The sequence below is a fragment of the Ailuropoda melanoleuca genome, chromosome 12 (genome assembly GCF_002007445.2).
Source record: "Ailuropoda melanoleuca isolate Jingjing chromosome 12, ASM200744v2, whole genome shotgun sequence".
NCBI classification, from domain to species: domain Eukaryota; kingdom Metazoa; phylum Chordata; class Mammalia; order Carnivora; family Ursidae; genus Ailuropoda; species Ailuropoda melanoleuca.
The window spans coordinates 75387428-75501116 of record NC_048229.1 but is presented as its reverse complement, the minus strand read 5'-3'; the positions used below and the strand labels follow the sequence as shown (position 1 = coordinate 75501116).

The 113689-nt window shown below is 43.9% G+C and overlaps 1 protein-coding gene and 2 pseudogenes across 1 annotated transcript; all 3 read right to left on the bottom strand.

The window, feature by feature from the left end:
- Positions 1 to 17966: 17966 nt before the first annotated feature.
- HSD17B2 (hydroxysteroid 17-beta dehydrogenase 2) lies at positions 17967 to 94212 on the bottom strand. The gene is made up of 5 exons (XM_002917727.4): positions 93722 to 94212; positions 50855 to 51067; positions 44986 to 45171; positions 23723 to 23860; positions 17967 to 18408 (listed from the first exon to the last, which is right to left on the bottom strand). Exons 1-5 carry the CDS (start codon positions 93987 to 93989, stop codon positions 18065 to 18067), a joined length of 1149 nt encoding a protein of 382 aa, XP_002917773.2. The 5' UTR covers positions 93990 to 94212; the 3' UTR covers positions 17967 to 18064.
- LOC117795111 lies at positions 56386 to 58145 on the bottom strand (annotated as a pseudogene).
- Positions 94213 to 109214: 15002 nt separating the features above from the next.
- On the bottom strand, positions 109215 to 109686 carry LOC109489385 (annotated as a pseudogene).
- Between the last annotated feature and the right edge of the window lie 4003 nt (positions 109687 to 113689).

Here is a 113689-nt window from a genome sequence, read left to right as displayed (position 1 = left end):
CAAGTGTGGCATCTCAGCATTTATTTGCATTTCTCTGGCTGCTAGTGAGTTTGGGAAGATTTTTTTGAATACCTGTGATTCCCTGCCCTGCCTCCCCCACCCCTGCCCTTGTGAATTGGATGACAAGATTTGGAAGGAAGAAAAAAATTTCTCAGAATTAGCCAGGGAAATCCCTCAAATGGGATAAAGTACAATGTAGGTATTGCTGGAGAGAAATTTCAAGGGAAGAAAATAATGCCAGAATGTTAGGTTGCTGGCTGGCCCATCCCGACTCAGGACTGGTAACACTGCAGCTACCTTCAGAAGAATTGCTCAACAGATTAAGGCTTGGATCCCCTTGATTCTGGAAAGTTGACATTCCAATGGATTTTTAGAAATGACGGTCCAAATGGTCAAGTGTACAATTCTGAGGTTGCTTCTATCGTCTCTACCAAATGTGGCAGGAGCATCTGAAGGCCTCCAGCAGGAATCAAGCAGGTCCCACTGGATCAGGAGCCTCAATGGAAAAAGAAAGGCCAGGACATTTATCCTAATGTTGGGGCAGAGACAGCTGAGTGATAGCAGAGGGCTTCAAAACACCCTCCAGCACTCATGAATTGGCAGCAATTTTCAAATGAGAAATTAAGTATTTCCATACTTTATACCTAAGAGCAGAAGAGCAAAACTAAGAAATGCTTCAAGTCTCCCTGCGCTTGCTTCTCATAGATGAAGAGATCGCAAAAAACAAGGTCACTAAGTAAACATCAGTGATTTCAAAGGCGGGAAGAAGTAATAATTAGGAATCTAAGAAAAGCTTTCATATGAATATGAACTATGCACACCAGAAGCTTATTGGCTTTAATACTTAAAAGTGTTAGAATTAGGGGCGCCTGGCTGATTCAGCCAGTAGAGCATACAACTCTTGATCTCAGGGTTGTGAGTTTGAGCGTCGTGTTAGGTGTGGTGATTACCTAAAAATAAAAAATAAGTAAATAAAAAAGAATTAGTATTGTATTAGTATTAGTATTATTCCAAAAGCTCCAATTTATATTAAATCAACTCTGAGTATAAAAATTCTAATATAAACTCACTCTTCATTTCCTGGATGAATGGTAAATACTTTCACTCTTAAGAAAGGAAGGGAGGAGGAAAAATGGAAAGCTCTTTACTGAACTTCCCCACGAGGAGGACCAGGAAGATACTAACTTCAAGCTGAAGATTCTAAAAGGAACTCCTTTAAAAGTTTGGGACCGCTAAATCTCCACCACATAGGTCTCTTTTGTTTCAACACTCTGTCAACCACTAAGACAAATCCTGTTTAGTCAGCACAGAGATACTGGGGCTACGCTTCCTTCAGTTACCTGTAGTCAGTGGCAGTCCAGAAGCAGGTAATCCTCCTTCTGATGTATGGTCAGAAGGTCAGTAGGAGCCCAGCAATACATCACAAGTGCCTCTCCTCATTCCATCTCATCATGTAGGCGTGTCGTCTCACATCATCACGAGGAGGGTAGGTACAGAACAAGGCCAGCAGGCAAAGGAAAGAGTCACTCTACCAGCAGGAGTAATTCTCAAGGACTATCCCACAAGAGTCTAAGGTTGCTGCTGAAGAATGAGGACAGACAGGAGTATGTATGGTACTCCAGGAACTCACTGGGACTCCTCTTGGTGTCTTCATGTCCAGGGAAAACAAAAAATTGGCATTGGACGCACTGTCACCTCACCAGGGCACGGTAACCAAAGGTTTGCAGTTTCCAGACATGAAGCTCTGAGTTACCTCCCTGGAAAGGCAACCTAGATCCCCACAAGCACTGATAAGTGAGAGGACGCTAGAATGAGTGGTAGGAGAGGGAAATAATGCAGCAAGGACTGACATTTGTCTCACTAATCTTCCATCTGTGAGTTTTTATTTTTTACACTGTGACTGGCCACCACCTTGAAGAAGCACTGACTGGACGGAGGGCACAAATGCGAAACACAAGCAGGTCGGGATGGTGTAAGGTGCACGCTGGGGCAGATACTCTTGGTGCCTTGCCCATTTCCCTTACATCCCCACTTCATGGTGCTCCAGCCAACTGGATCCACTTCTCTATGGAACTTTCCCAAAGTTGTAGGAAAATGCTGTCTGGTGTTCTGCCTGGGCACAGCACGCTCGAAGTGCCAGGCAGGGACTGCTTCTTCTCGGAGCAGCCTCCACCAGTCACTGATCAGAGTTGGTATCAAAACACCCTGTCACCACTCAGGAGGGACCCTCTGGAGGTATGTGTTTAACACCGTTTTAGAGATTTTTTTCCCCACAGTTGAGCTCCAGTTGCCCTCAGTGCTGACTTGTTTGATTAGGCAGCTAATTGGCTGTTTTCCTCTCTCCTCACTCTCCTACAAGGGTTTCCTGCACCTCCAAAATAAACTGCTTGCACTTGAATCCTCAATCAAAGGCCTGCTTCTGGAGAACTCAAAGTAAGACAGTATCTCTGAACCAGGTGTGTAAACAAGTGTTATTGATAAGGTAAGTATAGATCCACAGACAGGCAGGCAGTCAGATGATGACTGATAGATGGCTGATAGGTATGTCTGTATATTGTGACTGGTTGATATTTAAGATTCTTTTTTTTTTAAGATTTTATTTATTGATTTGAGAGAGAGTGAGAGAGAGCACGAGAGCAGGGTGGGGGCAGAGGGAGAAGAGACTTCTCAGTGAGTAGGGAGCCCAGTCTGGAACTCAATCCCAAGACCCTGGGATCACGACCTGAGCCAAAGGCAGATGCTTAGCAGACTGAGCCACACAGGCGCCCCTCTTTAAGTTTCTTTTAATCCTTATGTTCCCTATTCCCTCTCCCTCTTTTTCTTGTAATACATTTGTGGAATAATTACTTGATAAATTTTAATTTAACTAAACTTGGTCAAATCTCATGCAAATTACTTTTTTTTTTTCCCTATGAGTCATGCAATTTATAACCCAGGGAAAAGCCAGTGCTTTGACATGATTTCTTCTTTTTTTTGCAGACTAATGCTGGAAACTTGTATTTGTATTATGGAAGGCATTCTCAAAATGTAAATGCTTGGAGGCTGTGGAAGCAGACATATGTGTATGAAAGTAAAATCAAGGGCTCTGAGAAGCTGGATAAGTAAAGTGAAGGAGAAAGCCAGCAATAAATGTCAAATTAATTTTTAATTCTGGGAATTGATCATGTTTGAACTGAAAATGTTTCCATGGCTTCCCATTACACTGAGAATAAACACTGGTCCTGTGTAATTTGGACCTGCCTTTGGATCTCACCTCATGAGTTCCTCTCCTTGCACTACTAGTAGGGTTTTTGCACATGCTGTTTTCTCTGCCTCAGTAGTGCTTGTGTCCAAGTCTAAACCGACTGCTCCCCAAGTTCAAAAATATAGATCAAACCTAGAAACAAAGGTGAAATATTCCAGTGGCCACCAGGGGAACTTAGCCTCAGTAATAAGCAGAAATCAAAACTGTGTGGCCCCAGTGCAAAATGGTACGGCTGTCTTGAAAAACAGTTTGGTACCTTCTTAGAAAATTAAACTTATTCTGCATTGTAATAGCATCGTATGGTGACAGATGGTAGCTACACTTGCGGTAAGCACAGCATAACATATAGAGATGTTGAATCAGTATGTTGTACACCTGAAACTGATGTAACATTGTGTGTTAGTATACTCACAGAAAAAAATTAATATTTTATATATTTATTTGAGAGAGAGAGACAGAGATGATGACAGAGATAGTGAAAGAGAGTCCAAGCAGGGAAGAGTGGGAGAAGCAGGCTCCCAGCCGACCAGGGAGCACAATGTGGGGCTCGATCCCAGGAGCCTGGGATCATGACCTGAGCCAAAGGCAGACCTCAACTGACTGAGCCACCCAGGCACCCTGGGAAAAAAATTTTTGAAGATTAAACATACCCTTACCATATGATCCAGCAATCACACTCCTTGGTATTTACCCAAAGGAGTTGAAAACTTATGTCAACATAAAAACCTCCATGCAGATGTTTATGGCAGCTTTATTCATAATTTCCAAAATTTGGAAGCAATCAATCAAGATGTCCCTCAGTAGTTGCATGGATACATAAACTGTGATATAGCCAGACAATGGAATACTCTTCAACACTAATAAGAAATGAGCTATGAAGCCATGAAAATATACTGTGAAGCTTCAATGCATATTTCTAAGTGAAAGAAGCCAATCTGAAAAGACTACATACTGTATTCCACCTATATTCCATTATAAAAAAGACACAACTTTGGAGACAGTAAACGATCAGTGGTTGGGGTGACTGGCTGGTAGAGCATGAGACTCTTGATCTCAGGGCTGTGAGTTCAAGCCCCACATTGAGTGTAGATATTACTTAAAAATAAAAATAATAGTAATTTAAAAAAATTCAGTGGTTTCCAGGGCTTGGAGAAAGAGGGGAAAAGGGATGAATTGATGGGACACAGGATTTTTAGGGCAGTGACAATACTCTGTATGATATGACAGTGATAGATACATGTCATGATACATTTTCCAAACCCACAGAATATACAACACCAAGAGTGAACCCTGAGGTAAACTGTGGACTTTAGGTGATTATGATGTGTCAATGCAGGGGCACCTGGGTGGCTCAGTTGGTTGAGCGTCAGACTCTTGATTGCAGCTCAGGTCATGACATCAAGCCCCACGTCAGACTCCATGCTCAGCACAGGGTCTGCTTAAGGATTCTCTCTCTCCTTCCTCCTCTGCTCCACCCCCCGCTAACGCACATGCTCTCTCTCTCTCTTAAATAAATCAATTAAACCAAATCTTTAAAAAAAAATGTGTCAATGCAGGCTCATAAATTGTAACAGATGTTCCCCTCTGATGGGGGATGTTGATAGAGGCGGATGCTATACAAGTGTGGAAAAAGGCAACATAGCTGAAATCTCTGGGCCTTCTCTTCAATTTTGCTGTGACCTAAAACTTCTCTTTAAAAAAATCTTCCAAAAAAACACAAAAAACAAAACAAAAAACTGTAGTTCATGTGAGGATCTGGACAAGATGAACCCTTTGGGAGGTAGACCTTGAACTCGGGTTTAGAAACAGAATCAGTCTTGATGATAGGTCATTTAGATATAGAATTCTAGATTGAAATTTTTTTTCGCATACCCAGAAATCAAGAGAGATTATTTTTCACAGACCCTCCCTGAAAGAAGTATTAAAGAATGAATTTAGAAAAATTAAAGTTGCATCATACAAGAAGAATTAGGACAGGAATCAGCAAAAATTGGTTGGAAAATCTAAATATGCATTGATTGTAAATTGTGTATTTAGATAATTTAAATGTGTATTGATTATAAAGAGTCTAATTATCTGGTTTTTACAATAATACCAGAAAAAAAAAACATGAAAAACGGGAAGGCAACATTTTCAGGGAAGATAAATTACATTAAGATCCTCGTCTTATTCAAGAAAAGACTAGAAATACAAATTTATGTGAATATTATTTTTTAAAGTAGAATGTTAAGTATACATGATAAAAATTTTGAGTAACCATCAAAGGAATTGAAATAGAATATAGTCGAGTTAAAAAGAAGAGGTAAAAAAAAAAAACCTTATCCAATAAGAGACTTAGAAAAATAAGAAATAAGAACTACATGGCAATGGCACAGGATAGACAAACAGATCAATGGAATAGAAGAGAATCCAAGAATACACCTATATCTATAAAGTCAGTAATTTTTTATAAAGGTGTCATAGCAGTTCGGTGGGGAAGGTAGAGTCTTTTCAACAAACAGTGTAGGAACAATAGGATATCCATAGGGACAAAAGTGAATCTTGATTCCTACTCTCACCAGTGTGGGCTACACAGGTGCATTCATTTCTCAAAATTCATTGAACCACATACTTGAGGTGAGTGTGTGTGTGTGCATGCGTGCATGTGTGTTTATCTTACATAAAACAATACTCAATTTTAAAAATCTCTGTTAGAAATGATTATGTCTAATTCCTCCTCAACATTTGTTCTCAGCCCAAATGTTCCCTCCTTAGAGAGGTTTTCTATAACCACTTTAGACCTCCAGCACCTTCAGCATTCTGGATTGTGCTAACTCCAACTTGGAAAAGGTAAAATGTCCAGCCAAGATTCCTCGTCCCCCTGCTCTACAACCTTCCCCCATCCCTCATGCTCACTTACTCTTCTATCCTTGTTGAGCCCCTTCCCCTTTATGCTTGCACCCTTTCCTCCAAGCACCTCCAGCACCTTGCTCCACCCATTCTCTTGTCTTCCCATCCCAGTCTCCTCGTCCTCTTTCATTGGAAATGCCTGCTAGGCTGCATCTTGCAAGGTATTGAGGACAGCAAGGCAAGAGGTAAGAGCAACAACTCCTCGTTGTTAGTTTGGGCTTTAAACCCCAAACTTGCTTTCTCTGTCTTCTGGGTGTCTTAGCAGAGTCTGTGCTATTATTCCTTACCTGATGAATTGCCACTCAGGATCCAAAATCATTTTTGCTGCCCCTAGAGCAGAAGGCCTCTCAGGGAGTTAGAGTCAAAGCTGATTGCTACATTTTCTTCTCTAGGAGCAGCTGTTCATCCTCTTGAATCTGGCACTAACTGGGGCATTGCAGGATGTGTTCTAAGGAAGGGATGGGGTGGAAACTATCCTTGGAGACCATAAAGCTGGGCAAGGCTGACATGCATGCTTACTTACGCAGGTTATGCATTTCACAGTATACCCTGCTAAGGCAGTAAGAGGGGCTGATAGCCAGCGTTCAGCCCCCTTACCAAGCTATGAATCCTTGGGACTATTTCTATCTGGCAGGCAATGTTAAATTGTTTGCTAATTTGTAAAAGGCTCCGTAGAGGCTAGTATCCACCCTGAAACTTAGCCTGGGGAAGACGAGAAGGGACATTGGCTTTGGCTAGATTCAGGGTCCTGAGGCCCCAGAAGGCGATGGCAAAGTTTTACAGGCTTCTCTGGGTAGATCTGAAAGAAGGCAGCCTAAAGGCAGGAGCCAGTTTTCGATGAGGCCTGTTATCTCATGTTCAGCAACAATGTAAAATCAGTCACAGCCCCTGAGCCCAAGTTCCATGATACACTCAGTTTTGGCCACAGATGACCTCACCCCTTCTTGGACCTCTGCCACCTGGCTGTGTCTTGGTGTTTCAAAACCAATTCCTGGATGAAACTGATTCTGTGGCTTGTCACCTCAGACAGAATACAGGCTCCTCCTTGTGGTCCAGGGCTTGTGGACCTGGGTGCTGAGCCCCTACATTGGGGCTGACTTTAAGATCAAGCTCCGCAGCATCATGTGTCCCCAGCAGGTGCCAGATGGGGACTAGAATCCCTCCTCAAGAGTGTGGGAGCAGCAGACATCTGAGTTCGAGTGACCTGAGCAGCCTAAGATGTCAGGCAGTTATTCAGGGAAGAGCTGTTACCTTCTTACACCTCCTGGGGCCCACTATCAACAAATTTATTTATGGGTTTCTTTTCAGAAGAGCCAGTGGTGGTTGGCTTGGTGGTTGGAGCCCTGGTAGCAAACAGCTAAAATCAAGAACCCTTTGTAATAGGTTTCTGGAGCTCCCTGGGCACTCACACTTTATAGTACTGATCACACGTTCACATCAAACAACTATTTATTGATTTGCTGCGTGTTTGTCTTCCCCATCACACTGTCATTTCCCAGGACAGCAGGGATCCATCTGACTTGTTCCCAGATATGCCCCCCATTGCCTAGCACCATGCCTGACACAGGTAGGAGCTCAGGGAAAACTTGAGTGGGAGAAGGAGTTACTAATGCAGTGGGTGAGAGATGAAAAAGAAAAGCTAGAGTTTGATGTTACATCAGGAACCCCACCTGCTAACAGTATGGGTTGGGTGGGCAAAGTGACCTGGGCAGATCAGACAAGGCGGAGCAGCCAGGAGTCACAGAGCAGAAACCTTCGGGCTCCAGTTGCAGTGTGTGGGATAGATAATGTATGAAATGCTTTTTCCCTTAGAGTTTACTTTGGTATTAGTATAGCTGCCCCAAGTGGTATTAAATGACACTGAATTATTGTTCTTTTTGCCTTATTTGACACATGGGTGAACCATCATTTTCCCAATTCTGCATAGAAATATAAATGTCAAGTGTAATTTTCAAGCAGGAAATTTTGACAATTTAAAGTGCATAATTATAAGAAAGAACATTTCAACGAAGGACATGGACCCACTGCTTAAGTCTTCTTAACTACAGACGGACATGCCTTTATTGGAAGAACTACATAGGCCCTGCTATAGCTCCCTTAGGAACCTCATTACACAGTAGTACCTGGAAGTCTCATGATCCTTCTGGGGGAGACACTCTCTGACAGCTTCCAATGGGCTTCAATGAATCTTGACACACCGTAGGTGACAATGGATGATTACTTCTCTTCCTGGGTCCTAGTCTTCCCATTTCTTTTGATTACAGCAGGTCCATTTACTAGATGGATGGACCACACACTTCTGTAAGGTCACTAGCAGCACCCACCATAACTAAAACCAAATTCCCCATCCACTTCCAAGTTCCTCATGCGTTTAACATACATCTCTACACCCAATGCAGCCAAAACAACCCAGCAACGTGAAATAAAGAGCTCTGAAGCCATGAAGCTTATCTATAAAATCCGGACTTAGGAAGAGCAAGTGAATATCTGTCTAGGATGGAAAAAAAAGAAATAACTCCCTTTGACCTCAAATTTTCTTTGCTCTTTCACCTTCCTTCAATGAGAGATGGTATTTATTTAGGTCTTTCTTCATGGCTAAGCCAGAGCTTTTGCTGATTCTCTGGTTCTCCACTGGCCCTCTCATTAATGAGTTAAATAAAACTTTGGTGTGTGTTCATTGGGTACTTGTATGAGATTTTAATATCTCCTGAAAATTATTCCTTGCCACTGTGGAAGGAGGAGGGAGGTGGCACAGAAGTCCCAAGTCCTGTGTTCCTGGCCTGGAGTTCAGAGGAGGAGAGGGGTTTGAATAAGGTACCTACACTGGTTTGCATTCTCCAGCTCATCCTAGGCTCTCCATCTGCAGGGAATCCACTCTGCAGGTAGAGATGAACAAATGCATTATCAGTATCCTGCTCAGGCTACCTGGTTATCTAGTGATGAGAGAGATCTTGTTGCCTTTCAACATCAGAGATTTTAGTGACCTAATGAAACCCCATCAGTGTTTTTTTTAAAGATTTTATTTATTTATTTGACACAGAGAGAGACAGCCAGCGAGAGAGGGAACACAAGCAAGGGAAGTGGGAGAGGAAGAAGCAGGCTCCCAGCGGAGGAGCCTGATGTGGGGCTCGATCCCAGAACGCCTGGATCACGCCCTGAGCCAAAGGCAGACGCTTAATGACTGTGCCACCCAGGCGCCCCGAAACCCCATCAGTGTTATGTCAGGAAGCAATATATCACCCCAAGCCCAAGCCCACTCTGCACATCATTATCTTTCATTCCTTCCCACAATGCTCATGTTCTAGCTCCCCACCCATCATTGCTACAGTACCCTGTAATTAGCAATATGGAGTAATAATAACTAATACTCATTGTGTGCCTACTATTTCCCAGGTAGATTCTAAGTACTCAATATAGATTAAATTATTTAATACTATAACCACTCTATGAGATAGGTACCATTGATAATCACCCTCTCTGTGTACATATCAAGGTATGGAAGCGCTAGAAAAATCAAGTAACTTCTCCAAGATCTCAGAACTATCAAGGCAGAACTGAGATTGNCTCTGTGTACATATCAAGGTATGGAAGCGCTAGAAAAATCAAGTAACTTCTCCAAGATCTCAGAACTATCAACGCAGAACTGAGATTGGGGGGCGCCTGGGTGGCACAGCGGTTAGGCGTCTGCCTTCGGCTCAGGGCGTGATCCCGGTGTTATGGGATCGAGCCCCACATCAGGCTCCTCCGTTATGAGCCTGCTTCTTCCTCTCCCACTCCCCCCTGCTTGTGTTCCCTCTCTCACTGGCTGTCTCTATCTCTGTCAAATAAATAAATAAAATCTTTGAAAAAAAAAAAAAAGAACTGAGATTGGAACCTTGGAGGACTTTGTGCTCTTAACTGCTGCATGACAGTTCCTTTCACAAATTAGAAGTTGAACAAACTTGGCTTAAAAAGCTCAATCCATGGGATGATGAAAAATTCTGGAAATGGATAAGGGTGATGGTTGCACAACATTGTGAATATCCTGAATGCCACTGAAATGTACACTTAAAAATGGTTAAAATGATAAATTTTATATTGTGTATATATATTTGTAAAGATTTTATGCATTTATTTTAGAGAGAGAATGCACTGGAGCAGGGGGGAGGTAAAGAGGGTAGGAGAGGGAGAAGGAAAGAACCTCAAGCAGATTCCCCACTGAGTGCAGAGCCCGACACTGGGCTTGATCTCAGGACCCTGAGATCCTCACCTGAGCCGAAACCAAGAGTCAGATGCACAACGGACTGAGCCACCCAGGCACCCCTGTACTGTGTATATCTTACCACAATTAAAAAATAAATAAATAATTCCACATAATAGCTTTGAAATGTGACTTTAGGTAAATTCACCTTGTAAGCCTAGTTTCTTATCTAAAAAATGGAGATGATAATAGTACATATGTCAAAGGTTATTGTAAGGATTAAATGGTTCCTGACACATAACAAGTCATAAATGATTGTTAGCTTAAAAAAAGGGAAGACAGTAGGGATTCTTATCAGGAAGAGTAGAAGTATGAACTTCATTGTCTGTCCATGAGAGATTCCCTTGTGCTCTTGTGGGAGGAGCATTAGTCAACTGGCATTGAAAGTCCCATTTGGATCAGAACATTCCTAAAGTCCTGGCTACAAAAACACATAGCGATACTGTCCTTCCCACCATCTGACCTCTACCTAGGAAGGGCACACCAATGTGACCTGTGTTCATGGTAAATGCACTCCCGTGGAAAGGGTAACTAAACAACCACTATTATTCCATTTAGGGGGCCCATGTTAAATGCCAGGCACTGGCTAAATCCTTTGCATAATTATCCTATTTAATCATCACAACAACTGCATGAGATTAACATTACCACTGCCCCTACATTTGGAGGAAAAAGAAAAAACCCTAAGATGCAGAGAAGTTAAACAGCTTACTTAAGGTCATCTAGCTATTGACCTTAAGGTGGCATGTGTGACTCAAGATTGGAACTCAAGCCAGCGTGTTTTAGTCACTGGTGCTATGTCAAGCACCACAGACTGAGAGTGACTTCAGTGACAAACATTTATTTCTCATAGTTCTGGAGGCTGAGAAGGACAAGACCAAGGTGCTGGCAGATCTGGTGACTGGAGAAAGTCTGCTTCCTGGCTTGGAGATGGCTATCTCTCAGTGTATCCTCACATGATGAGAGAGAAAAGCCAGCTCTCTCCTTTCTCTTCCTGTGAAGGGCACAAATCCCATCACAAGGGCTCCACCTTGATGACCTAATTACTTCCCAAAACCCTACCTTATACTATCACATTGGGGGTTACGATTTCAACACCAGAATTTTTAAGGAGACACACCCAGCCCATAACCCTGTACAACTGCAGAATGCCCACAGCATACCGCCTGACCACTCAGACACTAAGAATGTGACACATTTGAAGCAATAATCACAAATATTCCAAACATGAAACAAAAACAAATCATGTTTGTTTTCTCCTCAGGGGAGGAGAGAGTGGCCCTTTGACCTTAAAGCAAAGAGAGACTAGTAGAGCCACCAGCTTTTTGCATAAGCCTCCCTGGAAAAGGGCTCCCTCCAAAACCCTCTTCCTTTCATCTCTCTCGACCTGTCCCTTACATCACAGCCCAAAGCCTTCTGTCTGGGGGTTATAAAGATGTTTCTCAGTAGAAACCAAAAAGAAGAGATGGGAATCCAGGGCCTGCTTGGGGCCCCATCTTGCTGGGTTGTGCAGGTGGGAGAGAGCCCTAGACAGAGCAGGAGAGGAGGAGAGGGCCACCAGCACGGTGTACAGGGAAAACATGCATGCTATCGCTCTTTGTAAAGTTTGCATCTTCCTTGGTGCCATTCACCCTGAGAACCCATGAAGATGTGGAGCTGTGTATTGGGAGTGGGTCTTCGAAAATGCTGTGGTAATGAGGAGGAGGCAGAGGAGGATGTAAATTAGAATGCTTATGGTTGCAAGCAACAGACTCTGAGCTCCATCTTTTAACAATATTTATTTATTTATTTATTTATTTATTTATTTATTTCACATCATCAAGGAAAGGTTGAAGGATCAGGCTTGAAAAACCAATTGACAAGACCAAATGTCTCCAAAGGGCTAAGCAACAGGAAATACAAATATCATTGTGGGAGATTGTCACTATCACTCTTCATATGCCTCAATTGACATTCCATGTCCGAGGAATGTCATAATATTTGTTCATTATACCCAAATCCTAGAGGCTGAGATGTGGGCAGAGGTAAGATTTAGATCTTCTGGCTTCTGTAGTTGGAGGAAAAGCATTGTTTTCCACCAAGATCTCACACACGGGGAGTGGCTTCCAAATAGGAAGGCAAGTAGATGCTGGACAGTCCTCCCCACCCCCACCCCCCAAAAAATCCAGCATTACAATGGCAATGACATGTATCGGCCTAGACCTCTTGTGATTTTTCAGACCTGTTTTGCTATTTACCATGGGTATTTAAGATGAAAGTGTGAATTTTGTGTTTATCAATGAAATCTTTTTGTGCAAATATGTAAGTCTTACCTAGAAATCGCACCCAGACCAAAGAATATATGTTTCAAGTTAGGACCTACTCTATATGGAATTCATCTTGAATTGTCAGGAGAGAGAACACAGGACAATGCCAAAGAGAGAGGTTACATTATGTCCATCAATGGATCATTACCTAGTATGAAAATAGAAGGAAGCACAGAAAGTAGAGCTAAATAGGTTAAATTTTTGGGATGATTAGAACACCCTGAACATGAATGGAATATCCTGAAAGTAAAATAATTTAGGACAAAAGCCTTGAGTTTGCTTCTTAATCTTCCTGTTTCCCATGGTAAGCTGGGATTCTCACTTTAGTCATCTCTACATTTTGCAATATGGTAAATAAGTTTTATGATGAACCAGGACAGAATGTCTTATCACCCTAGACGCAATGTACCTTACACTATTTTCCTAGCCAAACATCATTCCAGTAATTTAGGACTGCCAGTGATCAGCTGAAATATTTGGTTTGCACCATGAGGCTCAGCAAGGATTTTGTTTCACCTTATTCCAGAGGGACCATGCACACAGACTGTGTGGGAAAAAAACGTCAAAAGAAAAGAAATTTTAATAGAAAAATTGCTTTTCTGTGGGAGAGAGCCACTGAATGGTAATACCCACTCTAACTTCTGTCTTACTTTCTTTAGTCTCATCAATCTCTTTCTGCCCTAGAACACTGTAGCCATGCCTGTTTTCTCTGTCAAGCATTATTTTCCTCATTCTTCATTGAACTCTTCCCTAGAGTGTGTATTTGTCATGAATTAGTTCTGTTGCAAAAGACAGAAAGCCAACCTGAAATAGTTTAAAGGAAAGGTATTGGCTCACTCAACTTGGAAATCAATCTAAATGGTAGATCTGCGGGTGTAGCTAGATGAAGTGGCTCAAACTGTGTTATTAGAACTTGGTTTTCCTTCATCATTCTGCTCTACTTTCCTCTATCCTGGCTTCATTGTTTGTGGGCTCTTGGTGGGCTCTAGAAGCTTCAGTTAACATGGTTACCCTTTTTCTCCCATTGCCTTAGCAATTCTTCCACCACTGGGAGCCAAGATTGGTTTGGGAGCCTACCCCTGAACCAATCTCTGAAGCCAAGGGTGTAAGTTGATTGGCCAGCCTAGGTCACATGATTACCCCTATAGTGAGGAGGGGCAGTCTTTTGAAAGACAAAATCCCCCCAAAAGGAATACTGAGCAGGCAGAAGGCAAATTCAGACTATAAACATATTGAAATCTCCCTATTTGCAGCCTTCAAATCAGTTTCCAATCTCTCTTCCTTCCTTTTGATTCTTATTGCTTGATGTGGAATTCTGAGCTGGGAATTGAACCAAGACTTAGAAACACCCATCCTGTCCTGCCATGGTCATCCCCAAGCCTGAGATCCTGGGGGGAAATATTGGGTTACAAGACAAATGGGTAGAGAAACACTTTATTTTGAGCCACTCCAGAGCAGGGGTCCTAAGCCCCCGAGTGGACCTCTGTGTGTGACCAGACTGGGGACTTTCACTGAGCAGGAGATACCACCACTCCACAGAGCTGTTTGCAGAAATTATTCTTCCTCAGAATTACACCATCCAGAACAGCATTCTAAAACATTGTCTTGCCACCAATATAATGAAACTGATGAAATTTAATGTTCCATTCAAATAATACAGTGAGGTTTATTTGTAGGCATTTATCAGCTCCTTATGAAATAAAGAAATATTTTTACTGGATGTTTTCCTAATTCCTCCCCCTTATCCTGGGCATGTTGTAAGGATCACCCACTTCACTGCTTCCAGCCTTGGGAAACTATAGAAAAGGAAGAGATAAAGAGGAGTGGGTGAGGTTTTGTATGCAATTTGTGTGTGATGCTGTGTGACCAGGTATTACACATACCTCGTAACTTACCCTTGAGCAGAAGAGCAGGACTGGGAGGATGAAATATTTTTTGCCAAGAGTCCTATTGTTGAATCGCCTGTTTGTTCATCATGCTGGTCAAACTGTGGGCATATTGGGGGCTTCCTTCTGCCATTAACTCTTACTGGTTTCTTATGGTAAATCAGGGACACCAATCCTGGGCAGACATGGTCAGGGCACGGAGGTGCTTTGTATGTAATACTTGTCTCTCTTGTTTTCTGAGAAACTAAGGTATTGTGCTAAAATGAAATATGTTTGGGGACACCTGGCTAGCTCAGTGGGTAGAGCACGTGACTCTTGATTTTGGGGTCGTGAGTTCAAGCCCCATGTTGGGCATGGAGTCTACCTTTAAAAAAGAAAAGACAGGGAAAGGAAAGGAAAGGAAAGGAAAGGAAAGGAAAGGAAAGGAAAGGAAAGGAAAGGAAAGGAAAGGAAGGGAAAGGAAAGGAAAGGAAAGAGGAAAGGAGAAAGAAAGAGAGAAAGAGAGAAAGAAAGAAGAAGAAAGAAAGAAAGAAAGAAAGAAAAAGAAAGAAAGAAAGAAAGAAAGAAGAAAGGAAGAAAGGAAGAAAGAAAGAAAAAAAAGGAATATGTTTAAATGCTTCTTGATACTTTCAGGTAACAGTCTCTGCTAGTTTAAAACAGTGTCTTCCCAATGAACATGCAGTGGCATGCAAGATTCTCCCACTGCCTTCTCTCGTCCTCAGAATCTGGGTTCCTAAGGGCTGGTGTATTTGCCCAGCACCGAGGATGCGACATCGTCTCTTACTCCCTTGGATTTCTCATCCCACTTTAGCCCCCAGCCCAAGGCTGTCCACCAAGTGGCCTCTGCTGCAGCAGAACCCCACCTGCCCCAAGGGCACCCTCATACTTCATTCTCAGCTCTTTTCCCTATTGTCTCCAGGAGCCTCAGTGACTTTTCCAGACCTCTCTACTTCCATCCAGACCCAAGGGAGTCAAGATGGGAGTGGTGGGAAGAGGTTTTCAGTCTTTCTCTGGCTAAATAAACCACCTTGTGGAATACTTCCCTCCCAGGTAACCCCAAGGCAGTATGGAAGCCCTCCTGGAGGGAACCAGTTAGGAGCTTCTCTAATCTGGGATTCTCAGACCCTCTGGGTCTATATCCAGCACCTTCCCCCCATGAATCATGGAGTTTTCATCAGAACAGAAAGCAGGGCCCACACTGGATTCCTAAGGGCTGATGTATTTGCCCAGCACTGCTTAACCTGATGTCTCCAGCTCCCTCCCACTATACTCAAAGAGCTTTCCCCCTCCTTCTGTGGCCAACCTGCTTACTCTGTGGCCTAGAGCAGGGGATCTCAAACATGGGTGTGCATCACCTGGAGGGTTCAGTACAATACAAGTTGCTGGGCCCATACCCAGAATTTCTAATTCAGTGGATGTGGTCAGTAGAATAAAGGTCCCTAGTAATGATAATGGTACATGAATCCCCAGAACCTGTGAATATGTGACCTCATGTGGCAAAAGGGACTTTGCAGATGCAATTAAATTAAAGGTCTTGAGATAAGAAGATGATTCTGAATTATGTGTGGGTCCAGTGCCATCACAAAGGTCCTTATAAAAAGGAAGCAGAGTCAGAGGAGAGGAGACCATGGAAGCAGAGGTTGGAGTGATGCAGCCACGAGCAAAGGAATACAGGAGACCTTTGGAAGCTGGAAGAAGGAACAAATGAATTCTCCCCTAGAGCCTCCAGGAGAAACGTAGTTTTGCTGACAACTTGATTTTAGCCCTGTAGGAGCCATTTTATAATTCTGACTTCCCAAACTGTTAAATAGTAAATATATTTTTTTAAACGTTAAGTTTTTCATAATTTGTTACAGGAGCCATAAGAAACTAAAATATGATTACATTGGCTCCTGAGATTCTGCATTTCTTTTTTTTCCCTTTCTTTCTTTCTCTCTTTCTCTCTTTCTTAAGTTCTGTCTTTGACAGAGAGAGAGAGAAAGAGCACAAATAGAGCAGCAGGTAGAGGGAGAGGGAGAAGCAGGCTCCCCGCTGAGCAGAGAGCCCTATTTTGGACTCAATCCCAGGACCCTGGGATCATGACCTGAGCAGAAGGCAGACACTTAACCGACTGAGCCAGCCAGGCTCCCCAAGAATCTGCATTTGATGCTGATGCTGTGGTCCAGGGATCACTTTGAGAACCACTGGTTTACAGTGAAACACATAATCCTCAGTCCTCCTCCAAATTCTGGTTACATAAACTCTTTGCTCTCTCAAGATCTGAGGCATGCAAATGAAAGCTTTGGCGTTGACAACTTGTTATCTCCAAAAGTACCTATTTGGGAACTCAATGGCTAAACCTTGAATTTTTTTTTCCTTTCTTTCCAGTCTGCCGTAAAACAATGATGGAGAACTACTGGGCAGTTTGCATGACTAGCCCTTAAAACTTTATCATATGAATAATTTCATAACTCTTTATCTCACCACCTTATTATTTATTATTTTCTTTTGGGGTAAACCACAGAACATCGTCAGTTTATCTATTCTCCTAAAATCTCCAGAAGGCTGGAAAACAGAAAAAGAACCTGCACATTCTAGAAAGGAAACAGGACAAAGAGAGGTTTGCAATGTCCGGACCTCTGCTTCCCTCATGTCAGCTGCTATTTTTTCTAGTTCCTTTTATGTGCCCCCTGTTCACCAGCTCCTCCCCTTATGCCTCCCCCAGGTGAACTTGACCCCACCTCTCTTGGTATCTGAACTTGCTCCCTTTGGCTGTCTTCTCCAGGTAACAATCCTGGCTTTTCCATCCTGGGATGCTCAGATGGAAGTGACAGTGATGGTTACTATGGTCAACAAACCAGCCACTCACTTGCCCTGGGTCTGCCAAAAGGCCTCTGGGGCCCTGCTTGAGATGGGAGACCTCATCCTATTATCTCCAGGGCTCTAGGTAGAGGAAGGGAGATGAGGTGCACAGAACATTGATTACACACAAGAATCAATACCTTGTATACAGTAGGTACAGCAGGATATCAATTCACCGTGAGAAAAACTCCATTTGACTGTGGTCCTTGCCAGTTCCTCCTCCTCTTTTCCCTTTTCTACCTCATTTTTCCCACCATTTCTTTCTCCTTCTCCTCTCCTGGCAAGCAGTGAAGTTCAACCTGGATTTCAATTCTAACTGCCTTTTGCTAGCTGTGTGACAATGAACTAGGAACTTACCCTCTCTGATCCTTAATTCCCTTACCTGTTAAGTAGAGGTGGAGTTACCTACCTTGGTTCTCTGATAAGAACTAGATGAGAGAATATCTGAAATGTATCCGTGCAGAGCAGGCACTCGATTAACGCCCTTCATGGTGGTCAGTTCTACCCACCAGTCTTCTCACCACTAAGTCCTATTCAATCAACAGAATTCACAAGGAATGTGAGGTAGGAAACCACAACTTTAATGGGAAGTTCAAGTTTCCCTTTCGTTCCAAAACTAACATTTCCCACACATTTGCCCATGTGGCTTATTCTTCAGTTAGGCCTGCTTAATAAGCGCTCTGGGCAAGGCCCCTCTACAGCGATACAATTTTTTGATAAAATAATCAAATATGCCAGTAGGACTAAAGGAAACAAAGCAGAGCAATGAATAAGCCATTGGCCCTGGCGCATAAAAGGCAAAGGGGCTCTTAGCAGACACGGCATGTCGGATGTCCAGGAGCACAGGGGACATATCTGTGTTGGTCTTCGTGTTGATGAGTTTAAGAAAATTCCGTTGCTCAAGGATATAGTCCTGGCCGTAGTCCTCCTGCACATCGGAGGTAAGGTGGTCAAGGATGTCCTTCTCCTGCTTGCTCCACATTTCACTCGTGCCTGCGATATCTGTGATGCGAGAAGAAGGGGGGGCTCAGATAGTGGGGAGGCCAGATTGGGCATGTCTGACCCCTACCAGAGAAGCAGGCCCTTGGGAATTGGCTTCTGTTGGGAAGGATGGGCATTCCCAAACACCTTTTTTTTAAAAATGCACTTTAAATGGTATTTAATTTTTCAACATACGTATGGATAATTTCACACATGACTGGTTTTCAACATACGTATGGAAAAGTTCACACATGACTGGTTTTCAACATACGTATGGAAAAGTTTCACACATGACTGGTTTTCCACAAACCGAATAGCCCATGCAGCCAGCAGCAGCAGGAGAAGGCAAACCAGCTTCAAAGGCCCCACTCCCAGCCCCCTTCCCAGGAGCCACTGTCGCAAGTTAACAGAATAGAGTAGTTTTGCCTGGATTTGGACATTATGTAAATGGAATCATATATTACACTGTGAGATTCATCCATGTACTGTGTAGTCATTCCCATCACTGCAGTTTTCCATTGTGTAAATATGCCATAAATTATTTGTCCATTATACTGTGATGGGTATTTGGGTTGTTTCCAATTTGGGATTCTTACAAATAGTGCTGCCACAAACATTCTATTACAACCATTTTCTTGATTATCATATACAATATAAAATGTAACATATACAATATGATATATAAAATATACATGCATATATATGCATATACATATATACATCTATATATAATTTTTAATATGGAACTGATACCTATTTCTATGTATAAAATTAAATATACAATGTTGACTATCATCTTATCTACTTAATAAATATAATTTTAAACAAATTATAATAAATATAATTTAAATATACATTTAAATTTTAACATATAAATTATCTGTGATTAAATAAATATAAACATTTAATATAGAAGCAATGGTTGCTTATCATATACAATTTAATTATATAATTTACTTTAAGATATAGTAGCAATGCCTGCTCATTACATAAAATAAAGTAAATAATGAGATGTATACGTTTTTAAAATTAATCTCCTCTAAGGTAACTTACAGTTTTATGTGTCTTTCTATATTCCCTCCTTGTTCATACAAACATATATACACATAGAAGGCTTTGGTTTAACTGTATATTACCAGGAACAAACAAAAACCAAAAAGGATCACACTATACATGTTTTTTAAGATGTGATTGTTTGCTTAGTAATAAATCACAGACCTGCTTTGCATAGTCAATGGCTACAGATTTAAACCAGAGCAGCAGAAATTTCCCACTGAACAGCTTTTAGGCAACCACTTCTCTATCAAAGGTCTTTCCAGTAATTCCTAGGTTTCAACATTTCGGTGACGCTGCCATAAATAGCCTTGCACAGTCCATCCTTTTGTATTTCACTGTTTTTACGTCTGCAGGCAGCCTCCACAATGTGGTTAGCTGGTCAAAAGACACCTGCATTTTGGATTTCAATACCTACTGACAGATTACTTTCCAGAAAGATTGCAGCACCCTATGCTCCCTCCTGCAAAGTGTGTGATCGCTCTGGGATTGCTGTGGGATGAGTCTTGGTTTACTAGCTTGGGTGACTCCAGGATATCAGGTCTGTTGGGGAGACTGTTTGTGAAATGTAAGCCAGTGATGTCCTGTTAAACTCACAGAAATGCAAAGGGATTGCAATTGCTTGGTTCTTCTCATGAAGGCACGAGACCACACTTAAAGAAACGATTACCCTGACAATTACTCCAGAGGCTTCTGGATCTTGGACAGCATGTTGTGTGAACTATTTTTCCTCAAGCTAACTTTCCCCCGGTCTCTGCTTTCCCAGGCTGAGGGATTCCTTTTCCTCTCCACTTCCTCCTTCTCTAAACACCTCGTGGACTTTCTAACCACTTCATGGGTACTCTGTGCAGAGTCCCCAAAGCTCTCTTTATCGGTGACAAAGCCACCAGACTTTTGTCAACCTTCATCTGCCACTTTTGACAACCACAAACCCAACCCTTGCCACTTTGGGGCCACACACAATGAAATTGTTAGGGTGACCTGGATCCAAATCTCATCTCTGACTCATACCACCTCTGTGGCTCTTAACTTGTCTGAGCCTCAGTTTTCTTCCTTCAAGATGGGACTATTACGATGTCTACCTCATAGGTGAGGATTCAGTGAGATTATGTATATAAAGTGCTTAAAATCTGCTAATCACGAAACATGTTTTAGCTATTTATTGCAGGAACTAAAATATCTGTTCTGTCCCCTTAAATGTCTCCAGAGGCTCTTTGTCTCCCTGAAGATTCCTCCTCTTGTGTCCCCACCCCTAACCCCGCCCCGGCTTTGAGCATCATTTTCCAAATTGGAGTCCTCAGCCTTCCACTGTCTGGCCTTTTGCCTTCAGAGAGCCCATCAGAATCACCTTGAGACTGAGGGCAGTCTAAAGAACTGAGCACTGCACCTGGGGATCTAGCTTTCAGATTGCCCATCACCAAAGTGTCCCACATACCTAGACTGGGGTACAGATCACCCACCCTACTTTAATGTCCGTACCTGGCAAATGATGGCGATTAAGCCTATCCCTCAGGGCTGTGGTGTGGATTAAGACATATAGGGGAAGGATGGGTGTATAAATTGGAACAATGTTTTTAAAAACATTTTGGTATTATCCAATAAAGCTGAGGGTAATTAAACTCCATGATCCAGTCATTCCACTCCTGGGAATGTGTCACTGGAAAAGTCACATACACATACACCACGGTATGTGTCATGTGTCAAAGGGTCCAGAGCTGAATTGTTCACTGTCCCAAAGTGACCCAAATATCCCATCAATAATAGAAAAATTGTGCCATGTTCACAGAATACTGAATAGCAATGAAAATAAATTAGCTACAGCTACAGACAACATAGATGATTCGTGAAAACATGATGTTGAATGAGAAAAGCCAGACTCAAGAGAACATATGCATGCTGATTCCATTCAAAGTTCAAAAGCCGGTAAAGCCAAATTCTATTGTTTGGAGATGCATGTATGGATGTAACACTGTAAAGAAAAGCAAATGAAAAGTTGTTACAAAAAGTAAGAGAGTGGGTACATGTTGAGGACAGGGAGGGCTAAGACTAGAGATCATATGGGGGCTTCTGGGGGCTGGCAATGTTTTACTTTTTGATCTGGGTGTTAAGTGCATGAGTTTTTATAGTAATTTGTTAAACTCTGTGTATATGATATATTTCTCAATTTTAAAAAATGGGGGGGGGAGGGCTGGCTCAGTCAGTGGAGCATGTAACTCTTGATCTCAGTGTTGTAAGTTCGAGCCCCACATTGGGTGTAGAAAGTATTTAAAAATTTCTTTAAATCTTCAAAGACAAACAAACAGATAAATAAACAAATTTTTTAAATAAACATAAAAATAAGGGGCACCTGGATAGCTCAGTGATAGAGCATGCGATTCTTGGTCTTGGAGTTGAAAGTTTGAGCCCCACAACGTGGGTGTAGAGATTACTTAAAAATAAAATCTTTTTTCCTTTTTAAGATTTTATTTATTTATTTATTTAGAGAAAGTGCATGTGTGCATGCATGCGTGGGGGGGAGGGACAGAGGAAGAAGTTGAGAGAATCTCAAGCAGACCCCTCACTGAGTGTGGAGCCTGATACAGGGCTCAATCTCATGACCCTGAGATCATGACCTGAGCCAAAATCAAGAGTTGGACACTCAACCAACTGAACCACCCAGGAGTCCCAAAAATAAAATCTTTAAAAATACTACTACTACTACTGTAACAGTAATAATAATAAGATCAACAACATCAGGGAATAATGTATGGAAAGTGACTAGCACTTTTAAGACCAGCTCCCTCAAAATGTTAGCTCTAACAATTTTGGTGAATCCTCAAAACTGTAACTTAACTGCAGGGTTGCTTTCTGGTCCAAATGGAGTCTTACATCTGTGTTGGAAGTTTTCTTTGGCTGTGTCATCAAACCCTCAACTTTCCTGCCAGGTTCAAAGTCAAATTCATCACTTTCCCCTTATGTTACCTGTCAGCCGGCTTTCCTCTCTGCCACACTTTCTATCCCAGTCTCTCAGTCTGTCACATCTGGCATTGCCTTTGGCCCACTATCCTATTCCAAAAACTCTGCTCCATTCTTCTCCTTTCCCAGGGAGCCCCGCAGTTTGGAAGCCCCTCTCAAGGCTTCCGCCTCCCCACATTCCAGCTGCAGTGGTCTAGCCTGACAACCTGTGTGCCACTGGTTTCTTTCTCTGATTCCCTCCCAGAACCACTCCTCAACTGAGCCATGCTCCTCCTGGACAACTCTGTGGGATCCAGGCTGCCAAGTGCTTCAGGACAAAAGTTCAGGGTTTTTTTTCAGATTTTATCTTGTGGGTTTTGTTAACATTCAGACCTTCAGAGTTTGTTCTTTAGTGTTAGCAATCCTTCCCAGTTTGTGGTCTTTTATTAGGCATGCTTTTTTTTTTCCTTTAATTTTCTTCCTATTTTTTTATAAGCATGCTTTTTTTACATCTTCACTTAAATCAAAAAAGTTTGATGGCCCAGAGCTAAGGACTGAGCCACAGGGGCAGTCTGCATTTGCTCAAGGTTCAGAAATGCAGAGAGGGGAGAGGAGAGGACGGCCATTTCCTTCCAGGGTAGAAAGGAGGCGGGTCATATGTTTCAGAGAAGAGAGGATAGTGTTTGAAAAACATATGACATCAAAACTTAATTCCCTTGTGGAAGGATCCAGGGGAGCAACCAAACATTGAAGAACCTGGCCCTTGCCCCTTTATTCTTAATAGAGGCCCATCCATCCCAAACCCTCTTTGGCCAACCACTGAGGGGTTCAGTTTGAACTCTGTCAGAACAAAGTGATGAGGGAGCAGAAGGCTAGCTGAAGACACAGCACATGCTGACATCCTGCAACAGTCCCCCCAGTCCCCACACTCCTGGGTGGGATGTATGTGATGTTCCTCCAGGAAGATCCCAATCATCTTAATGTTAATGCCTTGCTAGAGGGAAAAACAACCCTAACTTGACAATGGCAAGGCCTCCAGAATCCTGTGAGTCTTTAACATATGAAACTCCTTTTGAAACCCCCCTTTTCCTTACCTCCCCCAACTCTCAAGTATATAACCAGTCACCCCTCACAACCCCGTGCAGCAGCTCTCTCTGCCCATGGGTCCTGTCCCCATGCTTTAATAAACGACCATTTTGCGCCAAAGACATCTCCAGAATTCTTTCTTGGCCATTGGCTCTGGACCCCACCCCACCAAACTTCACCTAGATTCCAAAACCACTTCAGAAGGACCTTCAGCATCCCTTTCAGAGTGAAAACTGAGGGGCTCTTGGGCTTAGACACTTACTCGTTCTGAAGCCTCCAGGCTGGATGACAGAGACTTTAACTCCCCATTTGGAAAGCTCTTGTCTCAGGACTGCTGAGAACATGGTCAGAGCTGCCTTGGATGAGCTATAGGCTGCCAGCTTTTCCATTGGGACCCCTCCTATGGGAATAATGAGAGAAAAAAAAAATCGGTCTAATGTTTTCATTTGTTCATCCACTAAGTGTTCATTTACTTTCTTTTTAAGATTTATTTAGTTATTTGACAAAGAGAGAGAGAGCACAAGCAGGGGGAATGGCAGGCTGAGGGAAAGGGAGAAGCAGGCTACCTGCCGAGCAAGGAAACCAATAGGGAGCTCAATCCCAGGACCTTTGGATCATGACCTGAGCCAAAGGCAGACACTTAACCAACTGAGCCACCCAGGCACCCAATCCACTAAGTGTTTAAACAGGACCTACTGCATTTCAGGAACTGGTATCAGTGGTGACTAAGGCAGAAAAAGGGCAGGCAAGGGCCCGCTGTACCCAGGTTAGTGCCTATTCTGGTCACAACCATGGTCTGGCTTCTGTTGCTTCTGCCTTCCATAGCTGCTCCATCACAGCTGGTCCAACAACAAACCAAGCGTCAATCTGTCCTGGCTTCTAAGCTAAATGTGATTCAGATGAGATAAAGAGGCTCTGTTCCCCCCCACCCCCACCGAACTTCCAGTTTGGCCAACCACTATTCTAAGGTTCTGGGTGGACATATCCAGAGGAGGGGTACTGGTCAGCGCATTCCAGCACCTGTGGTTGAACAAATTGGATCTAATACTTGTCAAAATAAGGAGTAAGGCACACCATAGGGAACCGCAGGGTATCTTTGGAGTGGAGAAAGGGCTTATTCTAGGAGGGCTACTCAGGGCTGGGACGATACTCTTTATTGCACCTGGACCACACTTAGCTTACAAGCTGGGAGAAACTGATCCTTAAACTGGGTCTATCATTGGACCTCGTGTTCAGGAGGAGCTATGGAAAGCAGAAGCAAAGGATCCCGAGAAGTCAAGTGACCTTAATTGGAATAAGAGTCTCTACAGATGTAATTAAAGTACAGATCTCAAGATGAGACCGCCCCAGATCAGGATGGGCCCTAAATTCAATAATGGGTTTTCTTGTAAGAGACAGAAAAGAAGTCACACAGAGAAACAGGGGAAAACACCATGTAAGGCTGGAGGCAGAGATGGAAGGGATGCTGCCACAAGCCAAGGAATGCTTGGAGCCCCCAGAAGCTGGGAGAGTCAAAAAGGCATTCTTCCCTAGAGCCTTTAGAGAGAGTTGGCCCTGCCAACACCTTGATTTTATACTTCTGGCCTCCAGAACTGTGACAGAACGAATTCCTGTTGTTTCAAGCCCCTGTAATTTGTTACAGCAGCCCTAGAAAATGAATACAGATGTGTTCCTGATGTTCTTGAACTGGAAGACACTGAGGCTGGGAAGGGCTGAAGACAGTGAGGGCTCACAACAGGCAGGGGACCTCATGGGGAGCCCAGGATGACTGGACCAGCTTTGGCCAAGATTTCTCTAGGCAAAGAGGCAAGCACTGGGTGAATGGCTAAACAAACTCAGATAGAGAGGAATGAACTTGAGGGGAGCCTGGCTGGTTCAGTCGGTGGAGCATGCAGCTCTTAATCTTGGAGTTGTGAGTTTGAGCCCTGTGTTGAGTGTAGAGATTACTTAAAAATAAAATCTTAAAAAAAAATAATAAACTTGACACACACAATAGCATAGAGGAGTCTCAAAATAATTATGGTGAATGCAAGAACCAGAAAAAAAAACAGTATGTGCTATACGATTCCATATATTTAAAATTCTGGAAAATGCAAACCAATCTACAGTCATATAAACAGTTCAGCGGTTACCTGCAATGGAGTGGGGGAAGGGTTAGAAAGGGGGACAAGGAAGCTTTTGGGGATGATCAACATGTTCACTATCTTAATTGTGGTGATGGTTTCCTGGGTACATACATGTCTAAACTTACCAAATTGTGTACTTTAAAGATTTTATTTTATTTATTTGAGAGAGAGAGAGAGAGAAAATGCATGAGCTGGGGGAGATAGAGAGAGGTAGCAGATGCCCCATGGAAAGCAGAGTCCAATGTGGGACTCAATCCCAGGACCCCAAGATCATGACCTGAACTGAAGCCAGGAGTAAGATGCTTAACCAACTGAGCCACCCAGGAGGCCCACAAATTGTGTCCTTTGAGTATGAACAGTTTATCATATGTCAATTATATCTCAATTTTTTAAAGAAAGGACAGGAAAGGAAAGGAAAGGAAAAGAAATGGAAGGGAAGGAGAAAAAGAAAGAAAGAAAGAAAGAAAGAAAGAAAGAAAGAAAGAAAGAAAGAAAGAAAGAAAGAGAAAGAGGGGCGCCTGGGTGGCACAGCGGTTAAGCGTCTGCCTTCGGCTCAGGGCGTGATCCTGGCATTATGGGATCGAGCCCCACATCAGGCTCCTCCGCTATGAGCCTGCTTCTTCCTCTCCCACTCCCCCTGCTTGTGTTCCCTCTCTCGCTGGCTGTCTCTGTCTCTGTCAAATAAATAAATAAAATCTTTAAAAAAAAAAAAAAGAAAGAAAGAAGGAAAGAAAGAAAGAAAGAAAGAAAAAGAGGGAAGGAGGAACAAAGGGAGGAAGGGAGGGAGGCAGGGAGGAAGAAAGAAAGAAAACACCACCACCTGGCTTCCGGAGACCATAGACACATCAGGAACAGGCAAAGATGACTTCATGGGTAATTTTTCTCTGCCTAAATCCCCCAGGACATTTGCGCAACTATCTAGGCGTGGGTGGAAGACGTCCTGTGTTCCCTGCTCTTAACAGGCATCCCTGTCCCACCAGGTTTCCCAGCCTTTGGTGATTTCTCAGCAAACCAAACATGGGTCCAGTTTCCTATATGTGCTTGTCTTTGTTCTTCTGATTTCAGAACTTTGCAAATGATTCCTTTCCCCTGCCAGAGTCTCTTTTATTCTTCTAGTTAGGTATGTTTCATCCATGGGAGAACACCTTCCTAGCCTTGAGTTCTCTTGGCCTGGGTCCTACCTCTATCCTCAAATTAAAGTTCGCAGTGTATTTGAGACAACAAAATATGGCTCATAGTCACATTTAACATTTATTAAAGATCATTTATTAGGGGTTCCTGAAGTCATCACCTTCTGGTCTGTAGTGGATAGAACAAACCATTGTTTCTTTGATAGGCTTTCTGCTACCTCTTCCTGGACCCCTATAAAACACTGAATTCATTTTTGCACACTAAGCAAGCATGACTGCAATGATCATGAGCTGGTTTCTTAAAGAACAATATTAGTAGAGACATTAGCTATTTCCATGCCTTAAATTTGATTATCTAGCCTTGATCTGAAAGCATACAATGCAGTTAAAAGGAAAATGAAGCGATAAAATGTATGGAACCAAATACACACAAGTACAGGTAAAGTTGGGGAAATCTGAATAACACTGGTAGGTTATCATTATTATTATGCTGCTTATAATATTGTACTATAGTTTTGCAAAATTTAACCATTGGAGGAAACAGGGTCAAGGGTACATAAGATCTCTCTCTATTCTTTCTTAATATTTTAGGTAAATCTATGATGATCTGAAAATTTTCAGTTAAAAAAGAGCATAACATCTGCACCCCTGTGTTCACTGCAGCATTATTTACAATGGCCAAGACATGGAAACAACCCAAGTGTCCATCAGTGGAGAAGTGGATAAAGAAAACTTAGTATATATATGCAATGGAATATTATTCCACCATTAGAAAGGAAGGTAATCCTGCCATTTGTACCAACATGGATAGACCTTGAGGATCTTGAGGGCATCATGCTGAGTGAAATAAGTCAGAAAGCAAAGAAATACTGTATGATCTCACTTATAGGTAGAATCTAACAAAAACAAACTCATAGATGTAAGGAACAGGTTGGTGGTTACCAGAGGTGGAGGGTGGGATGAAATGGGTGAAGGTGATCAAAAAGCATAAATTTCCTGTTATAACATAGATAAGTTCCAAGGATATAATGTACAGCATAGTAACTATAGTTAATGATACTGTATTGTATATTTGAAAATTTACTAAGAGAGTAAATCTTAAAAGTTCTCATCACAAGAAAAAAAAGTTGTATCTATGTGAGGCGATGGATGGTAACTAACATTTTGCAGGAATCGTTTTGCAATTATACATATATCACATCAGTATATTTTGCGCCTTAAACTAAAATTATATGTCAACTATATCTCAATAAAACTTGTGGGGGGGGATGGGGAGAACATAGGCATGGAAGAAAAGAGACCTAGAAAAATTCAAATATCATCCTTATTCTTACATGATTATTAAAACTTTCATCTGGCTCACATAGTTTCCTTTCGGGAAATACTCACCCTTACCTCCCTGTTTTTGTAGGAAGACTATCAATTAATGGTCTGTCTTTCTCATTGAAAGAGGCAGACTGACCCATCACAATACTCCATTGCCTGGACTAGGAGATTGGGCTGGAGCTGAGCATGTGACCTCAATTGAGCCAGAGTCCTGAGGCTGCTGGAAGGGAGATGACCTTATTGTTTATTCCTGGCTCTGTAAGTATGATAATGGTGGAAAACCGGAACTCCCAGGGGTCATTTCTGCCACTACACTGGAGAAGGTAAGCAAAGGAGCTCCTCTGGAGGAGCAAGAACGGGAGAGAAGAAGTTGTAAGTTGGGGATTGTGAAGGGAAGCAGGAGTGGAGGTGGGGGAAAGAGCTATGATGATACCATCTTAAGAGTTCAGGTCAGTCGGTGAACTAATTAATTCCTTTTCCCTCTTCTGTTTTTGTTAGTTTGAGGTTTGACCGTGTCACTTAAAAGAGTCCTGAGGCTTAACTGATGAAATTTCAATATAGCATCTGGCATCAAACATTAAACTCTGGAGGAGACAGGAGGAAAAAACCCAAAAAACAAACAAACAAAACCCCATTAAACTCTGGTTCCTGTCTTGCCTCAGATAACCAGCTATTTTTTTTTTTTAAGTAGGCTCCACGCCCAGCATGGAGCCCAACTCAGGGCTTAAACTCACACACCTGATATCAAGAGCTTGACCCTTAACAGACTGAGCCACCCAGGCACCACCAGCTGATACTTTTTTAAGTGTTAGTTTCACAGACTGTTAAGAGTTCCAAACCTGACTTTCTCCTTTTCCTGGTGGGAAAGGCCCAAGAAGTTAAAGCAACTTGTTCTAATTTGCAACCCAGTTTACAGAGTTACACCCTTCTCACTTCTCCACGATTTTACAGAGGAGGGGAGCTTGGCTGGCTACCGTGTCAGTTAGCAGAGGGCCGTGGCGAAGAGCCGATTTGGAGCCAACGCTGCCTAGGTTCAAATCCCAGCTCTGTCATTGATAAGTAAAATCAATTAAAATTAGGAAAGTCATTTTATGTTTATGTACTGCTGTCTTTTCATCTGGAAACTGAGAATGATGATAGTATATGCATCATGGAGATGTTGTGAAGGTCAAATATATTAACAGAATAGTGCCTGGCACAAAGCTCGCTATAAGAGCTTTCTCGTGTTACTGCTACTCAAGGCTTTCAGAATTTCTCAATAGCCCAAAAGGTTCCATATGTTTGGTATTTCTTAGAGTAGTGAGTGCACCTGTTTCAGGCTCTCCCAATAGTACTTGTTTATGTGGATTTCTAGGACCCACCCTAGACCTAGTGAATCAGAATCTGCAACTGACACCAATCCAAGTGATTCTTTTGAATACTAAGCCTGGAACTATTATGTTAGGGTTTTGGTCACATATTTCTGAATATGTGCTTTCATGGTGACATTCGGTGTTATGGATGATATGACAGGTGGTAAGAATTTATCATATCCCATATTATCAATCTAAACAAAATATGCTTTGGACCAAACAGTTAAGACACATTTGTCTTTTGTATTACATTGAACCCTGTGAAATTGCCATTATTAGACCATTTCTGACCTACAAAATGATAGTTCTGTAAGGTTCAACCTCATAGATTCAAACTTGCTGTTAATATTTCCTAGTAGTGTCTAAGATTCCTGGGGGGCATAAGATGAAGTAAGTGCAAATGTCCAAGTCTCACTAACTGAGAGCCTCACAGGCTCTCAGGACATGCTCCCTTCCTGACCTTACGCACCCCTTCATTGCCTGTCCAGATAGACTTATTAATTCCTGGTTTTGCTCCATTCAGGTTAAAATCTTATTGCCAGAAGGCAGCAAGCCAAGAGGTTGCCAAGAACTTGGTAAGTTTACTTCCATTTCTAGGGGGAAACTTGACTCCCAAAACAGGGGGCTTATCTATGGGGACAGAGGAGAACTGGTAAGGAACGCACAACCCTGGGTAAATGTGTGGGTTACAGCTTTAATGACCATACAGAGTACTGATGTAATTCCAAGAAGGCTAAGTCTTGGAAACTTACATACTCATCCCCTAGCTGACATTAAATAAAACCAGAATGCCTAGAGAGATGAATATACACTTTGTGCTTATTTTTAAATTTTGTTTTTTAATTCCTGATCCATGGTACATAACTCAGTGGGCAGAGTAGAATCACCTTAGGAGCATTAAAATACAACAAAACGAAAAGCAAAGAAACTAATGCCCAGGCCCTACCCTAGAGCAATGAAATAAAAAAATTCTGGAAGGAGGACCTGAACATCAGTATTGAAATAAAACTCTGCAGGTCATTTTAGTGTGAGGACAGTGATTCTGAGTCAGTGGTTCTCAACTTTGGGGGGATCAGAATCACTTGGGGGGCTAATGAAGCACCCAGAGGTCAGGGTCCTTCAAAGAGGAACGAGCCTGGGCTTTTGTGTTCCCACATTCCCCTGGTGAACCTGGTTTACTCCTGTGACCCCAAATTTTGCGACCATCTATTGCAGCTAATTGTTTTAGAGCAATAGTTTTCACACTTAGTAGCTAGTTGGAATTGCCTGGGGAGCTTTAAAGAAAGTCTATTCCTACCCCCATTCCCATGTGATTTAGTGGTTTATGGTTCATCGTAGGCACTGGAATTTTTAAAAAGCTTCCCCAGGTGATTCTAATGTGCAGACAGGGTGGTTAAACACTTCTAGAGAACATTTCTGAAAATTTTCCGTATATTTCTATCCTCTGGACATGTAATGCTAATAACAGCTTGAGATCTGAAAAAACCTAATCTCTTGTTTTGGCTGTAGAAGGAGCATATGATCTCAGAGGTTGAATAGAGACCTGGCAGTGTTTGCCCTTGATCTAAATCTCACAGATGTGGGGGGTAAGATACGTTGTGTTTTGGGAACTGGAATTAAAGAAACTTTCTAATGCTGGGCTGGAAAAAGGGGAGTTTTTGTGGGCTGTATAAACCTGGAGCAAAATATATTCTTTTCAAATTAGTCCCAAAAGGTTGCATATTGTATGGTTTCATTTCTATAACATTCTTCAAATAAAATTATAGAGATGGAGAACAGATTCATGATTGTCGGGATTGGAATGCAGTGAGGGAGTGATGTGGCTAAAAAGGAGTATCTTGGAGGATCCCCGTGATGGAACGGTTCTGTGTCTTGATTGTGTTAGTAGCTACAGGAAGCTATACATGTGATAAAGCTCACAGAACTATGATGAAATGTAGATATAACTGGTGAAATCTGAATAAGTCTGTGCACTGCAGCAATGTCCGTGACACGGTTTTTTTTTGTTTTGTTTTTTAAATTTAAATTCAATTTAATTGACATATACTGTATTATTATTTTCAGAGGTAGAATTTAGTGATGCATCAGTTGCATACAACACCCAGGGCTCATTCCATCATGTGCCCTCCTTAATGCCCATCACTCTGTTACCCCATCCCCCACCCACCTCCCCTCCAGCACCCCTGTTTGTTTCCTAGAGTTAAGAGTTTCTTATGCTTTGTCTCCCTCTCTGTTTTTGTCTTATTTATTTTTCCTTCCCTTCCCCTATGTTCATCTGTGTTGTTTCTTAAATTCCACATGAGGGAAATCATATGGTATTTGTCTTTCTCTGACTGACTTGTTTCACTTAGCGTAATACTCTCTAGTTCCATCCAGGCCGTTGCAAATGGGAAGAGTCCATTCTTTTTGATGGCTGAGTAACATTCCATATACATATATACACACACAAACCACATCTTCTTTATCCATTCATCTGTTGATGGACATCTGGGCTCTTTCCATACTTCGGCTGTTGTGGACATTGCTGCTACAAACACTGGGGTACAGGTGCCCCTTCAAATCGCTAAGTTTGCATCCTTTGAATAAATACTTAGTAGTGCAATTGCTGGGTCATAGGGTAGCTCTATTTTTAACTTTTTGAGGAAACGCCATACTGTTTTCCAGAGTGGCTGCTCCACATTCTGATATTCTGTGGTTTGATATTCTGTGGTTATGCAAGATGTTATTAGGGGGGTGGGTTGCAGGGTAAACAGGACTTCTTTGTACATATCCTTGCAACTTCCTGTGAATCTATAATTATTTCCAAATAAAGGTTTAAAAAAATACATACTCCCTTGAAGACAGGCTTAACAAGGGAGAATTGCTTAGGTCCCATGTAGGTCTTTGGCCGAATAAAGGTCCATAAGGTCTTCGAAACTTTTGGTAAATAAAACTAGAAATGTAAGTTTTTGAAGTTTGGCATTAGAGGCCAAAAAGTAAGTCTGGCTTATTTGAAATCTTAAAAGATGAGAAAAGCCTCCTGGATGAGCTAGAGCTTTAGAAATATCTGCCAAGGCTGCAACCACATTTAAAGTGACGGCATACTTCTTTCCTGATGAGGGAGCAGAAGGCAAGCTGAGGACAAGCCACAAGCTGACACCCCAAAAACCCCGCCCCCCCACTCCTGGGTAGGATGTGTGTGACATTCCTCCAGGAAGCTCCCAAACGCCTTAATGTTAATGCCTCACTAGAGGGAAGAACAACCTGAACTTGGCAATGGCAAGGCCTCCAGTATCTTGGAGATCCTCTGTAGGTTCTTTGAAACCTCCCTTTTCCTTACCTCCCCCAACTCCCTAGTATATAACCAGTGACCCCTCACAACCCCGTCGGTCCTGTCCTCGTGCTTTAATAAAACCACCTTTTTGCACCAAAGACATCTCCAGAATTCTTTCTTGGCCATCAGCTCCAGATCTCACCCCACCAAACCTCACCTATATTCCAAAACTATATCATTTCTCACTCTACCCCACGCGTACCCCCATCACAGATGCAGCTAATGTAAAAACAAAACTTTGCGCTTAGCGCAGTACTTGCTTAGGACGTATCAAAACTGAATGTTAGGGTTCCCCACAGCAGATTCTAAGTAGCTAATTCTAATAAACACTTGGGGTGACTTACTTACCCAGTCAACAATGGGACTTATTTTAACCGACCACGTATAGACTCTTTCTGATGTGGAAAACAAAAGCAGAGGAAATGTAGATAAAATTAAAGGTCCTTAATAACCCGCTGCCATTGACAAAGGCTTGAGGCAGGCAGAGTGTAAGGCTCTTCCAGCAAACTTAATGTTAAGCCTTGCTAGAGGGAAAAACAACCTTAGCTTGACGCTGGCAAGGCCTCCAGTATCCCAGGAGTCTTCCTTAGCATATGAAAATCCCTTCGGAACTTCCCTTTGTCTTTACTTCCCCAACCCTAAAGTATATTATCAGTTGCTCCTCACAATTCCAAGACAGCAGCTCTTTCTGCTCCTGGGTCTGGTCCCCCTGTTCTACTAAAACCACTTTTTTGCACCAAAGACGTCTCAAGAACTCTTCTTGGCTGTCCACTCCAGACCCCAGCACTACTCCAAAACACATCATTTCCACCCTTTCTAACTGCACACTTTCTATCCTTACTTAGTGTAGCCACCATGACTGTAATGCCCCCCTCCCCCGAAGATTCCACATTCTCCCACATAGTTTATCTGTCTCAGGGAAATATTCAATGACTTTCTTCCCTGGCAAATGAATTAACTCAGCTTTCATGTTGCTGATACTGTTGATATAGTTTTAGAAAGCTAGCAAACGGGTACATAGGAATTATGGGAGTCAAAGGGTTTTGCAAGTGAATTCCCTATTAAGACATCAGGGAATGGAAATATTGCAACCTTTCAGCCTGAGGCTGTGTGATACTGTGATTTATAATAAGAGATACCTATTTGGTCTTGGACCCATTTCTAGCACAGAGCTAAAACCCTTGGAATTTCCTAAGTGAAGACAGCAGCAGATGTCTTGTGCTATGTTAATGAAGTGACTTGAACTTGCGTTAGGGGTGGGGACTGGTTGCCAAGGAAACCAACCAGGTAATTTGAGGGGCAGAACTTTCAGTTCTTCCCCAAACCCGCCCAGGCCCTGGGAGGGGAGAGGGGCTGGAGATTGAGATCAATAACCACTGGCCAAAAGATTTAATTAATAGCACCTGTGTAGTGAAGCCTCCATAAACACCTAAAAGGAGGACATTTGGAGAGCTTCCAGGCTGGTGAACATGTAGATTCAGAGAGCATGGAAGCTCCCTGGCCTTTCCCTATGCCTTGTCCTCTGTATCTCTTCGTCTGGCTGGTGATTTGTATCCTTTAATATTCTATGTAATAAACTGGTAATCCAGTAAGTAAGCAGGTTTCCTGACTTCTATGAGAAGCTCTAACAAATTAATTGAACCCAAGGAGAAGGTCAGTGAAACCTCCATTCTACAGCTGGTGGGTCCAGAAGCACAGATGACAAACTGGAATCGGAAGTGGGGGTGGAGGGACGTCTTGTAAGACTGAGCCCTTAACCTGTAGGATCTGATGTCATCTCCAGGTACATATTGTCAGAATTGAGTTGAATTATAGGACTCCACAGTGGAACTGGGCATAAGACATGTTTATAGGGTGGCAAAAAGAAAAACCATAGGCCCAAAATGGAGTCACTTATGCTAAGCCACATCACCAAAGGAAGGCTTGATAGTTAACCTAATTACAGTGTGAACCTCCTCCAGAAATGTAGTCTTAACTGGGTCAGTCAGGAGTTTTCTGGTCAACGCCAATGAGGTAATCTGTCATGTGGGCCCTCTCCATTTCCCCACCACTACCCCCAAAGGAAAATGAAGTCTTGATAAGACCCTCTACTCTTACCACTAAGGAAAAGTGAATTTATCTGAAACAATCCTTTGTTTTGCTAATAATCCCATGCCCTACCCTCCTTCCTATAAAAACCTTCTGTTCTGTACAACTCCTCAGAACTCCCCTTTACTTGCTAGATGGGGTGCTGCCTGATTCATGAATCAGTTAATAAGGCCAAGTAGGTCTTAGAAATTTGCTCAGTTGCATTTTTGTTCTTTAACAAGGGGTGGTCCCAAAGTCCCATGCCCGCAACAGTTGTCTCATTCTCTAATACCTTCCTAAGCCAGAACTCAGATGACCTTGTTTTAGGAAAATGTAATGAGGGCTCCCAGCCAGTTTCTTCCACCTCCAACATCTTCTGGAGTCAACTCAAGTAACAAGGTCCATTCCTTTATTGAGCTTTTCCAAGCTGAAAATACAGACCAAGCACATGGCCCCAAGAGAGGCAGGTTTACTAATCTCCTTCAGGCATGGTTAGGAGAAATTTGAGACTCATACTATTTGGTTGTTCCTTGTAATCTGACAGTCCCTGGGGGATGTGACAAACTATTTGAATATCAAAGTCAAAGTCTGGGACCTTGTTGCTTAAAGTGTGGTTAGGAGTCTGGAGCAGCCCAGAAGCTGTTAGAAGGGCAAAACCTCAGGTCCCACTCCAGAGCTATTGAATCAGAAATCTGGGGGTGGGCATAATTTTTTTTCTTATTGTGGTAAAATACATATAAAATTTCACCACTTAACCTTTTTGAGGTATACAGTTCCGTGGCATTTAGTACCTTCACAATACCATGCAACCATCACTGCTGTTCTGTAGCTTATTCTCATTGCCTCAAAAGAAAACCCTATAACTGTCAGGGGCACAGTTCGTTAAGCATCCAGCTCTTGGTTTCAGCTCAGGTTGTGATCTCAGGGTTCTGATCTCAGAGTTGTGAGATGGAGCCCTGGGACAGGCCCGCATCAAGGCCTGCGTCAGCCTCCACTCTCAGCACTAAATCTCCTTAAGCTTCTCTCTCCCTCTCCCTCTGCCCCTCCCTGCCATACTCACCTGCTCACGTGCTCTCTCTCTCAAATAAACAAATAATCTTGAGAGAGAGAGAGAAAGAAAGGAAGGAAGGGAGAAAACCATAGCCATTAAGCAGCCCTTTCTCATTCTCTCTCCTCCCGCCCCTGACAAATGCTAATATGCTCTCCATCTCTCTGGATCTGCCTCTTTTAGACATTTCATTTAACTAGGATCATCCATATGTGGCATTTTGTGCCTGGTTTCTGTCACCATAATCTTTTCAAGGTTCATATATTCTGTACCATATATTAGTGCTTCATTCATTTTCATGGATTAATAATATCCCATTGCATGGATAGATGACGTTTCGCTTATCATTTCTTTAGTTGATGAATATTTGGGTTGTTTCTACCTCTCACTATTATGAATAATGAGTGCTATAAACATCCGTGTACAAGTTTTTGTTTGAACACCTGTTTTCTGTTCTCTTGAGTATATGTAGGAGTCAAATTCCTGGGTCATATGGTAATTCTATGTTTAAGTTGTTAAGGAATCGCCAAGTGCTTCCATAGAGGCTGGGTCATTTTATCCTCCCAACAGCAACTCATGAGTGTTCCAATGTCTGCACACCCTTGCCATCAAGTGTTGTTTCCTGGTTTTTGTTTTGTTTTGCTTTGAAGCCATCCTAGTGGATAAGAAATGCTCTCACTGTGGTTTTGATTTCCTGCAGTTGTTTTTAAGTAACCCTCCTGCTGATTCTAATGCATCTAAAATTTGAAAAAGTTGTCCAGGGGCCAGTAGCGTCCACTCAGAAACTAGTTTTAGAAATGCAGAATCTTAGACCAATTAAGTCTACTCAAATTCTGCATTTTAATAAGATCCCCAGGGGATCACCGCATACCTTGGTGTTTGAGAAGGCTGGTGAAGGAGACATCCCTAAATTGTTAACACTTCCTAATCCTCATTTAAATGTGTTAGAGTTAGAGTCTGTGTTTTTAATGCCCCATTTGTCTAGTATATTCTTGTTGGACAGTCTGGAAAAGTGAGAAGAACATAGAACTTGGAGTAAAACAGCCAAACCCAGTTTCCACCACTAACTCTATTGCTCAGGGGCTAATGACCCCAGGCTAGGGTGCTTAATCTAGAAAAGGAATTAATATCTGCCTCCTGCACCCATTAGAGCATCTAATGCAACTCAGTGTGGAGAAGTTCACTCAATCTGGTTCTGCCTCCTCCCCTTGCCCTACACTAGCCCTGGTTATTTTGTGACCGTTTTAGGGAAGCAAATCTCAGCTTTGGCCTCCTGTCACATCAATGAGCCGCTGGGGGACTGGCTAAATGACTTGCCAGATGATTTTCTTAAGGCGGCCAGCTTGGCAAGAAGCTCAGGATTGATCCCATAGTCAACTTCCCTGGACGAAGTAGGACCTCTTTCAAGGCTGAACTATGGATACCTATAATTTATAGACTTGTAAGAATTTCTAGGGCCACTTACTTTTGGGATAAAGTGATTTTAACGCATTTTAAATAGCTCCGTGGGGCTAGGCAAATATTACCGTCTCTCAGCAAAGCTGTCCCTTTTACTAAGGGACTTTCTAAGCAGTCAGAACCCACAATGCATTTAAATCTCCAGCCAAGGCCAGGGGCCATTTTGCGCGCGCGCGCCCACACACATATACCCCTGCCAAGATTCGTCATCACTGGGGGTGGGCGCTTCTTGCATCTACGGGGTGGAGAACACAGTCACCGTGGAACATCCTGGAGTGCATCAGACAGCCCCACGTAGAAAGACTTCGCCTCTCCCCAGATACCAGCACTACTCAGGTTGAGAAACGCTGCCCTACACTCGGGGGCCGCGTCAGCCAATCGCAGGCAGATGAGAAAATGGACTCGCAGAGAAGTGGGGTGACCTGGCCGCGATCACCCGGCTACGGATAGAAGAGCAGGATTCAAACCACAACTGGCTCCAAATCCCTGAGGCCGGAGTTGTTTTATAATGTTTGTTTTCAACCGGTCTTATTCCAGCACAGTTTGCAACTGTTTACTCTGCAATTGAACAGGAAAACTGGCCAGAAGAGGCTTTTAGACCTCTCAAATAAAGAGTTTTCTACTGCCCTTTGTACAATCAATCAGAGCCACCTCCCAGTTCCTCCGACTTGGTTAAAGATTTATCCCACTGCCTTGCAGGGCTTGGGTTAAAGAGCTCTTCCGTGTCTGTGAGAGCGATGATGAAAAGGCTGACAGGGTTAAGATTCTCCCGGAGCAGGTGTGGTCTGAGGTAGACACAGTGACCTGTTGGAGTTACCTGCCTGGGGGCTAGCTAGCGTGTGACAGGGAGCAGCAGGATGGAAGGTAACTCAGTGTCACCGTCAGGGGTGGCGGTGCCACTACGTGGCGGGATAGCAAGCCACAGGCACACATACAGCCAGCCCCTCCCCGGAGAGGCCCTTGAAGGCTGCCACCCGCCAGGTGTGGGGGCCCTGCTTATGCGTGTGGCATTGCATGTGGTCTCGCTGTTGCCCTCAGAAGCAGCAGGTCTCATGCCCATCGTCCTAAGAGAACACTTCCACCCAGGGGCTCAGGACCTTTGTCTGGGTCACTCGGTTGCCAGTGGTAAAGACAGTACCAGAACCTGGGCAGTTTGTCTCCACGCTGGGTGGCTGGCTTCCTCCTCATTTTGAAATCCGATTCTACCTGCATAGCTACATGGTGTCTCTCTCACTTTTTCTGTTTCTTCTTCCTTTCTTCAGGGATGGGGGTAGGGGAGGGAAGGGCGTATTTATAATGTGGTTGACCCTTATGTGTATCTCCTAGAAAAGAATTTTAAAGAAGCTATGTTTCTTCCCTGCCCGGATCCTGGAACTTCCCCACCATAGGAGTGGATTTAGATGTAGGCTGTTTGACCTTATTCCCGCCTGGGAATGGGGCTGAGGCTGGAGCGTGCATCCAGCCTAGTAGGAAGAGCAAGATGGTGGAGGTGAGACCTTTGGGAAGATCCCTTGAGACTCTTGGCCTTGTGGTTGACATGACACCTGAACCAGCCAAGTCAGCAGGGGAGGCTGTGGCTTTGTGAGTGAGAACATGAAGCTGAAGCTCAAATTCCAGCTCCAGCTGGAGGGCCAGTCACGTAAGTCTTCTGAACCTCACTTTTCACAGCTGCAAAATGGGAATACTAATACTACGCAGGGTTATTGGGATCATGTATCTGATGGTACCCAACAAATGCTTGAAGCATAAGGAATGCTTCATAACAATTATTAATATTTACTAGATATCCACTACATGCCAGGCCCTGCTCTGAGTATTTTAACATTAGTTAATGTAATGTTAATGTAATCTAATGGTCCCAACTATCCTGTGAGGTAGGTTCAGTTATTATCCTCATTAACTCTATCTGAGAAGAGAAAAAAATCAAAGTGCAAAGAGCTTAACCTGACACCCAAGGTCACAGAAAGTGATAGTAATAGCTAACTCTTACATAGAATTTTCCATGTGGCCACACACTTGGACGTGAATGCTCATTGCAACATTACTCGCAAACAACCCGATGTCCATCCACTGATGAATGGATAAACAAAATGTGGTCTGTGCATACAGCGGGAGATTACTCAGCTTTACAAAGGAATGGAATTCTGATACATGCTACAAGACGAATGAGCCTTCAAAAGATGAATGGGGAAAGACTGTGAAGCCAGCGATGGTGGGGGGGACACTGCTCAACCAGAGGAGGGGTGGCTAGCAGCTGCAGATCTTGGGGAGGAGAAAAGAAGCATCTACAAGGGCTTTCATTAAAATGAGTTTTGCGGAGCAGTAGCTCTTTCTGCCCACGGGTCCTGTCCCTGTGCTTTAATAAAATCACCTTTTCGCACCAAAAATAAGTAAACAAGGAAGGGAGGAAAAAAAAAATAAATAAAATGAGTTTTGTGGTATAGGATATAACCATTTCTTCGATCTTTGCACAAAATCTTTTAATTTAAATTTTAGTTAACATACGGTACGGTCTTGGTTTCTGGAATAGAATTCAGTGATTCTTCATTTACATACAACACCCAGCACTCATCACAAGCACCCTCCTTAATATCCATCAGCTGTCTAGCCCATTCCCCCACCCCCACCTCCCTCCAACAACCCTCAGTTTGTTCTCTATTGTTAAGAGTCTCTTATGGCTTGTTTCTGTCTCTCCTTCCCCCCCCCCCGTATATTCACGTTTTGTTTCTTAAATTCCACATATGAGTGAAATCATATGGTATTTGTCTTTCTCTGGCTGAGTCATTTCATTTAGCATAATACACTCTAGCTCCATCCACATCGTTGCAAATGACAAGGTTTCATTTTTTGATGGCTAAGTTATATTCCATCATCTATATATACCACATCTTCTTTATCCATTCATCTGCTGATGGGCATCTGGGCTCTTTTCATAGTTTGGCTATTGCTGATAATGCAGCTATAAACATTGGGATGCATGTGCACCTTCGAACCTGTATTTTTGTAGCCTCTGGGTAAATATCTAGTGGTGTGATTGCTGGGGCGTAGGGTAGCTCTATTTTTAACTTTCTGAGCAACCTCCAAACTGTTTCCCACAGTGGCTGCGCCAGTTTGCATTCCCACCAACATTACAAGAGGTTTCCCCTTTCTCCACATCCTCACCAACACCTATTGTTTCTTATGCTGTTAATTTTAGCCGTTCTGACAGGTGCACAAAATCTTTAATAAAATCTATGCTAAAGATCTGAGCCAATCTGATGTTGGCTTTGCCTTTGAGGGAATGCAATGAAGTGTGAAGTGTTGATTCCACACGACATGAAGGGTGAGGAGAAAACACTGTCCACAGCACCCTGGGTTGCGTGAGTGGGTTAAGGTTTCAAGAAAGTAAAATGTTTGGAATAGGAAATTAGGTACATGTGGTAAGTTATTCATCAGAAATCATTAAAGTTTGACATAGAGAAAGAGCCAAATGAGGATTCCAAAGCATGTCCTTATCACTGCTGCAGGAATTGGCGCCTTGTTGCCTAAGCTGAATCAGATGTTGACAGTTCTTCAGGCATTTCTACTGCAATATTGGAATTGAACACATTGGCCAAATAAAGTTGAAATAAAAAAAAAAAAAAAGAATTGATACCTAACTTGGAAGGATGTCTGTCTGGGAGTTCAAACTGCCAAAAGATATCCTCCAGGAGTGCCTGGCTGGGCGTAGAGTGAGCTTTGATAGGAGAGCCAGTGCTGGGTATTAGAAAGGAAGGCCAGCCCTACAGTCTCCCCCTCCACCACCATCTCCTCACCCCCACTAGTGTGCGGAAGGCGGGGGGGTTAGATATAACGCCATCCACCTTGAAAGAAACTGGGATAGGCCCGGAGGTATTACTTTCCTACTGCTGTTATGGCAAATTACCACAAACTTAGTGGCTTAAACAATAAAAATGTATTATCTTACAGTTCTGAAGGTCAGAGGTTTCACTGGGCTAAAATCAAGGTGTCAGCAGGGCTGCATTCCTTCTGGAGTCACCAAAGGAAAATCAGTTCCCCTGACCTTTTTCTGCTTCTGTAAGGGGCCTGCATTCCTTGGCTCCAGGTCCCTTCCCCCATCTTCCAATCTCTCTTTGACTCTGACCCTCCTGCCTCCCTCTTATAAAGACTCTTGTATCAGAACCATCTAGATAATGCAGGATAATCTTGCTGTTTCCAGCTCCTTAACTCAATCATATCAGCAAAGCCTCCTTTTGCCAGGTAAGGTCACATATTCTAGGTTCCAGGAATTAGGATGTGCATGGATTTGAGGAACCACTATACTGTCTACCAAACCAGTTACCTACCTACTCACACCAGCCTGACACACTTGATTTGGGATTATTTGGTATGTAGCAATGGATAACTGGAACAGAATGATCAATCCCAGCTCAGCTCCTCCTGGCCGATGCAGACGTCAGTGATAAATCCTATCCCACTGAAATTCTTGTCATGCAGAGGGTGGTAGGGTCAGGCTCACGACAACCTGATGGGTCAGGGCTACCGTAAGCTCCTTTAGAGAACTCTTACCAGTGACTGATTACCTGTCTCTCTTTCTCCATGACCCCTATTTCAAAATGAGAAAAATACCAGGGATGAATTCCCAGATAAGCACGTTTTCCATAATTGCTATTATATTATTAACTTTGCCAAGAGATGCATCAAGTTGGCATTAAATTGGATGCTAACTTCAATGTGGTTGGTTATATATTGGCTTTCACACATGCTTTCACTTTCCTGTGTTACCTTCCAGCTCCATATCACCCTGCTCAAAATCTTTTCCATTGTTTTGCAAAATTCTTGTCAGCCAAGTGCTACGGATTCCCTTATTTTGTTTCCTGCCGAATTTCTCTGCTCCTCGTCACTGAAGGAACCTGTAAGCATCATTTAAGAGTGTTGCTCTGATCTTTTCACAAACACCTGCTTTATCAGGTACATATGCTTCCCATCTGTTCTGATTTCTTGCTACTGCTTTAACAACCTTATAAAATACCTTAGGTGGTTTCTGAGTCCTACAAATGAACTTATTTCTGGAATTTCTTTGGGACATAAGGATTTAAAACTGAATATGATAAAGGAAGACTCCGTACATCTCGGTGACTGACGGGGTGGGAAAAAGGAGGGAAAGGCAGAGGGAGAAACAAATCCATGAAAGCTCAAAGCTCTGAAATTCAACAGACAAGGGGAAGAACTGAAAGAAGGGCGCACGCTTAGACTTGCTGATAACAACTTTGGTTTCCGACATGTAGACTTGGTGATGACGGTAAGATGACAGAATGGAAATAGTAAGGCTGGATGTAAAGAATTTGCACATCCGTGGTGAGAATAAGAGTGAAAGTATGTGATTTATTTTAACACTCAAATTTCCCTCCAGTGGAAATATATGAGAAGAGAGTACTGAGTCATGGCTTAGAAAAAAGTACCAGCTTTAGAAGGGCACCTGAGTGGCTCAGTCGGTTGAGTGTCAGACTCTTGATTTCAGCTCAGGTCATGTTCTTGGGTTGTGGGATCAAGCCCCGCATCTGGCTTTGCACTCAGCATGGAATCTTCTTGGGATTCTCTTTCTTCTTCTTCCTCTGCCCCTCCCCCTGTTCACATTCTCGTGCTCTCTCTCTCTCTCAAATAAATAAATAAATCTTTTTAAAAATTTCATTAAAGGGGTGCCTGGGTGACTCAGTTGGTTGAGTGTCAGACTCTTGATTTCTGCTCAGGTCATGATCTTGGGTCCTAAGTTCAAGCCCTGCATGGGGCTTTGTGCTCAGTGGGAGTCTGCTTGGGATTCTCCCACTCTCTCTCCTCTGCCCCTCCCCCACTCACACATGCAAGCACACTCTCTCTCCCTCTCTGAATACATAGATAAAATCTTTAAAAAAAAAAAAAAAGAGCTTTAGAAGCCAAGTTAAAGATGTATGAATGGGCATCCTCTGCACTGTAAATTTTTCACTCTTTCATTCATCCATGTTTCATTTATTCTCACACTTGCATATCTTCATTTATTCACTGAACTTCCTATACACCAGACACCAGGCCCATAGCAAGCAGTGTGCATATTAGGTGATAACTAAAGTAAAATCTCCTGGATGAGCTGCTCCAAGTTGAGAACAAAGAGAGAAAAGAGAAAAACTGGGGCACCTGGGTGGCTCAGTTGGTTAAATGTCTGCCTTCGGCTCAGATCATGATCCTGGGGTCCTGGGATCAAGATCTGCATTATGCTCCCTGATGAGCAGGGAGCCCACTTCTCTCTCTCCCCCTGCAGCTCTCCTGCTTGTGCTCTCTCTCTGTGTCAAATAAATAAATAAAATCTTAAAAAGAGAGAGAGAAAAAAACTTTCTTGTCAATGTGTCAAAAAGCAGGCAATGATCAGTTATTTCAGTAAATATTTGTTGAATGAGTGAGGCAAGGAACATGGGAGACTTGTTCAGAGGTACCAGGCTGTGCCAGGGCACTGAGAAAGGTGAGGTTTCCACAGATGTAAAAATTTGAAGGTGGAGTTCTGAAGAAAGATAAGGGTAAATATTGCAAATGTGTTTTCCCAGGATTTGTTTGCTTCCACAGGTAGCAAGAAATTGGAAATACTTTAGGATACGGAATACTTCCTCATACAATTTAAAATATAATACTCATTGCTCTTGACCACCTTAGACTTCTCTCTCCCCATCCTCTTTCTCCTCTTTCCTCCCTCTTTTTCTTCCTTCCTCACTTCCTTCCTCCTCAGGCCAACCAACAACTTAGTAACACACACACACACTCACATAGCAGCTAAGTTCAAGGAAGTTGCTGAGTGAAAGCCAGGAAAGGAAATATGGTGGACAATGATAATTGCCTAGTTAATACAGAGAACATCCCCTCAAAAAACAGTGAAACAAAATAAAATAACTATTGGATGCCTCATTAAGAAAAGAAAATATTCTTTGGACCTAACTGATCAAACAGAGAAGAGCAGTGTTCTTCTATTCAAAGGTAGGATCCTGGAGTCTAAGCCCCCACCCCCTTGGCTTCCCTTTCACCCATGCAGCAGCCTGAAGACAACTCCATGAACATTCCCACAGCCAAGTCAGGATCTGAGGAACCCCAGCTGGAAAATAAAACCTGTCCTAGAAGAAAGGATGTGATATGGCATACATGGGCATTGCTTATGGAAAGGAGGTTGTTAAACCCCGGACTAAGTTGTTGACTGTTCTTTGAAATGGAAAAAGATGAGTCATCAAATGTCACACCCAACCCAACTGTCTTGAGATTGCAAAATGACGGGAAGGATCTTGGGGAAAGCTCTCGCCGGCAGCCAACTGAGACCGGGAGCTCTGTCAGTGCCAACAACGGAGACACTTGCCTATTCATCTCACAGGGAACAACAGTGCACCCAGTTCAAAGAGGGTTGAAAACAGATTACTGGTAACTCTATGTGGGATTTCCTGTCCAAATCTATGACGTTTGTGTCCTATGAAGATATGTAAAACCCTAAATCCCCAGTAATGAATAGATGAGATGAGGTAATAGTTTGTACATGAAAGGATTTGAAAGGCAAGGTTTTATTTTATTAAGATCAATGGTAAACATACAATTTGACTAATCTTGACCCAGCCCTGCAGGAGCGTGTCCTGCTTTCTTGTTTGGCCCACAAAGAATGCGACGAGCCACGTCTTGCACAACAGGCATCGCACAACCTTGTGGGAAAAGGCCAACTCACCTGCCATGCTGCTGATGTTCACCAGCCTGCCCTTCGATTTCCTAAGAAGAGGCAAAAATGCCTTCGTGACCTCCACAGCCCCGAAGAAGTTCACAGCCATGCATTTTTTGTACTCAGTCATGGGAATGAGCTCCCCGTCGGCTGGTAAGCCAATGATCCCAGCGTTGTTGACCACAGCCCACAGTCCTGAGGACAGAAAGGAATGGCTTTGATGTCCAGTGATGCTGAGGGGCAGGAGAATTTTTGACACTTGAAGCTCTGGAGTCTAAAGGGCTCCTTTGAGATTTAGGATCTAGGCAGATTACTCAAACTCTTGGACCCTAATCTCCTTGAATACCTACAACTACCTACTCCGGGGGGGTTGTGTGGGGAGTAAATTTGAAATATTAAGCGATGGGTTTTTGGAGGTATTTTCTAGCACTTTCCTAGGTACAGCTAGATATATGCGCTATCTAGGACCAGGTGACGCAGCAAGGGGGAGGTTAATAAGAGCCTATATCGTGTTTCTCCCTCAAAGGACTGTGTAGAGACAGTCTAACATCTTTAGGACCATGCAGGATGATATACGAGCCTTATTCCTAGGCTAGAAAAGATCACCTAATCCAGGGAAACAGGAAAACTAGAGAGGCGCCAAGAACTAAGATTGCAGAGTCCCTGAGCCCTAGTCCCTTCCCCAACCAGCCTACTCCTGTTGACTGCATCAGAATCACCAGGAAGGCTTGTGCAAACGGATTGCTGGGCCCCACTTCCAGAGAATCTTATTTAGGGTGTTTGGGATAGGGCCTGAGAATCTACATTTCTACCAGGTTCCCGGGTGATGTTGATCCTACAGGTCTGGACCACACTTGGAGAACCTCTGTCCCCAAGTAGTGGTTTTCACCTTGACTGCTCGTTAGAACCACCTGGGGGGCTTTTTAACACCCACCCCCACCCCCCAGTGCCCAGCCACATCCCAGCCAATTAGATCAGAAATCCTGGGGTAGGGGAGAGAAGGGACTTGACATGGAATTTAAAATTCCCCAAGTGATTCCAATGCAGAAGCAAGCTTGGGAACCACGGCCCTAACAGGCGGGGAAAGAGGTAATACAAGAACTCCAGATATTTTTCAGGGGGCAGGACCTGTAGCAAAGGTGAGTGACCTGGGTCCTCTTTACCCAACAGAGGTGACAAAATCTGGGGTATGTTTAGTTAGGCAGACCTGAAGCAGATTCTCTGAGTTTCCTGAGCCTCAGCGTGGTTTAGAATAATGATTCTCAAGATGTAGTCCGGAACCAGCAGCATCAAATGGGAACTTAGAAATGCAAATTCCAGGGGCGCCTGAGCAGCTCAGTCAGTGAAGCATCTAACTCTTGGTTTTGGCTCAGGTTATGAGCTCAGGGTCCTGAGATGGAGCCCTGCTTTGGGCTCTGTGCTGGGTGTGGAGCCTGCTTAAGATTCTCTCTCCCTCTCCCTCTGCCCTCCCCCTCCCTCTTGCATGTGTGCACTCTCTCTCTCTTTCTCTCTCTTTCTCAAAAAAAGATGCAAGTTCTAGAACCCCACTTCAGACCTGTTGGATCAGAAACTGGTGATCAGAAATTGTTTTTGAGTCTCAGCACCTGTGACAGAACATGACCGCTCTGGTGGGAGAGCCTGTGGTATGTACCGAAGCTGAATGAGCCTCAGTGCTAACAGAGACACAAATGGCAGGAGGTCCAGCCTTTGATGGCATCAAGGAGGTAGGTGGCAGCCAAATTGCACAGGGACTGGACAGAGCGTTGGACATCTCCGCGGGGGAGCAGGAGGCATTGATAATCGGTGGTGAAATGTCTCATCCCCAGGAATTTAGATACTGCCCTTGGGGAATGAGGTGAAGCTCACACTGGAATGGTTTTTGCCACATGGCAGAAAGACAGCTCAAAATAGAAACAGAGTTGAGGTGTAGAAAATAAAATTACATTTCTCACGCACCTGAGCTGGAGGTCTGACATTTACACACAGTAATGACTGGGAGCATGAAGTGAGAGAATGCCAAGCTCGTAGTAAGAGCTCAACAGCTATTAGGAGGATGGTGATGGGTGCAGAGGACGCCTGCGCTAGCCCCTCCAAGTGATGGTTTTAATTCGCTCAGCCTGATGCACACCTTTGACAGGCAACAAGCAGGCAGCGGCTTGAGGATGCCCTAGAATGGGGGTGAGCAAACTCTTTCTAGGAAAGGCCAGATAGTGAGTATTTTAGTTGCAGGCACTGCTGTTTCAACTCTGCCATTCTAGTGTAAGAACAACCACAGACTTCATCTGTAAATGAATGAAAATGGGAGCAGGGCTCCAAGAAAACTTGATTTATGGACACTGACATTTGAATTCCATTTAATTTTCACTAGTTAAAATAATATTCCTCTTCTGATTGTTTTAACCATTTAAAAATGTAAAAACGGGGCGCCTGGGTGGCTCAGTCGGTTGAGCATACCACTCCCGATTTCAGCTCAGGTGGAGATCTCAGGGTCATGAGATCGAGCCCCACGTCAGGCTTCCCCGGGGCGTGGAGTCTGCTTAGGACTCTCTCTCTCCCTCCCCCTTTGCCCCTCTTCCACAGTCCTCACCACCTGCTGGCACTCTCTCTCTCTCTCTCTCAAAAGAAAATAATAATAATAATAATAATATAAATGAAAATAAAAACGTAACATGAGAGAACTTGGTGGGGATGGAACAGTTCTGTGTTTTGATTGTGGTGTTTTTGCACAAAGCTATACACACACACACACATACACACTTGTATATATAGCTGGCAAAATCTAAGTAAGCTCCATGGATTATACCAATGCCAGTTTCCTGGTTTTGGTATTGTACCCTAGTTATGCAAGATGTTAACATTGAGGGAGACTTGGCAAAGCATACAAAGGAACTCTCTGTACATTTATTAGCAACTCCCTGTGAATCTACAATTCTTTCTAAATAAAGTGTTAATAATAATAATAAACCAGAGCCATAGTTTGCCAACCCCTGCCATAGAATTTTAAGCTGGCCAATAAGCTCATCATACCTGCGGGGTTTATTAAGTTTAAAAATAATATTAATTATGAAAAATAGGTTAATACTTATGTAATAATATGCTGCATAGAAACACAGGGCAGGGCCAGATTTTGTCATTCATCAACAGGTCCCAGAGGGTTCTTCAGGAAACATCCTTCTCGGTGATTTTCAACTTGTTTCCCAGCTTCCCTTTCTCTTTGGCTTGAGAGGCTGAGGTTGAGAGACTCTCTAGGAAAGCAGGTAGACGGTGTATTGGCAGTTCTGTCTCACAAGAGGATTGCTCTCCAGAATTCCATGAGACAGTGTGGACTCACTCCCTGGAAATTATACTCACCAGACCCCTTCATCCGTGGACGCTGGCATGGTATTTCCATATCTAGAACCCATTGCTTTATCATTCAATATGGAATATGGTCAATGCTGCCCCTCTGGGCCTCACTAGAGGGGCCTGTATCAAACACCAACTTGAATAAGACACCATGAAGTCACATTCATAAGAGAGATGAGCATGAAACCAACAAGGGAGAAAGCAGAGCTAAGAAACAGAGACTGAACCCTGATGACCTTACTTAAGGATCCAGACATGCCTGAAGCCAACAGGTCTTTTCAATTAAGCACATACATTCCTTTATGCATGAGCAATTTCGAATTGGGTCCTGTCACTGGCATCTGAAAGAATCCTAATGGAAACATGGATCTGGTTCTCAAGGAACCTAGTGGTGAGGAATGGGAGATGGACAGATATTTACAATAATGTAGTAATACAGGTGTATGCAGGACCAAACAAGTGAGTGTCTAGAAGAGGAAGGGAATGACGTAACCTGGATCACCAGGAAGGTCATGCAAGAGATGTAGTGTTTGAGCCAGGTCTCCTGTGGGAGTAGAGTCTGCAGCTGGAGAAAGGCAAGAGTCTTAGAAAAACAGAATAGAGGCAAGAGGGAAATTTGGGTAAGGGGAAGCTGGATGTGCAATGATGTGGCACATTTAGCACATTCTATTCTGGAAACCAACCAATTTACTGAGTAGACCATTAGGTATTGCAAATTAAGGGTTTGGCCAGAGCTGTTATCCTGAAAGCCCTCAAATCCTTGTGAAGATGTTTGACTTCATTTGGTGGCAGATAGAGAACCACTGAACCATTCAGTGAGAGAAAGCAAAACACCTACCACAGGCCTGGCTCATGGGAGGAACCCAAGATATGGAGGCTCTGTATGTCCAAGGGTTTTTAGGAGATGGGCAACATTGTAAAGTGCACACTGTAAAGATTACTGTCCATTGGAAAGTAATGGGAAAGGAAAGCTATTGAGGGGGTGCGGGTAGAAGGTGAAGGCCTACACTAATCCATAGCAGCCTGGCGATGACAGAAAGGGACCGGGATGGTAAAGGTCTAGGAGACAGAACTGAAGGACTCAGGACCAATAGTATTCAGGGATTGAGGGTAAGCTGCAGGTCTCAGGGACCCCCAGGCTGCTGGCCTGGATGACAGATTAGATGGCAGTACCAGCATCTGAGCTGTGGGATATAGCAGAGTTAAGCTCATTTCCAGACCAGCAACAAGGGAAAAGATAATGACGTCAGGCTTTGACAAACGGAGGTGGGATGCCTGGAAGACAATTTTACGTGCATAGAAGTCCAGATGTTGAGAAGAGGGCTAGGTTGGTAATACAGATTTGGAAGTGACTGGCATACATCTCACTGTTTCTCAACCCTGGCAAAACATCCGCATCACCTAGGGAGCTCCCAAATATACTAAGACCTGGACCCCCAAATAGGATCTTCTTTACAGCTGACATTCCTAGCAAAAGGAGAGCAATAGTAGCAGCCCCCTTATTGCAGGATCAGCTGAGTCCTTGCATGTAGACACTGATTTAATTGGTTGGGGGAGGGCGCCCAGGCTGGGTGGGCATCAGGGAGTGCCCCCTGTGCAGCCACATAGGGCCCTGTGCTTCTGAAAGGCCTCATGCTTGTTTTAATTTTCTGCTAGCATCATCTTAAAGTCTTAATCATTTTTTAAAACAAGGGGCCCCACATAATTTTCAGCTGGGTCCTCCAAGCTATATAGGCCCTCTTGGGCCCAAGCACGGGTATTTTCAGACATTCCCCGGGTGATTCTAATGTGCAGCTGTGTTGAGAGTTCCTAGCACTGAGAGAGAACAGCTTAGCCCAGGTAACGTGGAGTGGGAAGTTTGGGGATGGAGCCCTTGGAAACATTCACAACTATGGGAGGAATGGAGGAAAGGGTTCATGCAGGAGAAGCAGAAAAATGATCAGAGAACTAGGGAGGCAGTGTGGGGGGCTGAGACCCCAAAGTTAAGACAAGGGAAGGTAATGAACACATTTAATATTGCTGAGAGGTAAAGGGCTTGGTGTCCAGGATATTTATGAGCTCGGCCAGTCCAGTTAGCCGATATGGGGTTAAAGGTGAAGAAGTAAAAACAGGGCAGTGGGGTTCCAAAGAGCTTGACTACAAAGGAAGGGGAAGAAAAGCAACTGAGGCTAAAGGAAGACAGTGATTGTTAAACCTTTTTTTTTTTAAGTCTGATGTTAATATTAGTGGGAGGAAAGCAATGAGGGGTGCGGGCATGAGGGTAAGTAATGGGAGAGTGACCAAGCAGATGTTGGACGAATGGGTTAAAAATTCTCCAAGTTCTTTGAGGATGGGCCATTCCTGACTCACGCCTACCCCCTTTATGTCTGCAAGAGGCCCTGGCACGTGACAGGTGCCCGGTACAGGTGTCCTCAAGGTGTGGTCGGCTGCCAGAATGGACTAGAAGGCAGCGGTAAGGAGAGGCTGGAACCAGCGTCGGTCATTTGTGAGGAGCGTGGGGGCAATTGAGGGCTTGGACAGGTAAAGGCAGTACCTCTGTTCTGCACCTTTTCCACCACTTTGCTGTGGGCGTCTTTTATCTGCTGCGGGTCGGTGATGTCCATCTGGAGCACAGAGAGGTGCTTGGAGCAGGTTCTGCGCAATTCCTCTGCTCCTGATCCCTTTTCATCCAGAACTCCCACAAATACTGTGAAGCCGAGTTCATCCAGATATTTGGACAGAGCATGGCCAAATCCGGAATCGCCACCTGCAAGGGGTTAAGGCAATACAAAGTGGGTTCAAACCCAAGTGGCAGGAGAAATTAATAAAGAAAACACTGCATACAGTGTATGATTTTCCAGGTTTTCTGGAGAGGGTGGGACTTGAGGAAGTTTTTTTTCCTGCTAAGTGGGAAAATGGGCAGAGAAGCCCAAACAGACATATTTCTCTGTATAAAAAGAAGAAAAGTAAGGTAGAATTTGGAATGGTGGCATAAGTAGAAGGAGAATTGCTGACGGAGGGATGGTCTAGAACTGGTTGGTGGCCAAAGACCTAAGGAGGAGGGAGAACGAAGACATCTACTGGAGATTTTTCTATTAATCTCTGTTGTGTCATATTTGATGTAACCTCCATCACTCCATAAAATCTTCAGTGAATCATTCATTACAAATCAATACTTTGGAGTTGGTTTGGGGTTTTAGAAATCTAACAAAATGTCGGGTCCTGCTTCAGAGTGGACACAAGTCAACACCAAAAGGCTTCCGAGTTCCTTCTAGGTTGTGAAAGGTGGTGGCTCATAGCTACCTGCATGTCTCATCTCCTCAGACCTTTCCCCCTCATGACGGCCTTCTCACAAACCATTGAGTAGATATCGACCCTAGAAGCTTGCAAGAGAAACCAGAAGAAAGCCCTAAATGTATTGCTTTGCGTAAATAAGTGGATGACATAATATGTAAAATATCTCTCAAAATTTGAGATGGGAGTTTACCCAACCCAGTCTGCAGGATATTATGGACCCTGGACAAGTCATTTTATGCCCACAAGTGCAGAAAATAGATACCTGAAATTCTGAATGAGGGCAACACGGACCTAAAAATCACCCATTGAGTCATAGCAGAATAAACACATAACAGTTAATATGTCCCTAGAGCTCTAAAGATGAGAAACCGTCTTCACATTGGCTGTGTCATGTGGTCTCTACCGTAAACCTTGAGGGGTCTCTCTTATCAGCAGTCAGGGGCTATAGCCAGGCATCTACCTGAGAAATGGAATATATAGGAAATCAGAGAGCACACTGACAATCAACTCAAGGATCAATACGTAAGTGATCAGAAAAGCCATCTGACTTCCAAGTTAGCAAGACCTGCCTGCAAGCTCAATGGAAGTATTACTGTCCCTAAGAGGAGGATGATTACCATCAGAAGGCAAAAGGACAAACTCAACACCAAAAAATCAAACAATCTGATTTAAAAATGAGCAGAGGCACTGAACAGACATTTTCCCAAAGAAGACATGTAGATGGCCAACAGACACAGGAGAAGATGCTCGCCATCACTCATCACCAGGGAAATGCAAGTCAAAACCACAATGAGATATCACCTTACATCAGTTAAAATGCCTAAAATCAAAATGACAAGAAATAGCAAGTGTTGGTGAGGATATGGAAGAAAAGGAACATGCATGCACTGTTGATGGGAATGCAAATTGGTGCAGCCACTGTGGAAACAATATAGAGGTTCCTCAAAAGATTAAAAATAGAAATGCCATAGATGCAATAACTCCACTATTGGGTATTTACCCAAAGAAAACAAAAGCACTAATTTGAAAAGATATACACATCCCTATGTTTATTGCAGCATCGTTTATAATGGCCAAGAAATGGAAGCAACCTGACTGTCCATTAATAGATGAATAGATAAGGAAAATATGTTACACACACACACACACACACACACACATGCAGAGGAATAATGACACAGCCATAAAAAAGAATGAGGTCATGCCATTTGAGACCACATGGATGGACCTAGAGGGTTCTATGCTAAGTGAAAGAAGTCAGACTAAGAAAGATCAAGACCAAATGGTTCCACTCATAACTAAAATCTAGAAAAACAAATGAGTAAACCAACAAAAAGCAGAATCAGACCTATAAATACAGAGACCAAACTGATGGTTGTCGACAGGGGGGTGGTTGGACAAAATGGGTGGTGCTGACTTCTAGTTAGGAAATTAATAAGTCATGGGGATAAAAGCACAGCATAAAGAATGCAGTTAGTGATATTTGTAACAGGACAAATGGGAGCTAAGCTTGTGGTGAACATGATATAACGTATAAACTTGGCATATCACTAACTTGTGCACTAAGGTAACATTGTGTGAACTATACTCAAATAATAAATAAATAAACAAATAAGACAAAAGGATAGAGAAACAGGCATTCACACGCACTGCTGATAAATGTAAAAGACTGAAATCTATGACCATTTTCAATGTGCATATCTTTTGCCCCAAAGAGTCTCACTATCTGTCCCAGAGAACAAACATATATTCAGAGACACATAAGCGATGTTCTTTACAGCACTGTATATGACAGCAAAAGAAGGGACTAACCTAAATGTCCATGAATAGGACAATGATGACATAAATTATGGTCCCTATAATGGAATATGACATAGCAATTTTAAAAAATGGGGTAGAACTATGTAAACTAGCATGGATATCGCTCCACGATATCTTGTTAAGCAAAATAAGTTACAGTATAGCACTCATTATATAGAATCCAACTTAGGCCCTCCCAAAAGGGAGGGAGCTAATTCTCTACGTGTCTGTGCATGGAAATGTAAAAGTTGCCCTTAGGAGGAGAGGCAGGATGGAGGGGGTCTGATTTATAATGTCTTCCATTTCGCTATAAGAAAGTACTTATTTTTCTTGTATAATTTCTCTTCTTTTATTTTTTTCAAGATTTATTTATTTTAGAGAGAGAGAGAGAGCAAGTGGGGGGGAGGGGCAGAGGGAGAGAGAGAATCCTGACACAGACTCCCTGTTCAGTGGGGAACCCAATGTGGGGCTTGATCCCAGAACCTGAGATCATGACCTGAGCTGAAATCAGGAGTCGGCCACTTAACCAACTGAGCCAGCCAGACATCCTTAATTTCTCTTCTTTTAAAGGTCATTCCCATTAGAACAGAGATCGGTTAGCCCCATAAGTGTTGAGAAAGATACAACAGAGAAGCCAATGTGGCTGGTGTGTGCGAACACTGCCCAAGAAAGAGTGTCAGCCTTGGCAAAAAGTATGGGCACTCCCGCTCCTCAGGTACCCCTATGATGAAATGAAAGCACCTAGTTACTATAATTGATTGCATTTAACTTTTTAAAAATTATAGTTGACACAATGTTACATTAGTTTCAGGTGTACGACATAGTGATTCCACATCTCTATACTTTCGGCTATGTTCACCACAAGTATGACCACCGTCTGTCCCCACATGGCACTATTACAGTACCACTGACTGCATTCCCCATGCAGTCCCTTTCATCTCCGTGACTCACTCATTCCATAAGTGGAAGCCTGTACCTCCCACTCCCCTTCCCCCATTGTGCCCAGCCCCCAGCCCCCAGCCCCCTCCCCTCTGGAAGCTGCCACTTTGTTCTCTGGATCTATTTCTGATTTTTTGTTTATTCGTTTGTTTTGTATTTTAGATTCCACATATAAGTAAACTCCGATGGTATTTGTCTTTCTCTGTCTGACTTATTTCACTTAGCATAATACCCTCTAGGTCCATCCACGTTGTTGCAAATGGCAAGCTCTTACTGGTTTTTATGGCTGCACAATACTCCAGCGTGTACACGTGGGGTGTGTGTGCGTGTGTGTGTGTGTGTTTGTACACCACATCTTTTTTATCCACCCATCTATCAATGGACGCTTGGGTTGCTTCCATGAGTTGGCTACTATAAATAATGCTGATTGCATTTAAATTTTGCTCCATCTCCTTCCTCCTTGTGTGTCCATGTGCATCTGTGCTTAGGAGACAGGCCCCTGTGTATGCACAGTTCACCACCTGGGCCTGGCCAGAGGAACAGACAGGCATTTGGGGCACATGTGCATCTGGGCCATGTGACAATCTCTGCCTTGGTGTAAATTAGCATATTAGAATTGTGGTTCTTCCAACATAAAATAATATAGGTGTATAACAGTTTCGTGAGCCCAGGGAATGTGGCTTTGCCCTGTACAAATAGGCCTACAGTTGGACAAATCCAACTTGAGTCTACAGTGGTGAGGCCAGATCCTGGACAATAGCAAGTTCGTGAGATAGTGGGTACAATGTGCGCAACCCTTTTCGGAAACCCCAGTGGCAGTGGTGATCTATAACGTCTTGCAAAATTATCCTCCAAGTGTCAACAGTCAAGATTACCTTTCCCATTTCACACATGGGAAACATGAAAAGGAGAGAGACCATGGTCCCAGAGATAGTCAGAGTGGACTTGGACTCTTTGCTAGAGCCTAAACCCAAGTCCACACCTCTTCATCATGCTGGACCAGGCACCTTCTCCTTTACATGTATAAGTAGAGACAGGAGGTATGGGGAAGCCAACTCCAGAATGGTCCTCTTGTGGACCCTCAAAGAAGGGTATGATTAACTTAAGAATAACTAACTTAGAACCAGATTGGAGTGAAGAGTGGATCAGGAGCTGGGTTATACAGCTTTGCTGGGTGAGGCCAGGCATTCATGGAGGGCCCCTCCCACTTGTAAAGTACCACACCCTTTGCTTTGCTTCCTGTTGGCACAGCTGGACATATTGGGGCATGAATTTTAAAGCTTCCAGTTCCCCTGACAGGTCTGTGTCCTATCAGGTGCTAGCACATTCCCTCTGCACAGAGAATCGTTCTGCAGGGCAGAGATGAAGGCTGTGGCCCTTGGTTCCATGCAGCACATAAACTCAGCCAGGGTATGTACAGACGAAGGTGAGAAAATGTTGTCCACCCAAATGTCTATCAATTGATGAATGAATAAACAAAAGGTGGTGTATTCATACAGTGATATATTATTCAGACATAGAAGGGAATAAAGTTGTGATACACACTCCAGCAATGGTGAATCTTGAAAACTTCATGCTAAGTGAGAGAAAAAAGAGATACATTGATCCTGACCCCATGTTCTCTGAGCAGAGAACAATCTGGAAGATATTTTTGAAGGTAGTACCTTTGACCAGCTTCGTGAATCCAGGACCTAACTCTCTCTGGAGAAATTTCCTAGGAAGAGCCTGGCATATAATAGATATGGACAAACCTCAGAGATACTGTGGGTTCAGTTCCAGACCACCACAATAATGCAAACCACAGTAAAGCGATCAAATGAATGTTTTGGTTTCCCAGTGCATATAAAAGTTATGTTTGTACTATACTGAAGTCTATTAAATATAAAAAAGCATTATGTCTAAAAAAATATGTACATGCCTTAATTCAAAAATAGCTTAATAGGGGCACCTGGCTGGTTCAGTCAGCAGAGCATGCGACTCTTGATCTCAGGGTTGTGAATTCAATCCCCACATTGGGTGTGGGGGCCTGCTTAAAATAAATTCATTCATTTAAAAAATGTTTTTTTGATAGAGAATGATAACCATCATCTGGGCTTTCAGCAAGTCGTGATCTTTTTGTTGTTGGAGGGTCTTACCTTGAAGCTGACGGCTGCTGACCAAGCAGGGTGATGGTTGCTGTGGCAATTTCTTAAAATAAGGTAACAATAAAGCTTGCCACATCGATTGACTCTTCCTTTTGAGAACAATTTCTCTGTTTCACATGATGTTACTTAATAGCCTTTTACTCACAGTAGAACTTCTTTCAAAATTGGAATCAACCCTCTCCAACCCTGCTGCTGTTTTATCAACTCAGTTTATGTCCTGTTCTAAATCCGCTGTTGTCATTTCAGCGATCTTCACAACGTCTTCACCCAGAGTGGAAACCATTTTCACAAGAAACCGCTTTCTTTGCTCATCCATAAGAAGCAACTCCCCCACCCCTTGAGAGTTTTATTGTGAGATCCCAGCAATGCGGTCCCATCTTCAGGCTCCACTTCTCGTTCTGGTTCTTCTGCTCTTTCCACCACATCTGCAGTGACCTTCTCCCCTGAAGTCTTGAACCCCTCAAAGTCATGCATAAGGGTTGGAATCAACTTCTTCCAAACTGCTGTTAATGTTGATATTTTGATGTCTTCCCATGAATCATGAATGTTCTAAATGGCATCTAGAATGGTGAATCCTTTCTGGAAGGTTTTCAATGGACTTTGCCCAGATCCAACAGAGGAATCACTACTTGTGGGGAATCTTTAGCCTTACAAAATGTATTTCTTAAATAATAAGACATGAAAGTCCAAATTAATTCTTGATCCATGGGAGGCAGAATGGATGTTGTGTTAGCAACCATGAAAACAATATTAATATCATTGTCCATCTCCATCAGGGCTCTTGGGTGACCAGGTGTGTTGTCAACAAGCAAAAGTTCTTTTGAAAAGAAAACTTTTTTTTCCTGAGCAATAAGTCTCAACAATGGGCTTAAAGTATTCAGTAAACCATGTTGTAAAGAGATGTGCTATCATCCATGCTTTCTTGTCCCATTTATAGATCACCGGCAGGGTAGATGTAGCATAATTCTGAAGGGCTCAAAGATTTTCAGAATGGTAAATGAGCACTGGTTTCAATTTCAAGTGACCAGCTGCATTAGCCCCTAATAAGAGAGTCAGCCTGTTCTTTGCAGCTTTGAAGCCAGGCATTGACTTCTCCTCTCTAGCTATGCCAGTCCAACTGTTGAGCGAAACTCTGTGTCCAGTGCAGCTGCCTTCCTCGTCTCAGCTCGATCTCTGGAGAACTTGCTGCAGCTTCTACGCCAGTGCTTGCTGCTTTACTGTGCACTTTTAGGTTGTAAAGCCTGCTTCTTTCCTGAAACCTCCTGAACCAACCCCTGCTAGCTTCAGACTTTTCTTCTGTAGCTCCCCCACCTCTCATCCCTCACAGAATTGAAGAGAGTTAGGACTTTGCTCTGGATTAGGCTTTGGCTTAAGTGAATGTTGTGATTCGTTTGACCTTCTATCCAGATCACTGAAACTTTGTCCACATCAGCACTAAGGCTGTTTCACTTTCTTAATATTTGTGTGTTCACTAGAGTAGCATTTTTAATTTCCTTTAAGAACCTTCCCTTTGCACTCATAATTTGGTTAACTTGTGCAAGAGGCTTGGCTCCAGCCTATCTCAGCTTTCAACGTGCCTTTCTCACTGAGCTTAATTCCTTCTAGGTTTTGACTTAAAGTAAGAGATGGGGGACTCTTCCTTTCACTTGAACACTGAGAGGCCATGGTCTAATTTCAATGCTGTTGAGTCTCAGTGAATAGGGAGGCCCAAGGACAGGGGGAGAAATGGGGGAACAGATATTTAATGGAGCAGTCAGGACACACACACCCTTTATCAATTAAGTTTGCCGTCTTATATGAGTACACTTTGTGGCACCCCAAAACAATTACAATAGTAACATCAAAGATCACAGATCACCATAATAGATAAAATAGTAATGAAAATGTTTGCAATATTGTGCGAATTACCAAAATGGGACGCACAGACATGAAGTGAGCAGACGCTGTTAGAAAAATGGGGCCAATAGACTTGCTTGATGCCGGGTTGCCACACATCTTCAATTTGTAAAAATCGCATTATCTGCAAAGCACACTGAAGCCAAGAACACTAAAAGGAGGTGTGTCTGTACTGGATGCAAACTGAGTGATGACACATTGATCTCTGCCAGGCCCTGTGATCCTGGAAACGGCAGACAGAAATGCCCCTACTCTTTGTGTTTTGGGAAACACCTTAGTGCAAAGAAGTCACCTTCCCCATGTGACTTAGATAAGACTCGTGGACGACCTCCTCATTTACCAAGGATAAGACCAGACCGGAGCCCTCCTAACTTCCATTCATTGCTTCATAAACGACTAGCCGAGCTGCCTGGTGCCAACGAATCATTGGAACAAAATACTTGTTAATTAAACTTCCGTACAGATTTTCTCCTTTCCCCAGGTCCTGGCCAACCCTCAGCCTGAGCCAGCACAAAGCCCCTCCTGAGAACAGGGAGAACATTCTCTCCTCTGCTGTCTGGTCATGGCACTCTTATCCATTCCAATTCCTCTAACCTGGTTCTGTGGGGACAGGTTTACTCCCCCCTATGAAAGCAACATTCTTTCTTCGTCTAACTGTTGAGATACTCGCAGACCTATAGTCAGAGTGTTCCCCATACTGGAATAATTCCATCCCCCCACAATAACCCTTTCAAATAAGGTCTCTCCTTACTAAATCTGTATTTATTTTTATTCGATAGTGAATTAATAAAGCCGAAGTTCATAGGAGGCCACCTGCTTGTCCTTACCTGTAAGGAAGCATAGCATAGAGACCCTGTGGTGAGCCTGGGTCCCACCATCCCTACCTGTGCAACCCTGGTCAGTTTATTTAGCCTCTCTGTGTCTCAGCTTCCTCATCTATAAAATGGGCTTAATAATGGTACCTCTATCAGTTAATATTTGTGATGTTCATAGCAGTGCCTGTTCCCGGTAATTATTATATAGATTTTTTTTTTAAATAAAACTGTCATCCTTCCTGATTTTCAGGTCTTTACATGCACATATTGGTAGATGGGGAATTTGTGTCTAGTGAGAATCAACTAAACATCTCAGTTAAGACCCAGGCTGCCTTCATCTGCCTCTTTTAGGTATGAGCCTTCAGGAATGTTCCATGGAGTTGTGTGGATCCTTCGCTTATCTGTATGGGAAGTGGGGTTGTGACAGTACCTCCCTCCCAGGCTGATGTTGCGAGGTAACACACAGAGGATGTCTTACACAAGATCCAGCACATTGTAAGTGGCTGTTATCAGTAGTGTGCCTCTAACCCAGACTTCCTCTGTGATTTACAGTGTTAACGATCAGGCTGTCTTAGCCCTGCTGTGTTAAGGGTGTGGGCCTGTGCGGGTATCAGAGGGCCCTGGGAAAGAGCTGTTCCCTGTTGAGACAGGATAACCATTCTGTACTCTGGAATCCCAAAGACAAGGCTGGGGCCTTCCATGTTTACCAAGTTCCAGCCGGCCTTCCACATACTAACTCATTAAATCCTCCCAACCACTTTGAGAGGGAAGTCCTTTTACTGTCACCAATTCCAGAGCAGGAAAGGGAGACACAAGAGGGTGAAGTCATTCAGCTGGGACATGGCAGAATTCGGTTGGAACCTAGGCAGGGCTCAGAATATAAACATCTGGGATGTTGTCTCATAGTGGTATGTCACTTCAAATAGTGGAATGCACAAACGCAAACTGAAAATCTGCTATGTATGTTTAGAAGACATGGTCTGAATATGCATTTTGCTTGCACAGGGTATTTTGTAGAAATCTAAATTCACATTTAGAATCAGGTGATTTCACCTGGGAATCCAGGTCAGTGGTTTCTCTGGATTAACCAGGAGATGGGCCAACTCCAGGCCTGCATATCTTACAAGGAGCCCAAGAGTTGAAGGCGAGGATCCCGATGGTTGCTCCCTTCCATGGGCCATACTCTCAGAACAGGGCTCCATGCTGGGCACGGGACCACTGCCAGCATTCCTCACTAATGATACCGGCCCCACCCCTGTAGCCTTTTGAGCCCACGGTTAGTGTGCTTTGTCCCACTTACAAAGATCATCTGGGTCAAGAGCTGTTTATCTTGAAACCTGCAGAAAACTGAGGAGGAAAGGACTTTCCTCTCCCTTGTTTAAGACTTAAGCAATCCATCAGATTGCCACTCTCATGTTGACACTGCCTGTTCCCTATAAAATAGATCAGGGTATGATAAAATGGTAGATAAATAAAATAAGACTCTAGTGCACTTGAGACTTTCCTGAGGGCCATTAAGGCTCAGCTCCAAATCCAAGAAGAGCAAATACTTGACAATTGTACCACCAACACTCACCTCCTGCGCCTGTTGCATTCGCTAAGGGTGATAACTGTTGGGTGGTGAGGCCTTGGGAAAAGTCAATTTTTTAATGGAAATCAATGCATTTTTCCTGGAACATAACCTTTATGAATGAATACTATTGTTATTCCTATCTTAAGATTGGCAACTGAGATGCCAAAAAGTTACACAGCTGGGATATGCCAGAGTTGACTGTCTGTCTGTCTTTTTTTTTTTTTTTTTAGATTTTATTTATTTATTTGCGAGAGAGAGTGTGTGTGAGAATGAGAGAGCAAGCACAAGCAGAGGGAAGGGGGAGAGGGAGAAGAAGACTCCCCACTGAGCAAGGAGTCTGACATGGGGCTCAATCCCAGGACTCTGGGATCATGACCTGAGCCAAAGGCAGACACCCAACCACCTGGGCCACTCAGGCGTGCCCAGAATTGTCTTTTGAACCAAGATTTGCTCTTTCTAAAGCCATGTTCTTTTACTGCTATGAGTTGTTGTCTCCTTGAGCACCTTGGGTAGGATGGGTGGGGGGAGGAGAATGCACAAAGTGGGGACACCAATGATGAGAGCTGTCTGCCAGAGAACAGTCCCCATCACTGGTGCCAGTTCCCTTCACAGAGGACAGACTTCTGTCGTCTTGCAACAGCACAAACTCCTGAGAGCTGCTCTTCCAGAAGGGAAAATGCAATGCTTTGTTCTCAGTGGTGTATGAGGGAACAGCTCCTGGCCTGGCCACAAAATAAGCAACCAGTCAAACTCTGCTGTGTTTGAACAAGAGGTTGTATTCCCAGACTACAGTCCAGTCCCGATGCCTCTCCTGAACTTTACCTGCTGCCACCCCCAGTCTGTCACTGATTGCTTCACCTTCTGGAATTCCTCATTCTCCTAACTGGCAACCCCCTCCTTGCAGTTACCCAGCACCGATGTCTTCTCTTCTGATCCCCACCTCCATTCAGTACCCTTGCCTTCCATCCTAAGATGTTGACAACTGTCTCCGTATCTCCTTTTCTGCAACTCATGACAAAAACAGCCAGGTCAACTCAGCTCAGCCCACCATCAGATTGCTACCAAGTTGGGGATATGCTTTCCCAGGTGCGGCTGAAGATGACATCACAATTGTCCAAAATTTCATATTATATCTGTTGAGATTATACCAGTTAAGAAACAACGGACATGACTCTCCATACTGACGTCCCTGAGACTGATGCTGGTGGGAATGTGCAGTCAGCTGAAATGATCAGAATTTCAGAAATCCTTGGCCAGGACCAGAAGTTATTAGAAAGAGGGAACTGAAGTATCCAGATTAGGGTGGGAAGACTCCCTGTTGGCAGTACTAGGAGACTGGGCCAAGACTTCTCGGTCCCATTTCCTCTAAGGGTGTCTTTGCAGATGTTTGGAGAGTAGTTTTTTTTTTTTAATCCCTATTTCATGCCCACCTTCACACGAAGACAGAAAATAGGAAGAAGACTATCCAACAGTTGGTATCCATGACCATAAAAAAAGGTGGTGCCCTAGCTGTCCCCAAATGCCATTTTTACATGTCTTCCTGTCTCTCTACATATTTACTCATTTGCGCATACGTCATTCATTCAGAGATCATTGTGTTAGGTCCTAGAAATACCACCACAAAAGGGAGACATATCCTCACCTTCATGGAGCTTGCTACCTAGGAGACAGAGCTTCTCAATCCCGACTCCCACTGGAATTTCTGGGACACTCTAAAAAAATGTCAGTGCCCAGGCCCTGTGTGCAGACAGTGTTGTTTAATTAGTCTGGGATGGGGCCAAGGACTGGCAACAGTTTCTAAAGCTCTCTAGGTGATTCCAGTGTGCAGTCAAGGTTGAGAAACACTGATCTGAGGCAGGCAACTGATGGCGACTTTGCACCCCTGGATATTGGGCAATATTTGGAGGCATTTTTGTTTGTCACAACTCTGAGGTTGTTATCAGCATCCAGTGGGTAGATGGTAGAGATGCTGCTTGACATACTAGGTAGCGCACAGGGCAGTCAGTCCCCACCATAAAGAATCATCCTGCCCCAAATGGCAGTAGTGCCAAGGCTGAGATATGCTGACCTAGGAGGAAGACAGACCTTAGATAAATCATTACAATACAGAGTGGTAAATGTTAAACATAGAAAGTTCTAGAAACTATGGCCATAGCTTATATTTACAGGGAACTCCAAGTCCCTTCTTTAGTAAACACTCCATCAGAGAAGAATACAGGCAGGAAAGAGAAGGAACAAGGTCACCTCGATCAGGCAGGGACTCTCTTGTGCTGTCCAGTTCCCTATTCTATGCCCTGTGCCTACAGCAGTGCTGGGCACTCCGTAGTTGCTCAGTAAATATTTGCCGAATGACAAAACGCCCAGCTGATTAAATGGAGGTGTCAGGCACCATCACCTTATTCGTCACCTTGCTCTGTATGCATTTCCTGGACTCACTGTTCCTCCTCCCCAGCCTGCTAGCCCCCTCCTGCCATCTGTCTGGCCCACAGTGCCCACTTCTGTCCCTGAGCTTACCTTTCCTCTGCTTCACAGCCTCAAATGTTTCCAGTGACCATAGGATAAAATTCAGGTTCTTAAGTCCAGCAGCAAAGACTGCATGATCTGGTTCTAATCTACGTTTCCAAGTTTATCTCCCCCATCCTTCCACGTGCATGCTGAATGTCACACAGAACCATACCTGGAATGTCCCTTGTGCTTCCTTACCCACATCTTTGATGACATTGGACTTTCTGCCTAGAATGCTCATGTTTTTACCATTCCTTGCCATTTTAATTTTTTAAAAACTATTCCCTACCAAAAAAAATAGAGGATTGTATAATGGACTATGTACTCGTCTTCCATCTGTAAGAATTATCAATATTTTATCTATTTCCTCCCCACACACTTTTTTTCTTTTTCCTACATTTTAAACCAAATCCCCCCCTTAATATCATGTTATCCATAAGCCTGTAAATATGTCAGTATACACCAACAATAGACACAGACTCTTCAAACCCAAGTGTATGGTCATTATAAGTCTGCTAAAATGAATAATTCTTCTTTAATGTCATCTAATACCCAGGGTGTATTCAAATTTCCCTGTTTATTTCAAAACTATTTTTTTGATTTGATTCAGGTGCAAACAAGTTCCACACATCACATTTGGTTTTCATGTCTCTTAAGTCTCATCTATTCTACAAAATTCTATTCCCTTTTCCCAGGCCATTTATTTGTTGAAGACACCACAGCGCTTGTCCTTTTGAATATCCCACATCCTAAATTCAGCAAATTGCTTCCTTGTGCTGTCCGTTAATTTGCTCCTCTGTCCTCTGTATTTCTGGTAAAGTTAGATCTAGAGGCTTAGTTCGATTTAGGTTCACTCCCCCCCCACCCAGGACTGCCTTGTAGGTGGTGCTGGGGTGCCTCCTTTTTGCACCGCCAAAAGGCACAAGGATGAGTCATGTCCCGCTTTTCATGATGATGACTGATCAGAGAATTCAGGTGCTGTCAACCCAACCGTATAATTCCAAGTTCCCCACCGACCTTTCACATGAGACTTAGCTTCCACAAATAACAGTAATGACTGTTGCCTCTGTTCACATTTCATTCAAGATTTAAAAAAAAAAACAACACTTTTTTTTCTACTTCTGTCAGTTCTTTTGCATTTGTTAGCTAAAATTGTGAAGACTGACAAAAATTTTAAATTGCGTTCATTAGCCTTATTATTATTGTAATTCTTATTATTTTGAACTGTCATGAGTATCAGGGATAAAGCAAATGAAGTATTATGCTAAATTATTAGGAACCAAGATGTTCAGCATCAAAGGAGTTCAGTAAAAGTCTTGTCATCTTAAATTTGAATTGAAGGGCGCCTGGGTGGCTCAGTCAGTTAAGTGTCTGCCTTCGGCTCAGGCATGATCCTGCTGTCCTGGGACTGAGCCCCATGTAAGGAACCTGCTTCTCCCTCTCGCTCTGCCCCTCCCCATCCCCCCGCTTGTGCTCTCGCTCGCCTTCACTCACTCTCTCTCAAATAAATAAATAAAATATTTAAATTTCAATTGAAAGTATCAGGACAAATTCATAATTTATTTTCCCCTTTCTAAACATCACATATTCCTTAGTTCTGTCCCCTCAAAAGGCTTTGAAGCAATAATAGTCCCCCAAGTTCGTATTTTAAAACCCTAATCCCAATGTGATGGCATTAGGAGCGGGGCCTCCGAGGTGATTAAGTCATGAGGTTAGAGACTCGTGAACGGGATTAGTGCTGTTACCAGCAGAGTCCATAGAGCTAGGCTGCTGTCCTTCTGCTGGGGGTTGGTGCGGGGGGGCAGGATACTAGGAGAATCAGCAGCCAGCCCCCTGGAAAGAGCCCTTCCCCCAACCTGACCTTGCCGGCACCAGAACTGCGAGAAATACATTGCTCTTGTTTATAGGCTGCCCAGTTTGTGATATTTAGTTACAGCAACCTGAGCTAAAACACTGTTAAGCTGCCAATGGTTTAACAATCAGCTCCCCAAATTTCTAAATATTTAACAATTGCCTCTCCAGCCCAGCACTGGAAGCACACAATGGCTTGTGGAAACCTGCAATCAGTTATTAGGAACCTAGAAAAGATGTACCTCAGGGAGGAAAAAGAATATTAATTTATTATTCTTAGTGGCTCATGTCAGAGCTATCCATACTAAATTCTTTCCTACCTCAGGACCTTCACACATACAATATTTCTTTATCTCTCTCTCTCTCTCTTTGTTTTGTTTTGTTTTGTTTTGTTTTTGGCCTTGCTGGCTCATTCTCATCCTTCAGGCCTTAGCTTAATGTTACCACCTCAGAGAGACCTTCCTGACTATTGTGTTTAAAGTAGATGACCCGGGCACCTGGGTGTCTCAGGTGATTAAGCGGCTGACTCTTGGTTTCAGCTCAGGTGGTGATCTCAGGGTCACGAGATTGAGCCCCTCGTCGGGCTCCACGCTCAGCACAGGATTGTGCTTCTCTCTGTCTCCCTCTGCCCACCCCCTCTTCTCTCTCAAATAAAGCAATAAAAATCTTTAAAAAAATAAATGAAGCAGACGTCCTCTACCTCTTGTGGGGGATGCTCCTGACATGACCACCCAGATTCCCTTGAAGAAGGACTCGCCCCAGAGGCTGGGACTGCTGGCAGCTGACATCCTTCGGAAGCCAGCTCCTCCACAGGGACGGTCTCGGCTACAGAGAGCCACCCTCCCAAACGTGGTCCACATCCAATAACTGCTCAATGCACGAGCACAAGCCAAGGCCTGGCCATTTCTGCCCAACCCGAAGAGAGAAATCCCAAGGGATTGACTGTCCTGCTTCCTTCTCCCCTTCCCACAAGTGCACATCCCCGGACACTCCCGAGGAAACACCTTGCAGGCTCTGCCTCAGAGTCCATTTCCCAGGGGACCCAACCTGCCCATCCCCCATCCCAAATCACACACCCCATTAATCTTTATCTCAGCCTTTTCACTGTTTCCTTCAATTCAAAAGTGATTGTATTTGTTGACTGAATTGCTTTTTTAAAAATTCCCTTAGTAGACGGGCATCTGGGTGGCTCAGTCGGTTAAGTGTCTGACTCTTGATTTTGGCTCAGGTCATGATCTCAGTGCCCTGGAATGGAGCCCCGTGTTCAGCAGGGAGTCTGATTGAGATTCTCTCTCCCTCTCCTTCTGCCCCTCCCCCATCTTAAATAAATAAATAAATAAATAAATAAATAAATCTTTTTTAAAAATTCTCTTAGTAGAATATGAAGTGACAATTTATGCACAGATACTGTTCTTATATCCCTCTGTTATCACAGTGGTCAACATGTAATAGGTATTCAATGACTTTCTTAAAAATAAAAATACATTCTCCAAGTATAACCAATGATGTACTGATGGGCCACAAAAAGACCCCCCCCCGAAATTCAGATCCTTTTTTAACGATCATTTTCATCCATTCATTTTTTAACATACACCTAACTTATTAAAGGTTTGTCAAATTTTATATTCACAGATGAAATTAGAGTACACAAATGACTCTAAGTCAGCATTCGACTGAATCTAGTTGAAAATCTGCTTTACTTGTAGAACATATAGGAACCAGTAAAAGGCTGGTATGGCAATGGGTGGAGCAGGCAAGCCCTAATGAATTTTGCACCACCTAATGGAACTAGGTCTCAAAGGTTTGAGAGCCTTACATTTGTATTTACTATCAGGGTGCCTGGGTGGTTCAGTTGGTTAAGCGCCTAAAACTTGTTATCAGCAAGTGTTATCTCAGGGTCATGAGTTCAAGCCCTGCATTGGATTCCATGCTGGGGGTAGAGCCTATTTTAAAAAAATACACACACACACACGCCTGCGCATGCGCGTGCGCGCCAGATCTCAAGGTAAAGTGGGTCTTTTTAAAAAATAGATTTTAAGTTTTGAAGCACCTGGCTGGCTTAGTCAGTGGAATGTGTGACTATTGATCTCAGGGTTGTAGGTTTGAGCCCCATGTTAGGGGTAGAGATTACTTAAATAAAATCTGTAAAATAAACAAACAAACAAACATAGATTTTAATTTTTTAGAACACTTTAAGATTTACAGAAAAATTGGGAAGACAGTAGAGAGTTCCTGTATACCCCACACACAGTGTCCCCTATTATCAACATCTTGTATTAGTATGTGACATTTTCTATAATCAATGAACCGAAATGGATACATTACCATGAACTAAATCCCATATTTATTCAGATTTCCTTACTTTTTACTTAATGTCCTTTTTCTATTCTAGGACATTCCATTTAGTGGTCAGGTCTTCTTGGGTTCCTCTTGGCCACGGCAGTTTCTCAGGCCTTTTTTGTTTTGTTTTGTTTAGTTTTGGCTATTTGATGGTTTTAAAGAGTACTTGTCAGGTGTATGGTAGGATCTCCTCTCCTGGAATTTGTCTGATGTTTTTCTTCTGATGAGACTGTGGTTATGGATTTGGGCAAGGAGATCACAGAGATAAAGTGCCATTCATCATATCATGTGAAGAGTACATGCTAACAACATGACTTATGACTGTTGATGTTACCCTTGATCATCTGGGTGAAGCAATGTTGGCAGGTTTCTTTACTATAAAGCTACTCTCTTTTCCCTTCTGTACCAAGCTGTTGAGAAGGCAGTCTCTGCGCAGAGCTCACACTGAAGGAGTGAGGAGCTATCGTCCCTTCTTTTATTTTTTTTTAAGATTTTATTTATTTATTTATTTATTTGAGGGAGAGAGAGAGAGAGAGAGTGAGCGAGAGAGAGCAGAAGCCAGGGGAAAGGCAGAGGGAGAAGCAGACTCCCCGCTGAGCAGGGACCCCAATGCGGGACTCGATTCCAGGACCCTGGGATCATGACCTGAGCTGAAGGCAGAGGCTTCACCATCTGAGCCACCCAGGCACCCCTCTTCCCTTCTTTTAGAATGAAGTATCCACATGAATTATTTGGAATTTTTCCTCATGGGAGATTTGTCTTTTCTCCCTCATTTACTAATTCATTCCATTATTTATTTTGTCATTATGGACTCATGGATATTCATTTTATACTTTGGGTTATAATCCAATACCATTTTATTGCTCATATTTTTCCAACTTTGGCCATTTGGAGTTCTTTCAGTTGGCTCTATGAAAGTATATCTTTTCATTCCTATTTTAAAGATGAAGAAACCAAGCTTCAAAGAATATAATGTTTCCAACGTCATTCAACGAACAAGAGTAGAGGCGTAATGAGAATTATAAGATTCTACAGTACATGGTTTTGGTTTTGTTTTGGTTTTGTTTTTTGTTTCCCTATTTATCATGTTTCATCTGAATATAGTCCATCTTTGTAAGTCAATAACTAGTGTATATTTCACCTGATGGAGTTATTCAAGGCAATAATGGTTTTGAGACTATCAGTGCTCTGTGTACATTGTAGGGGAAGTCTCTCAGCTGTTTTTTGGCTTTTTATAGTGTATACCTTGATGAATTTTCACAGAGTGAATCCACTCATACAACCAGCACCCAGATCAGGACACAGATCATTACCAGCTCACCAAAACCCTCCCTGTGCCCCCTTCCAGTCATCTCCCATGGCCAAGGTTGCCACTATCCTGACTTCTAACTGCCCAGATCAGTTGTGTCTGATTTTTACCTTAAGTAAAGGGAATCATACTTTAGTCCTTTTAGAGGCTCAATTGTTTTGCTCATTCTCCTCTTTTCATGTGGTTGGGTTAGTGGAATTTTTTTTTTAAGGTTCCAACTATATATTTCACAAGAAAGTTTACAAGCAAAGTTATACTTGTAAAAACATGTTAAGCAACTACATAAAAAATACCACGCTGTCACATAAAAAGTAAATTTACTTAAGACGAACATAACACAAAGAAGGGAAAACTACCTAGAGATGTAGATAAATTGCCCCATTATCCTGACGTGGCTTAGTTCCTCCTCCCTACCATTATCTATAGTTTCATCTACAAAGGGCTGTCTTAATAACATCTCCCTTGGTCTTTTTCACAGGAAAGGTGTTTCCTGAGTGACAGGATGACATTCGTGCCAACATATAGCCCAAATCTCATCCGGCTGCTTCTAACATGTAGTGGGACAAGACGCTACCTGCCAAATTTGACTAAAATGCTATGCAGAAACCCAAAAGATCCCTGATTCACACTTCTCTGTTTTCTGTCTCAGTAACGATCACCGCCATTTTCCCATTGACGTGGTTCCTGGATCCAACGGGGGTGGCAAACCCTTGATGCTTCTGCCACCACACCCTTCTGATGCCACCATGGACATTGTTAAATCAAAGCACTCTCCCCTAGAACCTACTTGCCCCAACACTCCTAACCAAGCAGAGCTGGCACAAGAGAGAAAACCCATATGCCACCCCTGCCCCCTGCCACAAATCATTCTGTTAATTTCTACCTGGATCCAGGTTTTCATTGCATTGTTTTCCAGTTGGACTCAGGCATCTAATCTCTACTCCATCCTTATCACGTCTCTCCCCTCTTTGTGAAACTACTCTGGCTCCTACTTGTATGGTAGGTAATAAATGAAGTACCCAGCCTGGATTTCAACAACAGCTGGATTTGTTCACACCCAACCAAGCCCAGCTTCCAGACCTACTTTTATTCTAGTTCAGCTGGTTTCTTCACCATCTTAGCTGTGTCCTGCTTTTTCCGTCCTGTGTGTTCCTTCCTAGGCTTCTAATCGTCATACATGCATGCATTAATTCATTCCTTTCAAACTCGTCACAGTCTTTCAATATATTTATTAAGTGCCTACTATATGCTACACACTGTTTTAGATAATGGGGGTGCAGCAGTACATAAACCATCCAAGTCCCTGTCCTGTAGAGCTTACACTGCAGAGGAAGATGCAACACATTCCATATGCAAAAAATGCATATGGTGTCAAGTGGTGGTGAGTGTTATGAAGCAGAATAGTGACTGGGGAGGAAAATGCCATGTTCTTTATGGAAGTCAAGGAAGGCAGCCTGAGCTGGGAACAGTTGAACAGATATCCCAGGGAAGGCTACGCCGGGCACAGGGAAGGGCAGGGACAAAGGCTGTCTGACAGGGACATGGTGTTGGAGGAGGAATGAGAAAGCCATTCTGGCCAGAGCAGAGTAAGTCAAAAGAGAATCATAGAATGTAAATCAGAGCAGTAGTTCAAAGCTAGTTTGTGTGGGGTCTTTAAGCCAAGGGCTCTCAAAGGTGGTGATTTTGTCCCCCAGGGGACATCTAATTATCTCTGGAAAGATTTTTGGTTGTCACAGTTGGGTGGTGCTACTGGCATCTGGTGCACAGAGTGTAAGGATGCAGCTTAACGTCCTGTGACTCATAGGACAGCCCCACAACAAAGCATCCAGCCCCACTGTCAACAGTGCCAAGGTTGAGAAGCCTTACTTTAAACCATGGCAAAGACTATAGTTTTTATTCAAAGTGTTATGAGATGTCATTAGAAACTTTGAACAAAGGGGTGATATGGACTAGCTTAAATTTTTAAAGACTCCCTTTAGGGGCGCCTGGGTGGCTCAGTTGTTAACCATCTGCCTTCGGCTCAGGGCATGATCCCAGAGTCCTGGGATCAAGCCCTGCGTTGGGCTCCATGCTCCATTGGGAGCCTGCTTCTTCCTCTCCCACTCCCCCTGCTTGTGTTCTCTCTCTCACTAGCTGTCTCTCTGTCAAATAAATAAATAAAATATTTTTTAAAAAATGAAGGATCCCTTTAGATACTGTAGTATATCACACCTGGAATAATAAGAGTGATATAAAAGAATGATACCATTTTCTGAGCACTTTTATTTGAGATACTGTGCTAAACACCTTATCTAAGACATCATGGTATTTTTCTCCATTGTTCCTACCACTGCCTGACATTGTATTACATGTTGGCCCACTAATTTCTAAATATTTGTTTTCCCCAACAGAATGCACACTAGGTGAGGGCAAGAGCGTCACTTGGTGACCTGCTCAACCTCCAGCACCTAGGACAGTGCCCAGCATACACTGGGCACTCTGTATCTGTTGAATGAATAAATGGTTTCTAGGGTCAATTTGTTCATCCCCATTACACGGACAAGAAACTGAGTTTCAGCATTTGTTGCCTCAACCACAACTGTGAGCAAATCCGCATCTTATGGTTATCCTGCCATAAGACTGGCTGGCTCGAACAACAGAAGTCCATTCTCCCACAGTTCTCAAGGCCAGACATCAGAGACCAGGGTGCCGGCATTGTCACGTTCTGGCAACAGCCACCTTGCTAGCCTCACAATATCCTTGAATGGCAGAGAGAGGGAGAGAGAGGGAGAGAAAGAGAGAGCAAGCGCGAGAGAGAGCCCACTGGTATCTCTTCTAATAAGGACAGTGATCCTTTTGCTGGGCCTCACCCTCATGACCTCATCTAAACCCAATTACCTCTCATAGGCCCCACCTCCAAATGCTATCTCATTGGGGGTTAGGGCTTCAACAAATGAATTTTGGGGGAACACAGTTCAATCTGTATCATCATCGTCACAAAATTTACCATCCAGTGTGTGATATAGATGGTAGTATGTGCACGATGTAAAAAAGAAAATCCTGAATTGTGGTAAGCGCTACAAGGAACTATGGAAAGGAAAACAAGTGTCGTGATGAATGATTGAGGTGTCAGGGAAGAGGCAAATCATGGAGGACTTCCATAAGGAAGCGACATACAAACAATTCATCAAAAACTTAGTACCTTGAAAAACACCTCATTAAGAACTTTTATACTGATTATGCATTGAAATAATATTTTGGATATATTGTGTTATATAAAGTATACTATTAAAATTAATATTACCCATTTCTTTTTTACTTTTTAAAATGTGACTACTAGGGGCGCCTGGGTGGTGCGGTCGTTAAGCGTCTGCCTTCAGCTCAGGGCGTGATCCCGGCGCTCTGGGATTAAGCCCCACATCAGGCCCCTCCGCTAGGAGCCTGCTTCTTCCTTTCCCACTCCCCCTGCTTGTGTTCCCTCTCTCGCTGGCTGTCTCTCTCTGTCAAATAAATAAATAAAATCTTTAAAAAAAATAAAAAATAAATAAAAATAAAATGTGACTACTAGAAAAATTTAAATTACTTATGTGGCTGGCATTGTGTTCCTATTGGACAGCATTGCCATATACTATTCTCTTTCCACTAAAGACACCAGTGTGCAAGGAAAGAGTGATTTCCCCAAAGAGGCAAGGTAGGGTGGGAATGGAGACCAATATGGCGGGGGAGGTTGGGAAGTCAAGCTGGCAAAATTACTGACATTTTAAGAATGGGTAATCTGCTAATGGTTACAGGTTTCTTTTGGGGGTGATGAAAATTTGGAATTAGGCTGTGGTGATGGTTGCATAACCTTATGAATATACTAAAAACTACTGAACTGTGCACTTTAAAGGGTGAATTTCATGGTATGTGAATTATAGCTCAATAAAAAGTAAAATATAAAAAAGAATAGGCAGTCTAATATCTATAGCATCTGCTGTAACCGAAGACCCTTGAATTTTCAGGAAGGTTCTACTTCCAGTTGGTGTGTGTGTGTGTGTGTGTGTGTGTGTGTGTGTGTGTGTGTGTTAGGGTAATTAAGGAAAAAGAACTCTTACATGTTTTGGCTGAAAGCAGGGAAAGAACCAGAAATCACCTTCACTAAACATCAGGGTCAGAAGTGACTTGGAGGAAAATGAGCTTGGGAATTTGCGAACACGTTGTGAGGGCACCAGAGGACCTCTCACAGGGTGTATGATAGGGACTCAAGCAGACAATATATGGAGACTACTGGGGCAGAGTGACTTTCCCTGATATCTGAGTCACTTTGATTATTACGAACAAGTGTTTAATTAAATCAAAATGCGAACTTCTATCTATGATTATACGTCCTAGGTTAGAACCTCCCTTGTGTAATGTAAAAAGGATACTGTGCCCATTGGGCACTGTCCGTATCTAGCAACCACCTGAGGTAAGCTTCCTCTCCAGGGGCAACAGCACACGCAATCAAGAGTTTTCTGTGCACAGCCTCAGAGTTGATTTAGAACATCTTCAGGAGCCAGCTCCGACCAAAGTGTCTCACTCATGAATTCACACAGCTTCTCTCTGCCCCACATTGGGCTTGGTACTAAGGGCCACATGATGACCAAGATGGACCCAGTCCCTGCCATGAAGGGACTACAGGAACTCAGAGTTTATGGCTGGCAACCATGGTTTCCCAACCCCGTTAAATTTCTTATTGGTTATGCTGGTAATTGTGTTAGTTGGCAATCTCTGTCATTGTTTGTTTGTTTGTTTTAACTCAGGAGAATGAAAAATGGTAATGATTTCAATGACCTCTTCCCTCCTCTGCAAACTCCACACGAGGGGTGTGTTCATACTCACCTGTGGACTGTGTGCCTCTTCCAAATCTCCCCTACTGTTAATATTTTTTGGTTAGGCTTCTTTTCTCTACAGTCCAGGTTCACTAACTCCCTGATTCTGCCGGTTTCTGTACCTCTGCTGTTAGGAAAATGAGTTCCTAGAAAGAACCTTTAATCAAGGAATGATGACAATGCAGCCCTGAAGTAACGCTGAGAACTGGAAGTCATGACCAAGGTCTTGTCATTTAGTCAAATGCTGATTTAATGAAATACAGTAGAATGAACATTTCTTGGAAGTGTAATCAACATCTGTTGTTTTTCCTGATGCATCAGTCAGGATCCCTAGAGCAAGGACATGGCATTGTGGGCGATCGCAAGAAAATTCAGTAAAGGGTGCGGGAGGGGTTAGAGTACCCTTGCACACGTGAAAAATGAGGATACCCTTTCCTAGGCCCAGTGGAGCAAGGGGAGGGATTACTGGAAGGGGAGTTGCTGGAATTTAGAAAGGGTAAACAATGACCTTCAGGCAAGGGATTTGGGCAGTTCACAGTGACCCTGAAGGGATGGTCCCAAGGGGAATAATCTGATTTCACATTTTTCCCTTCCCAGAACCTCTGTCCCATGCTCTCCATTGGCTGAAGTTGGCCTCCAGGACTGAGAGCAGAGAGGGGTAGATGAATGGGGAAGGGAGGGTACAGTATGGATTCACCCACAACCAGCACATCTGCTCATCTCGCATCCTCTCTTCTGCTAATGGGATCTTGCTTTGGTTTGGGAGAATGTCATAAGTTAATTGTGTCTCCCGCCCCCCAACCCCAAAAGATATGTTGAAGTCCTAATCTCTACTACCTCAGAATGTGACCCTATTTGGAATGGGGTAGTTACGGATGGACTCCGCTAAGATGAGGTCATAGTGAAGCCAGGTGTGTCCTTAATCCTATGTGGCTGGTGTTCTTACAAGAAGAGGGACATCTGGATGCAGACATGAAGGGAAGAGGGCCATACGAAGATGGAGGCAGAGATTGGAGGAATGCTGCCACAGGCCAGGGATCACTGGGGACCACCAGAAGCTGGAAGAAGCAAGGAAATATCCTCTTCTAGAGGCTTCAGATAGAAAGAACCCCTGCCTGACACCTTGATTTTGGAATTCTAGCTTTAGAACTCTAAAACAATGTAAAACAACTGTTCTGTTGTTTGTGGTCCTTTGTTCCAGCAGCCCTAGGACGCTACAGATGGGGCTACCCCTTCTCTACTGCATACGGTCTTGGTTGGGCTGAGGGAAAGGATGCTTTTCCCCTGGAATGTGGATTTTGAGCTTAAAATAGGGGAATGGACAAGACCTAGATTCAGATCCCAGCTTTGCCTAGTGGAAATGGGATGAGCCAGTTCCAAGGGAAATGCACACCCCAGGGCAAGCCTCCTCTAGAGGTTTTCTGAGCAGATAGGACACCTCAAAGGGATGCCTCCTGAGAGAGCTAGTGCTGCAAGCAAACGGGAACTCATTGTCAACTCTGCTCATGAGAGCTCTTTGCTAGAACCATTTTGAAGGTATGAAGATTAGCTTTTCTGACCAAAGCCTAGAGAAGAAGGAAGAAATAGAGAGGTAAGAAGACCCTGGCCTAGCTTCCCAGTTTCTTCAAGAAGCCAGAATGCCCACCTGAACATGAACCTACAACAAAGAGGGCTGCGGCTTCCCCGGCACCATGACCCACCAAGGAGGGACTTGGGGTTGGTCATTTGCCCCAGGGATGAGCCCCATAAGAATCATCTCTGCACACTGACCATGGTGCTGCGATGAAAGCACAGATACAACTTGACTCCTGGTTATACTCTGCAGAGCTCATGGGCTGAGCACCTGCATTATGCTTGGGCACTGTGGGTACACTGTTGATTGCCATCCTCAGTGATGATGAGCTCTGACGGAGGCCTGCACCAGCAGCCAAGGGCATGTGAAAAAGCATCAAAATCACCTGGGATCTGGGAGAGAGTAGGAAGGACTACACAGCCAATCAGATGCTCAAGGATAGCACCCCCATTTCGCAGATGACTATACCGAGGCTCTGAGAGGTTAAGTAAGCTGTCCCAGTTCACACAGAGCCAGGAAGCCAGAACGCACTGGCTCCAAAGTCCATGCTCTCTCTGCCATGCTAGATCATCCTGCTCCCTGAGGGGGGCACTTGCATGCCCGGCAGTACCAGCTTGCTCATTCACACATGCATCTGTTCAGTGCATGTTTACTGAGAATGCGCTCTATGCGTCTGTGTTAGATGCTGGTAGTACAGAACTGGGTTAAATAGTCAAGGAAGTCTAGTGGGGAGAGTGCAGACACAGACACTTCCTAGAGAAATAAATGTATATTTCATTTCCAGGTGAGAAGAGTGTTATGAAAGTAGTACAAAAATATGGAGATTGAGAATGCCAGCTGGAGACTTAAAGCTTGGACACCAGGGAACACCTCTTCAAGAAGGTAATATTTCAACCAGTAGTCTTTCGACTGGCCAGCAGTCTTGCCCCCATGGAACATTGGGCAATGTCTGGAGACATTTTGGTTGGGGAGTGAGATGCTACTAGCATCTAGTAAGTAGAGGCCATGGATCCTTCTAAACATTCTACAATGCACAGGACAGCTCCAACAAAAAAAGAATTTCCTGGCTTAAAATGTCAATGGAGCCAAGACTGAGAAACCCTAATTTAGACTAACGCATGAACACGAAGAAGAAGCCAGCCCTATAAAGGGGTTCCCCACCCAAACATTCCAAGTGAAAGGAACAGCAAAGGCTAGTATTTCCCAGGAAAAGCTTGGTGTTTCGAGGTAATGAGTACAGGAGAGGGGAGCGAGAAAGAGAGGCCAGATCATGCAGGGCCTCTGGTCGTGGGCAGAAGTTTGGGTTTTTATTCTTTACAGTCAAAAGCCTTTGATGGGTCTTTAATCAGAGAGGGGCACTCTGTCTCCTCTGCAGAGAATGGGTTGGAGAAGCAAGAGTGGAATCCCAAAGGCCAGGGTAGCCCAGGAAGAAATGACAGCAGTTTTGACTAACGCAGAGGCCTTGGAAAAAAGGGAGCTGTGGGTTTATTAAGACGCATTCTGGGAGTACCAGTTACGGTGCAGGGAATGAGTTGGAAATGGAGAGAGAAGGAGGAGAAACAGGGATTAACAGTGACTCTCAGAGATTCTGGTCTCTGCAGGGTGCTGGGTACCATGGCTCACCAACAGGAAGTAGGAGGGGGTCCCAAATCAACAGCTCGTTTCACACCTGTAAATTCCTAGATGCCCGGTGGGATTGGATACGTAAGGTGTTAGAGGAATTGCTTATATAACGCTTTGAGCTGTGGTTCATTTGGGGCTACACTTTGGCTTCCCCCGGGGTGGGCGTGCTCTAAAAAACACCAGTGCTCGAGACACACACCTTACATCAGGCAAACCTGAGCTCCAGGAGCTGGTGTCCAAACATCAGTATGTTTTAAAGGTGCTTCTAATGCACAGCGATTGTTGACATCCACCAGACTCCCAAGGTGGAGGTGTTCTCTGTGCACGGCAGCCCACGGTGGGCTGAGAAGCCTCACTTTGTGCATTACCCAAGAAACACTCTCTACTTTGTGTCTATTTAAAATTCTGTCTCACTGCTTCAGTGGTTGGCTGAATTCTATCTGTCAAAATAACGAACCGCTCATAGTCTTGGGTGTTCTTGGGTTACGTGTGGTTCCAGACCCTTTGTTCTATGACTCTTTTGTTTATAGCAATGTCAGTCTCCTGGTGAAGCCCCAGGGCTGTTCATCTTTTCCATCCCTTTGGGGATAGAATATATTCAGTCTCCTTTGTGAACTTTCTTTCTAAGTAACTGCCAGCCCCCCCACCCCTGTGTACTCAAAGCAGAAGAGAAATACATTCGGACCTGGCCTCTTCTGCAAGCTCCAGTCCAGTCCCCATTTCCTTTTATTATTATTGGGTGCCCATCATGGAACTTGCTCTGTGCCTGGCCCCTGGGGATCCCATGATCAATGAGAATGAAATGGCCCTGATCTAGGGAACTCACACTCTAGGACAGGGCGTTACAACTCAGCAGCGTTGACACCTGAGATCAAACGGTTCTTTGCGGTGGGCTGACCTGCGGTATGCAGCAGCATCCCTGGCTCCCACCAGCTAGACACCAAGAGCATGTTGCCATGCCTCTGAGTGTGACAACCAAAAATATCTTCAGACAACGCTAATATGTCCCCTGAGAAGCAACATTTCTCCCAGTCAAGAACTGTTTAACGAGGAAGGAGTGTTGTTGTTGTTGTTGTTTTAGCAACAAAAATGGATTTATTCAGGAATAGCAAGGAATAGCAGAGCATGGCTCTCTGAGACAAGCAAGCTACAGCGAAACCAATGGCAAGTCCCTAGGAGGAGGAAGATATTAAACAAATGCTCATAAAGGTTGATAAAGGTGATGAAAGGGGCATCAACAGGAGAGATCTAATTTAACTTGATACAGAGAGATAAGAGCCCAGCATGGAGACCACATGCTCCAGCCCAGAAAAGAGCTGGTATTATTTCCACCGCGATGCTTTCTTTGATTACTTTATTGTCTTTTGTCTCCTCCGGTCTCCTCAGTAGCAGTCACCCATTATGTTCTATGCAGCCAGGTGCCATATCAAGCATTTGAAACGCCTTCTTTCCCTTTATTCTCATCACTAGCCTATAACCGTAACTGGCACCCCAAACTATTGAAGATGCGCTGTGTAAGTAAATTGCCTTTTTAACCAATCTTTTTGCATATCCGTCTTGTAAACTAACTAGAACAAAAGCTGAGACGCTCAGGGCTTCTACTTTTTCTTTATCCCTTCGGCAACAACTTCCTACTTTATCAATTACCACAGTCTCTTTTGCACTGTCATGGCCTTCTTCATTGAGTCCTTCATTTGGGGCCTCCAAAATCACTCCCCAAAATTTCTCCGTCCTTCACATTTCTTCTTTTGATCTTACTATTCGCTAGAGCTCATCTCCCATCCTGCTTCTTGCTTTTTCCACCAGTATTGTTAAGACTCCAGGGTTGCCCACTAACACCGTCTCCTCACTGTCTCGGCATTGGGGCTCCTTCTCATACCCTTTACTGAAGCAATTCTCTCCAATCGGTACTTCCCAGGGCACTGAAGCCAGAGCTATCTTGTCATCCCACTTCATCTCTCCTCCATATTGAACGTTGTCACTCTTTTCCTTGGAAACGTTCTCTTCCTTGGAACCCCACACTATTGCAGGTCTACCTTCAACATCCTATCCTGTAGATTTGGGTGGACTCCACTGCTCAGTTCCTCCACTGTCCTAATCTCTATCTGTATTTTTCTCTCACGTATTATTTTAGCTTCCAGAGCTTCATTTTTCCCACCTATGTGAAAGATTAACCCAGTTGTGTCTCCAGTCTTGGGCTCATTCTTGCATTTTAGCCTCCCTTCTCCAAATCCGTCTGGACCTCTCCAGCTGGATACAACCACTGCATCTCAAATTTAACATGTCTCACACAAAAGGCTCTATCTTTTCTTCAAAGTCAGTATCTTCCCCCTCAGTCTCTCAAAATCGATTGTTTCTTAGTTGTAAGAACCATTCTCAGAGCCTCAAAATTATTCTCTACATTCATTTGTTCATGGATTCATTCCTTGAGGCTGTTGTGGGCACCCTGCTTTGCACGTGGCTGCCCTCACAGAGTCTACCATCCATCCGGCAAGACAGATGGGCCAAAGGAACTACAAAGGCCTTCCATGAGGATTACAGGAGGGCAAGTCCAGTGTGTGGTGATCTTTTCTCTTCTTCTCTACCTGGATCCAATGAGCCAGCAAGTCCTCTGATTCTTCTCCCATGAAGTCCCTCTAATTCACTGCTTGTTCTCTAAACCCATGACCTCTGCCCCAGCCCCCTGGGTGGTCTTCTCTCCTCTCACTCTGCCCACATGCTGAACTGCCTTGTAATGTCCTGGTTTCTTTCTATCTCCCCCACTACACTAGAAGTGTATTCAGTGTAATGAATGCACGCTATTTGTTACCGTATTCCCAGCACCTGGCACAGAGCGCTCAATAATTATTCATGAAATAACGAATGGATGGATCTAATCCCCCTTCCACGCTACCAAAAACATCATAAAACTCAACAATACACAAGGTAGATTTGAAGTAATAACCTGAAGGTAGCCAAGTGACAGCCCCTGGGCACAGCTGGGAATATTTGGAAAGCAGTGACTGAGTCCATGAGAAATGAGAAGGCATCTTGCACGGGGCACTGATGGCTTCTCATTGGACACATAATACCCTGCTAATGGAGATCAGACCCAGGGAAGTCCCTGGTCGTTCAGTCCTTAGGGTTCTCTGGAGCTGCAAAGGCAAGCGTTGCTGGGTGACAGAGTTCTCCTTTTATTGCTGAAAGCCAGCTTTGCCATAGGACCTTGGGTCTGAATGTGAAAGTCAAAGATGCTTGGGGCAGCTTAGCAGAAATACTTGGCAGTCGTTGCCCCTTTTCTTCCAGGGGGCACCTGCCACTCCCCTGTCTGCACTGCATGTGTCATCCCTTGAATTCTAGCACTGCCGCTTACTTATTTTATGTTATATGACCTTAGTTATCTCTTGAAAGCCTCAATTTCTTCATCTCTGAGTGGGATTAGTAATAGAAATTATCTCATGGATCCCTTGATCATAGTTGTTCTCAAATATACATATTGGGTATGTTGTCGATATTCATTCTACTTTTTGCATATTTAAAAGAAATGATCTGATAAGGTGTCTGTGAGAATTAAATGAAATTAGGCATGGAAATGCTAATCATGGTGCCTGACACATAGAAGCCTCCAGTAAAAGGTAGCTCTTAATTTACAATAAAACCATGACCCATGCCTTCGAAGTCTTTCAGTGCTGACAGTACGTCACCTATTTATCGGTATGTTTGTTGTATGTCTTCCTTCACTAGAATGAGGGTTCATGAGGGCAGAGACACTGCCTATCTTCACTCTCCATTGTATCTCAAGGGTGCGCAGTAGACAATCGACAAGTGGTTAGTAAAACATGAACTGTGTCAACCCCTGTGAGAAGGGCAACTGTAGGGCCCATCTCTATTGCGCTTGCTGCAGGCCCTTAATCATTCCAGTTCTATAAATCAGGCATTTATTATGATCCAGACTGCAGCAGCAAAAACCTGGATCCTGGTCTTCTGGTGGTTGGCTATGGCTTTGAAGGAACAGATTCAAATAACAATACATTTTGGATTGTCGAAAAAGGATGGGGTCCAGAATGGGGCTGGAATGGCTACATAACAATGGCCAAAGAGCCGAACAAGCACTGGGCAATTGCCACAACAGCTGGCTGTCCACCGTGTGAGCTGATGGCCATGTTATTGGATGACTCGAGGACCACGTACCTGGAGGAATTTTATCTCAAAACTGACCAAACCCTTGTTGTGGAAGACAAGACACTTGAATAATTGAGGATCCAAGCTGTACTCTGAATTCTGTAACTTTTTTTAAGGGTAAGACAGCACCACGTCTCTAATTACTGTTATAAATAGCTTTATAATGTTGAAGACTCATTACTTAATTCTACGACTTTCGAATTTCATTTTTTCCAAGGATATATGAAACTTTACATTTTAAAATAAGTTTTAATTCAATATGTAAAAAACAAAACAACAAGAACAACAAAAAACACGCTAATGGTGAAAACAAGCAACTGCATCTCCTACCACAGGTCAGAACAGTTACACACCCTTGTCCCTCAGCACCGCCACCCCCACTATGGCCCATACACAGATGGAGACTCAGAAGGAAAGGAGGTTGCTGGACATTTTGCCCAAAGCATGATCTTTATAACTCAATGCCCTCAAAAGACTCTCTTTCCAATAGAAAAACTGAAGGGGCGCCTGGGTGGCACAGCGGTTAAGCATCTGCCTTCGGCTCAGGGCGTGATCCCGGCGTTATGGGATCGAGCCCCACATCAGGCTCCTCCGCTGAGAGCCTGCTTCTTCCTCTCCCACTCCCCCTGCTTGTGTTCCCTCTCTCACTGGCTGTCTCTATCTCTGTCAAATAAATAAAATCTTTAAAAAAAAGAAAAGAAAAAGAAAAACTGAAAAGACAACTCAGAGAAAAGGGTCAAGACTGAGAAGAATCAAGGGAGAAAACTCAAGAGACCAGAGTGGTTACATAGGGAACACTCAGATGAGGCCAGAGCTTAGCAGTGCAAGAGACCCACATAGACATAGCATAGAAGGAAGGGTCCCAATGCAGGAGAACCCCTACTCACCTGTGGGAAAAGCATCTTTGACCAAAAAAAAAAAAACCAGATTAGGGGCACCTAGGTGGCTCAGTTGGTTAGGCATCTGCCTTTAGCTCAGGTCATGATCTCAGGGTCCTGGGATCGAGTCCTGAGTTGGGCTCCCTGCTCAGCAGAGAGTATGCTTCTCCCTCTTTGTCTGTCCCTCCCCCTGATCGTGCTCTCTCTCTCTCTCATATAAATAAATAAAACCTTTAAAAACACAACAATAACAACACCCAGATTAGACAGGCCTGCAGAAGCCAGTTAACCACAGAAAGAGGACTAGGCAGTCAATGAAAGGTCATAATACAAATGAACAAAGGGGCAGGACACCACTGCATGAGGCCAGGGAGCTGGCATTCACGAATAGTACAGAAGGCAGAACTACCAAACCCCTCTTTTGTTTGTGTTTTCTTTGCCAAGAAGATTACTAGACAGGACAAGATGAGGAAAAGGGAAAAGTCATTATATTTCATGAATCATCTACTATGTGCCATGCAGCTTACATATATCATAATCTTATTTCATCCTGAAAACAGGTACCAGTCATGATTCCTGCTTTACGTATGAGGACAATTAACCTCAGAGAGGTGAGGCAGCTCGCTCAAGGACCCAGAGCCAGTGTGGTCTAATACTTTCATTTAGATACTGTGCATCTTAAGAGTGAAGGTTTGTGTATGTGTTTCTCTGTTTTTAAAGATTTATTTATTTATTTGAGAGAGGGAGAGAAACAGAGAGAGAGGGAGAGAGAGAGAAAGGAGAGAATGAGTGGGGGAGGGGCGGAGGGAGAGAATCTGAAGCAGACTCCCCCCTGAGCGCAAAGCCAGACGCAGGGCTCCATCTCACAACCCATGACGTCACTACCTGAAGTGAAACCAAGGGTCCGACTTGGGGGACTTGTAGAGGTTGGGGGGGAGAGGTTGTGGGCAAACAGCTCGCCATTGACCTCCATTTAAGTTTGCAGTCACACCTCCCTGGACCTCTGTCATACAAGTTGCGGTTTTGAGACAGCATCCTCCATCCAGAGAGCTGGTTTTCAGAGCCCAGTAGTAGGGGGAACACTTCTTCCCCACTTGCTATGCTTCCTTCAGTATGGAAGGATCTCTATCGGTGTGACACTCCAGGCGGCTCTCTATCAGCCTGCTCTCTCCTCCCCTGCAGAGGTGGAGCGAAGTATCTGCTGAGTTTGGCCAAAAAGGACAAGAATGGGGGCGCCTGGGTAGCGCAGTCGTTAAGCATCTGCCTTCAGCTCAGGGCGTGATCCCTGAGAAGGGAAGTCCCTTCCCGTTAAGCAAAGTCCCACATTGGGCTCCTCCACTGGGAGCCTGCTTCTTCCTCTCCCTCTCTCCCTGCTTGTGTTCCCTCTCTTGCTGGCTGTCTCTCACATAAATAAATAAATAAATCTTTAAAAAAAAGGACAAGAATGTTTCAGTCGATGAAAAGGTCTCCTGTCTCTCTAGGAGAAGAGCCAAAAGGACAATTCAGAACAATTCACAAACTCACCACCTCAGAGCAGTCAGGACTGAGAAGTGGACCAGAGAACTCAAGAGGCCAGAGGGTCACATGGAAGCTTTCTGCTCTTCCTCAGGATCTCCCAGCTGGCAAAACGCCCATGCCGTTGGGCTGGGATGGCGTAGCCCTTCAATGCAAGCCCTTCCCTGTGGGCGAGGCTTGAGACTTTTCAACCCTTTCCTGAGTGGATACACCATGAACACCACACGTCCAAGACACTTTCTCCAATACTTCTGTTGGGAATAAAGCTGACGTCTCCATCCACACCTGCCTTGCTTCCCTATCTCGATCAGTTCAGAACTAAGCTGGGGAGAAAGGGCTGTTATGGATTGACTCTACCAAACAAAGCAACAACATCCAATGAAGAACCTCGCATTTATTCTAATTTCATTTCACCTCATTAGCTCCAGTCTCTTTTGCGTTGCTCATACCAAGATGGCATAGGACGTTAAGTCTGAGTCAACATCTCAAAGGAGTGACAAGAAACTGGAAATGGTCCAGAGAAGACTGAGTAGAATAATGAAAGTTCTGGAAACCCAGCCATGGGGAGAATGGTAAAAGGAATGAGAAGATTTAGTTCAAAGCAGATTTGGCCATGATATGATACAGTCTCCACATTTTTCAAGGGCTCTCATGAAAAAGAGTGCTTTAATTAGATTATGTGACTTCCAGGGGCAGAACTAAGTGCATTGATGAATGTTCCAAGGAGGCATATTTTGGCTCATTAGAAGGAAGATATTTACAACTATTAGAATTGTATAAGAGCAGAATGATTTTCCTGAGGAGGTAGTGAGTTTTCCATCACTGGGGCTGTTCAAACAACCCCCACGGGATGAAAGGGGTGATCCTGAAAAGAACAATGGGAGATGACTGGTTGTGTAAACCCCACAATAACAGAGTGAGATGTTTTTCCCCCTCACCACTTCCCCCCACCAACCCAATATCACAACTGACCTGTAATGAGGGGAGCGGGAGAGGGGGGACCCCTTGCACGTGGCCGAACCCTGCCTGGGCAATAGGATGCAGTGAAACCCCAATCCCTACACTGTTGTCCTGTAATGATGTTCCCCTCAGATGGTTATTGGCTTACTATCTGTGTGAACACACACTTCCTGCCTCTAAGTCTAAAGCTGCTCTCAAACTGTAAGGGAGAGAAGGTGTGGGTGCTGGGAAGGAGGATTCTGAGGGGGTGATTTCCTCTGTCTCATATTCCAGGGCCTGTTGCAATCATGCTCCCTTGCTTTCTTCTCTTTCCAGAGTTGGGGGGCTCTTTCAGCAGCCTTATCTTCTGACTATCTGATCAGTACGCTCAGGCAGCCCTGTTTGGCTCAGGATGAGATTTACCACCTGCAGATGGCCCTTTATGTGTGTGATTTCGTTCCATCCTGGCAGTAATCCCAGGGAGATCGGTCTTATGATTAGCTCCATTTTGAAAAGAAGAAACTGAAGTTCAGAGAGGTTAACTCACTTGACCTAGGTCAGAAAGCTAGTGAGTGGCAAGGCAGGAGTTGGTAGCCAGATTGGTCACTGTCTAAAGTGTGTGGTCTTGGGGTGCCTGGGTGGCACAGCAGTTAAGCGTCTGCCTTCGGCTCAGGGCGTGATCCTGGCGTTGTGGGATCGAGCCCCACATCAGGCTCCTCTGCTATGAGCCTGCTTCTTCCTCTCCCACTCCCCCTGCTTGTGTTCCCTCTCTCCCTGGCTGTGTCTATCTCTGTCAAATAAATAAAAAAATAAAAAATAAAGTGTGTGGTCTTAACCACTGCACCCTCCTTCCCACCGCAAATGACAGTGACCAGACCTGCAATTAGGTGCACGTATGTTATGGCTCTGTTTTAAGAAAGGAATAGAATTTTGGTTTTGTTTCTAATTGCATCCTTTTTTTTTTTTCTTTAAGAGAGGGAGAGGCAGGGAGAGGGGCAAAAGAAGATGGAGAGAGAGAGAGAATCTTAAACAGGCTCCACAGCCAGCTTGAAGACCAACGTGGGGCTCGATCTCATGTGCCTGAGATCACGACCTGAACCAAAATCAAGAGTCAGCCCTTAACTGATTGAGCCACCCACATACCTCTCTAATCACCTTCTTAGTGATGCCTGGGTTTGGTTTGACTCTGTAGGCCTCAGGACTTCAGGTAACACAAGTCTTTAGAAAATAGGATTCAATGGAACCCAGGCCTTTTCCAGTGTTTCATTGACCTAGCAGAGCCTTTGACTTATAAAAGTGGAATTTGGGTTCTATTCGGTCTAAAGCCATGTTGGGCACTGACTCAAATTAAAATGCCCCTGGGCCACAACCTTGAGTCCTCTGCATTCAACACAAGGTTCTTAATGGCTTCTGTTCTTGAATTTTAGAATTGTTCCTCAGTGGACACATATCTTTCCAATGTCCTGCTTATGGCATGAAGTTAATGGGAGTTGGTATTTCTGAGCACAGAGGAAGGATCTCGTGATGTGGCAGAGTCAGGGAGTGCCGGAGTATTGCCTGTAGTGAGTCTTGTGTTTAAGAGGAGACACCACTGTGTGATGATGGGTGGGAGGGAAGTCCCAGGGGTCACTGGATCGTCCAGGCTGGGCAGGTTCCCCCACTCCACTCCATCACTGCTCCCTGCTTACTTGGCCCCCATCTTGTCCTCTTTGGGACCTGGATTTACTGAGTTCCCTCATTCCAGGTCATCTGCTTATGTCTTTTTGGTTCAGTACAACAGAACTATCTGAACCATCTACCTGCTAACCGGATGCCAATGGCTTTGCCTCAGAACCTTTTCCCACACCATGTCCTAGCACATACATACTGACACCCTATGATCTAATCTAATTCCGGACTCGGAGAGCCTAGCATCGAACACCAAAGTCAAAAAGCTGGGGTATGGGGCAAAGGAGCAGCACCTTGAAAGGGTTCGTCCTTGGGAGCATAGAGAATTCCATACTCTGTAGGGTAATTAAGGTTGAGACTGACATAAACAAACTGACAAGGCAGCTATGGCCTTGAAGGTATAGACAAAGATAATCTGATCATTTTTTGAGTTAAGAACTTTTTTGCACCAAGAACCTTCTGAAAAACTCAGGTTTTCCCTCCCTGGCAACTCTTGACCTGTCTTAAAGGTAGTAATTTTTTTTTTAAGTACAGTGGCTTGGATAGCTTGTAACTTTTTGAAAAGCTAATAGGTATCCATAACTTTCCTGGATATTGAGAGAGCAGAGATGTAGTGTATGATATGACCTCTATTGTCAAGGACATTTGCACACCAGACATTTTAATGCGGACGTGTGCACCAATTAGCTTTATATTTTAGAGAAGCCTTATCCTGGATACAGGATGAAGAAGGAGAAATGAGGGGCAGTGATAATGACCAAGACGCTATTACAAGAGTCCACTTGAGAAGCTCTTAATACCGGGAGTGTCAGTGGAAGGAAAAGGAGGGGAGAAATTCAAAAGGCAGTGAAAGGTCACCAAGTTATGAATAAAGACTGGCTGGGTAAGGTAGAAAGAGAAGAAAGAGTCAGGGAGAACTCTCCAGTTTCTGATTTGGGTGGATTGATGGGAAGATTCAAAGGTGGCTATGAATTCTCCGACTTGGGCAGAAAGGTGGGTGGGGATAGTGCCGTCAACAGAGTAGGGAGTATTGGGCTGACGGCAGGATTTCAGGGGCCATTAGCGAGGGCAGTCAGGGACAGGTGGACCCTTGTACATTTCGGGAGAGATAGGAAGGAGTGGGTACGGGCTGCAGAGTGCAGGAAAGCAGTCTGGGGAGGACACAGAGATAGATCGTCACCCGAATATAGGTGGCAGGGGGAGCCATACATGGAAACTGGAAGAGAGTATGAGGTGTAAGTAGGTCCTAAAGGGAAATGCAGGGAATTTGGGGGTATAGGGAGGTTTGGCACATGGGGCAATAGACCAAGGAAAATGACTTTATGAAGAAATCATCAGTAAGGGAGAAAAAGAATCTACAGGAAATGGCGACATAAAGACATGGAAGCAGGCATGGGAAAGAGGTAGAATAGACAGAATTGGGGGAAAGGTAAGAACCCGAAAAATTAAGAAAAGGAAAAGGTTTAGGGGAGAACATGAAAAGTTTGTTTTAGAACATGCCAGATTTAAAGTTTTAGCTTAAAATCCTGCAAACATGAGCCAGGAGTTCAAAAGAGTGTCAGGTACACAAACCACAGATCCACCAGGCCTCATATCGAGACTGCTGAGAGCACAGAAGCACGTGGGAGCTCCATGGTAGAGAGTGTAGGGGGATAAGACGGACAGAGAGAGCTGTACGGGCCATCTTATGAGGGGTGGGGGCAGGAAGGAGAACTTGGAGGAGTCAAGGGACAGAGCAGTGGGGGTAAGCATGGAAATGTAGCATCCTGGAAGGCAAAGGAGGCCGTGTCAGGAAGGAAAATAGGGTCAGCAGCGCCGGAAGGGAAGTCAAGCTCCAGGGATTAGGACACCTGTGACCCTGGGGAAAGCAGTTTTAATAGCCTGGTCGGGGCCAGAGGATTTTCTGTTTGCTCCACATCCTGGGTAAGCAGGAGCGTTTAGAACCAAGTCATCGCAGAGCTCTGTCCAGAACAAGCCGATGATTAAGTCACTGTAGAACAATGGGGCCTTCAGAGCTGGGCCATGTCACGCTGTCCTTTCTACACGGGTGACCGTAGCAAAAAGAACGAGCAGAGTTAAGGACCTAAGCACGTGGACAGCTTGAGGCAATGTCATTCTATCCAGCCAATGACCACAAAAAGGGGAGGATGTTACACCAGCTTAGTTTGTTCGCTTATGGCTCATTCACTCGTTAACATTGTATTAGTTCTCCTGGGCTCAGACTAAGAAGGAAGACATGGTCAGGAAAGAGACCTGACCCCTGCCCTCAAACAGCTTACAAGACATTTGCGGGGGGGGGGGGGCTTTCATTCCCCTAATCGAAACATGTCATCTAGAATGCCTAATAAAATCACCATTCCAACTTCCACAACATTACCTGGGTTAGCAATACCTTTTTGTGTTTCTTTGTAGAGGGCTAAGGTAAAGCTTAAACTGAATAATAAAACAGGATATGTGCTCATATAAAAAAAATTCCATAGGCTGACTGGATTATAGGCTCACGACCGACCGTATCGATTCCTTACTATAGACTTCAACGACCTCTTCCCTCGTAGCATCAACCATCACTATGTGGCCCATGTTTCTCCAGGCTCCTTCTCTAAACCTAACCGGGGCCTCCGTCTGTACTCCGTGGCCCCTTCATTTTGTCTTCTGTCATCTGGGTCTCTTGCATCTACACAATTGCCAAGATCTGCATCAAGCAGAGTCTTGTACACAGAATAGATCTTCAGCATTTACTTGCTGATTGAACGAACGCATTTTATATCCTAGACACCACAGCTAGTCAGTAACACCGGTAATGACAGTGGTTAAGAGCGCGGCTTTGGGTGGCAGGTGGGTCTGATCCGGTTTCAGCCCACCTCTGCTACCTGGGAGCTCAGTGACTCTGGACGCGTAGTACCCTTGCTCACAAGATGTGAGTGATTAGGATTGTGAGACTCAAACATAAAATGTAAAGCTCTGAGCACAGAGATGTTACTTCTTAGTCCCATGGCCCGCTGTCAATATTTATCCATCTTAGTAATCTGATGTTGGCTCCAAAGGAGCCCAAATCCCAAGCGGATGCCAAGAGTATTCAGTTTTAGAACCTTAATTGGACAATTTAATAAGTCCCAGAAGGGGTCACCAGCCACCTAGGACCCTTTGTTTGGAGCTTAAAATAAGGACTTTCACATAACACAGATCCTTCTTCCAGCCTTTCACCCATCCCCCATTGTACGCTCTTTTGAAAATTCCAATTAATTATCCAACTCAAGTTTTAATGAGTGCTAGTTGTGTTGTGCGGTAGCTGCTTAACCAATTAGCCTGGAAGACCTTCCTCTTTTCCCTCTAGAAAGCTACTTTTTAATTCCTAATGAGATCCCTTTTGGGTCAAGCTTTCCCCAGCCTCCGAGGCAGGAGCCTCGCCCACCCCTGGGCTCCAGGCACTCAGGACTCCTCCTGGAGGCACTTCTGTGTGCCATCGCACAGCCGTGCTTAGGTATGGCCACACCTCTCCCAGCAGACTGTGAAGCCCTCCAGGTGTGTGCCCTGCACCCAACAGATGCTGAATCGAGGTGACTGGGAAAGATGGAGGGGCCAGGATGAAGGGCCCGAGGGCAGAAAATCAAAGTTACTTTGCGTTTTCCACCAAGTTCAAAGAGTAGGCTGAGAAGGATAACGCACCACCTCGGAGGAGGAGAAGGAGAAACCCAGTGGTCAAAGGTCAAGGGAAACTGAAAACGTTGATCCCATCACCTGACAACACAGGAATTGCGTGGGGTTTAATTTTTTTCCCCCATTGCTTCTGGACAGTACACCGCACACACTCAACACTCAATAAATAGTTCTTGCATAAATAAATGAATGTTTTTTTCTCTCCATTTCTTTATCAGACTTTTCTTTGTTCTACCTAATCCCACTCTTCAGCCTTTCTCCTTTCCACCTGATGCACAAAATCACCTCCCTCCTCACTTCCTTTCTCTTTTCCTCCTTCCTTCTTTCCCTCTCCCTCTGTCTCACCCACTAAAGCCATCTATGAGACAAAGAGAGAGAGAGAGAAGTGTCATTTCTAGTCTACAGAGGAGAAAATGGAAATTCAAAAGCCCAGATCTGGGTACCGATGGTCACACAGCTACTAAGAGGTGTGTAACACGTAATGTCATACTGCCCCAGATCCTTTGGCCATTCTTGCGTGCTCTAATCCATGGAGTTCTCCACTCTCAGCAGCCAGCACCTGCAACTTCCTCCCAGGGTTGCCCCAGGACACCAGCGCTCCCTCTGCCGGAGGACATGGAAAGCCTCAAGTGCCAGGAGTTAAAGCCTCCCCACCTCCCCAGCCCTGAGGTGGGATGCCAGCCCTTAACTAATGACTGACAGGTGTGAGGGCATTGGGACTACAGCCCCCTGGCCCTCCATGGGGATAGCTCTCTTGTGTGACCCCCCACTGGCCCCAGATCAGCCCCGCGATTAAGCCAACATGACCCTCAGCCAATTCCCCTTGAAGCTGCACCCTGGCTTGTCTTACTCTCCTTCCCTGCCCATTTTCCCTACTCCCGGACCAGTGTCCCTTGGAAACCTTCCTAATAAATTCCTTTCACACAAATCCTCATCTCAAGCCCTGCTTCTGGAGAATGCAGCCTAAGGAAAGTTAAATGCAGGATTCAAACCCACGCCTGTCAGACTTCAACATTGTTTTTTCCGTTATATTGTGCCTGAGGTGCTATTGCAACCATATGGTCTGCTCTTCACTAATTTCACAGTCATTTAGAAAATCAAATGACTGGGTGCCTGGGTGGCTCAGTCGTTAAGCGTCTGCCTTCGACTCAGTTCATGATCCCAGGGTCCTGGGACGGAGCCCTGCATCGGCCTCCCTGCTCAGCGGGAAACCTGCTTCTCCCTCTCCCACTCCCCCTGCTTGTGTTCCCTCTCTCACTGACTCGCTCTCTCTGTCAAATAAATAAATAAAATGTTTTAAAAAAAAATTGAACGGCCACTCCCTCTCCCACTCCCCCTGCTTGTGTTCCCTCTCTCACTGTCTCTCTCTCTCTGTCAAATAAATAAATAAAATGTTTTAAAAAAAATTGAACTTCAGGTGCCTTAAAGACAAATATGACATTTCAGAAGCTCTACGCTTGCTTATTTCTTCTTACTATAATTATATGTCTCTGAGACAAAAGAACTTTGAATATCTTAGCAAAATGAAGGAAGGGACTCCAAGATAAAAGTTACTGTTTTCAACTTGTCTTTGTAATTGTCTTATACCCGGGTCCGTAATTAAATAGGCACTAGAATGGACTTCATCCTTTTAACATGATCTCTTCTTAAAATGTTTTCATTATATAAGGAATAGAACTGCATTGGAGGAATTCTGGGGGGCGGGGAACGAATCCAAGTACTCAAACCCACCCATTCACAATTTCCTTCAGTGTTTTCCTATCCCTCTGACATGGGTACAGTCTTATTCAAACACATGGAGCCCCTGGGTCTCCCGTTAGCCTAGTTTCCCGTTTTGTGATCTTTAATGCTTGCCTGTTGTTACACCCAGAGGATAGACGGTAACCTGTCACCATTTTTATCCCTTTTCATATTTCGTGATTGTAAAGGATGGCGCCAAACAATGTTGTGAATATGCCATGTTGTTTGGTGTCTACCCTTTGTCCATATTTCAGATTATTTCTTTAAGAGAAGTTTCCAAATCTTGAATCAGCAGATAAAGGAATAAAACGTGAGGCTTTTGAGGTACACTACCCCAGGTCTTCAACCACACTCAAGTGCGTACCCACTTATAAGCCGACCTGAAACAAAGATTATTATCCCAAGTCATGGTGACTTGTTTGTTAATGAATGAGGTCTGCTCTAACTAGATGAATTCATTTTAAATCTCTCCATTTAGTACAAAGGTCTGGAAACCTTCTCTAGAATTATACCAAACCTGTGGCATTCCTCGTGAAAATGACTAAGAACCTTAAGGGGACATTGCATCCATCCTTAAATGGATATGGCTCCTTTCTTAATTCTAAGCTGTCTAATTGCTAAGCAGTTCATGGAGGGATTAGTCACTGGGCTTGAGTTCCTAATTGAATCAGTCATTTTACACGCAACAAAACACAAGTCAGGACATTTCAAAGGCTGATGTAGGCTAACTGACTTGGGCGTGTGTTTTGTGCATTTCTGAATGCCTACATCTTCAAAAACAGAGGATAAAGTACATTGACAAGATAAATAAGAGAGAATTCCTGTTTTCTCAGTCACCTTGAAGTTGGCCAGAATTTACCCCAAAGTTTGGTATTTGTACTTATTAACCTGAGAAGTACTGCTCCCTGAAATTGATTTTCCAGGACGATTTGGACTTCCAAGAGATCGTGTCCCATTATCCTCAAGCACAGTATGAATGTTATTTTTTTTTTCGAGCATGCTTAATTGTTCCATCTTCTTTCAGGCAAGTGGGAAAGCACAATAAATAAAAACCTGCAACTATTCTGAAGACCAGGGGTACTTGCTACTACATGTAGAAGAGAGAATTTTAGACTGCTGCTGAGCTTTTCACTCAGCCCCCCATAAGAATTCTAGTGAAAAAGTGGAAAAACGCACCCCATCTTCCAGATGCATGATTCCAGATGATACAAGACATTCATCAGATAAACATCCCACTGAAAAACTGTATTTTCTACCTTTGAACTGTTTGGGTTGTTCCCCCACCTCCCTGCCCCAATGAAGCAGCTTGTTTTCCCTTGCATTCCAAAACTCTGACAAGTGCCAACCTGCATTTTATCTTAAGAGAGAATTTCGTTATTGGGTTAACTTTGTAAAAGGCAAAATGGACAGGTCACTTGACATTGCCTTTCTCGGTGAAATGAGAAGAGCCCCGATTTGCTTCCATCCACACCCCAAGTTTGCCTCCATCCCAGCGGGTCACAGCCTTGGGAGCGCGTGTAGGGTGATGACCTCGGGGGTAAGGGGGTAAATGCTTCTGCAATGGATGCCCCACCTTGGCAGGACTTTTTGGGTTAGGTGATTGGGTGGGTAATCCTAATTAAAGCCCCATCCGAGCTCAAACTTCACAACCAAACAAACCAGTTTTACAACACGGAGGAATTTAATTTGGCCTCACACTTGCAGTGGAAAAAGAAACACAAAAGAAGAAAAACGCTGGCAGGTGAGCTAACAAGGCAGCTAACCGCCCTTGGGACACACTGCCAGCCTGATTCAATTAAGAAACATCAGAGGTCTAATGACAGATTTGAAGACAAAAGGTTCAGATGAGGCACAGTTTCCTGACCACAGCCAGGCAAACCGCGAAATTTCCAACCTGGGTAAGAGTCCCTTCGATATTTAAAAAAAGTACAGCAAAGTACAAGGAGAGGCTGGCTTTGCAGGCTTTCTTGCACATCTAACGAACAAGAAGAGCCCGAGCCTAGACCAGAGCCAAACCCTAATCTCAGAGCAAAATTCCGTTTAAGTCTGAAGAAACCTATGTGGCTTTCCTGGGTACAACAAAGCGCACGAAATACCAGAGGTTTGCTTATTCTCCCTTATCCTGGGGGATGAACAAAATCATGGCTTAGGTGCGCTTCGCCTCGTCAGTCTCTCTTACCTCTGGCCCCTTCCAGCTCCTCTCCTGAAAAAAAGCAAACCAAAACACTACGGTGAAAGACACTTGGGATGTGCTTTCATTTACTCTGTGCCAAGTAGTTTCTCTTCAAAGCTAACTTGAAAAAGTCCCGCAACGGCAAAGCCAGTACCAGATTCTGCCCTGAGCGAGGACTGCAGTGCGGTCCACTTACCTGTGATGAGCACCGCCTTTTGATCCACAGGTAACAGCTCTTGACCGGACAGGTAAGCGTACGTGAGGAAACAGGACAGGAGACAGAGGAGCAAGCCCCAGGAGAGGGGCAGGCTGAGCAGCAGGTAAGCCCCTCCCCAGAGGCCAGCCAGGCAGACCACCTTTCTGCCAGCCCGCCCTGGGCTCTTGAGATGGCAAAGAGCTATTCCTCCCAGCACTACGGTGACAGCCGGGCAGAGCCACGCAGTCCCAGAGAAGGACGTGCTCATTCTCAGAGACACGCTGCCCCTTTGTGTACTCGGGACCAGCGAGGCAAGTGGGCAAAGGCTGGCTGGAGGCAGCCTGGGTTATATGAACAGAGAGGCAAGAAGGGAGGGGGAGAAGGCAGCTCCGGCACCCTTCGAATGAGCATGGATTAAGTACGCTCCTACAGGCACGTTTTTTCCAATGGGTCATTGAAGCTGGTGAGCGGCTTCATATAAATACCACAGCACTTCCTATTCAAGAGCTCCCCCAACGCCACCTGCACACATGACATGTACACACACCCACAACAAACGCACGCATGTTATTTTATCGTGACCTCTGGCGAGATAACTAGTTGGATAATAATTGACAGAATTCAATCTGAACGGTGAACAACAAAACCTTTTAGCTCACAGAAAACGTCTTCTGCTTTAGGAGCCCGAGTGTGACTGTCAAGTTCTTTTTCGGACTGGGGGTCGGGTCCAGGGGGTGGTGGTGGGGAGCATGGGCACGTGTGCGTGTGTGCGTGTGTGCCCATGCATAAATGCAGGCAACCAGACAGGTTCGGAAGATCTGGAAGGGGAGGGCCGTTCTGATTTTGTTTGTGTCTGCATGCCGTCTCCCGCCTGTGTCAGGCTGAAGTGTTGGACGGTGAGGGAAGATAGAATACAGAGGAAGAGATTCTTGGCAGATGACAAGTGTGCTGGTCTTGCCAGAAAGGAGGTATGCCAGGCAGAGATACGAACAACGGTAATGCAGTTATAATGGTCAATATCGTTTAGGCCAGGGGCCACGTTCCACTATTGATTCATTCGTTCTCTTTTTTGAGACCCTATTCTCTGCCACACTCTGCTCCAGGCATTGGGACTCAGCAGTCAGTATACCCAGGCTCTGTGAATACGGTATCTTTATGAGGGAGGTTGTATCTTCACAGTGATGTATAAGGGAGGACCCCGAGGCACAGAGAGGTCAAGAGACTTGCTCAAGGGGCACCTGAGGTGCTCAGTCAATTAGGTGTCTGCTTTCGGCTCAGGTCATGATCCCGGGGTCCTGGGATCGAGTCCTGCATCGGATTCCCTGCTCGGCGGGGTGTCTGCTTCTCCCTCTGCCCCTCCCCTGCTTGTGTGCTCTCTCCCCCGCCCACTCTCTCAAATAAATAAATAAAATCTTTAAAAAAAAAACCAGAGACTTGCTCAAGATCACACAGCAGTGGAGTCAAGCAGCCTTGTTTCAGTGGCTCTGAGCCTCTCCTCTACCTGCTTTAGGCAAAAAATAAAACACAGTCAGTATGTTATGAACTAGCCCTTCCCTGCTTTAGCCTCGTTTGAACTTCATGAAACACTCCAAGGTGGATCACTGTGCTCACTTACAGAGAGGGAAACTGCGGCCGCCAGAGGGTACATTTCTTATGAAAGAGCAGGTGCGTTCTGACCGTGACCGTGACCCACTGGCTCAAAAAAGAGCCCGCACTTTGGAGACTTGCCACCTTACTGACCACCAGTGACAACACCGACAGACCCAGAGAGCACCGCCCCGGGGCTTATGGCATATCTTCTGTGTGCTAGGCACCTGGCACGGAGGCACGCAGAGTTCTGATAAAGGCTGGGTGTTGGCATGTCTGGAGAGACGAGAAAAGATCTCACTTGGAAGTCGGACTACCTGTATTCAAATCTAACCCGAGCCCTGCCACTTACTAACTAGGAAGTCAGGAAGGGTCTACCTCTCTACACCCCTTCTCAGCTGTAAAATAATCAGGATACCAAGGTAAAGCGCTTAGCTCATCCTGCCTGGCACACCAGAAGGAGTCTTATAAATGCTGGCAATTCCTGCTTTTTATTTTTTCAGATTTTTAAAATTAATTAATTAATTAATTTATGCATAGAGGGAGAAGGAGGAGGGCAGAGTGAGAGCAAGAGAAAATCCCCAAGCAGACTCCCCATTGAGGGGAGAGCCCAACGCTGGTTTTGATCCCAGGACCCTGAGATCATGACCTGAGCCAAAATCAAGGGTCGGATGCTTAACTGACAGAGCCGCCCAGGCGCCCAATTTGTGCTTTTTAAACAGGAAAGGAAGAACTTCAGGAGTAGAATAAAGTGTCCAATGGAATATATACTTGTCTCCCGATATGGCAGAAGTCAGCATGGGCTGAAGGGCCAGGAAGAGGGCAAGGACTCCACTGACAAGGGGTGTGGGGGAGGCAGGCCTTTGGGGGAGATGTACCCAGCTGTCTATCATGGATGAAGGTAGAGAGAATTTTGGACAGGGAGTTGGGGAAATTGTCTCTGACCTCAGATGAGCACTGCTCATCTCCCCTCAGCCAGCTCAGTTAAAAGGCAGCCCTCCTGGGCTCAGGGCCATTTCCAGGCCCTGACAGGTGGGAAGCAATGATTTGTGGACCTTACACAGTGGAACTGTGTGGGGTGACAACAAAGCCTTTACAGGGGTCTTGTGTGGGGCAATGTCTCCTCTTCTCTGCCTGCCCAGCCACATGGACACCTGAGGTGGGGAGATGTTGCTGGCTCCAGGCCAGGAAGCATCGGTGAGGATTTGGAATTCCCTTGACTAGACCTGAGATCTCCCTCCTTCCGCACACCCTGTTCCCTCCTGTCGGCTGCGTGCATACCCATCCCGGGAGCGGGGACCTCTCCTGGGCCTCATGGGCTCACCACCCCGGGAGGATTCCGTCAGGCTAGCTCTGGTACTGGATAGCTTTCCAGATGAGGGTGCAGGACTGGTGATGGCTCCTTGCTGTGGGCCTTGGCACTTTCCCAGTGACTCCCGCACCGGGGCCGGGGTCAAACACCCCTGCGGGTTTCCTGATGTGGGCACACCACCAAAAATGAAGGAAATCTTCTCCCGGTGGCAGCCCACTTGGCTTCTTAGCGGCTCAGTCCTGGGGTTTCCGAGGAGAGGCCAAAAGCTGCCATGACACGGAAGTCTGGGTAGGGCTGCTCCATGCCCCCTGACGGGGCAGGGGTGCACAATATTAGGATGGTGAGTTGCAAAGCCCCGTGGAACTGAGTTCAAACCCTGATTCTGCCACTTACTAGCCCTTCCTGAGGCTGCATTTCCTTTTCCAAAGAAAGGGAACCCAGCTCCCTAGGGTTTGGGTTTTTGTTGTTGCTGTTTTTTGTTTGTTTGTTTGTTTGTTTGTTTGTTAAGATTTATTTATTTGAGAGAGCGAGAGAGTGAACCAGCAGGGGGAGGAGCAGATGTGGGAGAGAATCCCAAGTGGACTCTGCACTGAGCACGGAGTCTGACGTGGGAATCGATTTCATAACCCTGAGATCATGACCTGAGCCAAAACCAAGAATTAGACACTCAACTGACAGAGCCACGCACATGCCCAGCCACCTGGCACTGACAGGAGGACAGCCACTTTTCTCACTGTTAGGAGCACATGCTGCCTCTTAGCCCTTTTCTTCTGGGCAGAGGGAGAGGTTCTTGCCAGTCCCATCATCACACATTCATTTCTTCATTCTTCCCCTTGCCATCCTTCAGACACCTGCTTCCTGTCACTTTACCACCCACCATGAATCTCTTCCATCACCACCATATTCACCCCTTCCCTGCAGTTAGCTCCATTCATAATTATGAACATAGATTTGTGGGTTTTTTTAGGTTTTATTTATTCATTTGAAACTGAGAGATACAGAGAGTGAGAGAGCATGAGCAGGGGAGAGGCAGAGGGAGAGGGAGAAGCAGACTCCCCACTGAGCCAGGAGCCAGACATGGGGCTCGATCCCAGAATCCTGGGATCATGACTTGAGCCAAAGGCAGATAGATGCTCAACCGACTGAGCCACCCAGGCATCCCGAGACAGAACTGTCTTAAAAATAAAACTATGTTCAGGGGATCCTATGTGGCTCAGATGGTCCGGCGTTGGTCTCCTTGCTCAGTGGTGAGCTTGCTTCTCCCTCTGCCTGCTGCCGCCCTTGCTTGTGCTCCCTTGCACGTGCACGCGCACTCTCTCTCAAATAGATAAATAAAATCTAAAAAAAAAAAAAAGACTGTTCTGTCACCCCTACTAGACAATGAACTGAACTTCATGAGGGTGAGACCCATATCCGTTTTTTTGGTTTTTATTCACTGTGCACCAAATGCCTAGCCTAGTGCCTGTCCCATGGCATGCACGTAATTAACATCCTTTGAAGGAATAAAGGAAAGAGCACATCTTTCCTGAGTGCCTTCTAGGCGGCACATTCCTCACCAGCCTTGGGGGAATTCAGCAGTGGAGAGTATGGACCCAGTTTCTGACCCTGGGTGTAGCTGCCGCAGGAGCAGTGAGTAGCAGGGCTGGATGGTGGGGGAAAGGAAGGCTTTTTACCAGCTGGACATACAGATGGAGCTGCAGAACTCTCCAGTGAGAACTAGCCCAACCCCTTCTGATCCCTGCGTGAGGACCTTAGGGTTCTGGTCCACCTGAGCACTGCTCTACTTCTGAACGAGGACCTCCCCCATCTGGCTGAGCTGATTTGTATCTCCTTTTTATCCCCATCATGTTGTTTTAGGGCTGTCCTTGACACCATCCTTGCTTGCAAGTGTCCCATTTTTTGCAAGCTTCTTCTTAGCTTTCCCAGGGGAAGGAGCCAATTGGACCAAGTTATTCTCACTAATGATGCCAGCAGGTCAGTGTGCCGCTTCCTTCTGCAGGCAGAGCGCCTTTCGGAAGGCACCTTTGCAGACAAGATATCTTGCCCATAAGAGAGGAGTCCCAACCTGGGCCAAAACAAAAACAAACAAACATTTCTGAGAATCCTGAAATGAACACTTTCTTAGAACCAGTGGCCCTCGAGTTTAGAAGGGAGTTTGAAGTAACTTCGCATTAGATTCTCTCTGTAACATCTCCACCAAGTGGTCATCTCGTCAGTACACCGCTGATCACAGGCACAGCAAAGCCTCGGAAGGCTGACTTCCCGGTTGAGGATATTCTTAGAAAGTTCTCCTCTAGACCAAGTTTGATCCTGGGAGCTGTCTTTTCTTTGCCACTTGGAGTCACAGACCACACCTAGTCCTTATTTCTTTCAGATACTTGAAGATTGCACTCTTCCTTCTCAGGCTGATAGTCCTCAACTCTCTTAACTGCCCCCATAGACATCATAATGTGTCTTATCTGGCGCAAAGTGCCAGAAGTAACCACATGGTTAAGAGTTCAAACACTTGGGGCACTTGGAACACTCAGCCGGTTAAGCGTCTGCTCTCAGGGTCCTGGGATCAAGCCCCGCATCGGGCTCTCTGCTCACTGGGGAGTCTGCTTCTCCCTCTCTCTCCCTCTGTGTTCTCTCTCTTTAAATAAACAGATAAAATCTTAAAAAAAAAAAAAAAACAGAGTTCAAACACTTAAAAAATCATGTTGTTGCCGTAACTGAAGAACATGTCATTGTGGTGAGTGTGGCATGGTAACGGCATGATTCACCAAGCAGGGAAGGACCACATGTTGATGTCATGGTAACCCAAACTTCAAGTATGGAGGGTGGGACAGGTAATAACAGATCATCTATCTCACAGACATCAGGGCGGTCTTGCTGGTAACAAAGTTTGGTTGTGATTTTCACACTTATAGACGATAACTAATGTCTTAAGTGTTGATTTTTAATTGTGTAAATATTATATACCCCATTCTCTATTTTGTACAGTGGGAGAGAAAAACTCCAGGAGAAGACAACCAGAAGTTGGGGCTGGATCAAGTCTTTGTTCTGTCATTGACACTTGTGGGGTGAAGATCTAAACTCCACAATTACCATTAATTCCAAATAGGTCTCATATCTTATGTACTGTATAGGGTTTCAAGGATCCTTAGCAGCCTGGCCTTTCTTAGAATGGGATCCAATTATTTCTTCCCTGAAAGGCTGGACCANGCAGGGGGAGTGGGAGAGGAAGAAGCAGGCTCATAGCAGAGGAGCCTGATGTGGGGTTCGATCCCAGAACGCCGGGATCACGCCCTGAGCCAAAGGCAGAAGCTTAACCGCTGTGCCACCCACGCGCCCCCAAATAGGTCTCATATCTTATGTACTGTATAGGGTTTCAAGGATCCTTAGCAGCCTGGCCTTTCTTAGAATGGGATCCAATTATTTCTTCCCTGAANCCAAATAGGTCTCATATCTTATGTACTGTATAGGGTTTCAAGGATCCTTAGCAGCCTGGCCTTTCTTAGAATGGGATCCAATTATTTCTTCCCTGAAAGGCTGGACCAAGAACAGGGCACAGTATTTTTCACTACAGTGCAAACAGTTCAGAGTAGAGCAAAATTATCACCTCCCCTGGCCCTGAAGCTACATTTTTACTCATGTGTCCAAAGACTCGTTCGCTTTTTTGACAATTGACTCTTGCTCAGTTGACTCTCACTGTGTTTGCTATCAAATAAAATTCCCAGTTTTTGTAGGAATTTTGTCATTTAAATTTTTTTGTTGTAAAATACATGTGGAGAAATTGTCCAAAATATAAATGTAAATAAATACCCATGAGTCCATACTGATATAAATAAATGATTTAATAAATGAATAAGTGGAGGAAAAGAGACAAATGTCCCACATGGAAAAATTCCAAATATCCTACGTAGATATTCTGCACTCAAGGAAGTGACACAGAGCTCACATTTAATGAGTTTGGTTGCACAGGTGGCTTCCTTCTGAAGAGCACAGCATGGAGACAGGGAACAGAGTAATCTAACGCTGGAGAAACCTGACAAACACAACCTCAACCCGGTCATCAAGGCCAACATCGAGAGTGATAAGTCATGTGATGAAAATGGCCGCTTTATCATTGCAGAACATTCTACAAAAGTCTGATCAGCACTCTTAAGGTTATCCAAAACAAGGAACTTCTGAGAAATGGTCACAGTCAAGAGGAAACTAAGGAGCCAGGAGCAGTTAATACTGTGCGAGATCTTGGATGGGACCCTGGAGCAGAACAAGAACATCAGGTGAGGGGCACCTGGGTGCACAGCAGTTAAGCATCTGCCTTCGGCTCAGGGCGTGATCCCGGCGTTATGGGATCGAGCCCCACATCAGGCTCCTCTGCTATGAGCCTGCTTCTTTCTCTCCCACTCCCCCTGCCTGTGTTCCCTCTCTTGCTGGCTGTCTCTATCTCTGTCAAATAAATAAATAAAATCTTTAAAAAAAAAAAAAAAGAACATCAGGTAAAAACTAAGGAGATCTGAATAAAGTATGAACTCTAATGAGAATGTAGCCGAATCAGTTCATTTGCTGTGACAAATGCCCCATACTAATGGAAGACGCTGTGAGAACANCCCTCTCTCGCTGGCTGTCTCTATCTCTGTCAAATAAATAAATAAAATCTTAAAAAAAAAAAAAAAGAACATCAGGTGAAAACTAAGGAGATCTGAATAAAGTATGAACTCTAATGAGAATGTATCCGAATCAGTTCATTTGCTGTGACAAATGCCCCATACTAATGGAAGACGCTGTGAGAACAGGAAAGTGTGCGTGGGTATACAGGAACTCTATTCTGTCTTCAAATTTTTCTGTAAGCCTAAAGCTATTCTAAAGTTAAAAGTTTAAATATTTAATAATATATAAGTATGATAAATACTAATAATTTTATAATAATATAATGTTTTTAGCTTTATACTTCTATATGAAGATATGATAATTTAAGTAAACTTTTTATTTTAGAATAAATTTACAAAAAATTCTGAGGATAGTAGTTTTATTTATACATATACATATGTAGCAGTATATGTATGTAAATTTATATATAATTACATGTATAATAATATATGTATATATCCCAATGAATGAAAGAAATTTTAACACCGCCTTTGTCAAGAAGAAGAACACTGTCAGCAACCCCCAGAAACCCCTCTCATGCTCCCTCCCAATTACTCTCCTTTCTCTCTTCCTCAAAAGTAACGATTATCCTGACTTTTAACAGCATAATTTAGCTTCGCCTGTTTTTTTAAACTTTATATAAACAGAATCATATGATATTAATGTCAGCTGGGTCACTCAACACTGTATAGGTTCATCCATGTTGTATGGATAACTCATTTTCATTGCAGAAACCAAGGGTTGGCAAATTACAGCCGATGGGACAAACCTGTTCTGTTAACATGTTTTGGTAAATGAAGTTTTATTGGAGTACAGCCATGCTCATTTATTTACTTATTTCTGTGTCTGCTTTCCTGCTACAATGGCAAAGTTGGTTAGTTGAGAAACAGATCATAAGACCTGGAAAGCCAAAAATATTTACCACCTTGCTTTTTACATAAGCATTTTGTGAACCTCTGCTGTAAAGCATTTTGTTGCATAAATATACCTCTGTTTGTTTCTCCATTGTATTAATGGGAAAATGAGTTCTTTACTTTGCTGGCTATCGTGAATAGCGCTCCTATAAATATTCTTTTTTTAAGATTTTATTTATTTATTAGAGAGTGCATGCATGCATGCAAGCTGGGGGAGGGGCAGAAGGGGAGAGAGAGAGAATCTCAAGCAGACTCCACGCTAAGCACAGAGCTGGAGGCGGGACTCAACCTCACGACCCTGAGATCATGACCTGAGCCAAGATCAAGAGTCATGCCTGGCTGACTGAGCCATCCAGGTGCCTCTGCTATAAATACTCTTATAAACATCTCTTGAAGCACATGTTTATCCACTGCCCTTGAGGACATTCAATGGAATGGAACTATGGAATCCATGGCATATGCATGAATTCAGCTTTAGTGCCATTTTTTCCCCCCAAAATGATTGCACCATTTCCAAGTAGACTTTGAGAGTTCCAGTTGCTCCATATCCTTCCTCAAGTTTGGTGTTGTCAGGCTTCTTCACTGTAACTATTCTGATAGATCTGCAGTTGGCTCTAATTGAGTTTTAAATTTCTTTTCTCTGATGACTAATAATTTTGAAAACCTTTTCATACGTTGATTGGCCATGTGATATTCTCTTTGGGAAGTGCTTTATCAAACTTTTTCCAACTTCTTTAGATGGATGATTTTTTAAACCTTTTTTTTTCAACTATATGCATTTTGAGGCTGTACAGTACTGTTAAGTATGTCTGAGCTGCATTCCCCATGCCTGGTGTGCACTATTTTCATTATTGTTCAATGAAAAATGTTTTACAATTTCTGCTAGGATTTGTTCTTTGTTACATGGATTATTTAGAAATGTATTTTATAATTTCAGGGGTGCCTGGGTGGCTCAGTCAGTTAGGTGTCTGCCTTCAGCTCAGGTTGTGATCCCAGGGTTCTGGGATCAAGCCCCGAGTTGGGCTCCCTGCTCAGTGGGGAGTCTGCTTCTCCCTCTTTCCTCCCCCTGCTCATGCTTGTGTGCTCTCTCTCTCCACTCTCTCTCTGAAATAAACAAATAAAATCTTTTTAAAAATGTATTTTATAATTTTGTATGGGAAATTTTAGTGATATCTTACTGCACTTTCTAGCTTAGCTTTACTCATGTTGAAAAGTATATTATGTGTGATTTCAGTCCTTTGAAATAGCTTGAGTCTTGCTCTGTGACCCATCACATAGTTGATTTCTGTGAACGTTCACATGTGCTTAGAAAGAATGCTTAATCTGTGGTTGGTTCCACTTATCCCTGCATATCAATTAGGTCTTTTCCATCCCTCTAGTTTCAATTATGCTGTATTCTTACATTTCAGATATGTCTCTAGGGTACTTGTTTTCTTTTTCTGTATAACAATCTTTGTCTTTTAAGCAAACAACTTAGTTCATCAACATTTCATGTAAGTATTGATATGTTTAGTTTAAATCTATCATTTTACTGGTTACCTTCTATTAGTTTTTTTATTCTTTATTACTTTTCTTCTACCTTCTTGACTTCCTTTGAATTAATTATTCTTTGTTATTCTTCCACCCATCCCCCTCATTACCTTGACATGCATGCACTCTTCGTGATTCTTTAAACAGTTGCTTAAATGACTTACCAAAGTCCACCATAACTTGGTATTTTTGCCCCCTTATAGATCATGCCAGGACCTTTGAACCCTTGCACACCACTCCCCACCATCCTGAGTTATATGCTATAGTCCTTATAAAGGGACCCCCACAGGATGTTATTACATTTGTTTTATACAGTCAACATTCATTTGGATTTTCCAACAAGGTAGTTACCCTTTTGTGGCTTCTCATTCCTTCCCATTCTCTCCATGCTTGCCCTTGAGGTCATTTTTCTTTAATATTTCTTTTTCTTTTTTTTAAGATTTATTTATGTATTTGAGAGGGAGAGAGACTACGGGGAGGGGCAGAAGGAGAGAGAAACTTTAGCAGAGCTTGGGGCCCGTGGTGGGGCTTGATCTCACAACCCTGAGATCATGACCTGAGCCAAAACCAAGGATCAGATGCTTAGCCAACTGCACCACCCAGGGGCCCCCTTCTTGAGTATTTCTTTAATGTGGGTGCTTGTGATAAAATCTGTTTTTGTGTTTCTGGAAATGTCTTCATTTCACCACTTTTGAAGGATATTTTAACTTCAAGGGCATAGAAGTTCTAGTTAGCATTTGTTTTCTTTCAGCATTTTGATGTCTTTGAGGAGATATGTTTTATATTTTATCTGGCTCTATTGGATAAGCTCTCAGCAAGAGAGTCAATCCTAATTATCTTCCTTGCCATTAGCAGAAGCAAAGCTCCTAAGTCTTTCTTATGCCATCTGGTAAGGCTCAGCTCTCCCTCTCCTTCTATGATATTTTATTTGTATCAAAATGAAAACCCTGTTAAATTTCTTGTTATTAAGATTGGGTCTACTATCCCTTCCTTCTGGTGACATATCATGGGAAAATCCAAGTGAATGTTTCATAGCTTTATAAGTGTTGAAGCAAGACGTTTCATAAGACGTTTATTCATTCATTCACATGTTTACAGAGTTCCTATGATGTTCCAGGTGCTGTTCTAGGTACTGAGAATACAACAGTGAGTAAAATGACTTGGTTCCTGTCCTCACAGAGAAGCCTAAATTCTAATTATGGAGACAGACCAGTAAATAGACAATTACAATATAGCTATGAGAGACATACCTCTGGAAATCTTTCAGGTTGATATTAATCATCTGACATTTCTTTATCTTGCCAACAACGATATCAAAAGTGACTTTGTCAAATCCCTTGCTGAATCCCAAATCTGTGTTTACTCATTCCACTAATTGGTAGAGTCATTCTAATCCGACATATTTACTTATTGGTCAGCCATGTTAGGTCCTAGTAACTGTCCAGTCCTCTTCTAAGATTACCCAAACCACTCTTTTTCTAAGAGCCATGAAGAGAATCAGTTACCCCTCTGCTCCATGGTTTTCAGAAGACATTTCTTTCTCTTTTTGAAAAAGACCAAAATTAGGAGCTTAGGGCTTTCAGAGCTCGGAAGCGCTTCTCAGAGTAATTAATCTATGAATATGCTCATGACATCAAAGGTGTTTGCGGATAAAACCCAAATCCGGACTTTAGCATTATAGAGAAAGCTATCCTACCTTTACGTTTAGAAATGTTTTACATTTTTTAGTTTCTATACTGTGTAATCTTCATACAAATCTTTGGTGTGATTCTGGCTGATAATTTCCGGTGTGTAATTAAATAATTGGACTGCAACTAAAAAATAAAATTGCCTAGATCAGTACTTCCCAACTTTCATACTTCATAACCAGTACAATCTTTTTTTTTTTAAGATTTTATTTATTTATTCGACAGAGATAGAGGCAGCCAGCGAGAGAGGGAACACACGCAGGGGGAGTGGGAGAGGAAGAAGCAGGCTCGTAGCAGAGGAGCCTGACGTGGGGCTCGATCCCACAACGCCGGGATCACGCCCTGAGCCGAAGGCAGACGCTTAACCGCTGTGCCACCCAGGCGCCCCAATAACCAGTGCAATCTTTTTAAAAGGAGAGAGATGCACATTGAGTCTCCATTATTTAACTTTGCCAAGTGAGAATGCATTTAAAAATCAACTATCAACAGTCTACAAAAGAAAAGGTATTTTAACACTAAAAAAACCCAAAAATGCACACAGTCTCAGAATGAAATGTGGTCTCATACTGAATAAATTTAGCTTTATGAGAAATTTTCTATGCTGTCTTCATTCTTCAGAGAGCACCCCGCAGATGGTAAAAGTTTTGTCACTAACCGTCAACAGGGAATGAATTGCCATTTGGGAACCAAAGTGGGAAAGCTATAGGGCCCTGCTCCTAAGACAATAGAATTTCATACTCATGAGATGTAGGGAATAAGTTCTAGATTCTGTGAACAGGAGATGGCATGCTAACTCCTGATATTTTTGTCTGTGCTCTTGTTCTTGGGCTCATTTCTTTCTCTTCTCAGCACTAACCACAACAAAGAACAAAACAGCATCAAGGACAGAAAAGTCAAACACACACACATTAACATAAGCTCATTAACCCATTTTCCTTGCCTCTCATACATTGTGTATCAAAGCAATAACATGAGTAAAGAGCCAGCTTGAAAGATCCCTGGGTTCTATTTTGACATTGTGTATCAAAACAATAATGATAGGGAGGGGGGAGGCAGGTGGGGGGATAGGGTAACTGGGTGATGGGTATTAAGGAGGGCACGTGTGGTGATGAGCACTGGGTGTTATACAGAACTAATGAATCGTTGAACACCACATCAAAAACTAATGATGTACTGTATGCTGGCTAGGTGAAAATAATAAATAAATATATAAGTAAGTAAATAAATGTTTTTAAAAGTACCAAAAAAAAAAAAAACCCAAACCAATAACATTAGTAAAGAGCCAGCTTGAAAGATCCCTGAGTTGTATTTTGACTTATCCACGTTTTTACTGACACGGGTTCTCTGCCTATACAGCTCTATTTCTCATGAATACATTAAGGAGAGGCGCCTGGGCGGCACAGCGGTTGAGCGTCTGCCTTCGGCTCAGGGCGTGATCCCAGCGTTATGGGATCGAACCCCACATCGGGCTCCTCTGCTATGAGCCTGCTTCTTCCTCTCCCCCTCCCCCTGCTTGTGTTCCCTCTCTCGCTGGCTGTCTCTATCTCTGTCAAATAAATAAAATCTTTTAAAAAAATGAATACATTAAGGAATCAACATGTACAAAAATATTTCTGCCCATGCCTCCAAATCACCCTCCTTTCTTATTCTCCCTTAAATGCCTTGAAATTAGTCTACATCCTCTGTCATCACTTCCTTTCCTCCCTCGTGGGAAGGGCCAGAGTGTGAAAATTCTACTCTGAATTGAGGGGGATAACGGCAAGAATGACCCATTCTCGCTAGGCAGAAGGAAGTCCGTGTAGCTCCTTCCACGTGGGGCGGCCAAGCCCAAGCAACCGTTCCACCAAGGCACTGATGATAATACAACTTCTGGAAGCAATTCTTAAATGTGTTCCAGAGATAGTAACCAGTTTTCACTGGCCCACGGTGAGATGATGGTCACCAGTAAGCACATCTGCTGAGTGTTCGTAAGATGGAATTCATTCAATTTCAAGGATTGTAGCCTTCCTCTCTTTTTGGCATTAAAATATATTTGGGTGAATGAAATGCTGGTGAGAGGATACCACAGTTTAGTTGTTGTTTCTGTGTTGATGCCCTTACTTGGCAAAATTAAAAGCTGGCAAGCCTACATGTCTCCCCAGATTTTGGTCTGAAATCTTAGCCAGTGTTCAAAATTCAAAAACGTGGGAGCCCCTCTAGTAGACAATATGGTAGCTTTGAGTTAGCTCAGTTCTGGGTGGAAATCCAGCTCTGCTAATTACTTGACCATATGTACTGCCCTCTCTGCTCCGAGCCACAGTCTCTGACCAAGAGTGGGATAATAATTTGTGCCTCATGTTGGTTATAAAGATAATCTCCGTAAAAGGCCTGGTATATCAGAGTTCTCAGTGGCAGCCATTGTCACAAGAATCTTTTTGGTCTCAACAAGAACTCCTTTCTTTCGGTTTCTGTCCCTTTTCTTGGGATCTGCAAATTGAGAAGCAGGGGCCGAAGGCAACCAATGTACAGTTTGGCATGGCTTCTCTCATATAGTCGTGGCTCCCGGGCTGAAGTTTCACAGAAGGAAACACACTTGCATCTGTGTCTCCAGAAGGGAGATTACATCTTGGATGAGCCTATTAGAAAGACAACATTTCAAAATTTGGGAGCACAGCTGAATACCAAAAGTAAATTACACTATAAGCCAGATGTTCCAGGAACTTCTCCATCTTTTTTTCTTTTGCCTGAAGGGAAAGTTTTCGTTCACAAAGAAAACAATGAGCAGAAATTGCTATCGCAAAATTGTTCATGGTTATTTAAGATAAGCCCGTTTGGAAATAATCAAAGATGTGCACAATGATTTATAGAGGAAGTTGTTCATTTCAGTGTTATTTATCACACGTAAAACACAGAAGCATCCTAAACGGCTAACCATAAAGGATTTGTNCCCCTCTCTCGCTGGCTGTCTCTATCTCTGTCAAATAAATAAATAAAATCTTTAAAAAAAAAAAAAGAAATTGCTATCACAAAATTGTTCATGGTTATTTAAGATAAGCCCGTTTGGAAATAATCAAAGATGTGCACAGTGATTTATAGAGGAAGTTGTTCATTTCAGTGTTATTTATCACACGTAAAACACAGAAGCATCCTAAATGGCTAACCATAAAGGATTTGTTATATAAATGACGGTACTTTCATTTGATGGACTGCTACACAGCTATTAAAAATCATGTTGTTGAAGAATATTTAATGACTTGAGAAAATCTTTGCAATATTTTTTGAGCAAGGAGAGCAGGTTACAAAGTAGAAGAATCCGTCGTATGATCACATTTTATGTCCTTACAACACAGATACCAGCTGGAACTTCCTAGTTGGGATCCAGCTAAGACTGGCTCGAATTCCCCATCTTGTGGCCTGGGGTCGTCAAAGCCTTGCCTAGATTCTTCGAAATCCTAGAGACCTCTCATAGTTGCTTCTGCCTCATGTCAGTCACTGATTCTCTCTACCGTTCTGAACTCAGTGTGAAACTCAACTTCTCTTTTCTATTTGCAAAACAAAATGTATAGCAGCAAAGTCAACTGTAGCAAAGTTCCTCCTAATTTTAATGACCTGGGAGTTGGGCCTGGGAGAAAGGGATGGGTGGAAGAACCATGTACATCACCGTAAGGGGGTGAATAGTGGCTCCAAAAAGATATGTCCATGTCCTAACTCCACAAACCTGTGAATGTGACATTATTTGGGGAAAAAAGGGTCTTTGCCAATATAATTCAGTTAAGGATTTTTTTTTAACTTTTTTATTTTTTTATGATGAAAAAGCCTAGATTTCGATTTAGCCAACTGGACTCAGTTTAGATGATCCCAGTTTGGTTGGCAACATCCAAAGCATCATTGTCAGGAGCCGGTTGGACATATGCCTTCTCCTCTCCATCAGGCCTGATCAGGGTGCTGACCTTGGCCACGTCCGTGTCCTAGAGCTTCTTCACAGCCTGTTTGATCTGGCGCTTGTTAGCCTTGATGTCCACAGTGAACACAAGTGTGCTGTTGTCTTCTGTTTTCTTCATGGCTGGCTCAGGAATCAGGGAGAACTTGATAATGGCATAGTGGTCAAGCTTGTTTTTCCTGGGGGTGCTCTTGTGAGGATGTTCGAGCTGCCTTCAGAGGCGCAGTGTCTTGGGTCATAGGAGGGCAAGTGACCTGTGGATCTTTTGTGTGTGTGTGACTGTGGTTGCTTTTCAGCACTGTTTTCTTGGCCTTCAAAGCCTTTGCTTTGGCTTCCGCTTTGGGAGGGAGAGTGGCTTCCTTCTTCAGCTTCGGCACCATCTTCGTGAAAGGAAGTGAAGGATCTTTAGATTAGATCATTCCGGATTAGGGTAGACCCTATATCCAATAACAGGAATCCTTATAAGAGATAGAAGAGAAAAACACCGAGGGAAATATGGGGTGAAGGCCATGTGAAGATGGAAGCAGAGATGGGAGATGGCCAAATCCAAGGAAAATGTAGCCTCCAAAAGCCGGAGACAAGGAAGGTTCTCCCCTAAAGGCTTCAGAAGGAGCACGGCTCTGTGCCTACCTTGATTTCAGACTTCTGGTCTCTGGAACTATAAGGGAGCACATTTCTGTTGTCTAACCCACTCAGTCTGTGGTAGTTTATTATGGAGACTAACACAATCACCACCGTGCATGAAACAGTGACAGGAACTCTACCTACTAAGAAGGTCCTTTATGTCCTCCTCTCTTCACCACAGTGGACTTCACTGACCTCATAGATGGTTCCTTGAGCTTCTCTCACTCTCTCTTTAACCCCCTCCTCTTCCTCCTCTCCGTACTGTGGCATGGCCTTTCGCTTCACAGCTCACTCTGGACCCACTCCCAACAAGCACCTTCCAGAAGCACTTTACCACAGCCTTCCACATCTCAGTGAGAGCAGCTTCCTCCTTCTAGTAGCCCAGCACACTACCGTCGGACTCCCCTGACTCAGCTCTTTGACTCAACCTACATTCAGTCCATGAAGGAATCTTGCCGGCTCTGCCTTTGGAATATACCCGGTGCCTGACCACTCTGCTGCTTCTAACCCGGTCCGAGCCGCTATCACCTCCTGCGTGGACTGTAGCAAGAGCCTCCTGCTAGGTCCCTCAGATGCCACCCTGGGCTCCTCACTGTCTACTCTCAACCCAGCACCAGAGAAATCATTGTATAACCTCAATCCTGTCACACCACCCTTCTGCTGCAGACCCACCAAAGGATCCCCATCTCGCCCAGAGTAAAAGCCAAAATCGCCTTAAATGGCCCCAAGGCTGGGTGTTTGGGCCCCTGTAGCTCTTTGACCACATCTCTGACTTCTGTCTCCTCATTTGGTCCATTGTAGTCACAAGGGCCTCCTCGCCACTCCTCAAACCCACAGCACATGCCTGCCTTGTAGCCTCGCTCCGCTATTTCCCTCTGCCTGGAATGCTCTTGTCAACTTGCCTAATTCCCTCCTCCTATGTGTCCTCGCTCAAAGGTCTCCTGCTCAATGCACCCTGTCCCCACTTCCTTTCCCCCTTAACATGCTCCACATTTCCCCATGAAAATAACCTGAGCAACAAATGCATGGCAACAACAAATTCTACAATCGGTCATCTAGCTACCAAAAGTAAAATGGTTGTCACGAGGGTGATATTTAAAATGAAATAGGAGGGGCGCCTGGGTGGCTCAGGCAGTTAAGCGTCTGCCTTTGGCTCAGGTCATGATCTCAGGGTCCTGGAGTCGAGCCCCATGTCAGGCTCCCTGCTCAGCGGGGAGTCTGCTTCTCCCTCTCCTTCTGGCCCTCCCCCCACGCCAGCTCATGCACTCATTCTCTTTCTCTCAAATAAATAAATAAAATCTTTTAAAAAATGAAAAATGAAATTTTTTTTCCTAACTACTGATCGTTGTCATTGGAGGCATATAACTCAGAAAGAACTCAAATACTTCGATTTGGCTGATTGATTTGGCAAGGTGGAATGGCTTTGCCAATTATAGGATGATGGATTTCTTCCGGAAGTTGAATGAGGTAAATTGGTTACAAAGTTGCTGTAAAACCTACTTAAGAAACTTGATAAGATTAAACTATTTTAGCAAAAATACAACACTCACAATACGGCATTTGTATCGAAATTAACTGTTTTGATTCACCCAACTCTGAGCACACCTGGTTAAACCAGATGTCTCTGAATGGCAGGACAGCGGCCACTCCACAGAGCCACCCCACTGATAGGCAGGAGCCTCTCCCCGTGCTCTCTTTCCTTGCACATTCCCAAGTCCTGTGGTCCATGTGGTGCCCTGGCATTGCCCCATTTTGTGTCCTACTCTCGCTCAGCTTGGCCTCATTCCACAGGACTCGAGGGAGTGGTGTTTTAAAATTTTTTAAAAAGGTTTTATTTATTTATTTGACGGAGAGAGAGAGCACAAGCAGGGAGAGAGGCAGAGAGGGAGTAGGAGGCTCCCCGCTGATCAGGGAGCCCGACGCGGCACTTGATCCCAGGACCCCAAGACCATGACACAAGCCAAACGCAGATGCTTAACCGATTGAGCCACCTAGACGTCCCATGAGAGTGGTGTTTTTAGACACTGGGAGGGGAAGAAGGGAGTGAGAAGGGAGCTCTGCAGCCTGGCCTCAGGATGGATTGTCTCTAAGAGATATTCACACTCTGAAGATGACCAAAATTAACACTCCAACACCCTGGGGTGTTACTCTTGTCAGGAGGCCTCAGGAAAATAGGAAGGAAGCAGAAGTAATGGAAAGAGAGAATGAGACCGAGATATTTTCCAAGGCAAACGTAAACGGCTACGAGAGAGAAGGAAAAGAAGAGGATGACAAAATGACAGCCAGTGCCGGGTGTTGCTGGAGATAAGGAGTACACCTGTGGACATGAGGTTCAGACAGGTGGGGGTCCCCATTAATACCTCCCAGGGGCACGATCATATATGTCTGGGAGTCCCTCGTGCAGGGTTAAGGGTTGAAACCAAGATAACTAAAGAGTTCTTTCAAGCAAAGGGTGCAGATGGAGAACGAAAGAAAGCTGGAGGTTGAATCTTGGGTTTTACCTAGTTAAGAGCTGGGAAGAAAGTGCAAAGGAGGCAAAGAAAGAAGATGGAGAGGAGGGGATGAAGGAGGAGGAGATGGAGGAGGAAGAGACAGAGACAAGCATAAACAGGGGAGTGTTAGTCAAAGGAGAAGGGGTTCCGAAGGAAAAGGGGGAGAGTGATACTACCAGGGACAGAAATTCAAATACTAGGCTACTAGCAAGGAGAAGTTCTTTGCAAAAAGGAAAATCTAACAAATGGTAAATGTTAATTTGTCTTGCATAACTGAATCCCTGATGAAACATCTGTGCAAGAATGGCATTTCGTGTCATATAATGAACTCGTCGCACTCACAGGATTGCCTTTAGTTTTGTAGATGCAGCTGAATAGGAGACACGTTGCTTTTCCAAGAAACGCCACCTGAATGCTCCTTACAAACGAGGAGGGAGAAATAAAAGGAACGTCATCTCTGCACCGCGCATACCTATTCATATCATATTGTACTGCCATGCTCTCTGAGGGAGGAACGCCTTCGGGTATGCTGTGGGTTAGGTAAACACCCACTAAATATTGATGCCTGCATAATTAGAATGACTAAAATAATCCTGGCATAAAATTACCCTAGCAGTTAGAAGAGAGACAAAATGAAGTAATTTGATCATGAAAATTAATACAAGTCGACTCTCGGTTTTCAAGGCCGCTAATTGGAAGCCACTTATTATTCAAACCCCACTTTTGCTCGTGGTTGGCACTCTTTTCTCCTTGCCCTGAGAAAGAGGAAGATGGGAGGAGAGGCCCGGGGGCAAAGCTGACATATGGGGATGGTGGAAAGGAGAAGTATGCCTACTTCTCTAAGTGGCTCCTCATCTCTTATCTGTATTGATTTTGTCATCTAGGACTTGCGTCTGTGGGCGTGGCCAGTGGGATTGGCGGTCCTGTTCTCTCCTGCTCAAATGACATTGCAATTGCAACAAGACAGACATTATTGTGGATGTAGTCTTTTTTTTTTAAAGCTTTCATTTATGTATTTGTCAGAGAGAGAGAGTGCACGAGCATGGGGAGAAGCAGGCAGGGGAGAAGCAGCCTCCCCACTAAGCAAGGAGCCCGATGAGGGACTCAGTCTCAGGATCCTGGGATCATGACCTGAGCTGAAGGCAGGGGCTTAAGCGACTGAGCCACCCAGGAGTCCCATAGTGTAATCTTTTTTAAATAACAGTTTTATTGAGCTGTATTATTCACATATCAAAAAACCCACCCATGGAAAGGGTGATTTACGAAT

Coding starts and splice junctions, on each gene's coding strand:
- HSD17B2 (XM_002917727.4), bottom strand. CDS start 93,989: ATGAGCACGTCCTTCTCTGGGACTGCGTGGCTCTGCCCGGCTGTCACC. Junction 23,861..44,985: donor GAACATCAGCAGCATGGCAG/GTGAGTTGGCCT, acceptor TTATTCCCATAG/GAGGGGTCCCAATGGAAAAG. Junction 18,409..23,722: donor GCCTGGAGGCTTCAGAACGA/GTAAGTGTCTAA, acceptor CTCGCATCACAG/ATATCGCAGGCACGAGTGAA.